Below are 144,179 nucleotides of genomic sequence, written 5' to 3'. Positions count from 1 at the left end.
AGATTTTATTTCAGGACTATTATTTTCTCTATGTCCATCTCCATGTTGTGAGTCCTAAGGACTAGTTAAGCCTCACCTTTGAGAAACACGTTACAGGTCCATGTGTTTTCAAGACAGGCAGGCACTATCTCTCATTTAAGTTGCAGTTAGTGGTATCTGGCAAGCGGAATGATTCTTTCCATCCACCAAAGAGGAAACAGACTCAGGGGTTTTATTCCAACAGACTGACGTCATGCCAGGAGTAAGAAGCCGAGGGCCAAGCCACGGGGTTCTTACATGTCATCATGAGTTCTGCTCCAGCCACAGGTCTTGTGTCATGTGTCACATGTCACATGAGTTCTAGCAGAAGTGATTATACTGGAGGTGACCTGTACTGCCAAGGGCATACTGGATTTCACACATCTATGTTATTTCACTTCTTCATGTGAGGATTCAAGTGCTGATGACAAAATGAGAGTAGAAAAATGAAGCAAAAGAAAAAAAAACAAACAAACAAGTTAAACTTGAGACTTTATTCTCAGACTTCACCATGACATCATCGAGTTCTTCCTGGTAAGGAAAAATCCTCTACCATCCCTCTGTGTTCCATGGAAATGTCTTTGTTGAGTTTTCCTTTCCCCATCCCTGCATATCCACAGCGGTATTGAGTCATGGCAGAAGGAAAGTAAAGACTGAACATGAACAAATTCATGTTTAATTACATATAAAATTCCTCCCCTTAACAATTTCTCTTTCTACTCAAATTTAAATATAATTTTCAAACATATTTTAGCAAAAACAATTCAGTGCAGATGAGTATATTAAATTCCTTAGAAGTCTCAAATTATAATAGTTTCCCAAACTATTATACCCAGCTATAGGGTAAACAAAGGAGTCCCAAACACAGGGAAAGTCTAGATGTCTTCCTTATCTTCCTTGTTCAGAATCGTGACATTTTCAGGTCTAAAAACCAGTCTTTTTTTTTTAATTCCTATGAGTATGGACAGGGACAGGTGACAATGGCCACTGATGTGTGTCCTCTGTGTGTGGGCACATCAGTGATGTGTGTTGGTGATCAGGAGCGTAGTTGGATTTCCTAGGATATCACCACAGCAGCACACACTAAGAACAAACAGACATACGGATCAGCATGGATGTGCTGACCCCAACCACATCTGAGCATTTAAAGAGCATACAGGAGCAGACCACAAGGTGTTAATAAAACAGGGACCCACAAATCTTAAAGGAAATAATTTAGAGAGTATCTAAATGCAGGATATTACATAGTTTCAAAGAACCTAGATATTTATGTAATACAAAGGGTGAACTTGGTCAAGTCAAAGAGAACTGTGTGTGGCGCCACACAAGGTCAGCACTCCATCAGTTGAAACAGGAGGTCCTGGGCACCTTGTCAGCCCTGACTGGTAGATTTCTTACTTTAACCAGTGTGCTTTTATAACCTTCGTGTGGCCTTCCACTGGCATATGGTGGACCTACCAGGGGCCACACACTTGTGTTCTGGCCTTCTCCCAGCAGCTATCAACTGCCTATAGTTCCTTAGCTAGAGGTGTAACAAGGGTGAGAGCTTTTAAGGTCACTGATTTTAAGTCTTTATCCAACAAGTCTGTGATTACAGAGACTTGAGAGCTGCCACATGAGTGTGGAGAATCAAACCTGAGTCTTCCAGAAAAGCAGCTAATGCCCTTAATTGTTGAGCCATCTCTCCAGCACCCCCCCCCCCCACACACACACACACAAACCGTTTAAAAGTTATACTTTGAAATTTGCTTGCTAACTAGTGGTTTTCTGTATTAGTCTCAGTTCTCAGAGGGACAGAACTGATAGAATTAATCTATGTATAAAAGAGGATTTATAAAGTGGTTTACAGGCTGTGGTCCAGCCAGTTCAGTAATGGCTGTCTCCCAGTGAAGTCTGAGAGTCTAGCAGTTGTTCAGCCCATGATGCTGGATGTCTCAGCTGGTCTTCGGAATATGCCGGAATCCCAGAAATGTAGTTTCTAACATTAGTAAGTTAAGTGTGAGGGCAAGCAGGCAAAGAGCGAAAGCTGTTTTCTTCCTTGTCCTTTCTATAGTCTGCGACAAGAGCGTGTGGACTAGATTTAGTGTGGGTCTTCTGACCAAAATTCCTCACAGGTGTGCCCAGCGACTGGGGTTTTTATTTAATTCCAGATGTAGTTAAGTTGACAACTTAGAATAGCCATCAGTTTCCATGAGGGTGTTTGTTTTTGTTTGTTTATAGGCCTTTCATTTTGTTTAACCCCTCACTACCTCCTCCTCTCTCTTATTCCCTCTCCCCAACTTAGTCCTTTACCCTCAGTATTCACACCTCATCTTTCAAGTCACCTGTGATCCACTACACATCCACTATTTTAAAGTCGGTCTGTGAGACAGTGGGCTCCATACAGTTCTCGTCATCTCTTCCACACTCCCACTCCCCTTGCTGGTCATGGTCTTCACCCTCAGAAATCCACCTGAGTACATTTGTCTCACCTATTGGGTATGGCTCCCCTTCATAACCACCAAGGCCTCTTCCTAGTCTACTGGCTTTCACCTGGGCTCCAACTGAAACAGACTAAACAAAGCAGAAAAGTGAAGGTAGGCTCCAGTCAGGAGAGAGAGCACACAAGCTCTGTCACTCTCAGTTTGAGTCGTTTAACTCAATATATTTCCCCCGGGTACTTTGTTCCCCTGCAGATTTGATGATTTCACTTCCCATCCTAGTGGAGTAACATTCTCTGTATATATGGATCGCATTATTGCAATCCAGTTATCTGTTGATAGGCATCCAGGTTGATCCCATTTCCTAACAGCAGTGAGTAGAGCAATAGTGAACGTGGATGTGTTTCTACAGGGAAACACTGTAAGTGTCTCTAGAGTAAAAGGTAAAGGTCAGTAGGTACATGCTTTATTAGAGTTCTCTAAAAGAACAGAACTGGTATATATGTTATAATTATATATGTAACATATGCAATTATATAAAGTATAAAAATATGATATGTAATATAAATATGTAAATAATATAGGAAATATAAATGTACATGATAAATATATAACATATAAATATAAAATAAATTATAGAAATATATTGTGTACTATATATTATATTGTTATATATTATATATCATATTATATTATATGCTATATGTTATACATTATATCATACATTATGTTATATACTATATACAATACTCTATTGCACATAATATATTGTATATGTTACATATTATAATTCTACATTATATAGTATATAGTATATATGTAAGCATTTATATATATGTGTGTGTGTGTATGTGTACATATGAAGAGAGTGAGAAAGAGTGTGTGTGCGTGTGTGTGTGTGTGTGTGTGTGTGTGTGATTTACTAGACTGGCTTACAGGAAGTAGTCAGGATAGTCCAACAATGGTTGTCTCACAATAGGCAGATTATACAGCGGTTGTTCAATCCATGAGGTTGGTATCTTTGCAGTTCCAGTCTGGTGTTGGACTCCAAGAAAATTCCTGGAGAGATGCTAATTTCAGTCTAAATTTTTCATTGTAAAATCATGAAGAAGCAGTGAAGACTATTGGTGAAGACATGCCACAGCACCAGGACAGATAGACTTACTAGCAAGAATGAGAGCAAGCAGGCAAAACACCAAAGTTTCGTTGTTTATGTTCTTGTACATGGGCTGCCGTGGAAAATGTAGCCTGTATTTAGGATGTGCATGCCTGTCTTATGCAATATGATGAAGACGTTCTCTCTTGGAGTGCCCAGGGGCCTGGGTTTCACTTGGTTCCAAGTATAGTCAATTTGAAAATCAAGATCAGCCATCATCCAGCCAGGCGTTACAGTACATAGCTGCGCCGTACGGCATTTCTAGCTCTAGGTTTCGAGAGACTGATTTCTCCAGTGCTGCCTTTGTTTACATTCCCACCACTGGCGTATAAGAGCTCTGTTTTGACACGCCCACACCAGCATAGGTTGTCATTTGTAGTCCTGATGCTGGTACATCTTACTCCAGTGTTAGCTGACCCAGGTTCACTCTGTCCCCGGCAACTTTCAGCCCATCTTTTAATCAGGCCTCTCATTGGATGGTGGATCGCAGAGGCTGCCGGTCCATTGCCACGCTTTTCCCAGACTCCTCTCTGTGCTCATCTCTCTATCGGCTGGATTGAGTGACAGTGTCCATGGCGCAATGATTGAATTGCTTGACCGTAATAAAGCAGACCATCTTAGACAGCAGACAGTTCTTCAAGCAGACTGGCCTCAGACTACCACCAAGTCAGGACAGAATCAGCTATTTATAATGCGTGTGTAAACCCTTCATTGTCACCTAAAGTGATTGGCAGTTGCTAACCAGTCACCATTGAGGCTTGGCTCTCAGATCCATGAGAGTCACAGCAGACTTAGGTCTTGCTGCTTCTGAACAATTATGTCCTTAAACTGACAGAATTGTACAACATTAATATTTTCAATTAAAATCAATGCTTGCTCTAGCACAGTGACAGAATGCTGCTGTTGGGTGTCATTGAATTGCTCGTTAATATTAATTTGCAGTTGTGGAGAAACGGCTTAACAACCGGACTACACATATATAATTTAAATATTGATTAACTAGGCCATAAACCTGTGCTTATGAAACAAATTGCTTTTAGCCATCTGTGTTTGTTTTTTGTGGCCCTACTTAGCATTTTTAAAATTCATAATAATTTAGTCACAACTTGTACATTTTTAGGAGCTTCATTGTTAGCAAATATTTGCCAATTTTCTCATCAACCTAAATTCTTTTAGATCGGTGTCATAAAATTCTCTTCTAAATTTTTTAACTAAAATATACCACATATTAATACACTTGGTATCAATAGCATCCTTGTCACCTGTAGTTTATTGAATGTGTTTTAGGAATCTGAGGTTATCTTACAAATTTGATTTTCCTTAGGACAGAATAATGAAGGTAACTGAGTCCAGATTAGTAGGATGCTAAATGTGAAAATATATTTTCCCCTTGATTACAGCCAACAACTTGCAGTATGTTTAAGATACTAATATGCACAGCATCTCATGTTTGTAACATGCCAGGAACATATAACACAGAGCAGTGACTATGCTGCAATCCTGAGACAGTGGGTTGTAAGAGCCCTGAAGCAAAGCTATAGCGACAGGATAAATGAACTTGCCAGGCGGAGTGAGGACAAGAAAGCAGAAAGCAAAGGCTTCCCTCTTCTGCCCCCTCTAATGTGGAGAGGCGGCCTTCGCCAGGTTTAGGGTGGGTCTTCCTGCTTGAGATAATCTGATAAGCAACTCTTCACTGGAGTCCCCAGATGCTTGGGTTTTAAATCACCCTAGGTGTGATCAAGTTGACAACCAAGATTAGCCACCCCATGTTTGTGTGTCCGTGAAAGAAGGAAATCTGTAAATGTATAGAAAAAATTGCATATGAAGTGTTTTGTATTATCCACAACTTCGGATATCTACTAGGGATTTTAGAAGTTATCTCTTGCAGTTAAAGTGGGGGCTACCATACTGTCAAAATGTGCCTATTAATTCTGTACCTTTAAAAATTAAAATTAAAACTTTAAGAGCTGAAATAGCCCCTCCCCCCACATATATAGCAGATGTGCAGCTCGGTCTTCATGTGGGTCCCCCAACTGAAGTGGGGCCTATCTCTAAAGCCATTGCCTGTCTGGAATATGCTCCTCTAACTGGGCTGCCTTGTCCGGCCTCCGTGAGAGAGGATGTGTCTAGCACTGTAGAGACTTGATGTACCAGGTGATATATTTTATAAAATGAAGTATGATGCATCGGGAGGGGGTGCCTTAGCAGGCCCATGCTTGAGGCATTCCCCCAAGGTATCAGCTGTACAACAGGTGACAGGCCTACTATAGGAAGAAGTTTATTTGGGACTTGGGAAGGGGGTCTGAAGAAGGAAGGAGAGGCAGAGAAAGAAAGGGGACAGGGGAGGACAGAAAGAGAGGAGAGAGAAAGAATGGAAGAGGCCAGCAGGGGAACATGTGGGGAGAGAAGACAAAGATGGAAAGGGAGGGAGAGGAGGGGGAGGGAGGGAGAGGGAAGAGAAGAAAGGGAAAGGAAGGGAGGGAGAGAAGGGAGGGGGAAGAAGAGAGAGGGGTAAAGAGAGGGAGGGATTGGGGAGAGAGAGGCCAGACTAGTCCTTATATACCTGGCCATTTCTAGGTAACTATTGGGTATGTATGGCCTTGAAGGCTAACACCAGGGTTGGGGGGATTCCTAGGTGGAGTCTCCACCCTCTCAGAGGACAATGGGCTGGGGGATGGGGAGAGGGACTGTGATGGGGGGGGGTACTGGAAGGGGGCAGTGAACGGAATTTAAAGTGAATAAATAATTGGTTTAAAAAGAAAAAGAAAACTAAAATAGCAAGTTCAGTGTGCCAAAATTAAGAACAAAATTGCTCATACTATTGAGATATACACTGTGAAGACCGCTTCTTTTCCTTTTCTCGTATTTTCTGTGTTGTGTGACCTAGTTTTGCCTTTTCCATTCTAAATTTGGCATAAGAAGATGTAGATTCCTGGATTTGATTCAAGCATTGTCTTCATCTGTGCATATCTTCACACCAGTCCAAAATTGCTAAGTTATTTATCTTCCATCTGTTCAAAAAGTTTGATGTAGTTCTTAGTGATTCTGGACAAAGACCCAGACGGAGCCTATTTCTCCAGAAAGTTTGACTTCATGTCATACACAGAACCCATTAATGTAGAAAAGAGTCCCTTTCTTGCAAATGGCTTCATCTGGCTATTTTATTTTTACTACAACTTCCTACACAAGTCTTGCTCTAACCCCTTTCATAAATCTAACTGCCTAATTTGGGTCCTTGACATCTTATTGCTAACTTGCCTCCCTCTGAGTTGCAATCAATCTCCACTGACTGCTGAAGTTAATTGGTTCTCACCCTTCTACTTCCCGGTGCTAGTGCTGTGACTAATATCTTTACTACCTAGTTGGATTTTGCACCTTTCTTATATGGATTACTTTCTTACCTGTGTCACAAACCACAAATTTATGGTTATTACATTGACTAGAAATAACTCTCCTGAGTTGTATGATGTCAGGTTGGGTCTGTAAATCATGGAGTCTTGATCAATAGATGGGCACGTGGCCAAAGTGAGCTTGTGTCCAGACTTTGAATGTTGTGCAAAAGCAGAAAAATGGCCAGTAGTCCTAAAATCTGTCCAGTGGTTCATCCCCAAGACCCCACACTGCTGGTTAATTTCCATCCAGGTCTTCATCATTCCTGCAGTTCTATGACCTGCCTTCTTATTTCCCCAATAAGTCATCCTGGGGATCAGCACACACACACACACACACACACACACACACACACACACACACACACACACACATTTTTGAGTCCTCTGAGAGGCCACACTACACCAACTCTGAGTATCCATTATCCTTTTTCCTAGTTACCCGTTGGGGCCCGTGCACAAAGTAAAATAGTGTTAAAAGTATGGATTCAGCAGCAGGTAGGTCCTTACACCTGTCATTCACTATTGAGCACCCAATTTACAAAGGGCAAACAAAGCAGAGTCTCTGAAGATTCACATACATGAGGAGGACTGGCTGCATAGTCTTCTTTAGGGAAGGAGACATATTTTGTTTTTTTAGTTATCCTTTAGGGTGCTAGTTTTCTGCTACTCACCAATTACTGAACACTTTCTACCTCACTATAGTTTCATATACAACTTTCTTCTTACATTAAAAAAAATTCTTGAGGATGGAGAAATGGCTCAGAGGTTAAGAGCATTGGCTTCTCTTCCAGAGGTCCTGAGGTCAATTCCCAGCCACCACATGGTGGCTCACAGCCATCTATAACAAAATCGGGTGCCTTCTTCTTGTGTGCAGGCATAGATGCATGTAGAATACTGTATACTAAATAAATAAATCTTAAAAAAATCTTTACCATGAAAGAAGTATTAGACCTATGGAATTCATTAGTCTTATTATGTATTTCAATTTGAAGAGGGAACTGCCCTATAATGTAGAAGCTACCAACAACCTGCTAGCAACAGCCAAGAAATGGCACCTCATTAGTCTAGGGCCCATGCTGTTCTTAGCTAGAGTTCATATTGATTCATTACCTCATATAGTCAGAATATATAAACTAGAAACAAAGCAAGCTTGTGTGTGTGTGTGTAGAATTGGACTTCCCATCATATTGTTCTTGGTCTGCAAAAATATATCATCCTCGTAACACCAATACTGGACCTTAAACCAGTGGTGACATCTTGGTGTTTGCAATTGACAGAAATGAGGTCTTGCATTGAAAGATATTAGGACATTAAGATAGAGCATCAGCAGGGACTCATTGAACTAGAGGCTGAGAACTCCTCATGATGCTGAGTGACCAAACCAAGAGAGACTCGGGTGGCTGTATGACAGATCCTAAGGAGGAACTGGAGTCACCTGTGGAGTATGGGAGCAAGGATGGGACCTAGAGAATCACCAGACCATTTCCTAGAACTGCCATGCTCTGGGGCAAAATGAAAACCACAGAAACCTCATACAGGCAGAACCACCCAAAGGCTCTGATTCTTTTTGTGTGACTGTGTAAGTCACCTCACCAGATATCAAACCTTGGTCAGCTAACAGTCTGGAAAAGACAGAAATCTTGCATTCCAGCAACAGCTTAGTGACAGTTGTGGGAATAAGACCTATAGTGTTTACCCATTTTATTCTGCTTTCTTTTTTAAAGAACAGCTTCTATAGGATTGGTTATTGATCGTTACTTTACTGCTATTGAGGCAAAAGTTGGTGCACAGCAAAATCTTGACTTGACTGGAGTACAAATACAGAGTGGAGTAAGGCCCCCGCCCATGCAAATACTGAACAAAAATGTCAGAATTTTATTTATTTATTTATTTATTTATTTATTTATTTATTTACATATCATGAGGAACTTAGGAGTTATACATTTTTATTGCTATAGACTTTGCATGGGGGAATTAATCAATTATTTTAAAGAAGTGGTAGCAAGAAAGTTGTTATTTGAAGAGAATATAAAAGGCATATAGAAGTTGATAAGGTTTACAAGGTCTGACATCCTTGGAAGAGTGGTGCTGTGGTCTGAATGCTTGTGTTTCCCTAAAATGCAAACACAGAATTCCTGGTCTCTGCTGTTTGGAGGCTGAACCTTGAGCTATGACTAGATGAAGAGGGCGAGTTAGTTATGATCTTATAAGACAGCTCTCAGAGAGCCAGCTCATCCCTCCAATCTATCAGATGAGGTTAGTAGCACAAACATGTCCATCCATGAACACAGAAAGGGACCCCAGCAGAACCCAGGGCCATTGGTGCCTTGACTCTGGACCTCTCATCCTCCAGAACAATCAGAAATAAATTTCTATTGTTTGTAAGCTACCAAGTATAGAGCATTTTGCTGTAGTAGCTGAAAAGGATTAAAGAAGATTGCAGGAATTAGTATATAGAGATTTGAAATTTTGGGTGCCTGTGCCCAGTAACATGTTATGGCGAGAGAGTTGCTACCACAGAGCAACTGCCAATAAATAAGACTAGCTCGATAATGTGAATCTGAACTTGCAGGTGTAATAAAAAAGATCAGTTAACACTATCACAGTATGGCCATTATTGATAATTGTCACCGTGTTTTGTAAATCAAAAAGTGATATCGCAGGCTGAAGAGATGGCTCTGTGGTTAAGAGCACAGCTGCTCTTGTGTAAGACCTAGGTTCAGTTCTTAGGACCCCGGATTGGAACCATCATAACCCCAGCTCTAGGGGGACATGACGCCCTTTCTGGCCTCCACTGGGACTGCATGTATACAGTGCACATCCATGCATGCATGCATACACACATACACACATGCATACAGGAGAAACACTTTCTTGCCCACTGCTTTCCAGCTACACTGCCTTTGGTCAGTTTGTGAGAATGCAAAGTTCCTTGTTTCTGGGCCTTTACATGTAGGCTTTCTCCTATTTGGAGATTTCTCACAGCTCTAGGTCTCTTTTAAATCTGAAATTAAAGGCCAGGTCCTTCCAAGCCTTCTTGAGTAACCACTTTGGCCTGCATTTCATTTCTTTCCTCTGTCTCTTCATTGCCTTCTGTTTACTGTCTTGTTTATTATTTATGTCAGTGCACACCAGCAGCCCTGGCAAATACTCTAGCTTCGATTGATGCTTTTCAGAATGATGAATTCAGATAAACGAAATTTAATTGCAATCAGTTCTGTTGATCATGCATGCATGCCAGCTACTGGTTTCGGCATATTTTACATATACTTTACATTATTACTTTACATATTTTACATTATTACTTTGGCTTTTTTTTTCAAGATTCAGATTCCTGAAGTCTCTTTTACAACCTCCAACCTCTTTTTTTTGTTGTTGTTGTTGTTGGGTTTTTTTTGTTTGTTTGTTTTTTTTTTTTTTTTTTTTTTAGTTTTTCGAGACAGGGGTTTCTCTGTATAGCCCTGGCTGTCCTGGAACTCACTTTGTAGACAACCTCCAATCTCTTCTGAGCGTGTCCTCGCCTCCCAGGATTTTAAAGTAAACCGGGCAGGTAGAGCGTCTCGGATCGCGGTGCGCATGCGCGGCCAGGTGTGCGCATGCGCGAGTGAGTGCACAAGCGCAGTGCTTCCGTTACGCCGGGTCTGTCAGCGATGGCTGACGCCAGCGGGGAGGTGGCTGCGGTCCCCGCCTCCGGGGCCGCCAATGGCTTCAGTAATGGGGCAGGTGCGACCCCCGCGCAGCCCAACAATCCGCTGTCGCGTAAGCTGCACAAGATCCTGGAGACACGGCTAGAAAATGACAAGGTAACCGGAGGGGGCGGGGCGGACCCCTGGTCTCGGGCAGAAGCTGCTGCTGTCCTAGGCGTAGGGAAGCGCTTTTTGGGGTAGCTGTGCCCTGCCCTTGCGCTCTTGCTGTGTCCTTTACTTGAACTCCTTCCCGCACGCCCTCCCCTTAACCGTCTAGAGCAGTACTTCGCGGCTCTTATCAGAGCTGGCTGTCTCCCCTGCAGCTTTGAGTAGCCAGGTATAGCCGTGCCTACGTGGCACAAAAGAATACAGTAAGGTGGGAGCCGTAAAGACGTGGGTAAAGATAGAAGTAAGTAAAAATAAGCTGTCAACAAGAATTTGACTCCTGTGTGTCAAAAACAGAACATTAACATGCTGAGTTATAAATAAAGCCCTGGGCTAGATAGGGTTGTGACATGCTACCAAAAGCCATACTGAGTAGGACAGCTTGGGATGACAAGCCCAGTGTTAGCATCAAGAAGAAACTACAAAGCGCTTCTCAAAGCGGACCTTAGGTCCACAAAACAGCGAGAAAAAACAAAACAAAACAAAAACGTCATGGTCGCTGATTTGAGAAATTTGCTGCGGGTCTGATGAATAAAACTTTCTGAATCCCTGTGAACCACAGTACTTCAAACCCTGCTGCAAGGACTGGTCAACATAGTAGACCCGTTTCTCCAGCACTCCCAACTGCCAGGCACACAAGCCACTCTTTGCAATTTGAGTGAATCGAGCTATAAAGTTTTGCCTGCATTTATCTGACTTTGGCTCTCACTTCTTCAAGCATCTTGACAACTTTGTGCAGGAAAAAACACGTTCACAAACAACTGGAAGCTCCCTAAGAGTTCACAGAATCCAGAACTCATTGGCAAAAATGTGTCCATTGTAAAGGTTTCTGTTTTAATTAATAAAGGTGTTTGAGCTATTGATTTATAATTGGCATACTAAAATCAGTTTCTTTTGCACCAAACCAGTATAAATGTACATATTTTTATCTCATGATACTTGGTGCTATAACTTTCTACACTTTGACAATTCACTTACAGTCTCTCAGAACATATACTACATAAAGAATTGCCTTCTCAGAAATGGAGGAGGAATGGAGGGAGGGGAGAGGGGCTGTGAGGAGAGTAGGGGAGGGGAAACTGGTCAGGATGTAAAATAAAGTTAAATGAAAAACGGGAATTACCTTCTTGTAAAAATTAACAAATATATTAAAGTTCAAAGCAATTCTGTTGTGTACTACCTTTACATATATAACTATATGTAAGTAGACTGTGAATTGTGTCCTGGAAGTAAGTTTACTGCTTATTAATTAAGTCAGATATTACTTTTTGAGTCATTTAGTGGAAATAAGTCAATTGAAAATAATTTTATTGAGTTTTGGCTGGATATCAGGAAACCACTGAAAAGTCAGCCCCAATGATGTCCCTCTGTTGTCACTTCGGCAGGAGATGTTGGAAGCTCTCAAGGCCCTTTCAGCCTTTTTTGTTGAAAATAGTTTGCGGACTCGAAGAAATTTACGTGGTGATATTGAACGCAGAAGCTTAGCCATCAATGAGGAGTTTGTAAACATCTTCAAAGACGTGAAGGAGGTATGTAACTTCTTTTAGTGTTTATGGAGAGCTATATGTTTGGTGTTTTGATACTTTTTTTAATTAAATTGCAATGTATCTGATAATGTACTGGTCAACTAGAAGCCAACTTAAAAGCTTTTATTTGAATTATTGTCATTTCTAAATTCTTTACCTCTATTAAAAACTTACAATATTTATTTTGAGAAATTATGTTAAGAATTGTAATTTCTTAATAAAAAAATCACATTTTTTCAATGGTTTTCCAGAGGAGATATTATCTCATTTAATGCACTACCTGAGGTGATCACTTCTTCATTGGAAATTAATTAGTACTGGGTTACTTTTGTTATCTCCTAAGGTATATAATTTTCAGGTCAAGGTGATTATTTCAACATGAATAACAATTCAACATGCTTGACTGTGGTTTATTCAACCATGGGATGAAGATCAATGTTATTTATTATGTTGTGCTTTCTTTATTGTGTAATATTTCATGACTAGTAATATTACATTGTTAATGTTGCTATATACTGACATATTAATGTAGAAATCAGATGGAAGTGATAAACATGGTTTTAGCGAGGACTTGATAAAAGAGTTCTAAACTTACTAGGTCTCGTTGAGTGAAGGCTAAGAATCTCAGAGGTGGAGAGGAACACTTGGTTTTCTGAGTGACATGAGGATAAGTAAGTACGTGGATAAAATTACATTTGGAATTGCCCGAGAATAACTCGGTTTATAAGGCGAGAGGAAACATGGATGGGGAAGCGGGCAGACAGGAGAAGCAGGAATGGTCCCGAGTTGATGCTGCTGGGGTCGGATGGAGTGCATGAGGATTCACAGTGTCGCAGTCTGTAGGAAATGGTTCCCTATGGTGGCCTGTGATGTTCTGTAGCCAGTAGGCTTGCTCAGGGAGCACAGGGAGGTGATTGAGTAAACGTTAAGATGGAGACTATAAATAGGGCTGTGCGTGTAGCTCAGGTGGTAGACTACCTGCCTAGCATCACTCAACAGTAACATCGTCCTGTTGCATGGAATTGCTCTCCTATATTTTGAAAATAAAAGTGATTTTTAAAAGAAATGATGGGGCACTGGGCATGTTAGTTTGTGACTTCTAACTTTATGTAGGTATCTTTGAAAAGCACTGGTTCATCTCAGCTACTAATCTAACCCCCTGTCCAGGGTTAGCTGAACTGTCTCCCTGTCACTTTGTTTGGAGGCCTCTTGACTGTCCTGCATATGTTGTTGCACATTTACTGTTTTGTTCTAAGATCTTTTCTTTCTTAGAAATTAACAGCTAGAACACACACACACATACATATAAACATAAATTTGAAGTACATATAAATGTGGAATAATTAGGTCTAGCTACTATTATATTTCTTAACTATATGGTTATTCTTAAGTTCTTAAGATATGTAAACAGATATTCATCTGTTTAAGTTTTTTATTTTGTTTTGTTTTGTTTTCATATACCTTCTAAAATAACTGGACCAGTATCTTTAATGCAACACACAACAAAAATTGTGGGATGTGGCGTAAAAATGACATTTTCCTTTATGCTCTGTACAGTAGTCAATGTTACTTTTTCCCCTTTCAGGAGCTTGAAAGCATCAATGAAGATGTACAGGCCATGAGCAGCTGTTGTCAGGATATGACAAGTCGCTTACAGGTACCTTACAGTGGCTGGATTCTAAGGTAGCCACTGGGAAAAGTGAGGTTTCAAAAGTGTATGAACACCTGACATGTAATGGTGTGTAAGGAGCTCATATTACAAACGTTACGGTTTTCAGAAGAGCGCAAACACGTGAGAGCCCTTGGTTTGGCCTTTCTCCACTGAGCCCATCCACCGGCTGCTGGCGCCTGGTTTGTCCTATTCTATAGTTTGGGGTTTTGAGATTGTTGTTGGGCCACTTGTGTTTTGTTGGGATCTGCTTCATAGATGGCTGGCTAATCTTCCGATAGCTTGTTGCTCTTCACCAAATTTCACTTGTGGTTTTTTTTTTGTTTTTGTTTTTGTTTTTTTTTTTTTTTGGTAATGGCTTAAAAGGGGGCAGGAGAGCATTTCTTGGTATGAAACTTGGGCAGGAGTAACCAGGTCTGTGTCTCCAGCACCTGTTCTTCGGGTCCTGTGTTATCTGGCTCTGAGACTTGATTCCGATCAGCTGCGCTGTTGAGATTCGTAGCCCTAGATACCAGTGACATAATTTACAGCCCCATTTAGAGGTTTTATAGTCTGCAACTCACCAAAGCACAGCAAGAGCCACGTTCTTGCCTCAGCATGCTCCCCCAGCGCTGCCGCTTGACTGCAGAGCATCCGGTCCTGCTGGCCTCGGAGTTTCAGCACTCAGAGGGGACACTTGTTAGAAAGGGAGCTCATGAGCCGGGAAACGTCTGTGCCAATTTCTTGGGCCTTTTTGAGCTCCTTGCCATTTGTCTGAACTTCAAGACGTGGGGATTTGAGCTTTATGAAATATAATGAAGTTGGAATATACTGATGTTGGGTGTTTTTACAATTTTAGGCAGCAAAAGAACAGACTCAAGATTTAATAGTAAAGACCACTAAGCTGCAAGCGGAAAAGTAAGTCATCTCTTCATTAATGCAGATTAAATGGAAAGCTGTAAATAATACCAAGTCAAAACGGAGGTAATGTAGAATGTGATTCAAGGCTCACGGAGCACACAGGCTCCCAAGCTATTAATGGGCAACTTCAGCATGGAAACAGTCATTAGGAACATTATGCCTGGCTCTTGGTGTAAGAGATTCCTTTGTTTTGGAATAGAGGGTATCTGGTATTTGGAATCAGTTGTAGTGATAGGATGTATGATCAGTGAAGACTGCAGGGGCACCACTTTAATTGATGAAACCAAGGAGAGCAGGTCTTTGTGCCTGGTAATTGGTGCTCAAGATGAATCTAAAGACAGCTCCGAAAAAGGTTGTTAATAAAATGGTTAATTTCTGTTCAAGGAATTTTATGAAGTTTTGTAATTACTTTTAAACCTGTATAATGATGGTTGGCCCTTTATCTGACAATTAAAGTCCATTAGATGACTTTTGGATAGTAGGGCATATACCTGTCAGCTCTATGCAGAATTCATTAGGGGTTACATGATCGGTTCAAGTAAATACCTGGATTTTGTTTCCCTTTTAGAATCTTGTGTTATTCATTACAGAGATATTTGCTTTGTGAATTTAAAGTCTTCAACCTAAAGATATAAGTAACACAAGGCAGACATACCTTGTCATGAGTATAATTTTAATACTTATCTTTGTTAATTCTCAACAGAATATTTTCAGTGTAGAATATTGCTACTCTTATGTGCTGGGTAAAGTCTCTGTCACAGATATATCCCAGCCTCAAATTTGCAGTCCTCCTGTTTCCCTGCCTCGCAAGTGGCAAGTGTTGTAATCACAGGCATGTGTCACCGTGCCCTGCTATATACCCATTATGTATACAGACCTAGGGGTCAGACACTGGAAGTGCTGAGTTGCTACTTAGGGAGCTCAGGCAGTGCTGGCATTTAGATGGAAACTCTTCCGGTCCCCTGGTCACTACAGACTGCCTTTTACTCTAGAGTGTTTCTTTTCCTAATTGCCAGATAGCCCATCTCTTACATCCAGATTGAATAGTTTATAATATTATTCTTAGTGTCAAGTAGAAAGAGTGGTATATTAGGGATCTCTAGAGTAACAGAACTTATAAAATGAATCTCTGTCTCTATGGAAAAGAGATTTATTAGAATGCCTTACTGAGGTCCAGCTAATCAACAATAGCTGTCTATGAATGGAAGGTCCAAGAATCCAGTAGTTCCATTCACAAGGCTGAATGTCTCAGCTGGTTGTCAGTATACCCTGGAATCATGGATAAGTAGTCTCTAATGGCAGTGAAGGAATGGACTTGGTAGTGAAGGCTGGAGCAATTAGACAAAGAGGGAGAAAGAGCTTCCTTCTAACATGTCCTGTATATAGGCTGTCAGCACAAGGTGTCCAGATTAAAGCTGCATCTTCCCGCCTTAAAGGATCTGGTTTAAGGGTCTATCTTCCCACCACAGAGATTTGAATTGGAAGTGAGTCTCCCCATTTCAAATGATTTAATTAAGAAAAAAATTCCCCCATAGGCATAGTCAGACATTTGGGGTTTAGTTAATTCCAGATGTGGACAAGTTGACAGCCAAGAATAGCCACCACAAATGGGGAAGACCAGAGGTGTTATTACAGGCTAAATCTTTGCCTTCCTTATCTGAAATATTCTCTGTAGATCAGACTGGCCTCCAACCCCAGAGATCTGACTGCCTTTGCCTACATTTGAAATGTAGGCACATATTTTAATTAGAGACATAGCTTTTTTTGACTTATATGCTCATTATCTCTTTGTAACATAAAGTAGAAATGAACAGAACTAATTTTTTGTTTGCTGTGTGTTTTGTGTGAAAACTTTGAGGTCAGGATATGTTAATAAGTAAGAGAAATTGCTTGAAATCAAGAGTGTATTTCTATCTTGGAAAATACCCTTTGTAAAAGACTGTCAATTGGTGCAGGTGCCATTTGTGAAGTTATTTCTTCCTTTACCTATGAACAATACCTTTTGCTGTGTGCAGATATGCAGGGCAGAGGAATAGCAGCTACTTAGGAGTCCTGCGTGCTGCTGCTGATCCTGCATCATCTGAAATGGAAACGAGGCTTTCTTGTAGAGAGAGCATCTTTCACAGTTTTGCTCTGTTCTCTAAGATACTAAGTCGGGTATTTACTTTGTCGTGGTGCAGAAGCATGATGTACTTCATATTTCTTCCTGTTACAGCCAAAGACTAGAGATTAGAGCACAGGTTGTGGATGCCTTTTTGGCCAAGTTCCAGCTGACTTCGGATGAAATGAGTCTCCTCCGCGGTACAAGAGGAGGCCCCGTTACTGAGGTACATTCTTGTCTGCCAGGATCACTTAGAGTGTAGCGATTACAGATGCTACAAGGAAGATGCGATTTTAAAAGCTGAATTTTCACATCTAAGAAATGATAATGTGAAAATATTTCTAAATTTGAAATTAAAGCACATATTTTAATTAATTTGGGGTTTTATTTCAAAGTTGTTCAGTCTGGCATGGTGGCACACACCTGCCATTAATTCCAGCATGTAGGAGGCAAAGTTAGGCAGATCTCTGGTGTTTGAGGCCAGCCTGATCTACATAGGATATTTCTGACATAGAATACAAAGATTTAGCCTGTTATATCATCTCTCAGTATAAACGATGCATATATGTGTTTTCCTTATTCCTGTTTTCATTAGGATAAATAATAATACATTGTTTATTTTTTCTTTTATAACTTTATCCTGCTTAAATTGGAATTTGCTTATTTCTTTCTCTCTCTCTCTTTTATGCTTTGCCACACTTTGCAGGCTGAGTGACAGACCTATAAAGCCTCTTAAATGCTATTTCTTAAATGCTATTATAAAGCCTGCTTAAATGCTATTTCTTCTCTTTTTCCTTAAAGTTATGCAATTTGTCCAGAGTCCCATCTGTTTGATAAGCATCTCCCAGTCTCTCCTACTGGTGAGGGAGCAGGAATGCACGTGGAGTGCAGATGTAGCAGAGACACAAGGCTTGCAGTCCAGGACTGCAGTCCTCTCACTCGGCCGTGTGCTTGCTGAGGACGGGGACTTAGTCTTTACACATTTCCTATTACAGGCAACTAGCATAGTGTTTGTTACGTCGTGGGCACTAGATTAATGGCAGGCTTAAAATGAGAAGAAATACCTATTATGCCTTCTATAAATGCAGATGAAATCTGTAAGACTTCATTGGAATAGAATAGAATAGAATAGAATAGAATACAATATTGTTTCACCTTTGTAGTGATCTTTTAATTCAGAATAGTGTACTTTTTCCTGAAAACACAGGTTTGTTTGGCTTTTTAAATGACATTTTTAATTTTAAAGGACTTTTTCAAGGCATTGGGAAGAGTGAAACAGATTCATAATGACGTCAAGGTTCTTTTGCGAACCAACCAGCAGACGGCAGGGTGAGTAGGCGCTTGGAGAGCTAGCTGCAGTGATGCTTGCATTGTAAACATTAGAGTCACTCTGGCTTCTGAAATGATGGTCTTTGCAATAGGAATGTAATCTTCATTAGCCTTTGGGAAAGTTGGAAGTGTATCGCCTCATGTGTTTGACTGAAAAAAAAAAAACTAGTGGGAATTAGCTGGTAGAATTAAGTTACAACTTAATTGTAAACAAATTACTAAAAAAATTCCATAAAATGATAAAAAGTTAGTAAGGGCTAAATTGTTATGTAATTAAACCTGAATAAATTCTTAGGTACAACTGTTGACTAAAGTTTGCATTCTAATAATTTTTTAATTTTCACTTAAGTTTGGAGATTATGGAACAGATGGCCTTGCTTCAAGAAACTGCTTATGAAAGACTTTACCGGTGGGCTCAAAGTGAGTAAATTTTTCCATGTGTATTAATATTGAATTCTTAAAATTTCACGTGGCCTTTATTTGATTTCTTACAAGGTGTTTGTATGTGTGCAGAGAGTATGCATGTGGGTGTGTGTGCCACAGAGGCCAGGTGGGGTGTGGGACCCCCAGGAGGTGGGCACAGGTGGCCGTGAGCCTCCTCCGGACACGGGTGCTGGAAGCTGAGCAGCATGCTCTCTTAGCTGCCGAGCCGCCTCTCCATTGTCTCTGATGCTTTTTACACAGCTGAGCAAACTTTGCATGTTCACATACAGTGTTTGTGTGTTTATCAGGAACATTGCTCGGGAGGGGGATAAATGAAGACGGTGTCTCTGCTCTAAAGGAAAACAGCAAAGATGACACTTCTGTCCTGAATAAATCAATGAGGGCAGCACTTGCTGTTTATGTGGCTGTAATGTTACGAATGGTGAACTGTGGTAAATTACCACGCACTGAGACGCAGTGATGAGGGTGTCATATTGGCAGTCTCGTCAGAAGTCAGGCGTGGTTCTCACCGTGCTAACATTACAGTGTGGAAAAGCCCTATTCAGGTAGTTTCTCTCCTTCCTCAGTCTGTGTGTTGAACTGGTTGGCTGCTTGCATTTGCAAGAATGAAGTCTTGAGTTTTCCTTGCTGGCTGTCATTAGTGTTCTCACTACTTGCTTAGTCATGTGATCCATCTTCATTGTTGTCTTCTTCCATCCTCACAGCCCACATGGCTGGTCAGTTCCCTCCCGTCTTCCATGTCCTGTTTCCTACTTCTGGCTTGTTAATGGCATCCTCTTCTGTGTTAGGGCCGATGCTTACCCTGAACTTACTTAGGCAGTTTGGGAACGTGCTCTAATAGCAAGGTCTTTTACTTTCAGGCCATCTGCCATGTTCCTTTTGCCACGTAAGGCAGTAATTCACAGGTTTCAGGAAGTTGAGTTGTGGCATCTTCAGAGCTTACTTTGCCTAGACCCAAAAGTCCCATAGATGTCTCCAGTGTTGATTCAGGTCCTGGTGGTCCTGTAAGATAGACTGGTGTTTGCAGTTACATTGAGTGGAGTGTGAGTGTTTAGTTGGTTGGTAGTAAGCACAGCTGACTGGTGCAAGGGCTGGAGTTAATCCAGTTAGCTGGCTGCTCCTGTGTACTGGATGCCTGGTCTTTTGTTGGTTTAAGGTCGAGTCTCCTTGTTTTTCTACCTCTCTTACTGTTTATACAGTCTGCTCTCATGTGGACTGTTCTTTCTCTGTCTGCATCCAAGTCTTAGTCTTCAAGACAGCACGAGGTTCCATGCGCCCCTGGAGCGGTCTACACCCACTGTGGCATAGTGACTATCACTGAAAGGCGGCCACTGGGATAGTTAGCATGCATTGACATGCTGCTCTTTTGTGATACAACTTTTCCCATGTTTGTCTTATCCTTGTGGCTGGACTGTACTTCCTCAGTGATGGGGCGTTGCCTCCTGTCTCTTTGTGTTCCCTTAACTTGTAAGCTATCTAGGCCAGCTGTGCAACCATGGCGCCCGGAGATGGCAGAGCCATGTTTAGGTGCCTCAGCATCTCAGTCAGTCCTCAGTTCTTTGAACATAGGGGATTTGCAGGCACTTGGTAGGAGAAACGGAGGCATAAGGTAAAATAGTGGTTGCTGTGGAGGGAAAGGGCGGGCATTGTGAGCAGACTGCCGGAGTTACAGTGCTGATTGTCTTGCAGGCGAGTGCAGAGCACTGACTCAAGAGTCCTGTGATGTGTCTGCGGTGTTATCCCAGGCCATGGAAGCCCTGCAGGACAGGCCTGTCTTATACAAGTAAGCCGTGCTGCTGCTATGCCTTCTGTTACTACCTTGACTCATGGCACTCGTGCCCAACTGCTGCTCAGTGAGATTCACGCAGTGTGTGTAGCACCAGGTTATTTGAACACTGTATGCAATAAAGGGAAGAACAGGGTGCCCCTGCAGTACAGTTGTCTCTTGGTTATGTGGCAGCTGAGTGGCTTAATCAGTTTGCCATCTCATCAACTCCTTTGGGATTGTACATCACTAAAAGCCCCACAGCAACGCAGCCCTGGGAGAAGATGACCATGTGAGATATTATAATATAGTTTCTCTGAGAAGACAAGAGGATATTTACAGCCAGGCATTTTTTTTAAGGTTCAGGTCTCTGATCTTGTAACTGCCAGCTAAGATCATCAGACTAATGGTTTGGGTGGGGACCATATGCATTTAACTTGTTGATTTTTAAACTCTGTATCTTACAAAAGTCAGTGCATTTATAAAGCTCTGGAGCAGAGTAAAAGCTGCTGTGAGGACAGCAGGTGTTGATGCTCTGGGGACCACCAGGGGTTCATTCAGAGCCACCCCTGAGGGTCCCCTTTCATCCAGGTTTCCATGACTCCATCACAGACCACGAATGCTGGGCCAGGCCAGCTGTGTGCAGTAAGAGCCTCTGCAGCTTGCACCTACATGTTACAGGGTAGGCCCTGCTCTGCGTGCTAGGGATGGAAGCAATCAGACGCTTCCCTCAGCTCCTTTAACCTCGGAACATCATAGAAACAAGCCTGGTTTTTGTTTTTGTTTTTTGGGTGGGGGGGTTGTTTGTTTGTTTTTTTCGAGTCAGGGTTTCTCCGTATAGTTCTGGCTATCCTGGAACTCACTTTGTAGACCAGGCTGGCCTCGAACTCAGAAATCTGCCTGTCTCTGCCTCCCAAGTGATTAAAGGCTGGGATTAAAGGCGTGCGCCACCACCGCCCTGCACAAGCCTGTTTTAATAGGATGGGTCCTTGATGGTCTGAATGCCATGTCCCAGGTGGCCCAAGTGTCCTGCGATAGGTGAGGAAGATGTCCATCAGGGTGCACTTCCTAAGGGAAACGTGTACAGTGAGCCCCACCCGGGTTGAAGAGGTGTTTTCTTGGGGGGAGCAGAATATTCTACTAGGGGGGGAGTCGTGGGTGTGAAGATGTGAATTGTTTGGGGAGGGGTGAACTGGCTGTGCACGTATGAGCCGGTGCTGACTGCTGAAGAGCAGCTTGCAGTCCCCTTGCAGTTGCTAGCACTGGCAGTGATTGCTACAGTCTGTGGTTCCTAGACATGTGGACTTGATTCTAAGTGAGTGCTGTGTGAGCTGCAGTCTGTCCTTGTTCAGAGACTAAAGTTTTCAGTGCTTCACTGCGGACTCCCAGACAGGCACTCCGTGTATACCGGGGACGTCCGTCTGTCCTACTTCCTTTGCCCCTTCAGTTCCTAGCAGACCTTGGTTCAGAGGAAGGGTTTTTAGAGGTAGGGGATTATTTTTACAGTTTGCTAAACTTGGCTATCTGTCTGGCTTATTTTGCTTAAAATGACATCTCTGGTTCCATCCATTTTTTTTGCAAAGGAAAAGGTTTCATACATCTTTGTGGTTATTAATGCTCTGTGCTACATATGTACCAAATTTTTAATGTATTCATCTGTTGATGGGCACCTAGATTGATTTATGTCTTAGGTCAATGTTGGGTGTCTTACCACTGAACTTTGTTTATCATTATTATTGTTGTTGTTGCTACTACTACTATAATTGTTGTTTTTGTGAGATGGGATCCCTCACTTACTCTAGAGCTCACACATTCAGCCTGAGCCTAGATCCCTGTGGTTGTGTGGCAGGTCCTCTTTCGATGAGCCATCTCCCCAGGCACCAGGTACTGAGCTTTCAGAGTAGATTCTTGAGTCAGATATCCTGAAGGAGCCCTTAACCCTCTGTGCACCTTTGTTTCTAGTTGCAGTGAGGATGGTAATGGTGCCTGTTTCCCAGGGCCGTGGAGGGCTCATTTCACAGGTGCCTAATTCATGCTGGGCATGTCACTGAATGTAAGACATTTCTAACCAGTGCAGAGACAGGCCGAGACTGCAGCCTAAGCAGGGGTCTATAAGCCAACAAGGACAGTAGAGGAAGAGAAAAGAAACATAGACTTGCTCTGCTGAGCACAGACCACCAAGAGTGATAGAACCTGGAAGGCTGTAAGCAATGTTTGGAGGTTGAGTAGGAAAGTAGGTTTCAGGACCACTCATTAGGCTATGGTGAATGCTGAGAAAGGGAAAATTGCCTTTTCTTAAGGAATCATCGCTCAGTGCCTGTGTCAGCTGTAGGATGTTTCCTGTTAACAGCAGGTGGCAGTGTAGGAACTTCATCTAAGCAGTGTGTAGCCCTTTCAAGTGAATAAATGCCATGCACAAGAAAATGTCAGTTGAAGTCCTTGAGAAAGTTGCCTGGTTTGTATTTCTTAGTAGTTTCAACTGTATGCTAATGTGCTCTGTTAATAAACCACTGTACCAATCACTACTTTTTCATTGTTAACACAACCTGGGGCCACCTGGAAAGAGAGCCCCAGAGTGGAATTATCCACACCATGCTGGCTGTGGCTGAGAGTCTACCAGGGTGAGGTGGCATTGTCCTGACTGTTAACTGCCATAGGAGGCCACCTGGATGTGGTGGCACCAAATGGACTGAGTGTGAGCGGAGTAAGAGGGAAGAATGCTTGCTGAGCTAAAGCAGCAAATGAGGCAGCAGTAGGTGCATCTTCCCACTCAACTGTGGTGTGGTGTGGTGTGGTGTGGTGTGGTGTGGTGTGGTGTGGTGTGGTGTGGTGTGAACTCCTTCAGGTTCCTGCCTTGACTTCCCAGAAGTGACAGACTGTGAGCTAAAATCAAGTCGTTTCTCTCCAGGTTTGCTATAGGTCAGAGTGTTTTTATCACAGCAGCTGTGCCGAGCAGCTGTGCACACATACTGCTTTTAAAGCTGAGTATAGACACTTTTTTTTTTTTTTCTGAGACAGGGTTTCTCTGTGTAGCCCTGGCTGTCCTCGAACTCAGAAATCCACCTGCCTCTGCCTCCCAAGAGCTGGGATTAAAGGCGTGTGCCACCATTAAAATATATTGCTAACCCTTTCTCCTGAAGAGTATACGTTACCTCCCTCAGGAGGTAGATCTTGTACAAAACTGATGCTTTATTTTGTTTTATGAATTTGTGTTGCATTCTAAAAAGGAGATTCTACAGTATTATTTTCTTTAGATTTGCTTTTGGAACAGAAGTTTAGAATATTTATGTATTTTGAACATTCAGTCTTATAAAAGCTACATTTTGAAATTTTGGCCTTTGTTGGGAAAGTCCTATTTAGTTTTTATTTGTCTCTAAGAAAGATGTTCCATGTCTAGAGATGGTTGAAGGTCCTTTCTGCCTCATGCTATTTTTTCCTAAATTACATTTATCCTGCAGGAGGATTGACCTTAATGTTAAGTGAGACTTCATGTTCGTTCTTGTACAGGTTAAATCCCAGTGTTCCCCAGGCCCGATACACATGTTCCTTCTGAACACTGAGTGGTTCCAGGGTGTGATGGAAGTGAAGTTTTGGCTCTAGTTTATCTTAAAATAGAGAAAGCAAATGGAAGACATTGTGCAGCAGAGCACAGCTTTGTCTGACCCCTGCACGTCCCCTCCCCCCGCCCCGATGTATCTGCAGAGATCTTAACACAGGAGAGGTCCGTGTTCCTAACTCCCACTGTCTGTCACTCCACTCTCTTCCCTCGCAGTTGGGAATAATATGACCAGGAAGAGCACCCAGAAATGCTCTGACATTGTTGGAGTTTTCCTTATAGCTATAAATAATTCAGAAAGCTGTGTAGCCTAAGAAAGTAATTCTTTTAGACATCTTGAGGAAACTTTGGTAAATTTTGTTCACTAGTTATTGAATTTATTTCTAATATTTAGGCTGGTAGAATACTGTTCAGGGATTTCAAAATTGGTGGTATGGAATCTGCTGACTTTATAACTTTTGCTGTGTATGGACTCTAAAAGGGCATAAAGGATGGCAGGTATATTAGGATACAAGAACAGATTCCATCCATCCACACACACTTAACCCAGATCCCCCTGCTGCTTCATAGCTTTCCTTCTCTGTCAGTCCCATTCCTCCACCATAGAAAATTTCCCCATTTTCATCAATGATGAATAACTTCTAATGTAAAAGATACTTGCTGTGCATACATAGCCAGTTAATAAATGTACCGAACAACTAATATGTCTCATTTGAGTCAAAATAAGCTTTCAACAATCAGCAATTTAGGATCTGTTTTGGATGCTAAGTGAGAGTAACAGAAGGAGAATTTTTAATATGAATCAAAGGCCTTGGTATTTGGGCTGCAGCATTCTAATGAGCTTCTGGGAATTAGGTGTGTGCTCGGAGCACCATGCTTAGCCACTGTGGGACCAGGCCAGCTGTCCCCACCGCTGTCCCCACCGCTGCCACCACCACTGCCGTTGCTCTTGGTCCAAAGCATTCCTTCTTTGAAGGAGCAAAATTGGTACCTTTTGACTGAATTTTCAACGTGTTAAAATGACTCATAACTTTTAGTTGCGAGATAGTACTTCTCGAGGAGGGTGTGCCTAATAAAGCTCTCCTGTCTTGCTCATCTTAGATACTAGTAGACTGAAGTGTCTGTTAGGGGAAATAGGTATTTCTCACATCATGTGTTTCTTCTAGGTATACCTTAGATGAATTTGGAACGGCCCGACGAAGCACTGTTGTTCGTGGGTTTATTGATGCTCTTACAAGAGGAGGGCCAGGAGGTACACCTAGGCCCATTGAAATGCACTCCCATGACCCGCTGAGGTATAGTGATTGACCCTAGGAGAGGATTAGACTCTTTCCCCTGGAGCGTCTTTACTAACAGGTGGTTTTCTTTAGGTATGTGGGAGACATGCTGGCATGGCTCCATCAAGCTACTGCCTCTGAGAAGGAACATCTGGAAGCTCTCTTAAAGCATGTAACTGCTCAGGGTGAGTGCGCTCCTAATAGAGAAAATGCACGTGGCTTCTGTGTTTCCCTTGCTGTCTTCACAGAGATAAACACTTCACACTTAGATGCCACATGAGCATCTTGTTATCCTTAGAGACCCCACCCCCGACCATTTTACTTAATAGATTTCTGTGCTTTCGTCTATTGCTTGGCCATTCAAGTTTAGGGTCTGCCTGTCTTCCAGTGCCCTGCTGCCTTCTGGTAAGATGTGGCTGGAGTGCCAGGCATACATTGGCTTAGACCCTCAGCATCAGACTCAGAGGCAAGGATGCAGTGAATGGCTGAGTGTTGCTCATGCAGAGAAGGCATAGGAGCAGGAGTGGGAGGTGGTTGGTCATAGTGGTCCACAGTCTGGAAGCAGAGAGATGATGATGCAGTTGCTCCATCATGGTTATCCACAGTCAGAAGCAGAGAGATGAGCTCGTGTGCACTGGACACACTGTTCCTTTTCCCACTGGAATCAGTTTGAGCTCTGTCCACACCTAGAGTCTTCTGCCTCAGCTAAACCACACTGGAAGTGCCCTCACAGATATAACAAAACATCTGTGTCTTGAGCAATTGTAAAATCTGGTCAAGTCTCTGAGAACAGCCATTACAAGAGACTTTTTAGAACCTGGGGTGTTAGTGTGTAGGCTGCAGGTGTTTTGATTTCGATAGAAAGTAGAAAGAAATACTATTGCTGGTATTGTCTGACTGGCTGGCGTAGTGTGGACATACATTACTGTGGTCAGACTCAGCTCTTCAGTTCTGAGATTTGATGCAGCATATGTCTTAGATTGGTACAAAGTTTGCAGTTTTTGTTTGTGTGAGACATGGTCTCACATGGACTAACTGTGTATCCCAGACTGCCCTCAAACTGTCACTCCTGTCTTATCCTTCTGAGTGCTGGGATTATGGGCCTGAGCCATCGTGCCAGCCAAAGTCGGCACTTTTTTTCTTGTTACTATCCTTATCACCCAGGTGTAAAAGAATGCATTTCCAGATGGAGCACAGTGGCACGTGCCTTTACTCCCAGCACTCAGGTAGAAGAGGCTGGTGGATTTCTGTGAGTTTGAGGCTAGCCTGATCTACATGTAGTGAGCTCAAGGCTAGCCAGAGCTACATAGTTGGCCATGTCCCCTCCCCAAAGGAAAAAGAAAGAAGAAATGTGCTTCCTCCAAGGTTTCTACAGAGAAGTCTATATGAGAGACAATGTTTAAAAGCTTGAAGATAAATTAGGTGACATTCTAAGCCTCACTCTGAAAATGAAAGTGGTCACCTGTCCGCCTCACCTTTTAAGTGGATCCTGCCTGGTAATAGTATGAGCAGTGTCAGCCTTTCCTTGGGTTGCAGTGTCAGTTCTCAGCCTTCTGCTCTCAGAGCGAGGTGCTCTCAGAGACACATGCTGCACTTAGGAGGCCTCCTCCAGCTCTCGGGTCATACTCGGGGGCCTCACAAAAATGTTAACATCATTCACATGAGTTGTCAACATTTGTAGACATGCCAGTCACCAACACCATCAGACATGGATCAAAAACTACAACTTGTAATGTCCTAAAGACACCTAGCCTAACAAAGGGTTGCTGTTTATTTTAAATGCCATTCATGAAATTACTCAATGGTGTTTCTGTTGAATGGTTCTTAAGGCTTATAGAGTCAGGTATAACTTGGGAAAGCATAATTATGTTGTACTTAATTTTAGGTGTTAAAGAAAATATCCAAGAAGTCGTTGGGCATATCACCGAGGGTGTGTGTCGGCCTCTAAAGGTAAAGGTTCTGGTTTCATTGTGTTCTCAGGGATCTGACCACAAAGTATTGGCTCACTCTTAGGAGCTCAGTGAAATCAATGAGTGATGTTGTTTTTCATACTAATATATAATGATTAATCCAAATATGAACATATTTACCTGTTGCTGTTGCTGCTAAACTACTTGCCATGCCAGGACAGGATTTGGATTCAGCAGGTCCAGACCTCATGTCAGCCTTGTCCCAGTGCTGAACTCTGCTGTGCTGCAGTATGCTCACGTGGGCCTGTCGCAAGGGTCAAGTGAGGCAGAGGTGGCACGTGGATCCCAGAGTTTGCATCTGCCACAGACTTCTTCCCTCTTACATCACAGTCTCTTGGGAAAGTCAGGAGAGGAACTCAAACTGGAAACTAGAGGCAGGAGTTGAGGCAGAGGCCATGGAGGGGCTGCTTACTGGCTTGCTCACTCTGGCTTGCTGAGTCTGCCTTGTTATAAATTCCAGGACTACCTGCTCATAGATGTCACAGCCCACAGAGAGCTGAGCCTTCCCACATTAGTCTTAACCAGAAACCCGTACCAGAGGTTTGTCCACAAGCCAATCTGGTGGGGAGATTTTCTCATTTGACGTTCCCTTTTCCAAAATTACCCTAGCTTCTGTAAAAACTAGCTAGCGCTGTTTATTTCCAGGGTTTTGTTTTGTTTTGTTTTGTTTTTGATTTTTTTTTTTTTTTTTAGAAATGTGTGGTCTAAGTTTATTCCATTGTATGTAGGATGCTGTCTTGTCAGCATCACTTACAAAGCAGAATAATAAACACAGGCACCAGAATTTGACCCGACTTCCTCAAGTCCAGGGGTTACAGCCCTTCCTTCTCATAAGTGTTCTGTTTCTTCTAATAAAATCTTTAATGTGCCCTGTGTCCCTGACCTCCATAAATTGTACACTCTGTGAAAACAGACGGGCACACAGAGAAAAGAAGTGTGGGAAATGGAGCCGCTTGGCACGTGGCTTGGACTGGGCCTTGTGTGTGCCTAGACAGATGCCAGCAGCACGGAGGGAGCTTGTCAGCATCCCCTTCCTCCCCGACTTTTCCACTATCTCTTCCCTCCTCCCTCTCCCTTCCTCCTTTCCTTCCTCCCTTCATCTCTCTCTCTCTCCCTCCCTCCCTTCCTCTCTCCCCTCTCCCTTCATCTCCCTCTCCCCCCACCCTTGCTCTGACACTAACAGGACACACTCCCCACCCTGTGTCCCGGCTTTGCTGCTGTTAGATTGCCTGCAGCTCATGTGCCCTTTGAGCATGGGCCTGTGCCTCCTTCGCCCCTTTGTAAGGACCATGATTCACTGAGGACTTGGACGTCAGAGCTGCACCACGAGCTTCCTGGCTGTTCTCTGCCGGCCGGCCGGGGTCTTGTCCTCCACCACCAGCTCCATTCTAACCGCAGCCATGGCAGTCTTAGTCGCCTAGTTTATATTTTTCTTGTAACAAGTGTCGTGCATTTTCTAAGACTTGCTTTGCTGAATGGCTGGTATCTTCTGTGGCCTCTGGGAGAAAGGATGTTTCCTTGTGTGCTATTTGTCACTCTCCACTGTTCAGCTGTCGCTGCTGTGACTCCGGGTTGCTTTCCCTTGAGCTCTGGGCTGTAAGCAGTGGGCTTTTGTCACCCTGTCTTCCCTCCTTCCCTCTGTCCCTTTCTGCCTGTCTCTACCCTTCCACTGTTCCCATGTTCTTTCTAAAGAGAGTAGGAATATGAGTGTCTTGTTGTCTCTAGATTCCGTAAGGCAGATGCAGGATTGCTGAGTTGGTGTTAAACATTCATCTGCCCAGGAAAACCTGTCTCCAGTTAGCGTGCTTATGGTTTAAAACGACCATGTCTGATGATGCATGGACAGTGGTGCTGAGCCTCAAAGGGGCCTGCTGTAGTTGTTATTACTTGTGTAAGCCGAGTGCTGCGCGTGTTGAGTCACTTTTAACAGTTTGTATTAGACTGGTTATCTTATGACTTAATATGCAGAATTTCTTTAGAAAGCATTTTGTGATTGCTACAGCAATGAAATTGTATCTTGAGCATTTTTATGATGTGTCGATATATCCCATCATTAATGAAGAAAAGGTATACTTTTAAGGAATGTTTAAGGTTTTCTTCATGTTTTCATAGGTTCGAATTGAACAAGTAATACTTGCTGAACCTGGGGCAGTGTTGTTATATAAAATTTCTAACCTCCTCAAGTTTTACCACCACACCATCAGGTAACAGTAACAAAGCAGTGAATGTGCTTGTGTCCCCTGAGCTGTCTGTCTGTCTGTAGTCAGGACACAGTCTTGTTCCTACTGTGCGTATCATTGAGTGAGACCACGCATAGTCAGTGTGCCGGCATACCTTAGGGCCATCATTTTTTCTCTCCTGCCTTCTCCATGAATGACCACTCATACACGCGGGCACACACACATGCACACACATGCACACACGCACATGCACACACACACAATGTACATAACAAAATAGACCTACAAAGTCAGCCTGTCTGCATCAGTAAGTGAGACCCATGACAGCTAGAGCCCCTGCATATCCACAGACCAGGACACTGTGAGCACTGTGAGTGAGCTGTGTCATTTGGGCACCAGTGTCCTTAGTTCGTCATTAGTGTTTAGTTTTGCAAGCATGATAGAATAGACATAGCTTGATCTTCTCTCCAGAAAAGTAACTTTATAGGATTTGAATGTAAATTAAAAGGATTAATATTGTTTATATTAACTAATGTTAGAAATTAATATAGTGGCAACTATTCTTTAACTTTTCCCAAAAAAACTATACAAAGACCTTTTAAGACTTCAAGGCCTTAGGCCTTAGCTGGGCAGATTTTTAACTAGCTCATCTAAGTTAACCCATGACCTAGCCCTGCCCACCCACATGGCTAGCTATACATTCCAGGCCTTTAATCATGTCTGTCTCCTCCCATGTCTCCTCTCCTCCTTCTCATTCCCAGAATTCCTTTCTCCCTCTCAGGAAGTCCCACCTTCCACTCCTGCCCAGGAGTGGCGATCAAATGTTAAAGCCAATCAGAGAATGCCTTAGGTAGGTGAGGATGGACAGAGACACAATTTCACACAGTGTACCTCAACATTTGAGACAATGGATCTTAGCAAAAAATATTAAAATTAAAATTCCTTTCAGAATATCAGTGAACAAAATATGTAAGCATACTTTTCTCCTTGCAAAAATGAGAAATCTCTTTGGATGGATCTAAGAATCATCTTTTTAATAGAAAATTGGAAATTACCAAATATGCTGATGTAATTAATTATTTCAAAATAGCAGATATTCACGGTTAGTCTAAATATACTGGTCTCTAAGCAGCTGTAAAGAATTGAGTAACTATAGTTTTTAGCTATGTTGTTAATAGGATAAGCTAGTTTTAATGAAAAGAACTAAGTATTACACAATCTAATTATCTAGTCACTAAGAGCTATTAATTGTCTTTCTTAAAATTAAAACCAGACTTTGCTATCTAATGAAAATGCATGTGTTGTGCTGGGGGAGACAGTGTTTGCATGTCAGAGATGTCAGTTCTGACTCACAGCCTTGCTGAAATCCGTTATGAAATACTGGGAGCATAGTACAGGTTGACTAAACCTTACCCAGAATGCCTGAAGCCAGAAATGTGGAATAGTTACAAAGCCTTTGCCAACCCAGCATCACTCATCTCATCTGCATATCCAGATCCTGACTCCTCTGAGCTCTGAAGCATCCCTAACGTGACGCACGCACATCCACATCCCAGACTCGTTCTGTGGATGCTCAAGCTTTAGCTTGCTTCTTTCCCTTTCTAACCCCCTTACTCAAGCCAAAAGAAAACTGACATTTTTATATAAACCTAGAGTGATTAGTTTTAATTTATAGAACACACACACATATGTATACCTATTTAAGTCTATTTTTGTTTTTGTTGTAAAGTCTTTATTGTAGCCCAGGTCATTCAATGCATATCTCCCCACCCCTCCTTCCATGTCTCTGTGGTGTACATGCATTCATGCCTGGGTGTGACATGTGCCTGTCCTGTCCTGTGTGTGGAGGCCAGGGGAGAATGTCAGATGACTTCCTCCATCACTGTCTGCCTCATTCCCTTGAGAGTCTGAAGCTTGCCTTTAGGCTGGTCAGAGGGCTCCTGCGGCCCCCAGTGCTGGGGTGGCAGGCACCTGCAGGCTAATATGGCTCTTATGTGGGCGCTAGGGGTTCAAACTCAGGCCTTCAAGCTTGAAAAGACACAGTCTTAGGTTCTGTGCATCTCCAGCCTCAGATTTAGGTCTCTTTGAAGACTGCTCCAGGAGATGAACTTCGTTGGCTTGTTTTCCCTCTGAAATGAATCTTGTTTGCTTTTAGTGGCATCGTTGGAAATAGTGCAGCTACTCTACTGACAACAATTGAGGAAATGCACCTGCTAAGCAAAAAAATCTTCTTCACTAGCTTGAGTCTCCATGCGAATAAACTGATGGACAAGGTGGGTCCTCCTGGCCTCCCTGGGCTGCGGCCATGCCAATGGGAACTACATGTTTGGACCTTAGTGATATTTTTTCCTTTTCAAGTTGATGTTGGGGAAGTTTAGTAGCTCCCAGGTCAGAGTTAATCTTCCAGGATTAGCATAACTTCACTCTAATGTGAGAAAAAAATCTCAAGGTGAGTTCATTACTTTGTTTTCTAAAAATTTTAAAATTAAAAAAAATTTTTTAAATACAGAATTTACCGAGGATGCCTGTGTTAGAGCTGATGTGACACAGTGAAGCCTGGAGCTCTTACAAAGTGTTTCCAAACAGTTTCATAGTCTCATGTTCTAATGGTGCAGCTTCGTCTTCTGTATCACATACATAAACATATACATAAACATATACATATGAAAGGGATAGGAAACTACCATGTAATATAAGCAGACAGCGAGCCCAAGGGATGCGTATGGTCTCGTGTTGTAAGTTGAGCAGAATTCTGTAGCAGGAATAATTACTCCTTGTCAGCTTCAAGTTTGAGTTCTGCTGCTAGATGCTTCCTTGGAGCTAACTATTGTAGCTCCTATCACACACTGCTCTTTTCACTCTCATAAAATGCCTTTATGTAGCGACCTGTCTGCCCTCCTGTGTCCTGTGTCCTGTGTCCTGCGCCCTGCGCCCTGCGCCCTGCGTCCTGTGTCCTGCCTGCTGTGGAGGTGACTGTGCTGCTTTCACTGGAGTGTTTGCAGAGCATCTCTCTCTCCTGCCCTTTGACTTTGCTTGTTAGAAGATCGCATACACTTTGACCATGGTTTGATAAACAATAAATTCGTACTTAGTCTTTGCCTTTTGATGAGTATGTTTAACCCGTTTACATTTGGATGGCTTCCTGACACTTGAATTTGTTAGATTGCTCTTTGTTTTCTCTATGTCTTAAGTTTTCATTCCCCTTTCTGTCTTTCTGACACAAGGGTATAGTTTCTTAACAAAGACTTCAGTTGCCAAATTTTGTTTCATTTACAATCTTATCTGTTAACTATTCTGACATCCTTTTAAAGTTTCATAGGCAGAATCTCATACTTGCATAAGACCTTTTAATATTAAAAAGAAACAAAATTAAGAAGTCGGTTCCCAGGAGCCCCCTGGTGGTGCTTGCGAGCAGCAGTGTTGTTAGGCCGGGCTTCCTTTTCCTGGGGTAACCCAGGGCTCTGTTCAGCAGCCCATGCAGGAGCTCCCCCGTCCTGGCTTTCCCAAGTGACGCCATAGACCATAAGTGGTAGATCCAGGATTTCAAACCAATCTTCCAAATTTTCAGTGGTTCTTATTTCCTGAGAATTCTTTTTCCAAGTGAGTAGCTCTTACACGCGTTCGCGACCGGCCAGGAAAGACGCAACAAACCGGAATCTTCTGCGGCAAAAGCTTTATTGCTTACATCTTCAGGAGCAAGAGCTTTATTGCTTACATCTTCAGGAGCAAGAGCTTTATTGCTTACATCTTCAGGAGCAAGAGAGAATGGCGAAACCCCGTCCCTTTTAAGGAGAATTATCCTCCGTCTAGGACGTGTCACTCCCTGATTGGCTGCAGCCCATCGGCCGAGTTGTCGTCACGGGGAAGGCAGAGCACATGGAGTGGAGAACTACCCTTGGCACATGCGCAGATTATTTGTTTACCACTTAGAACACAGGATGTCAGCACCATCTTGTAACGGCGAATGTGAGGGCGGCTCCCCACAAGTAGCTTGTGGAATCCTCCAGTGCCTCTCAACGAAGAGTGGAGCCAAGAGCCCCAGTCTGGACACTGAACCCTGAGAGTGGGCAATCATCTCAGTGATGCCGCTGTTGGGATCTGTGCTGCTGTGTGGATTCACTTATTCTCAGAACTTGGGCTAAAACCAAAATAAACTAGGTTATTTTTCAGTATGTCCCATGTATAATTCTACAAGTCAAGGGAATGCCAGCTTTTCTCATAAGATCTTGAGCTTTAACGTAGAAAGCGGTAATGGTAACCCTGGGTAAACCTTGTCACCCTGAGTGGCGTCCTTCAGAAGCGGCTGTTGCTAACTTGAGTCTGGAGTATATTAGACAGGGCGTCACGAGCCCTCCGTGTTGTACACAGCTGAAGAGTACACAGGCGTGGGTAACTGAAGAGTACACAGGCATGGGTAACTGAAGAGTACACAGGCGTGGGTAACTGAAGAGTACACAGGCGTGGGTAACTGAAGAGTACACAGGCATGGGTAACTGAAGAGTACACAGGCGTGGGTAACTGAAGAGTACACAGGCGTGGGTAACTGAAGAGTACACAGGCGTGGGTAACTGAAGAGTACACAGGCGTGGGTAACTGAAGAGTACACAGGCGTGGGTAACTGAAGAGTACACAGGCGTGGGTAACTGAAGAGTACACAGGCGTGGGTAACTGAAGAGTACACAGGCGTGGTAACTGCTCTCTTTGTCCAGGTTGAGCTCCCACCACCTGACCTCGGACCCAGCTCTGCCCTGAGTCAGACCCTCACTTTGCTGCGGGATATTCTGGCGTCGCATGATTCTTCAGTCATCCCCTTGGATGCTCGGCAGGCTGACTTTGTGCAGGTAGTTTTTAAGTCCCTGAGTGCCTGCTCCCCTCCATCACACACTCTGTCACACGTTGGTGTGAGTGGCAATGCACTTTGACAATCTCTTCAGTGTTGATTTTTCTTCAAGATTAAATCAGCTCTTGATTTTTAAAGGTAATTTGTCGATGCCTGTTTTTTTTTTTTTTTGTAAGATTTATTTATTATTATATCTAAGTACACTGTAGCTGTCTTCAGATGCACCAGAAGAGGGCATCAGATCTCATTACAGATGGTTGTGAGTCACCATGTGGTTTCTGGGATTTGAACTCTGGACCTTTGGAAAAGCAGTCGGTGCTCTTAACCACTGAGCCATCTCTCCAGCCCCGTCGATGCCTGTTGTTAAGCTATCTGGTCTTGTTATTAAATCTCTCCTTCATGCACTTGTTTATAAGTTAGCTGGCTATCCTCAGTTAGTTTTGCATTTAATTCTGAAAGGCTATACATCCTGGACCATCTCCTGATTAGGAAATAATCCATTTCCTTGTCATTTGCAGGTTTTGTCCTGTGCCCTGGATCCTCTCCTCCAGATGTGTACAGTGTCAGCCAGCAATTTAGGCACAGCTGACATGGCCACGTTCATGGTCAACTCACTGTACATGATGAAGACAACCCTGGCTCTGTTCGAATTCACAGACAGGCGCCTAGAAATGCTTCAGTTTCAGGTGAATTTTGCTAGAAAGAGGATTCTCTGATTTTGCATTTTCAGCATACCAGCTTTTGACAAATGTCAATGGCCTAACTCCATGAGTTCCTTAAGGTAGTCTATCCAGAGGATGTAAACACATGCATGCATGATTGTATGCGCTTGCAAGCACACACACACACAATTTTGGCTTTCAGTTTTAGAGATGCCAGAATGTGAGGAACGTGATGAGATTGTAGTGTGGATGGTGCCAGGAAGCTCTCTGATGGACTTGAATGTTCAGTGCTATGCAGATGCCGTGTTACATGGCAGGCTGTATTTCTCCAGCAGTGCACTGTGTACAGCAGGTGGTACAGAGGACAGAAGCAGTACCAGGCAAACACTTCTTTAACAGTCACTGTTCCCGTTAGCCCGCTGGTGTCTCTCAAAAACTGAATGATGGCTGAGTCAGAGCCATCTGTAAGTTACCTAACTAACACTTGGGTACTGATGCACTGACTGGTAGTGCAGCGTTCAAGGGAACAAGGCTGAAGCAAAGACCCCGAATGTTCTATTATAAAAAGCACGAACACTTTAGTAGTGAATATAGTAAGTTTGATTTGTTGCTTTGTGTTTTTCTGAGAAGTAGCTTTTATATATGTAAATTTTCTAATTTCTAACTCTTTTAAAAATACTTGAGGAGGATCAATAATAATAACATCTTAATAATGTTGGAGTTTGCTGTACAAAGGCACAGTTGTGAACTAGTGTCTCCCATTCACCTATTTGTACACTCATTTCCTTTGGAATGTACATTGGCAGCTCTAAATTCTGGTGTGTGACACTTAAGGTTTTGGAGAGGATCCAGTTTTTAATACCTTTTAGCTTAGCACACAAATAATGGGCTTCAGGATAGCATCTGCATGAGTGCATGTGTGCTTGTCCACTGCCCTCTCCTCTGTTCCTCCTGTCCCCAGCCCATGCCCTCTCCTGCTGCCTGCTGCTTCACTCTCAGCCCCTCATGCTTATCTGTGTCTTCTATTCCTCACGACCTCGTCCTCCTGTCCCCACCCCATGCCCTCTCCTGCTGCTTCACCCTCAGCCCCTCATGCTTATCTGTGTCTTCTATTCCTCACGACCTCGTCCTCCTGCCTCATGGTCACTTTGGCCTTCTTGACCTACACTATAGTCTGAGGCAGGAGATGGCCTTCTGAAGAGTCTCTCCTCTTTTCAGTGCTGATAACTGAGCCATGTAAGGGAGAATGATTAATTTCCATACTTCATAAGTATGTTTTGCATATTTGTTTCTAAGTCAACCCCAATTCTCTGCCACTTGTCTCAGATCTATTTCCTTAAAATGTTCATTATTTTGCATTACCAGCAGTTACATGCTTGTCTGCAGTTCTGTACATTTTCTGCATGGCACAAAGTTCCGTATCTGTTAGATGGAGTTTGTTAGTTTGTCCAGAGTCTCTATGCTCCCCACCACGTATGATGTGTGCGCTGGACTCTGCACACACACTTCTAGAGACATACAGGGGTAAAGCTAGACTGAGGTTCATGGGATCCTCCAGCTACAGTTTGTGTTGTTGGGTTGAGGCTCCAGATCCCACCATCACCTCACTCCTCTCCAGCTGTCATCTAGCTTTCCCCAGCACTGCTGCTAAGATCAGGCAAGTCTGAGCCTCCTGGAATAACAGGCTCTGTCCACCTAGAAGCCTGTAAGGATTTTTCTTTGGGTTCAGTTACTTCTCCACAACATATTAGGTATTTCTTTTTTCCGATTATTCCCATCATAAACATTTGAGAGCCATTTCCGTTCAAAGATTCAAACTTTTCACTCTGTCTGACTGTCTGTCTGTCTATCTGTCATCTCTCTGTGTGTTACTCTCTTACACTCTGCAGATCCTATCTTTGTTTCATTTTATATCATGGGTCTCTTCTCCAGTTTACTGTGCGACTCTTTGTCTCATTTCTTTGATATTTTCTGTCTCTTTCTTTTTCAGTTCACTGACTTGGCTGTCAGCACTGTCTTCTTTTTCACTTTCATTAAACGCTTACATTTGAACGAACTATTTTTTTTAGGTTTCAGTAAATCCAGGAAGTAAGGACCCTTAGTTATGCTTCCTTGGGTATTTACATGAAAAAGAAGAACGTGGGAGGCTTCTTGGTGGGAGGAAGGCTGGTGCTGGAGTGGCTTGAACTAGGCAGGCTTTGACATAGCGCAGAGACGGGAGTTGGTGGTGCTCTGTGTAGTTGACAGATTGTAAAATTGGGGACGCTTCGTGGTGTGTAAGGGAAGGGGGAGGCTGGCAAGTGGGAAGAGCAGCTTCCTTTTATTGGGGCGCTTTCCTGCAGGTGCCTCATTTCTCAGCTGCAGCGCCGATTCTCACCAAGGTTCTTCGGAGATTGGGCTGTCCAGGGAAGGGAGGGAGGCAGGCTCAGGATGTAGCCTTCAAGGCCTCGTTCTCCCTGAGTAATTTATTTCACATGGTTGTGACGACTTCCGAGTTCTGCTTTTGAAACAGCTGAGAGAACAGGCACCCATATTTCCTAGCTAGTGGCCAGCCCTGGAACTGTTGGTTAGTTGTAACTAAGGGAAGCAGCAGCTGTCTCGGACAGACGGAGGCTGCCTGTCAGGTCCATGATGGCCGCCCGCCGGCCCAGTGTGCTCTGCTCTTACTGATAGTTCTCTTCTAAGTGCTTCTTCTGCTGTGCTTTATTGTAGATTGAAGCCCATCTGGACACTCTTATCAATGAGCAAGCCTCTTATGTTTTAACTAGAGTTGGCTTGAGCTACATCTACAACACTATACAGCAACATAGACCTGATCAGGTGCGTACCACTTGGCCTGGCAAAGGGGCAGCTGGGGTGGCTTCTAGAGATGACTCTAGAGTTTAATCGTGGCCCTGCTACGGATTAGCTGTCTTCTGTGTTCATGTCCTGCGCTGAGACAGGCTAAGTACAGTGACTGTCAGGGCTAGGAGAACGCCTGAGAATGAGAATAATTATTGGTGAAAAGTAATGAGAATATTTAGGAATTAGTGTCACAAGATGCGAAGACAGAGAAACTGGTGTTACAAAGTGTATGCAATGTTCATACTGATGGATTTTTAAAGTCCCATTTTATTTTCAACCAAATGAATGTATGGATTGCTAGACAAGTAATATAATCCTCCATCTAACTTAGCAGATCAGTAAAGAAAAATGTTCTGAACTGAAATAATCTTACAGAACAGAACCCCAGTACTAATAGGTCCTGGGGTGATGGGAAACCCTAATACAAAGTACCATCCTGCCTTAAAAATTAAGCAAAGAATTAGCAGCTTTTGTTCTCTAATTTTTCTGAAATGGATTGACAGTGCAACTTCGCTGTTCTCTGCTCGCTTGGAGGGCAGCAGCCTCCACACCTGGCCGCAGCCTCCAAGTGCTTGTCACTTTCCTTTCCTTGCTCCGAGTACATCTCAAGGGTGGTGGTGTTTCCGTTGTTGATAACTTGCGCCTTTGCTCCTCAGTCACCGCCCTACTCTTACTGTAGTTACGAGAAGCCGCTTTTCTTTGGAAACAACTATGTGATTTTTCTGAACTTGGGCAATCTTCTAATGAACCATTTTTATAACTTTCTTCTAGGGTTCTTTAGCCAATATGCCCAACCTGGATGCTGTGGCGCTGAAGGCTGCAATGGTAAGTGCGTAACAAGACATTTCAAGTGGGATTTCCTTAGGCAGGGCTGCCCATGGCTTACTGTGTGGTGAGAATGTCCTAGGTAACAGCTTTGCTCTCTTGACGTTCAGTTGGAGCCCAGTCACAGCTCCTGAGTGTGTGCTCCTTTTATGAGTTCTCCCAGGATTTATCGTGTACTGGAATCTTCTATCAGGCCTCAGTCACGTCACCAGCACAGTTTAGAATTTCTTTATTTTCCGAGTTTGGTTCCTATTGTGGCAGAGAAGCAGGCGTGGCGACAGATGTGAAGCACAGACTTTGTACTGCCGGCTCCTGCTCTAAACCTGTGCTTTTCCCTGAGGTGATAAGTAGGATTTCAGTGTGTGTGTTATTCCTCTGCAAGAGACTCATGGAACCTTCAGGTTATGGTTTTCAAGTGAACAGCTCCAGTTGGAGCAGCAGTAGGATGCTTGCCTGGCATGCATGCAGTTCTGTGTTCCATCCCTAGCACTACCCAGCATGCACACACACACATTCACATGCACACTCAGACACAGTTACACACGTGAATACACACATACACAAACTCACAAATGCATACACTCATGTACATTCACACAGGTATACACATACTCAGGCGCGTTCACACTGATAAACATATCCACACTCATGCATACACTCCGGCACTTACTAAACATATCCACACTCATGCATACACTCCGGCACTTACTAAACATATCCACACTCATGCATACACTCCTGCACTTACTAAACATATCCACACTCATGCATACACTCCTACACTTACTAAACATATCCACACTCATGCATACACTCCTGCACTTACTAAACATATCCACACTCATGCATACACTCCTGCACTTACACATACACTGATAGTCTCAGGTAAGTACAAATAAACAATCATACACATCAATATACACTAATGCACACTCAAATTCATACATTCAGTCAGTGACACACCTATACATTCATGCACGCTTCCAAACACACGCACCCATCCGTATACTAACACACACATGCACAGTCTCTAGCACACACACAGGAGTTTATTTCTTCCTTTTAGGATGAGCACCACTTTGGGCAGCATGCTTTTCTGACGTAAGCTTGCTCTAGGCATATGCCATAGATGTGCGTGTATGTTCTGGGCATGACTTGTAAGTCATGTAGCCCTTCACTCATTAGTGAAATTCTGCATTTCACAGCGCACAGTTGCTATAACTCCTTAGTTCCATTCACCCAGAAAGTCAGCTTCCAGAGTCTGGAGGCTCGCCTGCTGCAGTTGCCATCTGTCCTGAGAACAGTTCTGATACCAGAGACCCTCTATGTTTCTCTCTCAGCTTCTTTTCCTGATAGAATACTCAGACAGAATCAAGTTAATGAAGAAAGGGTTTGTTTTAGCTCACAGTTAAAAGTTTCTGCCTACTTTGAAACAGCTGGCCAGATGCAGTCTATAGTCAGAAGAGAGCAGTGAGTATACATATTCGTCCCCACCCTATGAAATGGCATTGCCCTGATTCAGTGTGGGTCTTCTCACAGTTAACCCAGGTAAGATTCCTAGCAGGCATGCCCACAGCCCAGCCTAACTTACATAGTCCTCACTGAGACTCCTGCCCAGGGAACTCAAGGCCCTGCCAAGCAGGCAATTGACATTAACCATCACAGCCATATTCCAGGACTGAACGTAACTAAAAGGCTTATGCTAACGACTCTGCAGAAGAGACAGGAGGACTGGCAGTGCTGCTGTTGGAGAGCCTGTAGTTGAGAGCCCTAAGTGAAATGCATAGGGTACATTATATCATGGTAAAAACAAAACAAAAACAAAAAACAAACAAACAAAAAAAACTCCACAAAGAAAAAACAATCATCGTATATATTAAAGTAAAAACTGTACTAGAAACTGGAATTTCAGAGAAAAAAAATCATGTTTAAAAATTCTGATGACAACGAGTAGATTTAGGATTCACTTAAAAAGACCTAACTAACTTTCTTGGAAAGATATTTATAAGGTTCAGGGATGGTGCAGTCAGTAACGTGCTTGCCACCCAAGTCTGAGAGCCTGAACTCAGTCCCTAGCACCCACTTAAAACGCCAGATGTGGTGGCGCACACCTGTAATCCCAAGTGCTGGCAAGAGGAGGGAAACCTCAGGGAGCCGTGGGGTTCACTGGCCAGCCTCGTCCACTTGCCAAGGTCTAGGCTACTAGAGACTCTGTCTTGGCGCGTGGGGGGGGGGGGGGAGGTGAATGGTACCTGGAGAATAGCACCCAAAGTTGTCCTCTGTCCTCTGTACACACACACGCACACATATACACACACATACACACACACATACACACACATATACACAGGCCTCCACAAACGTGTTCACACAGAAACATGCACACATAAAATGAAAGTTGTATGTTACACTCTCTCTTCACTCTATTCTGCCAACCTTTTCAAACCCTGGTGCATGCGTGTTTAATATAGGCGTTTTAGGGTGTTAACTAACATGTTTTAAGAACTGCTCTTTTGAACACATCCTTAGACAGCTTTGCTGGGGACCTTCTGAGGTTTTAACGCTCCCCAGGAGCAGGTGTTTGTAGCTCCGTAGCCTTCCTTACATCTCTTGTCCGCTCTCCTCTCAGGCTCAGTTTGACCGCTACCTCTCAGCCCCAGACCACCTCCTGATGCCACAGCTGAATTCCCTTCTCAGTGCCACAGTGAAGTAAGTGTCTGCTCCCAGGATAGGGGAAATGCATACACCTTTAAATATCAAATAATCTTCTTAAAAATACAATATTTTTAAGACTGAGATACTTGCCTTTGAAGAACTATAGTCTTCAATACTTTACCTGCCTTAGTACCCCAAAGAATTAACCTTAGCCATACTTACTCCTTGCCTATATTTCCCTTCAATCTCTCTCATTAATATATAATCTTACTTTGCTAATGATTTTAAATTGCTCTGACTATAATTGAAGTCAAATAGACATGACACCAAATCCCTATATATTGTAAGCAAGTCAAGGCAGTGTTGATAATTTTGACCATGTCCTACATATTTTGCAGTGTAGATGACTGTCTTATGGTCTACTTTGCATCTGTTTTTCTGTAGATTTAAAGCTATTAAATATTGTACATGTCTCCTTAATTTAGAGTGGGGATACAGTGTGGTAAACTCATCTGAAGTTAAAATTCAGTTAATGGATAGTTTGGAACATAGCACACATGGATCCATACTAGCATGGTGACAGGGCACAGCTTGCAGCTGCCTGGTGTAAGAGAGTACAGCAGTAAGAAGACAAGGAGGTTGGAGCTTCAGCAGTGAGGTGGCAGGGAGGCGGGGCTCCAGCAGGGAGGAGACAGGGAGGCGGGGCTCCAGCAGGGAGGAGACAGGGAGGCGGGGCTCCAGCAGGGAGGAGACAGGGAGGCGGGGCTCCAGCAGGGAGGAGACAGGGAGGCGGGGCTTCAGCAGTGAGGAGGCAGGGAGGCGGGGCTCCAGCAGGGAGGAGACAGGGAGGCGGGGCTCCAGCAGGGAGTCCCTCTGTGTGCACAGTGCTCTACTGGAACTTGTTTGTCCCAAGTTTTATCTTTCAACAGAGAGTTTGATTGGACATTTGGTCTTGAAGGAAACTACTAAGCAGATATACTTATACGGGACCAAGAAGTCTAGAACATAGGGAGAGAAATAGAAAAATGAATGGTTTTAAAGATGTTTTCTTTTCCCTTTGGATAAATTAGAACGATGTTACTCTCTTTGCTGCCAGACGCAGTGATCACCTTGAGCATCATGGTAACCTGACTTAGGACTCTGCCAGTAGCAGAATAGATTCTGTAAGAAACTTAAGAAACAGGGAAGCGTGTGTTTCCAAATGAACATGCAGAGGTGTATATATGATTTAAGAGCTATTTTAGTTTTAGATTCAAATTTTTTTATATTTATTAAAAGTAAAAGCATGGGCTTAGTGAAATAATTGGTTTTTGTTTTGTGGGGGTTATTTTCTTTATTTTGGTTTGAAGGAAGTGGGGTGTGTTTTTCTTGGAGCTAGCAACTATATTCATTATCTGTATAAACAAATAACCTGTATAAACAAAACTAAACAAGTTCTTAATTAAGTAAAGGAAAGCAAACATGATAGAATAACTTCTGGAAACTTATCTGCAGAAAAGCAACTATAGCCTGGACAGTGCTCAGGAGACCCCAGGAAGTAGGATAAAGATGGGTTGTTGGAGTCCTGAGCTCACACTAAATACCATGCTAATCTTGAACTCAGCTCACTGACTTCCTAGCAGAACTCACTGCTTTGAAGGATGACTGGGAGCGTCGTACATGAAGACATGAGTCCATCCAGAACTGTAGGAACACCCAGGACTGCTTAGGAACAGGAAACGTGAACCCAAAAGAGAAAAATGATCAGTTAATAGAAACAGAGCCACAGCTGATGTGTGTGCCATGAGCAGATATTTACAGCGAGCCTTGGAAACGTGTCTGTGCACTAAAGGAAAGCATCAGTACACCGAGAGAATAAGGAAGGAAGGAAGTTACAGCCTGCTGCACTTAGACCTGGAAAGTACACTATCTAAAATACAACATCCATCCCTCCTGAGGGACCAGGCAGGGCTTATTAATGCGAGAAGTTTCTCCAGATGCCATGCGAGATGTGGATCAGCATGCTTAACAGTAAGAAAGCCTGGACAGAGAAGTTGCACAGGGCACTCCAGTGTCCTCAGATCACCAAAAGCTTGATCACTGTCATATGATACCTTATTACCATAAGAGAAGCATCTTAGGGCAGCCAGAGGGAAGAGCAGTACTTACTTACAGGAGATGACTTTGGGTTGGAGACACTGCAGGTAGAAGACAGTGTTGTCTTTAGCAAGCTGAATGAGTGTGTTCATGAACTGTGTGGACCTCGGGGCTCAATGGTAGAGAATTTTCTGAGGGTCTGGGCAAACCCTGGCTTCAACTCCTAGCCCCAGTAAAAGCAAACTGTATTGTCTGCATAGCCCTTAATTGTTGAAGTTTTTCTCCTGGTGTGCATTGGATTGCACCCTAGGAAAGCTCACTCTCAGTGATCTCAGAACCTGAATGTGGAGAGAAGCTATTTTTAGGACCAGTAGGTTTGTGGCAATGCTGCGGGTTGTTAGGCAACGAGAATCCTAAGTACTGAGTAACAAGCTCCCTGATTCTAGAAGCAAGCAATTCATTTGTTAGCTCAGTGCTTTAAATAACTGTTTCAAATACAACCAGTTTACAGAGCATGGTTAATAAGAATGGTTTCTCTGTGTACTTCCTTACTGATCTGTACTAAGAGTTTTGAAATTTTGACACTTGTAACTGGGTAAACGATTTCTTAATGTTCAGCATTTTGAAGGACATAAGAAGTTGGTAGGAACGTGAAGATGATCGACCCTTAGTTCACTCACTTTTCTCATGGCAAATTAGCTCCGGGGTTATTCTATTACTCTGTGACTTACAGTGTGGCTCATTTATAAAGTCCTCTCTAACGTTTTGCTGTGTTGGGGAGCTTGTAAGTCTTGGAGAACAGCCTGGTCTTTTGGGTTTCACTTACAAGGCCCCACAAGAGAAACTGCTTCAAGAGATGAACCTTTACGTGACTCTACTCTTTGGAGATTAAATGTATTTTTCTTCGCTCATTTTTTTTTTAGCTTGTTTCAGCAGATGTAAGCCCATTCTAAGTGCAGGCACATCTATATGTGGGGCACTGTTCTGTTCCTCATGGCCAAGCACTGGGTAAAATGCAGCCCCTGGCTCAGGAGGGTGCATGTGACGACGGAGACTTTAATAAACAGTAAACACTGCCCACTAGTAGGAACTGGGCAGCGTGGGGCTGAAGCATGACATCATCCAGATGTGTGTGCTTGCGGTTGCTGGGCTTCTGTTATCTTCTGGTTGTGTTTGCTCATCCATAGGGAGCAGATTATAAAGCAGTCTACAGAGCTCGTCTGCAGAGCCTACGCGGAAGTGCATGCAGCCGTGATGAATCCAGACAACGCATACAAAGATCCAGAGAGCATCCTTCATAGGTCACCTGAGCAGGTGAAGACACTGCTCTCTTGATGATGTCGATGGCATTTGCAGATAATTGCTGCCTGGCAATGACACCAAGGGTGGTTAGGGTTTTTAATCTATGAGTCTTTACTTTGAAGATTGAGAATTAATAGTTTTCCTAGTATGCGGTTGTAGGTCAATTTCTTTCATTCTCAGCTAACATGGAGGTAAATCAATATTGACTTGAATCTGTAGGGAGCAATGTTCTCTTGCCCATTAGCTGCCTCTGCATAGCAGTGTAAAGGTCCCCGTGATTTGGGATTATAAATAGAGGCATAAAGTCAGCTGGGAGTTTCGGGATTAAGTACGATGACTTGTAAGTTCTGTGTAACATCTAAACCACAGCTTTATTGGCAATGAGCGTCCGCTTATGGAAGGTCCCGCTGCTTTCCTCTAATTGAATAGCTTCTTGAACCTAGCCCATGTTTCTGATCCCAAAATAGGTGTTGATGGGTTTGATGGGGAGAGAAACATTCAGGCTGTTGTCCCTTCCTGCTTACTTTCATGCCTGGTGCAGGTTTGTATGTATTTAAATAGACACTTAGCTGATAGGTCGGAAGAGAGGGAAAGACCCTTCAGCAGGCTTCCTGTGCAGACAGCTTCAGCCTGTTCCAGGACGGGCAATCGCCATACATTGTGCACTCAGTCTGTTTCCTCCAACCCCATCCTAGAAACTCTGTCTTGCACTCAGAGCAGAAGCAACTATGCTATCCATTGTGGTATCAACCTGCCGGGTTGGTCAGTTCAATGAATTTATATGGTGTATTTATCAAAACAGCATAATACAAGGCAGGAACTTACATTGTACATAATTTATTTCTACTGTGAAAAAGAGATTGATGTACTTAGCACTTTGTTTGCTAAGAGAAATAAATATTTTTTCTTGTTATCTGGTTTTCTTAATATATATTAAACTATTTCTGGAGCAGCAGTCTTTGTAGTATTTTTATACTTCTCTCAAATGCGTTTTGGAAAGAATACTGATAGAAAGGAAGTACAACAGAGGAGACAGATCCCGCTGGGATGTGGTGCGGTAGTAGGCTGAGAAGCTGTAACCACGGGTTATAAAAGCTAACATCAGAACAGCACTTAGGCCTACTGAGGGCCAAGCTTTATATTTTTGGACTGTATTGATTTGCATAAATATAACCTAATTAAAGATGCCTGATTCATGAGAATGAATACATGTCATGTGTGCAGAACTAGAGATTCAAGGTGGCAGTACTCCCCAGTAGCCACATCATGGAATCCCTGTGAAAACCCATCTGCCTCTTTTTTTTTTCTTTCAGAAATTGACTGTCAATAGCCAAAACACCTCAATTTTCAAACCAAACACAGTGCAACAGTACTCAGTGTAATATATTGCCACCTAAATGGGCCTACATAGGCTCTGTTCATCTCACTATAGGGTTATATTCTAATAAGCCCAGACTAAGGGACAGTGCCCAGTGGAAATGCGTTCCATCGACTTAACCATGAACTGCAGAGGTTGCCACACTGCATGAGTGTTAGAGCATCAGTGGGATGTGCTGGCTATTCTGGGCTGGCTTGGCTTTCTGCTGCTGTCAACGCTGACAGGTGCATTATGTCAGAAGCCCAGGAGGAACATCAAATTCCAAATGGGAGGTATGAGCTTTACTGAGTGGGTATCAGTATCATAAGGCAGAGAATTATAAGTGTTGCCTACTACACACCAGGACTGTGGTTGAAATGGAATTTAGAGTTCAGATGTAAACCTGTATATCTAGACACAGTTAATGTTTAAAAAGCAAATAAGGTTGCCAGAACTCTTCAGTAGATCATTTCACAAGTGGCTAGAGCAACTATAAATCTACCACATCTCAAACTATATTGAAAAATGAACCAGAGTGGATGGAAAACTGAAATATAAGAGCCAAAACTATAAAGAAAGAACCTAGTATAAATCTTTATGGTCTCACATTTAACAAGAGCCCACTCCCTCCCTCCCCCTACACATACACTTTTTATTAAGAATTTCTTTTCAATGACCCCCAATTGAAAGGAGATGGATTTCATCAAACATTTTTAAAAGTGTGTTTTAAGGGCAAGGCTTGTGAAAGTTAAGCCAGAGAAAACACAGTGTAGAAGAGGAGGTTAGCACTCAGCCTTAAGCTGATGAACTATTTGTCTTTGAGGGGAAGACAGAGGCAGTTTTCTTTTAGCAGTGTGATCTCTAGTATTTTTGCCACACTCAAGGGCAGATCCCATACCCAAGATTAGCTAGCCAGCACAGCACAACGCAAGGGATTTGAGACAGAAAACATGAAGTTGGGTCGGTGAGGAGGTAGATCTACAAGGAATTGGGAGAGGGTAATAAATGGTCAACTTCATTCTATGAAGTTGTCAATGAATAAACAAAATGTAAATAAGAAAATGAAAAGCAAGCCAGGCATGGTGGTGCACACCTTTAGTGCCTGCACTCAGGAGGCAGAAGGGTTCTCTGAGTTGGAGGCTAGCCTTTTCTACATAGCAAGGTCCAGGACAGCCAAGGCTGCACAGAGAAGCCCTGTGTTGGGAGGGGAGGGAGGAAGAAAGAAAGGAAGACAGAGGAGAAAACCCTTTGCAGACCATGAATTTGATGAAGGCCTGTGGTGCTGACTGTGAGTCTTCAGTGTATAATACACAACTCCAGTAGAGTTGAGTTGTTACATGTGCAGTCAGCCTAAGCATTTCCCAAAAGAGAGAAGATACAGGGGGAGGAGAAGAAGGAGGGAGAAGAAAGAAGAGGAGGAGGAGGAGAGGGGAGGGGGAGGAAGAGGAAGGAGGAGGAGGACGAGGAGGAAGAGGAAGAAGAAGAAGAGGAGGAGGAGGAGAAGAAGGAGAAGAAGAGGAGAAGGAGGAGGAGGAGAAAGAATCACTACTAACAGGATTATGAAAAGAAGGCCAGGAACTGGCTAACACGCTGTTAATTAGTCTTTAGGAAAATGCAAGTTGAAGCCTCAGTGAGACGCCACTTCTCACACACCAGGCTAATGATAACATTTACAGTGTCTAGAGGGAAGTAAGTTAGTGTGGAAGTTAGTGAAAGTAAGTTAGTGAAGAAGCTGAAATGTCATTCATGGTCATGAGAGTGGAAAACAGCTTGATTGCTTTAAAAAAAAATTAAGTGGAATCGCCATATGACTTAGCCACTCAATATGCCAAGAAAACTAGAACACCACATGTGCACACAACTTTTATAGGAAGATATGGCAGCCTTTATAATCGCCCTAAGTAGATCGAACCCAAAAGCTCATCGAACACTACCATTCATCCATTTACAAATGGAGTGAGCTTCTCATATGTGCTATGGTGGGTGAGTATTGATTGAAAGGAGCCAACACAGAACGCTACAGCTAGCTTGACTTGTGAGTATGAAGTGTGCAGGAGGGGCCCGTGTGGAGATGCTCATACACTGGCAGCTTGCAGGGGCTGAGGGACAAGGCAGTGGGAGCTGACCGCTGATGGATACCTCTTGGGGAAGATAAAAATATTCTGGGATTAGTGGTGATGGCACCACAGTATTGAATATATCATCAAACCACTGCACTTTACTCTTAAAAGTTACCATTTGGTAAACAAATTTTTGATACATTTTATTTAAAAAAAAAAAAAAGTTGCAGAAAGTGAACCCGTAACATGCCAGTTTGCACATCTCAAATTCAAATATTGATGCCGTACGTGATTTTGAAAGGTAGAAACACCACCACCTGGTGACCTATTTTGAAAGCAGAAGGTAAGACATTTCTTTTTTTCCCTGAAAACTGTCAGTAGGCGTGGTATTGCCTAGGTTGGGAATATTTATCTGTCTAGAGTTTTATCTTCTCTATGATGTAGGTTGAACTCTTGAGTAGAGTGTGCAGTCAGTGCTACTGAGTCCTGGCAGTAGGCTATTTTTCTCGTGTGTGGGAGCGGTGCCTGTGTGTAGAAGCCTTCCAAAGCCAGAGGTGCATGCCGGGTGTCTTCCTCTCTTGCCCTCCATTTTATATTTTCATGGAGTCTCTCACGGCTTGGAGCACACTAGTACAGCTTAGCCGACTGGCCAGCAAGGCCGGGACCCTCCTGACTCCTCCAGCACTAAGACTGCAGACACAAGCCACTCAACCTGGCTTTTACAGGGATGATGGGAGACCCAAATTCAATTCCCCATGCTTGCTTCACAAACTCTTTTAGCAACTAAGCCATCCCCTTAAGCCATTTTTTAAGTTAGATATGTTGTTTAGATTTTATAGCCAGACACATATATATGGTCATTTTGGGGTCATAATTATATTTAAGGATGATTATCAGTTATGATTATGTAAAGACTGTTTTGCTCAAATTACTTTAGAAAATAGTGCTATAATATAGGTCCAAATATAAAATTGACATGTTAGCTAAGAATGTAACAGTTGCATTAATAATAAATAACATGCCAATCCATCCAATCCAGCTAACATTAATTCTAATAAATATTGAAAATGAAACATTTTGCACTAAAAATACATAAAAACACATCATAATACTAAGCTTATATACATAAGCTGAACTGGAAGAAATTCCAGATAGGGGCAAAAGTATTCCTATGAAACATTTGCTTGCTTCAAGGGATATATAATTTTCTGGCAAAGAGTTTGGGATTTTTACATCTAAAAACAGTAAAGTCTGAGCCAGTCTAAACTTTTCAAAAAATGTTATATTTATGCAAAGGTTATAGCTTTGCCACCAGGAAAGTAATTTAATTATATACTAGTATGAATCATGTATTTATGTATTATGATTTTTTTCTGATAATCAAAATCATAGCATATTAATATTTTCTAATTAAGGTAGTTTTACTGTATTCCAAACAATTTTCGATAATCTTTCCTTACAGGTTATACAAAACATTGTGGTTTTTCTCTCTGTGCTATGTATGGATCTCATGGGTTTATAGTACACTGGCAGAGTTTGTGCTGCTCTGCAATGAGAAGGAGTGAGTTCATGCATGTTGAGTATAGCCATGCAGACGCCTTTCTGACTCACCGTGCTTCCTCTGGTTTGAGTTTCCTGCATATACATTTATATTGTTTGCCCTCTACTACTTATTTAGACTATAAATCTTTCTTTCTTTTTAAAAGAAATGTGTGTGTGTGTGTGTGTGAGAGAGAGAGAGAGAGAGAGAGAGAGAGAGAGAGAGAGAGAGAGAGAGAGAGTATGAATACACTGTAGCTCTCTTCAGACACACCAGAAGAGGGCATCAGATCCCATTACAGATGGCAGTGAGCCATATGGTTGCTAGGGATTGAACTCAGGACCTCTGGAAGAGCAGCCAGTACTTTTAACAGCTGAGCCATCTCACTAGCTATTTCTTTTTGTGTCCTGTTTGGTAAATTCAAGGTGTTTCAAGATGTGGCTCTGCTCATCCAAACTTAGGGCTGTGATGCTCTGCCCAGCATCCCTCCAGCATCCCTTTACCTTGTGATGACAGTCTGCAGCCTCTGTTTTAGTTTGCCACTTCAAAGAAGAAACTTACTAAATGTTTATTTTCTCTGTTGCCTTTTATTGTTTTATTCACTTTTGCTCTGTCTTCATTTTTTCCTTCTTTCTACTTTGTATTTTACTTGGTCTTTTTTTTTTTCCACCTTGTCCAATGGTCCTAAAGGGATATTTTCATTTATATACATAACCATTTAACATGTTAATCTTTACTTCCATCTATGTTTTTCTTGTATGCATAGATCTTTATATGTTATGTCTTCCTTATCCTTTTTACTTTTAAATTTTTAAAAACTATTTTTGAATTAAAATAGAATTATTTTACTTGCCCCCCTCCACTTTTCCCCTACCTCTCCTTCACAGCTGCCCTCCTCCAAGCCCCTCCCATGTCCTCCACACTCTCAAGCTGGTAGCCTCTTTTTGCTTCCTATTGTTGTGTGTTTGTGTGCACAAACCTATAAAAACATAGCCCACTGAGTTGGATTTTGTTGTTTGTGTGTATCTGGGCTCAAGAATGGCCACTGCATTGAATGATCACTAAGGGGCTCTTCCTGGGGAGGGAGGGGTTAACTCTAGGTCTCCCTGAACTGAGTCTCCTGTAGCTCTTTGTCTAGGGTAGGGAGCTCCTCCTGCCTTCACACTAGCATGTCCACTAAGATTGCCATTGTTCTGGTCTTGCTCATCCCGCCAGTTATAGCAGAGGCTTCCTGGTATTCTGGCTCTTACAATTTTTCCACCCCATCCTCTGAGATGTTCCCTGAGCCACAGATGTGCGAGCTGTGATGTGGGAACTGTGGTGCAGATGTATCCCTGATTCTGGAGCTGTGGTGCAGATGTATCTGGGATGCAGGAGCTGTGGCACAGATGTATACCTTTGGGGCTGGGCTCACTATCATTGGTCGATCTCACTTCAAACATTTTCTAATTTCCATAGTGATCTCTTATGTTTCCTGGATTAATTGCATGTATTTTACAAACATAAATATTTCTGTCATTTTATATTTCTTTGCATCAAAAATACATCCTGTATTTCAATCCTTTGCATTTTTTTATGCGTACTTGTTCTGGCATACAATAATTATAGTAAATTGTCCTCTTTAGAATGAAGAAATGAAGTCTCTTGTGTAGTTACTGTGTAAAGCATTCTACATGTTAAGATGAGAACTTCATTCATGCCGTTGGCAATCATCTGTATCCTTTGTGATGTTTGATCTGTGAGCTAATAAGCCTTTGCAGCAATCATGAATTTTTGTTTTCAGTCGGTTTGTTGTTTGCTTTATGTATTTTCATCTACTTCTCCATGTTTGAGTTAGACTTATTTCTCCGAGGTGTGATCCACTTGGAAATATGCTGTTTGCATTTTTGCCGTTAGTGTTTTTTAACAAGGAAGCATGGCAAAGACATGTCCTCCTTACAAAGGATGGATAATAAAGATAATTTCCTTGTCTTGCCCCCGCTGTGTCTCCTCTCTCATTGCCTCAGCCCTCAGCTATTAGATGGGTGCCAATGAAGGCAGTCTCTCTGTGAACTACTGGCTGCGGTGCCAGCTGCTAGGATCCACTGGTGCATCAGGCCACACCCTCACAGCACGCTGAGGTTCCTGCCATATTGGGTCTCTCTTCTTTCTGTCTGTAATCAGATGACTTGGAACCTGCTGGCTCTGACTGGATTTTAGCACATGACTTTCATCTGTAAAAGATCCTGGAATCTTACACACTGGAGATGAGCTAGTCTTCCATTTTACAGCTGGAGTACTGCCTCATGTAAGAGGAAGGTGCTATACGCCACATTGCTTTCCAGCCCCCAGGTTTTTTGAGATAAAATGAGAATCCAGGTTATAACTAGATGCACCAGTTTCCCTCTAGGAGGTTTGTCTTTGTTTCTATCGCCTTAACAAGTAGGGAAGCACTTTTCTCGTGTGGTGGATATCTTGCTTATTTTAAAACTCTTTAATCCCGAGCCTAAGCTTAGTGTAAAACAAAGTTTGATTCATACCCAGTAGTAGCCTGAGAAACTTTCATAGAACTTGGGTGGTTAGCAGAGGAATGAGCAGAACCTCAACTCCACAGCTCGCTGCTGTGTGCAGATAGTTACCAAGTATGCCGAAGGAGTCACGTTCTGCTGAGCTATCAGTCAGGTACCAACGGCACCGAGGCTCAAATACCAAGTTACTGCTACCAGGATTTAGCAGCCAACCCTTGCCTCACTGACCAGAGGGGGGCGCCTAGGATCCCTGATAGCTGATGGCAGCCGGGCTGAGACTCAGCAGCTGCTGCCAGGCTAGACTCTGGCTGGGCTACACACCTCTGCCCTCCTTGCCTATCTCCTTGTCCCAGGCCTGGTGCTTGATCTGTGGGGCCACTTTTCCAGCTGAGTCACAACGACACAGCTGACATCACACTCACCTTCCTATGCCTCCAGCAACAACACCCCCACCCCTTCTCTAGCCTGGCAGCCTGGAAGGAAAGGAGTGCCAACGTATTTTCTAACATTTCGAGACCTCCATTCAGAGGCTTCTGGGGTGTTCTGGCACTCAAGAAAAGCCAAAGCAGGAACCCAGTTAGACCCTTCCAAAGGACTGCAGCAGCATCCAGCCCACCCTGGCCTGCACCAGAAAATCTGAGGGAACAAGAGGACTCTTTGTAATTCACACATTCCATCAAGATGGGCCCAAATCAGGTTCTGTCAACTCCCACACCACCCCGCTTTCCCCTGCTCCAAAACCAGAACCATTACATAGCTCAACAGACTTTTATTCAGATCGGAGGCTTTGTTAGCACCAAGGATTTGATCCAAGATTCTCTCTCTCTGTGGGAACTTGCATGGGCACCTCTTCCCCAAGCACCACAGCAAAAGCAGATGGCCGTCTTGGAGCGGGTCAGAAGTCCGGGACTCTGACAGGTTCAGAGTTCTATTTGCCAGGTTGAATTGCTTGTAATTAAAATGCTCCTCCTCCTTCTCCTCCTCCTCCTCCTCCTCCTCCTCCTCCTCTTCCTCCTCCTCTTCCTCCTCATCCTCCTTCTCCTCCTCTTCTTCCTCCTCCTCCTCCTCCTCTTCCTCCTCCTGCTCTGCTCTCCTGAACTTATCCTAGGAATGAGCAGCATTGATTCATGCATAGAAACAGATCTGGCCCAGAAGCGAACGCTACCACTAAACATCAGGGACATCCAGTAGAGATGTCAAGAAAGCTAGTGGGCCTGTGGTGAGCAATTAACCTTCCCCTTGGGCTCGATGTTTCCTACTTTTCAAGGCCATGGACCACAGTCAGGGTTCTGTGTGGTGAGTTGAAGCTGGCGTATGCATCCTCTTGTTTCTCGCCTTTTTGACTGTTCTCTCTCCATCCCCTTGCCTAAGCCATGCCTACAATCAACATTCTTCGTGTTTTGAGTCTTGTTAGTAACACTTCATGACATCAGTTAACATTTATCTGCTTTCTAGTGGGGGGTGGGAAATGCCTCATTAGTCTCGACACTTTAGTGGGTGAGGGCTCAGAGACACAAGCTGGCTTTGCTCCTTCCCGACTGCCTTGTGCTAATTGTCAGACTGCTCTCCAGTTGGAGAACTCACAAGGTGAGGCCTGGCCACGTGCATGCGCATCTTGAGGCAGTATGAATGGCTGGAGTCCCATCAGGAATCTTGTATTTCAAAGCCTTCCAAAAGAAGCAAGCAACAGAGCTTTTCCTATTTGGGGAGCTCCTCGTAAGAGCGATGGCATTCTCTCTGGTTGAGTATGAAATGATCTGCGAAGGGGGTCATGCTGGGACCATGGGCTGCACCCAAGCAAAGCCTGAGTCCTGTGCAGGGAGGGAGGCAGTCGCTTCCATGAGTCACTTTACAGAGTGCAAGCATAGTTCTGCTGGAAGAGCCACGCTCTGATCCTTAGATTTCCCTAGTTCCAGTTCCAGTTCTGAGTTCTGTCACCATCAGTGCCACAGCCAGTTCGTCACAGCAGGATGGAGTGACCATGTCTGGGCAAATCGTGGAAATAAGAGACAGAACACAGGTCCCCCGAACAACAGCTAAGGTTCCCCCGAACAACAGCTAAGGTTCCCCAAATGAAGATGAGATCCGGATTTCACACACCGCCCGACTGAGAGGAGCCAGGGTCTCTTGCCACCTCGGTGCCACCTGGGTGACACTGGCAGGCACTCTCAGACCCCTCCTGCTCACAGCCATTCGGTGTACGTCTTCCTGCACTTTCACACGTGTGCCTGCCTTCTTCGCACTCGGGGACAATGAGATTTAGTAACCCATTTTAATGAGGTAATTATATTTTAGCTCTATTATGTACAATTATGCCCGCCCTGAGTTGTTTCAGCCAGAACATGTGGGTGTTGACCTGTCAGTCGGTTTTGCTGCCCCACTGGGCCCAGTGTCTGGTCACACGCTCATGCTGATGCCACCCCTACTATGGCTCTGCAGGGGGTTGGTGCCAATACAAGGCAGGGGCACATGTAATTTCCTGTCCCGCCCAGAGGAACTCCTGATTGCTATGTGGTGGCCCACATCTTCCTCATCTGTTTTCTGAGCTAGCAAGATTACTTATCCAGAGCCCCAGCTAGTCCTCACGTTTGCAGGGGCTGGAAAAACAGGCCTGGCTAACCACCCGGGAGCATATAGTCTTTATTTCTTAGCTCTACGTGGTTTGCTAGCAGGGACTGGGGCTTACTGGGTGGGGATGCAAGCCCTAAACTGCCATAGAGTTGCCACCATCATGAAAACTCAACACAGTCACTCAATAAACACCTGAAGTATACTTTCTCAAGGGTAGCCCCTGGAACCACAGTGTCACGTCCTGGCTCAGAGTTCCGCTCAAATGTCCCGGCCTGGTCTGAAAGCTGCAGTCTTTGCTCTTAAACATCGTTCAAGTACTTGGTTCATCATATCTCTTCAGAAAACACGCATCCCTCTCCCACCTTCAGCCCTTTGGCCCCCAACTGAGGGGGCAAAGAATTTATGAACCATTCGATCTAGCACCTAGTCAAAGAACCACCCAGCCGATGAGGTCCTGTCTCCTGCCTGCTTCCAAGGCCTGCCTTTACTCTACACACTTTCCATTTTGGATTGCCAGTTGGGCCCTTGGTATCTTTGATGGCTTGTTCTCATACCAACTCCGCAAGGCAGACACAGGTCTTGGCAGGAACCAGGAGGGTTGGAAGGCTGGAAGGACAGCCCAGCAGCAGCAGCAGCAGCAGCGCAGAGATCAAAGCCACGTCTATGCATCTCATACTCTTTCTTTCCTCTCTATCCTCCATCCACCTCAATGCCAGGAGAGAGAAAAAGGGAACAAGCCTGATTCTAAAGCCATCAGAGAGGTGTCGTTAAGGGGGCAAGTCACTTGCTGCTTCCGGGGACTCTTGGACTAAGATAGAAACAGTATGTGCTTTCCAAATTAACTTCCTGGCAGTTTGGGGAGAGGACCTCAAATGATTTAAGTTTCCCTCACAGTGGGCTCATCAAACACAGGAAATTCAGGAAATTGTCTGTTCCTGAAGCTTCTGATACACAAAGGGAAATAAAATTTATTTTTTCATTTCCCCATTGAAGTTTGGTTCTGAAAACGTACCATCCTTACTGGCTTATATTTTGTTCCCTTGACTGTGGTGAATTCAATATTAATATGCGTGATAAAATCACTTATTTTTGAGGCAATGCTAGTCTCTGCACATCATTATGAAATTAATGTTATTGTATTGAGATAATTTCTAGGGAGGGGGTTGAAAACTCATTATTAGTGAGATATTCTGATGATGTAGCGCGAGGCAGTGACATCGAAACATTAGCCCTCAGACATGGGGGTAAACATGGTGTTCTCAGGACCCGAGAGATATGGATATTATAAATTTCTTGATATTACTGTTTGCCTTCTTACTTTATACCTCGTAGTGTCTCGATATCAATGGCACAGACTTAAACATTTCTCACACAAGGAAACATGAAAGCTGTCAGAAGTGTGTGCAGTCACATAAGTAGGTATCTGGTGTGGCCAGTGTGCAGGCTCAGAGCTACTCCCCAGTGTACAAGTCGGGGGTGTTGAATTGTAGAAGCAGCTCTGGGACACTGTTTCTTTTATTATTTTCAAGGTTAAGCGAGGGCATGCCAGTGATAGAATTCTCATCAACCAGCTTTAGGTTCCTGTCCTCAAAAAGACATCTTAGTCATGGCTTTCAAAGTTTTCCACATTCTCTATTGTTTCCAAAACTGCATGTAATTTTAAGGCTTTATGAAGCCTTCCCTTTGCTGGTGGAAAGATGTTTCTAAAAACTGCCAGGCCATTTGTTTCTGTTGTTCAAAACAGAATATCAGATACTCATTAAACTGTGGGGGATGGGGGAAGAGAGTTATATTTAGATTTGATATAATTTATATAATGCCCCAAAGATATGATCAGTGAGGCGATAATATGAAATTTCTTTTCACTTCTGTGTATTTTTATACAATGTGGCAGGTGTTCTTGTTTATAATTATCTAGTTTGGAGGAAGATTTTTAATATTTTTTTTAATATTGAGATAGTTTGTAAAAAGTTAAAATAGTGGCAATGCTCATATCCATACACCATTATGAAACTCATGTTTTTAATCTTGAGATAATTCCAAAGGAGGGAGGTTGGAAATTCATTATTAATGAGATATTCTGATGATACAAAGCTGTGGTTAGAGACATCGGAACATTGGCTCTCAAACATGGGGTGTAGGCATTTCTATGCTCTTGTGACCCAAGAGAGAAGTCTGACTTACCGAGAGACCATCTGTTGTGAGGGGTGTCCCATGCCTGACACCTGCCACTCCACATAGACTATCCTGTCAAAGGACGTCTGATCCAAATGGATTAAGACATAAACATTATTGAACAACCCAGTTCACAAAGTGAGGGTTTGTTGGATGTTACTTGTTGGCATTTTCATTTCTGTTATGTTGCTTGAGCTGGATTAGAGAAAACAAAACACAGCAACTTATTGTCCCTACTAGGGTCTAAGCAACAACAGGAAAGGCCAGGTGAAGAATGACACCACACCCGGGACTTGGTTTCTTCTTCAATAAACTGGATCTTCTCTCGGGATGCCCTTTTCTCCCTCTTCTCACATCCTGAGCTCTTGTTCGTGCAGTGTGCAAAGCCCTAAGCACAGACTCCTTCCTTAGGCATCACAGCATTAGGATCAAGACAATATAAAGCGCCCAGCAGACAGCTAAAGTAAGAAACACCAATATCCTCAAATAATCTTATGAGAGATGTTTCTGGAAGATGTTTTCTAGGCAAAAATCTGGATCAACAAAGAACTGGGGGAAATGGCTGTATTTTTAAAAAGCCTTTTAAAAAATCAGCTGCAGGAGACCAGTAATATCAGCTGTTTTAGTGTTCAGCTTCAATTCTAGGAACTCTTAGTTGAACACGGGCAGAGGAGGGAGGAGGGAGAGAGGTCAGCAAGGGGCAAGAGGAACAACATGCAGCTTGTGTGTTGTGTGTGGTCGTTATTTCAAGAGGATTTATTCTGACCAATTTTATTCGAAGAATAAATCAGCAAATACCCAGAAGCCTTCTGCCCTGTTCTCTTATTTCTAGTATAGACCCAATAAAAACAGTGAAGACATGTTGTTTGCAGGCTGCCTCTGTCTTCCCAGAGTTGTTGTTGAGTATAAGCCACTCTGGTTTTGCAAAGTCCCTTGGCTCAGTCATTTTAGATACATAAAATTGATGCCATACACTTTGTCCTGGGTCGGGAGGGGGTGAACAGAGTAGATGGGGAAAGAGGTGAGGGGTATTTTATGGATCTGCTATAATTACTTTATGAAGGAATCTGAGAAACTGAAGACGCAAACCCCAACCCAGGCAGTAGTCTGAGGGCTGGCCTTGCATCTGTCTGGTTTTGTCTTTAGTGACAGATTTGAGGGAACTTGCCACTTTCTTAGCAAGGCCTCCCTGGCTACTGGGAAGTTTTGCCAGATTTCCCTTGCCTTGTCTAATGAATGTTCTTGTTAGTCTCATTTGATTTGGGTCACTTGATTTCCTACCACTGTTTTAGTCTACATTGATTTCTATACATCTCTTTTTCTCTTTCTTATCCTTCAACTTTTCCTCTCTTTAATTGTTGCCCTGAATGGGTGGCGTTAACCATCGATTCGGCTTCAGACTAACAACAACAGCCAAAAGTGAGTACTTTGCGAAGGGGTAAGTGGAGAACTTTGAACACATGATCTTTTAATTTTTTTTTTCTTTTTTTAAAAAATATATTTATTATTTTTTTGAGTTTCATTATGCACATGTATTCATATTCACTGTTACTCCTCCCCTAGCTCCTCCCAGATCCGTTCTCATGCCCACACTACTTCCCAGTGTCCTACCCCTCCATTCTGTACTGCTCGGATAGAGTGTGGGCACGTGACCATCCGCTGAAACAACCTACCAGGCTCCACACCTTTAAAGAAAATGTCGCCTTCTTCCCCCCAAAGCCACCAGCTAGCCACAGCTCCTCGTCTAAACATCGATGTCCATCCGTGCTGGAATGCTGACAGGGTTATGCAAGTATTGTGCAGCCAGTGCCAGTTGCTGCAAGTTCACTAATGCAGCAGTGTAGCCGGACTTCTGCCTGATTTATGCATTCACTTTCCTACCACCCTTCCAACCCCTCAACACTAGGCCAGAGAGAAAGAAGGTTGGAGGGGAAAGTGGGTATTGATATCATTAGACTACTTCCTGTTGATTAGGGGTGCTGAGTTCCTTGGGGCAAGTTTGATCTTCATTGTCAGGATATTGCCAACCAGCAACCAGTAACCAGCAATCAACACCACCACCACCACCACCACCACCATCACCATCATCATCATCATAGCAGCAGCAGGAGGAGGGGCAGTGGCCTCTCTCCTCGGGGCTCTAGCATTTTTATACCCTCTCAAGACTCCTCCGAATTCCAGACGTCATACACTTGCAGAAACTATCTGCAGCTGGCAAAATCATAGCCCTGCCAGAGCACGAGGTAAATCAGAGTCTACTGCTGTGGACAATCCAAAACAGCCCCATGTCCCACACAAACATATTAAAGCAGGAACACATTCCCGTAGCACTTCTGTGTTTTTAAAGAAACAACAAAAAAATTCACGACACAGCAATCCTGTCATGTCTAGAAGACACCATTTCATTCCAGTTCTCCTCGGCCTCTGGCTCTTATAAGGGTTCCATCCGTCTTCCATAGTGGTCCTGAGCCTTGAAGGGAGGAGATGTCTACAGCTGTCCCATTTGAGGCTGAGCACCTTTCCTCTCTATACTCTGACCAGTTATAAGTTTTTGTACTAACTGCCATCTATGGCATAAAGAACTTTCTCTGATGAGAACTGAGTTTATTGCCTGCAGGGTAATGAAGCGTCCAATCAAGACTGCCAGGACATGGACAGAGCATGTGCTGTCTGCAGAATAATACTAGGAGGTGGAGTGGGGACATCTACTCCAGCAGTGATGAGGGCCAAGAGCAGAGTCAGGTTGGGTACAGTGAGTGATACACCAGGTTAGATGACCGCTTAGCTGAATCCTTAAAGAGTATGATTGACTAAGTTAGAAGGGGTTGTAAAGCTGGAACGAACTGTGGAAACAGGACTAAGGATGGGGTGGGGTGGGGTTGAGAGGCAATGGAGTCACATGATGAATTCTGGGAAGGACCAGCATCGGGGTATAGGTCTGAGTTTATTGCCCAGCGCATACACTTATATACAGTGTTTGAGCCAATCCCAAGTCCCTAAATCCTTAGCCAATCATATCTCACTACACCATCATCACCACATTCCAATGAAAACCCTGCCTGATGAGGCAACTCAGAAGGAGTGGGAGTATGGTCATCTATGAGGACTTCCGTGTGAAGACTCGGTTCCTTTTTTGCTGTCTCACTGGTGTGTGGCGTGCTGGGAGCCATCTTAGATCTAATGCTGTGTGCAGCAGGCAGATCAGGACTCAGGAGTCACAGGAGCCCGTGGTGCCTTGCTCTCCACCCCACTTTCTGACTTCCCATCCCCCACAATGAATGTTTGTCAGGCGTTATTAGAGTAGAAACCATGGAAATTACTGGAAGATAAGTGAGGTCAGGGTCAGGGATGAAAAACATATTACTTAGGGGACAATGACTCTGCCTAAGACATAGGCAGGGGAGCCACATGGCTACGATGGAGGGGTGGCAAGAAAAGAATTGATGTCTATCCAGAAGATAATGCATGTTGATATGCCAGCACCAGGTCAACATGTCGTCACTCTCCTTTACACACCATGAAGGCCATTTGTCCCTGTTTAAATATGGAATTTCCCACAGGCTTAATTAGGTGTTAAAGCCTTGGTCTCCAGTTGGTGGCACTGTTCCGGGAGGTGCCAGTCCTAGCTTAGAATGTGTCTTTGGGGCTTTTCTAGCCCGGGACTGAGCCTGGCTCTCTGTTTCCTGGCTACTGCGGAGTAGGCAGCTTCCCGTCTTGACACATTTCAGCCATGATGTTCTACTTGACCACCCAGAAACAACACAACCACCCAACTATGGCCCACAGCCCCTGATCCATGAACTACATAAATCCCTCCCTTTGCTCAGGTATTTGTCCCTGTGATGAAAATATCAACACACTACCATTTTCCCTTGGATCTAAGTAGTTAGGAAGTGTTTCACTATGGACTTTATGGACCCCTGAATAGAATATGTATTAGGTATTTTGGCACTAAAAAGTAGGTAATGGGGACTCTGTCACCCACCCATGGTGGCTTTGGGTAGCCTAGCCAGAGCAATACTGGAGACCTTGCCCTGTTGGGCAGATAGAGAGCCAGCAGGATGAACAGCTCAGCTACCACGCAGGCCCAGAGTCAGGACTCTGAATTGGCTGGCCCACCCAGCCCAAAAATCTATTCGTGAATGGTTGGGACTCATGAAAGGGTCAATCCTGCTGTTCCAAAACTGCAAGATCTCCATGACGCAGGGTGACAACAGGGAGGATCCAATATTGACGGTGCACAGAAGTCAAAGATCTCAAACCAGACCCATTGCAACAAACATTTGCATGTGAAGATGTGTGGACAGAGGAGTCTACTGTGGGACACACTGTGACACATTACAGCTTCCATGATGAGGTGTTTTCTATGCTTTGTTTTGTGTGTGTGTGTGTGTGTGTGTGTGTTATTTGGGGGGGTGAGGTTGAAAGGGTGAAGGACAGATATGAGAGGATAGGGAGATGAGTGGGACTGGGTGCATAATGTACAACTCACAAAGAATCAAGAAAAAATAAAACAAACAAACAAACAAGACCTGGAAAAAAACAACCAAACCAAAAAAAACCCACCAACCTGTGCACTGATGACTTGGCTGTAGCAATTCAAAGCTGCTTGCATTCCTGAGAGGGAGAAATCTGAGAGTGAACCAATTAAAAGGGGAAATAAATGTTTTGAACTCCAGCCTAGGAAGTGTTCAACATCATGCAGACATCATTGTATTCTTTAGAATTTGGTCTCTACAACTTGCTCAAACCAAGACAGTAGGATAATTATACTTCAAGTTCAGAAAGAGTTCCAAAGCACTTGCACACATATGAACCATCACGTCATTTGACCGTTGCAATTCATTTCAAATCCCTGTGCTATAGCTTCTCCACTGGTAAGATAGAAGCAGCATTAACATCTGCCTTATAAAGTAAGAATAAAAAGAATTACTGAAAGGAACTAAACAAAATACACGACCTATAGCTAAGCGATTAATAAATATCAGTTTTGCTGGTTATTAGTTCTTCTCTAGACCCTTTGACCTTCGACAGAGGTACAGGAAGCATCCTGACTCTGCAGAACAATATTCATTGTCATCTTTGACAGGAGGCATAGACTGATCGTTCCCATTATATAAGCAAGCTAACCTCCATGTGGTCCTTCTGGACTTCCATGAACCAGAGCACTGTTCCTGCCTGGCCTGGGAATTCAGGGCAGAGAATGCACATTCTTCTTTGTAAATCTTGTTATTTTTGCCCTCTGGAGGAAGCAGACTGGCGAAGTGCCTCCAGCCTGTGACTTCTCAGATTCAAACGACATGGAGGTGAGAAGATACATAGAGCCCAGGGGTCCTGAGGAATCAGAGGGATAAATCTCAGCTGATGCCTCTGAGAGACCGAGAGACAGCCAGGGGCCGTTGAATAGACTCTTTCAGACTCCTCCTGTGGCTCCATCAAAGCAGAGCCTCACTGGGAGTCTGACCTGAGCTCACCTCATAAATGGGTCTCTGATGTCATAAAAAGGAACCCCCATCTTGATTTCACCCCTAATAACTGACCTATCATGAATGAATACTCTAAGAATGTTCTAGAATCTAGTAAATAAATAGTCTATACAGATCTCATCCTACATTAAGTCAAATTAACAACCATTTACGCAGCAGGGCCCATGAAAAGTCTCAATATTTCCTGATTTGGATAAATTTTCAGGCAGCTGATGAACAAGTTTATAACTGTGTCGGGTCTCTGAGATACCGATTAATCTCTTGTAGTATAAATGCACATGATATACTAAGAATATCTCAGAAAGTTGAACGACTTTGGACTTAGGGGTGCATCAAGTTCAAACCAGAAATTCAAACTAGAACTTGTTTCTCCCAGATAGAAACCTAGCATCAGGAAGTGTTCCTCCAAACGCAAGATATTCGAGGGCTTCAGACACCCCACTCCAGGTATCTAACCAAAATAAATGTAGAAGAGCTTTGCTTTGGGATAGATAGCGTAAGGAAATCCAAGACCACAAGGGAGTGTAAATGTCACCTGCTTGCACGTGTGTCCTGGAACGGACTCTTCCTGAAGGAAATATGCCTTTCGTCTGAAATGAACTCATCTGGAGACAGTAACATAGCACATGAAAATTACTATGACTGGTCAGGCATCTGATTAACACAGAAGACAAGAGGAGATGATGTAGTTTCCTATGGCATCATCCTTTCTCCCTACTTTGGGATAAACATTTGGGTGTTTCATGTGCACAGTGTTGTTTAGGGAAATCTGAGGACTTATGGTGCACATTTTTTTTTCAGTCAAAATTTACCTTCTCTTAATGGCAATGCATCCAACTTCCCTTTGTTTGCTGGTCCAAAAGAAATGCCACCCAAGGTAGCAGGCGGGGAGACAGAGAGATGAGCTTGTCCATTTGCAGCACAAAAGTCTGGCAGGAAAAGCAGGCTAGGCGACTGTCCGCACTGCGCAGAGATGATGCTGAACCACATTGCTTTCTTTTCTTCTTGGAAAATGGTCTCAAAGGAGTCGAGCACACGAGGTGAACTGCTGCTAGCTAAGTACAAAGTCCACACTCAGGGCAGCTGCGAGTGTCATTGAGTTATATCAGTACTGGAATTCCTGTTCCTCCAAGGACCCTATGTGGCCTCCAATTCTCTTCCTCAGTGCCCCCACCCCAGGGCCCACTTAAAAATGCTGCCTATTCATTGTGAGGCTCTCACCCAAAGAAAATAGGCAGAAGTGAAGGGGTGGAGTGGGGGATACAGGGGCCCAGAGGGGAGCAAGAGGGGGGCCCTCCCACAGAATCCATGGGTACTTAAGAGCGGGCTCTCTGGAGGACTTTTTTATTTTTTAAAATCACATTAGGGCTGAGACTTCATCTCTATTCACTGGACTGTGCAAAATTAGTTGACAAGTTAGAGACTTTTTTTTTTTAAAACTGTTTCTCTGAAAATATAAAGTGACTGTGGGCTGTAGGACTATAAACCAGGGTAGTTAACGAAGTGGGCTTTTTTTTTTTTTTTTTGGTAGTATGAGAACCTGGCTGGCTAGGGAGGATGGTTTGGTACCTCTGATGCAGTCTGCGAAGCTGAATAACCGTATTTTGATTGCCGCTTCACACAATGTGAGCTTTCAACCCACAACAAGCCATAGCGAAGAGTTGGGGGCCATTTCATCTTGTATTCATTCTCTAAGCCCCTCCTCTCCCCCTCCCCGACTCCTCGGTTTCCTCCATCTGGTTTTGAATAGCTAGCGTGTGCCCACAATATGTATGCACTAGAGTTATTATGTCCCTGTTACCAAAAGCGCCTGGCAGTCTCCCTAGTGTCCCCTGGAGATGGGCTTAACTCTGACTGAAAAGCATCCACTTGTATCTTTTTTTTCTTTTTTTCTTTCCTGATAACTTTAACAAGAACAGTCTGGTATTAGAGATGTCTAACAAGTGTTTTTAATAAGACGTTTTTCAAGTGGAAGAAAACAGAGCCTCTAGCGATTTGCTGGTTTTCACGTTGGCTTCCTCCTCCTCCCTGTTTGTCCTTTCCCTGGGTTTATAGCATCAGCAGGTGAAGTTGTCCTGCTCTATGGACCAGTACAGGTGGGATCTTTAATTGATTCTAAAGTGAGGCCTGGAAATAGACTTTATGGTCTAGTAACCATCTATGTCAGCTAAAGGGGATGGGGGGGAATCAGCTGCTCGATACAGAAAAGTGTAACAACAGGCAGGTGCTCTCTCTGTGTGACTTAAAGCCATCCTTCTCAAGACGCAGTTAGAGAACTATGTCAATTTCTCCTTCTCGATAGAAAAGGGCCTAACTGTAGTATTTTGTCTGAAGGAAAACAAAACCTAATAAAGTCACTGAAGCAACAGTCATGAGCTCCTGAGGGACAGAAGCTCCAGGTAACCTAAAATGGATGCAGAACTGTATTGGTTAGGAGAGACCATCTGGGCTACATGCAAAGAACTCCATCTGCTGACATGATGCAGGTGTGGAATGTTGGTTCCCACCTGGAGGATGCTGGGAACCTGTGGATGCCTCATTCTCATGGTCAGACCAGACTCCTCCCTAAATACCATGAGCCATGACTCGATAAGAAATCCTTCCGATATATCTAGGGAAGAAAGCATCAGTAATGTCTAGTTTCCACATGGATGAGTCTTACAGAACAATCTCGGGTAAACGAAGACAAAGCTAGACCCAGACTGGAATAAGAGTCCAAGCAGAGAGTGTCGGAAGCCATACAAACAAACCACAGAGTGAGGAGTCATAGATGGTCAAGGGCTGACACTTTACCCCCATGGAAGCTGAAGCGGGTGACATCCTTCAGGGCAGCTCCTGGATCACGTGCTACGGGGACCAAAACATGCGTTTCTGATCTACCTCTCACCGTCCTTTCTCCTGAGATATGACTGAACTAAGAGTTTGCGTCCTCGTTAAGAGGAGGCGCGGATCTTGAGAGAGCTTCCCAGGTGACGTCTTAGTCTGTGAGTGACAGTTACACAGCTGTGGCCATCGTGGTCATTCGTCAGGCTGTGCATTGACGGCTGGACATTTCTATACGTACAATATAACTCAATCATAAAGTTAAAAATAAGGAGTTGGTGAAAAGGCTCAGCAGCTAAGAGTATGAACTACTTTTGTGGAGGGCTGGGGTTCAGTTCCCAGCTCCCATAAAGATGTTAACAGCCATCTACAACTCAGTTCCAGCGCCCTCTTCTGGGCTCCTCAGGCACTACACACATTTGGGCACAGATATACCTGTAGGAAAACACCCATACACATAAAATATTTTTTAAAAAATAAATCTATTTTTAAATTATAAAAAAGCACAATGATTGACACCACGTATATATTTCTTTTAACTGACCCTCTTTTGATCAATAATTTATTATAGGAAACTGAATAAGTAAATCATAAGAATTACTGATTATACCTTGTTTTTAATGACAGTCTTTGGAGCGTTATGTATTTTCAAACCAAGAAATAATTCTTTTCATTCCTGCAGGTGGAGACAAAGCTGTATCATTCAATCTTAGGCCCTTTGTTAAGAAATGCCTACTTCTCGAATGGAAGTAAATATTGTCTTTGACAAAATCCTGGTTACCCCAAGGTCAGTTTAATGGCATTACTTGGAAATGTAATAAGTGAAAAGACAGTATATTAAAATTCTTTCACTTTCTTCTTTGCTCTCTGTTAAACTCTTAGGGTGACAACCTGTGTCACACTGCTGTTTTTAAAAGATGCTAAAGTTGGCAGTTTTCATGTGTGTGACTCTGAAGAGGACAAAACTTAGATTGTGTGCCAGGTCAGGCTAAGCGAACACAGCCAGACATTCCTTCTTGTAAAACACAGTCTCCAACCAAGACAGGGGATGCTGTACCAGCCAAGAGCCTAGAATCTGTTTCATTTTAATCTCCTGACATCTGAGTATCACTTGTCTTTTGTAAGTGGTAGTGGCCATATATAGCTGCAAAACGAGTTTGACAGAGGAGCCTGACTCCTGGACTTACTGAGAGGGCTTTCCATTACTCTGGGTGAAGCCATTTTGAAAGAAACCTATACTTACAAACTTTGGGCTCAATAAAGTGTGGGCAGGGAAGCAAGCATGGGGTAGCGAGGCTGGACCTAGGGTCAGCTCAATCTAGACACACTGCGTGCGGCTCATTCCAGGTAGGGGAGCTGACATCAAGAAAGTGGAAGAGAGTTCAGTGCTGGTGGAGCTGCCACAGCCATCGAGGTCAGCTGAGTCCATCTGCTCACGTGACTCGGGAGAGTCCTATAAGCAGGTCCCCGGCCGAAACCGCCCACGCTGAGCCTCAGGTGCAGACATAGCTTGTGGGTAACTGCAGAGCGTAAGCAGTTACACTCAGCTGACCGCGGTGGTGGTAACAGCTCCATCAACACTGAAGTCTCTTCCACTTTCTTACTACCTCTTGACTGCTGAATTCGGCTCCCCACTCTTCTTTCCCGTCCCCTTCTTCCCACATGGTTCAGAGTCATGACCACTCTGGACTCTCCCAGTTTTGTCTGCCGCTGGGTAAGCTCTCCCACATATCTATAATAAACCTCCTCCACTATATACCCAGGAGCAGTCGTGTTCTTCTCGTGTCCTTTCCTTTTCTTTTTATTTCTTGTTTTCCATCATCCACCATAGTCTGTCACTTTCTCACAGGACTGAAAGCAATAGATGATCAACCCTTGATTAGAACCTCTGAAACCATGAGCCAAATTAGAATTAGACATCTTTAAAGTTGACCCGTTCCGTTATTGCCCAGTGGTGGCATTGTGGCAAACAGAGCTCATACCGTGTTATTGCTGTGACTACAGCTGACAGTATGAGCTGGGAGCCTGTGGGGACTTCTGAACACCCAGGCAAGAGCAAGCCTAAGATACTTTTAAGCCACTAAGTCACGAACATTCCCGTGGGAGCCCAGAAAACTGCGATACTGAACTGCTCTGAGCTCCCTCTGCTCCAGGTCCGTGTCGCTCACTTGGAGTCCTCCCCTACCATGGCCATGGGTGTGTAGATGGGCGCCATCTGCCCCAGCAATGAGCTCACCTGTGTAAAGCTCACAGTCCTGCCTGGTGCACAGCACCGGGAAACATGAAGATGGAAAGAGATATGATTCCTTCTGCAATAGAAACAGGCCATTTTGCTTTATGTTACGCAAGTAGGAAGCCATTTGAGGACGGAGGGGTATCTCCAGATGAATATGGGTCAGAGATCTAAGCTGGCGATCTCTCTAGACTATATCAATGGAGCCACTGGGCACCCATGCATGGATGAAACCCTCTGTCTTCTTAAACAGGTTCCTTCAGTGCTTTGTCATATAATATAGGCAGCTGTTGCCTGACCAGCAGAGTCTTCTGAAACCTTCTTTGTGATCTGTGTTCTCCCACCCTGCCCCCCATCCTATGTTTTTTTTGGACTTTGTAATCTTATAACTATTTAAACTCTGTCTCCTGAACTTTACACATGTTAGGTTTAAGTTTGAAGACAATGTTTGTGATGATCCAGAAAAAAAAAAAAAATGACTGCTCCTGATTTCAATACAGAACTTCTAACCCTAGAATGACCAACGTGATGTCCGTCAACTCTGCCGTGGGAAGATCTGGCGCCTCTGTGCTCATACGCAGGAATCACTTTGGAGCTTTTCCTGATGTCCCACTGTGTTCCTTGTAGAGTTATCGACCCTACTAAATACATCCTTCAGTTGTGCCTCGCTTGGCACACCTTGGTGTCCTCTTTCATGGTCATGTGATCTAAACCACGTGACAGAAACCTCAAGGTACTCATTTTGTCTTGGAGTGAAAATCCAGTTGCAGTCATTCGGATCTGGGTTTCCGAGTGAGTATTCTATGAGTACACATGAAGGGGACTTTAGAGTGTTGGAGTCAGTGTTAGTTGTAAGAGTTTTTACTTTTAGGTGACGTTTTTATTTATTCTGCAGTAAGCTATCCTTGCAGAGGTGCTGCCGAGCTGTAGCAGGATCTGCAGTGTTGCTGGCTGTGTTTATTGTTCTTCAGTAGAAGCTATGTGTTTCTGCTTAATTGAAAGCCCTACAAAAACTGAACTGGGGAAAGGCAGATCAGGCAACCCTTCCCCCATCTGAACCCCCCCCCCAAACCCTGTCTTCTAAAACAGGCCCTTCGCTGCTGTGTCAGACAGTAGGGCATCCTGTCCCTAGGCCAGCAGGGTCCTTTGAAACTTTCTTTGTGACCTGGCTTAGTTTTTCCCCATACTGTGGTGGGTTTTTTGTTTGTTTGTTTGTTTTGTTTTGTTTCTGGTGGATTTTCAGGACTTTGTAATCTTGTACCTACCCAAGCTGTTTCCTGAGTTTAAGGCACATTGGGTTTAAGTTTGGAAGCACAATTTGTAATGAGCGGGTAAAAGCCTAGCCATCAAGACAAACCCTAGAGTGTTCTCTGAGAAGTGATGTTGACAGCCACTGCGTCATCATCTCCAGGGTTTCGATCCTTGACGGCTGCTGACCTTGGCTTTCCCTCCTTTGCTGACCTTGGCTTTCCCTCCTTTAGCTCCTTCTCGCCCTTTGCTGCTTTTGTTTCCCGATCCCTGTACCACATATAAGTTTCGAGTTTTATCATTGCAATAAGAGTGTTTTAGGCTGGCTTTTCTAAAATAAATGGAAAATGCTGAGAGAAGTGTGAACATAGAGGCTATGCTCATTCCGAACAGTCGGAGGAGGGCCTCTTGGAGACTGCACTAGAGTCCCTCCTTCCTACACACTGGCAAAGAACTTGACTGCATTCTGTCTGTGCTGCGTAAGGCTGAATGTCATGGTAGAAAGAAAAAAATCAAGACAGTAGGAAATTCAGGCTACACATGCACATTGCTTTTAGTCAAATAGGTAGGAAAAGTGAAGAGGAAACAGCCAAAGGGAAGATCTGAAAATGGTGCAGTTTACCCCCCAAAAGAAAGTCATGTGACATTCCAGGCTAGTGTCACAATAAAAATTAATAGCAGTAAGTTTAGAACAATACAAAAGAGGACTTGTGGGCAACTCAAAATTCCTCAAGAACATACCCATGACCGGCTCTCAGAGGTCTAAAAAAATTAAACTCATTTAAAATATTTTAGTTTGACGGTCTCAGGGCGCCTTGTCCTTACGACTCACTTCCCTCTGGTTAGCAGTTGAAGAATGTAGAACTTCATCTAGACATGGTCCAGGGGCTCTGGTGCAACTCTAACCACTGGCAGGCCTTCATTAAAGTCCATGTGATGCTAACTTTAGAAGCACAGGTATGGGGCTCACAGAGGCTTGCCCTGCCAGTGTGCCACGGGGCAACGTCTGCACGCAGCTCTCACAGGGAGATGCATAGCTAGCCTGTGAGAGTGAAGCCAAGGCTTCACGGCAGACCTCAGGCACTTGGAGACACCAGGATCATGGAAGGATGCCAACCCAAGGGGTATGCGCATGCAGAGCAAGCCCACAAAGGCTGTGCTTCCAAAGCCCTTTGGAGCTCACAACTTGCCTTCCTGTAGCCCGTGTGACAGACTTGAAACAATATTCTTCAGTATTTCTTCTGTGGTGGTGTTTATACCTCTATTGGGGACCTCTGGAATGGAGACATTTGATCTGCCTTGTAGGGAAAGTTTATAACCTGCTCTACTGATTTTTTTTTTTCAGGGGCTAAGAGCTAAGGATTTTCTTTGTCCCCCTGAGGAGACTTTGCACTCGGACTTTTCAGTGTTGGAGCCGTCAGGACTCTGGGTACGTTTAGAGATGGACTGGCTTGGAGAGGAACTTTCAAGGGAGGCAGATGCTAAGGAGGTGCCATTGAGTATCTCCCTGTTTACCATGTGCTGTTAATTACCACAGGTGGTGCTTGGAGACCATAGGCCTTTAAATCATACCTAGTAGAAGGAGCCAAGTGCCTCTGAAGAGAGTCTAGGGACCCTGGCTGCTTCTTCTGTTGTATGCTTCCACCATGGTGTGTTATGGGATGTGACCAAATGCCCAGAGCAAGAACACTACAGAACCATTCATGGAAGCCTCTGGAAACACCACCCGGAATAAGCCCCTCCTCCTTCCTGCAAGTTGGTTTATCTCGGGTATTTGTAACAGAGACCACAGATAAAGAGAAGAGCTATGAGCGACAGCTGGCAATTTTATCAATAAAGGATGGAATCGTTGGGGAAAATCCAACTGTGAGTTAGAGTAGCCTCATGCTACCTGGAAAGGCAAGATGACCAAGGAGCAGCAGATCCATCCTATTGGCTTATACAGAAATTCATTCTGCACCGGATGCCGTGAGCATCGGATTCAGCAGGGTGCGCACAGGGAATTCCTCATCTAGAACAAGGAGGCCATTTAGTGAGTTGGAATTAGTGGAAGGTGTTAGTCTCTTGGAAGCCAATGCCTGGATACCCTCGGGGAGATTTCCAAACCCTTATTCCCTTAGGATCAAAGTTAAGAAAACCTGTTTGGATGAAGATAAGGTTCTTAGTGAAGACCAAGAGATACAAGGGACGATTGGAGGGCTACCCAAATAAGTTCTTTAAGAGGACAGAACTGGGGTCTCAAAATTGGCCCCACCACCACGGGCATCTGCTGAGGCAGGTGGCTCGGGAGCCCCCAGTGTTTAGGTTCCCCTTGAGGGCGCTCTGGTGTCTATAGATGTGCTTAAGAACAAGAGTTGTCTTCAACACGTAGAACTCTGGCCCATTCACTTGCAGGAACTCCGGAGTGAGCGTTGCCCGGTGGAGGAGTGAACTTGGTGCACTGCTCCGACCCAGCTGAGCTTGGAGGGAAGCCCAGCCTCAAGCTAGCGGCATTGCTCTTGACCAAGTGCAACCGCTTCAGCCTGTGACTCTGGTATGGGCATCTCTGAGCCGTGCTCCTTGATGAGAGCGTGGGTGCCACGCTGCAGCAATGAAGGTAACTGACTGACGGGCCCTTCTGAGGCTCGGCCCCAACAGCAAGGCTGGAAAGACTGTGTCTAGGAAACATCTGGGCGTTGTCAGGATATGCAGCGGCACTTACAAAAGAGAACAGAACAAAAGAGCGCATACACTTTTAGGTATTTCTACCAATCTTTTTATTTTTTTAGTTATTTGCTGTTTTTTAATAGAAGAGGAAATTTTAGCAGGACTAAGCTTCATGCAATATTTTCTTCCTTAGTTATTTAAACTTTTTTTTTTTTTAACTTACAGAAATCCTTCCAATTACAGATCAAAGCACACGAAAAGAAACACTTCTAGAATCAAAACCAGGGTTAAGGGTAGGTAGAGGACGAAGGACTCTGTGGTTTGTTCAGCCTAGAGGAATGAAGGAAATGATATTTCAAAGTGAAGACTGAAGGGCAGAGCTCATCACCGTGGGACATAAATATGATATATTGTACAGTGAGGAGGAGGAGGATGCTGAGGTCAGGATAGAGCCACGTTGTGCCTCAACCATATACATCTCCAGTCAGGAAATCCTGCTTCGTGACAGCAGGAAATTCAAGAGCACTGGGAGGTTCCAACCTCAGTCCCAACTTCTCTGTGGTGCGAAGGGGGGTTGGGGGGTGGTGGCTATCACGCTGGGCAAAGGAAGCTCTGTGTATTCCAGGGAGAAGAAGGGAGGAAATTAGTTACCCAAAACAACTAGGTTCAGAGGCTCTGCTGCAGGGAGAAAAGCCCCCACATCCCACGAGATTTCAGGAAGCCGGTCCAGCCCTACTTAGCAGCATGAATAGGCAGAGGAAAGAATGTGAAGGCAGATAAAGAGGGCTGCCACAGCCCCAGCTGGGCCTGTTTAAATAAGTCTGGCATCGAATGGAAGATGAACAGGGAGGACTGGGGAAAGGCATGTGGCTCTTCACAATAGTGCCCCCCCCTCCGAACCTCCCCGCCCCGCAGCATTTTTTCTGAGTGGGCAGGGAGTAAGGAGTTGGTCCAGGGGTTAGATGACCCCACCCCACTAGGATGGTGGATCGGATGACCCGTTCACGATGAACCTGTAGCCTTCAACTTTGTGATAGTGACATTTCAAACAGTGAAAGTGAGAGTGGTTTCTGAAAGTGCTCTCAGGAAGATCCACTCTCTGCCCTCTCTGCCCGCTGACTTAAGGACTCCACATTCTGGAGGTGACACTGAACTTGACACTCATGACTATGCTGTCCACTTGTTGTTGGAATCAAGCAGACGCTTTTACGAGTTGATACATTTCTATAATGCCTCTGTGGCAAACAGAAGACTGGTGGAAACCATCTCCCATTCATAATTTACCAACTGCATGTTCTGAAGAAACCATTGTATTTAGAAGGCACACAATGACTGCGACATTTAACGTTATTCATCATGATGCGCGAACCCCAACAGATCGTTTACTGGAAAGTATTTTGAGAAATTTACAGATGGGAAATGGCAGGCACCACAAGTCTGCTGGGTCTCTGCCCATTCTTTTCAAAGGTAGGAAATGTCCCTTTTCTTTGTGATATTGGCTCACCACTCTGTGAACCGGAGTGAGTAGACTGGGTCAAAGGTGAAGGGAGCGGAGCGAGCAAAAGTGTGTGGGTGATTACTGCACACGGGCCTCCTTCCAGGCAAGGTGGTCAGGTTGATCTCAGCACAGTACTCTCCCTCTCTCTGCCAAGAGGATGCGGTTAATTGGATTGGCAGATGTGGGAGGAACTGACGCTAGCAGATCATTTAACCAAATGCTTTAGTGTTTAACTGGATTCTCTATCAAGTGGTGTGCATCTACGCGTGCAGTCATTCTCACAACAAGCTTATAAGGGTTAGCCCATTTTACAGAAGAGAAACCTCCCAGCAATTTTGCTTTAGGACACAGAGGTATTAAGACACATAGTAAGATTTATAGCAAATGCCTGACTTAGTTCCCCCCTTTAGATTTTAAAATATATTTACTTAAGGTTATTCATCCATGGGCATATATTCATTTAAAGATGGGATTGGCAGTCCGTAGGTAAGCTTCCCGTGGAATTCCTTGTGTTGGGGAGGGAACTGGAGAGAAGGTGCATTTATGTGGACTCTTCTCAAAGTGCCACGCCCAGCGTTTTCTCCCACCGCAGTGGCTCTTCTAAAGACCATACAGATTGAAAATCCTACTGCTCCTTCTATCTTTACCTGGTCCCTTCAGATGGTCCTGGGTAAAACTTTATTTCAGCTCTCACTGTGAATACTCAGGATTGTGAACCCTTCAAAGCAGAAAATCCCACCATCAGGAAAATTATATTTGATGTTTGCTCCTGTTTGGACCACCCTGTGGCTGCCACTGCCTCTGCTGATGTCATCATCATCATCATCATCATCATCCTCTTGTGACCTGTGTAGGACCTGTGCTTCTGGAGCCATTCCAGAGATGGGAGGTGGTGATGACGATGTCTTGGAAACCTCTGGTCAGAAGCTTGGCTTTATATAGAGTGTGGCCAGATGGCTTTGTCATCTGCCTTATCCACAAGTCTCCATTTGATAGGAATTCTGTGAAGTATAAGCCAAAAGGAAATTCAGATTAACTCTGCAGATAGTCAACAGAGAGAGAGACAGACAGACAGGCAGACAGACAGAGACAGAGAGACAGAGAGAGAGACAGAGACAGACAGACACACACATAGAGGGAGAGACAGAGATAGACACACAGACTGAGAGACAGAGAGAAACAGACAGACAGACAGACAGACACAGGGGTAGGGAATGCAAGGATGCTGTGAAGGTTAAGAGAATGGACGTACACCTGGCACTGAACGGTGTCTGGCAGCATTACATGTCGGCTGTTATTGTCACTGATGTTTTAATGTGTTGCTTTCTGAAGATTTGGCTGTAAATAATTAAAGGACATGTGATCTAAAAAGATGTCTTAAAGTCCCATTTACTGAGCCATTTTTCTTTGTCATTCTTTTCTCTTACGTCCTTATTCTCTCCGTCCTTACAAAGGTAGTTTCTTCAGTCAGCAAAGATACTCTCATGCAGAGGACAAATAACGTGTCCACGCTTGGGGCCACTGATTTTAAAATGTGACATTATAAACCGGTAATGTTCACTATCAAATACTCAGGGATACCAGAGAATGAGTAGCAAAAGCCAGCCATTTGTAGTGATGCAGTTTTGAGGGGCAAAAATCAGAATGCCTTGAAGAAGTGAAGGTAGTCAGCGGGGCCTGTGAAATATCACCACGCAGATGCATTGTACGAACAGAACTGATAGAACACTGAGGTATTTCTGAGAACCACACAGTCTTTCTTGGCTCTAGGTGAGGTTAACTTGGGTGTGGGAGAAGTAAGCTCCCAGCAATATGACCGAGCCAACGCCAACACCACCCTGAGTGAGTGGCTTCTGGGCACTTGTCTCCTGGATTTGAAGAATGAAATTCTCAGAGCACAGTGGGCGAGTTTTAGAAAGATGCACCTTATTGTAAGGATCTTCAAAGCAAAAAGTCAGAGCTCTGGTGCATAAGAGGGGTCTCCGGGAGTGGGTGCCACTCAAGTGCCACTGTCCTGGACTTAACAAGGCTTTACCTGATGAAGAAATGGAGCCATCATGAACTGTCCAGTTTCCACACTAGGTGGCCAGGTCTTCAGTATGGTTTCCAGGAGCGAGGTACCCATCTAAGGAAGAAAGACAAAGAAAAGCCAGACCTTCCTCCTGGCATCTCTGGCCTCCAGTAAGCATAAAGCTACCAACATGGGCCCAAGAGCTTTTCTGGATTTCAGTTAACAGAAAAACAAAAAACAAAAACAAAACAAAACTAAAACTATTTCCTTTGGGCTCTTTTACCCTAAAGCTGCCTAGCCAATTTTTATCTCCCCTTCTTATCAATAAGCAGAAGGGGCAGAAAGACCATTTACAAAGAAGTAATGGCAATGTCCTCTCAAATTAAAACTGACATTTGTTTTGTCCCCTCCTGTCCTACTGTAACGTCTCTTAATCCTTATGTTTCTACTTCTTGCTATTGATTTTAAGAAATGTTTGACTTGAAGATGTAAAAGTCACAGTGGCAAGGTTGGGTCAAAATGTTCATTTGTTAGAGATGTAAGTACTTTGCATATAACTTTAAATTCACACTGCGACCATTCTCTACCTCTTTGGTGGCATCTTTAAGGGGATTGATTTTGTGTGTGAGAGTGAAGGAAACAGAAATTTGCATGAGAGTTGTGTGGGAATGGACCAATGCCCTGTTTCACAATAGTGGTTTTTTTTAATTATTCAGGGTTGTTTGTACATGTGATGAGTTGTTGAATCTTTATAATTCTTCATCACCAAACTCATTGTTCAGCTGCCTAATCTCATTAATAGATTATTTCTACAGAGTGGCTTATTTGTATATGTGTGTGTGTCTCTGTGTGTGTGTGTGTCTGTGTGTATGTGTGTGTGTGCGTATGTACACCAAGCAAATGCTCTATCACTGAGTCACATCCCCAGCTATTCTCATTTGGTCTTAAGTGTGCATTACCTGACGCTACCAAGAGTATTTGTTCTTGCAAGTTTGGACAAGAGAATTTAGAGTCTTATCCCTCCAAGGCACAGACACTGGAAAATACTGTTTTGTTAATTCTTTTAGGTCCATATCCAGTCTCTCCTGGAAACTTGATTTTCACTTCCTTTTTTAATCAGCTGCTCTGTAAAAATATTCATGTTTCCCTTGCTTTTGCCACAGAGAGGGCCTGCACAGCTGTTCCTTCCCTGTTATCTTGCTCTGACGTGTTTTCCACAATGCAATGCTAGAAAAATTCTACACAATCTCTGTGAAAGGATTAGAGAATAAGCATGTGAAAAGTTGTAATTTTAAAAATCTTTTCTTCTCTTAAAATCTTTGTAACTAAAAATGGAGATGTTGGTTGGTTGGTTGATGTAGTTTTCAATCATAGAGAAAGGTTGAAGTTATAAACAAAAGATATGGAAGAGTCTATTTTGAGGAGAATGGTTTAAAAAAGAGAAAGTGAGGAGGGGAGGAAAGGCAAAGGAAGAGAAGGGAAGGGAAGAGAGAAGAAAGGAGGGGAGAGGAGGGGAGGGGAAGAGAGAGGAGGGGAGGGGAAAAGAGGGGAGGGGAGGGGAGGGGAGGAGGGGAGGGGAGAAAGAGCCCAGCGGCTTGTTCATCAGTGAGTCTATCTGAGAACAGTTGAAGCACACATGACAGCTGACATTGGATCGGACTAGCTGTAGTTTCTGTATTGTACTAGACTTGCAAGATTCTACCATTTTCCTACATATTTTGAGCATCACTACTCATCTACCCATCACTTAAATAACTTGGTCATTATGGCTAACCAACTTGAAAGAAGTCTTGAATTTTTCCCCATAGCCAATTAGCCAAGTTATTTTCATATATCCAAAGTATTTCTTGGGTATATGGATATAAAGTATTTCATGCCTCTTTTTTTAAAAAAAATTTACTTTGTTGACTAATTGACTTTGTACTGGCATTTCTTCTTACCCAAATAGTTAACTTACGAATGGGACTCTCTGGCTCATATAGTTTATATTATTGCTAAGTCAATGCTTATATGCTAAGAGTAAATGGAGCTGTTATGTAATATAGCCAGGCTGGTTTGTCATGGTTTCAAGAGAACTGAGATCTTTTCTTAAGACATGAAAACTCGAGTGTGTGGGATCAATAAACCATTCCAGAACTCATCAACAGCATACAAGAATCTCACTTCAATACAGTGCCTTTTATCAAGATGGCTATGTGCCTCTTCATCTGAAAAGCACTGGGCTAGAGTTAGACTTACTTATATTAGCTTGTGATTTCCGTACATACTTTTTAATCATATGAATAGAACACAGCCACTTCTAGTTGTTTTTGTTTTGTTTTTCTCTTTTGCTTCAAGCACCAGGCCCTTGTTAAATCTACCTTTATACTGACATACATAACCAATTTTTACATGATAAACTTTAACATGATAACAAAACCAACAGATGATAAACTTAGAAGTAAAAGGCTGGCAAGGGTTGATTGTACCAGGAGTAAGTGCAATGACTGTGCTAAATGATAGGAAAATACCCAAGCTCACAAGGAAAGCCACTGTTTCCTAGGAGCTCCAAATTCTGAAATCACAAGTGATTTAACAGTCATTTGGTGATAACAGATTGGAAGATCTCTTGCTTTGGACATATGGTGCTTCTTGTTTTGGTCTATTGAAGCATTGGTCAATTTGTATTGAAATGTTTGGCTATGTATCAGTTGCCCAAGCTAGAATATGACTCTCATAAGCAAAACTTCTACTTTTTTTTTCTTGTACCCTTAGCACTTACACCAATGTGGGCATAGAGAAACTGCTCAGTAAATTCTGCCCCAGCCAGCTCTGGCTGTGGTGACCACATACTATGCACTGGGTGACTTCAACAGCAGAACTGTATTTTCCCACATAGCTGGAGGCTTGATGGCTCAGTTTAAGAAACATGTCAGCCAGTCTAGTGTCTACTAGGGCTTGCTCCCTAGATGTGGGTAGATTCTTCTTGCTAATCCTGCAAAACAGATAAGAGTTAGTCGGAGGAGATAGATAGAAAACAAGAGTTCTGTTGTGTTTCTTATAAGGACACTAGTTCAGTCTTTGGTACCATACCATCATGATACCATCTAAACCTGAAGATATTATGTAAATTGGTAATAGATAGATGATTATTGATTGATAGTTAGATGATGGATGGATAGATAGATAGATAGATAGATAGATAGATAGATAGATAGATAAAACATTAGATTTATTTATTGTATTGTAAGAATGGGTGCTCACCTCGGAAAGCAGAGGCAGGCGGATTTCTGAGTTTGAGGCCAGCATGGTCTACAAAGTGAGTTCCAGGACAGCCAGGGCTATACAGAGAAACCCTGTCTCGAAAAACAAACAAACAAAAAAACCCAAAACACAAAACAAAACAAAAAAAAACCAAACAAACAAACAAAAAAAGAATGGGTGCTCACAGCCATCTATAACTCTGGTTCCAGGGGATCCTATGCCTTCATTTGACCTCAATAGGTATAAGGCATGCATGTGGGCAAAGGCTTACACACATAAAAAAATCTAACACACACACACACACACACACACACACACACACACACACACACACACACTATCTCTATCTATCTATCTATCTATCTATCTATCTATCTATCTATCTATCTCTCATCTATCTATCTATCTATCTATCTATCTATCTATCTATCTATCTATCTTGGGTAGAAGAGTGAAAGAAAAGGACAATAGTTCTCCCTTAAATTTTTTTCCATCTAGAAAGTGTTTGTGTTTGGCTGGATAGCCCACTGATTCTCTTTTTCCTAGAGACTTTCCACCCATGGCCCCCTTTCCATAATCTGAATTGGTCGGTCTCCAGGGATTTCCCTTCCCAGATCTATTGTTGGAGCCCCTGTTTCCTTAATTTAGCTCTTGATTTATTCCCTTGTTTTTATGGATAACATTCTCTAAAAAAAGGATGCCTGGGCATTAAATCTTGAGAGGCTTGCATGTTCAGAATGTCTATCTGGCCTTTACTGTTATGGAGTAGTTCTCCTGTGACCGCCCAAAGCTCTCCCTTTCCTTCTGGTTTCAAAGTTAGCATTCCAGCTGTCTCATCGTGCTTAAGTTCGTACGTACGTACTGGCATTCAAGGTGACCTTATCTTTTAGTTGTTATTGACTACGATTTCTAACTTGAAGACTCTTTTTCTCCAGGTGCTTCCACCACAGTAGCTGGGCAGCCGACCAATACCGTGTACTAATATTCTGTCTACCTCCTGTCCTTCCTCATCGTATGCAGGGAATATTGTTAGAGTTCCAGAGCTATCAGCCAACAGCCCAAAAGAGGCACTCCATAAGTTGTCTGTGGTCTAAAGCCTTCCCCGGAAGTTAGATTTGCTCTTTACTTTCTCTAGAAACAGAAATAGATGGTATCCCACATCGGCAGTCCAGTTACTTCAGAAGGATGGCAGGTACAGAGCCAGCCTGAGTCATGTGCTGCAGTCCTAGCTTGAAACAAAACCAACCAACCAACTGAATAACCAACACACAAAAGTCAGTATATCCACAGAAAACCAAAACAACTAAACCAGTCGTTCTCAACCTGTGGGTCACGACCCCTTTGGCAAACCTCTATCTCCAAAAATATTTACATTATGATTCATAACAGTGGTGAAATTACAGTTACGGGATAGCAATGAAATAATTTTAGGGTTTCAGGGTCATCACAGCATGAGGAAGTATATTAAAAGGTCATGGTATCAGGAAGGGTGGGAACCAATGAACAAAACCTTGAAACTGAAAACTTAATTTGCTAGCTACTATATACCACCTGTCTGTTTTCATTCTAGACTCTTCTAATTAACCCAGAATAACCACAGCAGAGTTCAGGTTGTGCTGTCACAGAAGGGACACCAGGAATGAAGAACAATCAGTTCATATTCCATTTCACTTTTCTTTCATTTTCTCTTGTTTACTTCGCACCGCTTCGTGTTCCCACCCCAGCGTTTTCAGTTTTAAAATACGTATCTAAGACTCAGATCTATATTTGGCTGCCTGCACAATCAACATCACCTACAGTTAAACCTTCTGCGTTTTGAAACTAATGGCAGAAATTGACCTTGATGTTTCCCAGGGGGACAAATTCATAAATATAAAAACAGGAAAAAAAATATCCCTCACCAAGGTAGCAAATGACTCAGTGCGGCTTCTGCAGCAAATGGGAGACAATTCACAAGGCTGGCGTGTCACAAATAGCACAATAAATTATACAAGAGCAGGAAGGAGCACCATGCTCATAGAGGAACAGGAAGGAGCACGGTGCTCATAGATGAGCAAGAAGGAGAACAGTGCTCATAGAGGAGCAGGAAGGAGCACGGTGCTCATGGAGATGCAGGAAGGAGCACGGTGCTCATAGAGGAACAGGTAGGAGCATGGTGCTCACTGAGTTGCTGCTGAGGCTGTTTGTAGCACCCTTCTGGAGAAACTCAAGACAAGTATATCATTTAATATCATGCTTTGTGATCAAAACAATACAGATATATTGTTTTCATGTGAAGATGGTGCTTAGAACATTGATGAAGCACATCTGTATAGATAACTTCTCAAAAATGGGCGATATTCAGCCTTCCTGACTCAGTACACCTCCTCAGTGGTGAGCTGTTAGGCCAACAGGTAAGTTTGAGATTCAAAGTGCCTTAGTTATCCTTTGACAAGCACAGAAAGGCCCCATGGTAAGGCAGAAGGAGGGGTAGGACAACAGCCTGCTCTTTACAGCATGTAAGCAGAGACAGGTGTGGTAGGTACAGTGTTTCCCTTGGGAGCTTGTACTGTGCCCTGGATCTTTCTTAGCATGATGGCTCCTCGGCCTCAGCCCTTTCTGCCTTCTGTCCTTGCAGATACCTCATCATACTGGGCTCATAGTCACCTCTTTGTTGCTGCTTCCATCTTTATCCCAGGATAATTATTATATGGTATATTACATTATATATTATACATTATATTATATGCTATATTATATATTATATATCATATAGGAATATATATAATAAAACTTTCTTTTGCCAGAGATTTTAGGTAAAAGTCTGGGCTCCAGCAGCCCCCAACAGGCAATGAAGGCTTAAACACTCATCTACAGTGTGCCCATTGAAGAGATAAATAACTGTGAAAACCAAAGAACGAGGATCTACTCCGTGTGGCCATGATAGGAAGTGAAACAAGGGAACAGTGGTCCTCAAACCTGCCTTTGAGTTACTGACTTGAAGCTTAGCGTCAAAGAGGCCTGGATAACAGAACTAAGTAGTCCGGATCCAGGTGTAATCTCTCCCCCCCATCATCTCTTAGATCCAGTCGGTCCTGCAAGGTGGTCTTTCAAGGCATTGGGAGTTGGTGACATGTGTCCACTGTTCCAATTGTCTGTAACACAAAGGGAGGTGTGTACTTCTCTTTCAGATGAGCAGATTTTCTGTCAGGGCAGGTGCACTGCCTCCTCCAAGCCCCTCAAGTCTCAACCTGCCCCATGTACCAGCTGTGCTCTTATTATTTGGAGTATAGATACTTTTAAAACAGGATCAGGGCAGACAGGGAGGAGGTTATGTAGGGCAGTGGTGTGCCTGTATGCCAGAGGCCTGGGCCCTATGACCACTCTCCCTCTTAAGCACCTGCATTCACAGTGCTGGACAAGCCTGGTCACCTTGCTGCAGCGAGGTCGTTCACTGCAGCCTCTTGTTTCCCATGCTCCTGACATTACATCATGTCCCTGACTGGCATGACTGACACCTTGAATGGAGTGGCTTCTACCAACTTCTCCTTTCTTGTTCTCTCCTTCAGTGTCTCTTCTCAGACCCCAATGTGTAAACCAGTCTTTCAGATTCAAAGCTTAGTCTCCTTATTATCTGACCTACTTAGATTACCGCATTTGCTGTGCCCCAGTTTCTCCATGTGAAGTAGGAGTCACAATACTCTTAAAAAACCCCAACTTTCTGTGAGCCTTAAATAAGATCAATATAAAGAACTCAGGCTTGTGGTTAACATTAGAGAAACATTCAATGAAAGGCAGCTACTGTTTTGCATTGAAATGATAATTAATTGCAAGTCCCACCATTTTATTTTACACCAACATGATAATGATAGATGGGCTCTTTCCCCCAGTTCATGGCAGTGGGGACCACCGTCCTGTAACAATCCTGAGATCATCAGCTTTCTAGCTGTCTTCATCTCCAGATAATGACTGGTTGGTTTGGGATCATGAAGGAAAAGGAGAGAAGAGTAGAGATTCTTGGGAACTGACCACAGGGTTAGTTAGTGTGGGACGGGGCAGCCTTGTTTCTCCCTCCTGGAGATGTAATGTTGTCCTTACAGTGTGTCCATGCTGTGCCTAGAAGACTTCCTTTGAGCAGCTGCGATGTCTGGTGCTTATCCTGTTTGACCTCTGAGGGTAGTGAGGTTCAGGAAGTAACTTATCCTATTTCCTCGCTAAGTCAAAAAGGAGGCTGAAGCAGAAAACAAGCAACTCAAATTCTATAGTAGAAAATATTGTCATTTTATGTTGTGTGTTTTCCTTTAAGACCCCATTCTAATGGTCAACCTTCTCTTTTCACAGTGTTTTCTTTACATCTTGTAGATTTTCTTTTTCTTATGAACAAAACTCCCTCATTTATTATTAATACCAATTATGGATGATTTTTCTGTAATTTCAGAAGTGGTTGCTTGTATTACCCTACATTTGTTTTTCCGTGACAGAAAAATATATTCTTTAAAGAGTAATATTTCAGTATGGAAATAGATTGCTGGGGATTGGTTCTAATGCTTTCTCTTAATTCAGCTCCCAAAATCTCTTGGGAATCTACATGTCCAGGTGCTGAGGGTCCCTGTCCCCAATTGGATTGATCAATAAAGAGCCAATGGCCAATGTCTGGGCAGGGTGAAAGAGGCAGGATTTCTAGGATTCCCAGGCAAGAAACAGAGAGGAGAGAAAGAAGGGGATTCTGACATGAGAGGGGCATAGGATGGGCCATGGCACCATGAAGGGGAAGCAGAGAGATAAGAATTAAGAGCTCGCTTTAGTCTGGGGGAGCAAAGATTAAAATATAGATTTAGAAGGTATTAACTAAGGAATACAGGAAGTTTGGAAATGCACAACCATTGAACTAGTCAATACATATCAAAATTCAGCTAAAGTGTCTCTCACTCTCCCCCTCCCTCCCTCCCTCCCTCTCTCTCTCTCTCTCTCTCTCTCTCTCTCTCTCTCTCTCTGTGTGTGTGTGTGTGTGTGTGTGTGTGTGTGTGTCTTTCATTCAGAATCCAAAGAACTCTGGCATGACCACCTGCCGGGAGGCAGAGTGTGCAGCTATGCATGGCTACAATACATACCATGCACTGGAGAGGAAGCAATCCTGCCTGGGTACAAGGTGAGCACAAGCCTGGAGTGTGCTGTCAGCTTCCGAAATCCCTCACCTTACTCACACGATAACATTTTTTATCAACTAGTGCACATTTGAAACTGGTGGTAACAAGTGTATAAACATTTACCAATAACTAGAAGATTGCATGAGGAACATAATATGTGTGTGTTTGCGTGGAACACCTCTATATAAACGCATTTATGAACAAGCACATATTCACAAACTGTAATAACACAAACAGTCCCAATCCTAAACTACTCTTTTTTGTTTAAGGCGAGTGTTCATGCTTCTTATACTTTTATAGCTGATTTCCTTCCTGTATTAGAGTGCACTGCTGTGGTTTCATGCATAGCATGGTAATCTTTAACTGTGCAAAGTCATTTTGATTGCTACCTGCAAGACTCATCATTTTACACCATTTGAACTCATGCACCATTCAGATATCATTCAAAAATGCAAATATCCACCGTAAGAATGTCCACCAAAAATCATTTCCTTATAAGAATCGAACAAAAATAGAAGCAGAAGTATGATAAAAAATAAATGGGCCTAAGAACCGAAACACCTTGAGGTAGTGGGTAAAGGCTAAACGGGGCAGGGAAGATCGTGTTTTTATTGAAGGACCCTACAAATTAATAGTCTAACCTTGACTGCTTCAAGCTGATTATCATGTAAGTGCAAACTGGGAGAAGTTGTTCAGTTAGATCTTCAGGTTCTGCTCGAACATTTTTAGAACATCCCCTGATGCTTATGATTAGGGACTCTTCCTCTTGACATACTTTGAGGTGGGCTATTTTTAAGCATCTGCACAGAATTTTTCTTCCTAGGATTTCCAGATTCCTGATTTCAGCTCATCAAAGTCAAGCCCCCAGCTGATTAAATCAGAGGCAGGGGGCAGAGACGGTCCAATTACTGGAGGCAATGGAGCTGGCAGGAGTTAGAGGAGTAAAAATGCAGAAAGAGTGAAGAGAACAAGAAGACATGTTTGAGTAGACATGTCTGTCTGTGGGAGACAAGGCATTGAGGAGGTGACTTACGCAAAGCTGAAATGACCCATTTTAGAGACTGTGAGAGTGGTTCCTAAAAGGATTCATTGGTCCCTTCCGTCCTTCCTCCCTCCCTCCCTCCTCCTCCTCCTTCTCTCTTTCTCTCAAGAAAAGAGAGCAGGGTTCCTCAACTTCAGGGCACTTGGGGACAAATACTCTTCTTTCTCTTGAGTGTTTAGGATGTTTGACATCCCTGGCCTCTCTGGAACTGATGTTAGTAGTTTCCCCCTCACTGTGGAAAGCAAACACAGTGTAGTCAATGTCTGTTGTCTACTAGGGTAGAGGTGGGTAGAAGAAAGGCTGCTGCGAGAGGGTCATTGAAATAAGATCTTGCTTGATGCACACAATCAATTGGGCACATTTTTTTCTATTACCTGCTTAGTTATATCCTCTGCTTTATTGTTTGCTTGTTTGCTTGGTTTTGTTTGTTTGTTTGTTTGTTTCTGGAGACAAGGTTTCTCTGTGTAGCCCTGGATGTCCTGGAACTCACTATGTAGACCAGGCTAGTCTGGAACTCAGATATTCATCTGCCCCTGTCTCCTGAGTGCTGGGATTAAAGTCCTTCACCACCAGGCCCAGTTTGTCCCCTGCTTAAAAGTTAAAGCGAGAGCACAGATTAGAGGTTAGCCTCCCGCACATCTCCAAGTGAAGAAGTCAGGCTAACAAGAACAGACTGTCCCAAAGGGACAGTGATGACCAGCAGTTCACTTACACGGAACACTAGGAAACTCAGCAACACACTCAGCTTCTCTCTTTCATTTGTTTCATGTTCGTGGGTGGAAGTTTGAGAACACATGCACAGTGGTGTGTGTGTGTGTGTGTGTGTGTGTGTGTGTGTGTGTGTGTGCAGGTCAGAGACGGACTGTACATTAATCCTTGCCTTCTACCTTATTTTGACAGAGTCTCCCAAAGGAAGTCTGGGGCTGTTGGATTAGCTGCTGAAGTCCAGCAGATCTTTAAGGAAAAGCTATCTATTATCTGTGCTCCACAAACTGTTCTATGCCATAGAAAGGGAAAGAATTCTACCAAACTCACTCCATGAAGCTGATATTAGTTACCGTGATACCCAAATCAGAAGAGGACACAGCCAGAAAAGAAAGCTACAGGCCAGTTTCCCTGATGAATATCGGCATTAAACATTGACAGGACTGACAAGTCGGTCAAATGCAGAGCAGGTCACTAGGAGGGGTCTTTTAAACGGGAATAGCATTCTCCCCTCCTTCTCTAGTCCCTCCTTCAAGGTGTCTGGGACTTGGATCTCTTTACTTGTTCCAAGCAAGTCATTCCGTGGTCCATCCTGTACTGACAGAACAACAAAAACAAAAACAAACACCAGGAAAAACAAACACCTCTTGAATGGCATCACATACAAGACAGACATTTTCAAACCCAACTCTATTTTATTACGTCTAACTACCAACTGTAAGACGTACCCGTGTTTAATATACTATTAAGGAAACCCTGGTGCCGCCAATGCAACACAAGGAATTAACCATCACAGGACAACGCAGATTCAGAGACATTGAAATGCGGGGCATTTTAGGACTGACAGGGTTATGAACCTCAATAGGTCTAATGATACACAAAGCCTGTTCCTATTATCTTTTTAGTGCAATTTCCAACAGGCTCCTTTCTTCGTAGGAACAAGGCACACAAAGGTAAAGAAGTGAGTTAGGAGCACTAACGCACTGGGAGAGCACAGGAGAACGTGAACTCAGGCGCTCTGGGCATTTCTTCCACAGGCTCTCTCCTGTTTTTAGCTGTCTTTCATTGGGAAAGGGACAATCAAATTATAAAGAAAGGATAAAGTGGCAGAAAACTATGACATAAAGGGAAATGTACCCACAAAAGGAATGTTTTCTTCTTGTGTGTGTGTGTGTGTGTGTGTGTATGCATACACTAATATATAATGACATTTAGGAAGTAATATTTTTCATGTAAACTATAATCAATTTATGCCTCATTTTTGATTACTTTCAAGCTGCTTATTATATATATGTATATATTTCAAACTGTTGATTTATGCATGCATTCGCACAGGCGTTTTAAGTTTTCTGAGTGGCATTGTAATCTCTATGCAATAAAAATGGCCATTGAAAGCAGACCCACGTATGACCTTGCTCGTTATGATGAAAGGCGACTCAGTAAACCAGCCACAGGGTCCACAGAGATTAGATGAGTGTTGTCATGCCTGCCTTAAAGTGTTCCAAGTGTCAGCCATCTGGATTTACAAGTGTATTGTTTGTGACACATTCCAGAAATGGTTTCTTCTGAATCCACGCTCATGTCACCGACACAGGCAATCACAAACACATGTACACGCCCAATGTGTTCACATTCCATAGTTTTCATTTTAATAATAAGCCTCGTTTTAATCTTATAAAAAGCTCTCAACTGAAGCTCACTGGGCAACTGAAAGGCAAAACCCATTAACAGTTGCACTGGCGATGCCTTCAGGAGAGAAGAGTTGTGGCCTCAAAGAATGAAGTGTCTGGGTGGCCTCTCTCTCGGCTCAGCTTTGCCCTGCTTTGAGAACAGCGGGGCTGGAGCTGTGCCAGGCTGCTGCACTGTGGAGAATGAGTTAGCCAAGTCCAGTAGGGTTCTTCCACTTCCCTCTCTGTCTCTTAATGGAGAGACAAGAAAGGAGAAAAAAAAAGATAGCTCTTCCATTATTTCTTAATTTTCATATTGCAGCTCATTATCTCAATCAGCACAGCGCAGTTGAATGCACTAATTTCTGGGGAAAATTCCAGCAGGTTTCTGAAGCTGCTGATGAGCTGTGGCTAATCGCCACAGTTAGAATGTTCTATCATTACCTGAAATGGATGATAGGAATTTGATTGGCAGGAGGGATAAAGAAAGAGGCAGCATACATCACTGAGGGAGGAGGGAGGCAGGTATCAGTGCACAGACACCACCCAGAAACAATTAAAGAATGATTTTATTTTAAACTGGGAGGAATCCTAAAACATTAGTATGTATGGAGGAGAGTGGGTGTGTGGGGCTTCGGAAGGCTGTGTCTTCTTGTCCTCTGGGAGATCTTACCAGCAACTGCATGGACCACAGCATTACAAAGGTAGAAAATAAAAAGGAATATTCCCTTTAGGAACACAGAGTTAAGTGTTGTTAGCAATGTGCTGTGTGGCTGATCACAGATGTCCAACAGAGATCTTAGAAAGGTTGAAAATGGAGAGAAACAGCCACAAGTGAGGACAGGGCTTTGAATCCCTGCTCCTCTCTGGATTAGTGCTCTACAGAAGAGCGCTATTGCTGTGTGCTCTACCTTCAGTCTCACATCGGCGAAATGAAAGAAGTAGAAATTAGTTTGCCTCCTGGGATGTTTCCAACACACAAGAGATGAAAAAGTGTTTTTTAGAAGTGTAAAAACAAAATTGTTATGGTCCATTTCAGTATGAGGGGCAGTTCGAGTCTTCTTAGAGTCATGGCTAACTATGCAGGAGGTGCTATCCTCACCTAGCAGCCAGTACCTCCTCCCATCTCTAAACTCTGAGTCAAAAAGAAGGGGAGGTGGGGATGAGGGTGGGGGTCGTGGAGGGCTGGGAGGTCAAGACGGAGGGGGACTGCGATGAGGATGTAAAGTGAATGAATAAACAAATTAAGGGGAAAAAAAGAGTTACAGGCAGTCTGCTATAGAACTGGGTCTGCATCAGAAGAGGGCACAGTCTCCAGCCCTGAGACATCCATTAGATGAGGCTTTGCTTCCTAAACCCATAGGGTAGGGAACTGGGGAAAGGTGCTATGCTAGGTGGTGAATCCCTAAAGTACTGATCTATGGGAGAAAGAGTGCAGGCAATTCTCACGGTCAGGGATTTGAGAGCCATGGTCATGTGGCCAATGAGCATGGCAGCCATTTTTATCTTTCTCTATGCTAGCAGCCCTTCCTTTCTGCACAACTGTGCTCACTAGTTTTATGCCAACTTAAGAAAAGCTAGAGTTACCACAAGCTAGAGTTACTGGAAGGGAGGGAACCTCACTTGAGAAAATGCCTCCATAAAATCTGGAGGTAGGACATTTTCCTAATTAGTGATTGATGGGGGAGGGCCCAGCCCATTGTCATTTCTGCCCTGTGTGAGTTCCTGCCCTGACTTCTTTCGTCGGACAGTCATACAGATGTAAGCCAAATAAACTCTTTTCTCCCAGCTTGCCTTTTGATCTCATCACAGCAATGGGAACCCAAACTAAGACAGCAGCTATATGTGACTTCAGTTTCACTAGTCTCTTTTATTTATTTTTACAAAGTGAGCCTCATATTTGCCATGGGAGGAGACATGAATCAGTTTGAGGACACTCTGGGAGAGGGTGAAGATCCAGGGGAGAATTAAAGTCCTTGAGGCTTTGAAATAAGAAAATGCAAACTCCTAAACCTATAGTGATTCATACCAAAAGAAGGAGAGAGAAGGAGAAAGGCATGGGGGGGGGGGAGAGAAAGGAGTGAGAGAAGAAATGAGCACTCAAACTGAAAGGGAATCTGAAAACATCTCTAGTCCCATGCCGGGAAGATCTAAGCCAATAAGCTGAAAGAGAAATGTGTGTTGTTTGCCTATGAACAGAAGCTGGATAAAAAAGTACAGATCAGGGTAGTGCGTGGGGTATATGGGATAGAAGTAGGTTTGTTTTGTTTAAAGAACAAAACAACCTAGAGTAAAAATGATAAAATAAGCTAAACCCCAACATACAACGAGCTCTTTATGTTAAAATGGCAATGAGGTGGCTTTCTGCAGATATCACCTCAAGCAGCTTTCTAAAAGGGTGGCTTCGGAGTGCATAGGATGAGATTCTCGGGAAGACCTGGTACAACTCAGTGAGTCATGGCTGAAAAGCATCCAAGTTGGCTCTAGTGGGTTCCGGAGCCACTGGGGGATGGTACTGGATTCTGGGAAAGTAACCAGAGGGCAGGTATAAACGCCAGCTCTGACCTTCCTTTTCCTGGCTTATTGGCTCTGTGTGTGTGTGTGTGTGTGTGTGTGTGTGTGTGTGTGTGTGTGTGTGTGTGAGACTTTCTATTCTAAACAAAGCAATTGCCTCCCTCCACCTATGACAACATTTTACACACACACACACACACACACACCGTGCTGAGAGATGGTTGTTGGAAACTGACCAACATCCATCCTTCTTCTCTAGGTAATATGAATGAAAAATAAATATTCAGGACAGAGCCTGACTTTGGTGATTAATTAATTGCTTGTTGTCAGATTTCCTTGGGGTTGACATCTATCCTGGCTTTCAGGCACATGGAGTGGGGTGGGGGAGGGAGAGGGGGAGGGGGAGGGAGAGAGAGAGAGAGAGATCACAGAAAGCAAAACAACCCCTACCCTTGCTTCCTGCCATCTAGAGTATTCTGTCTGGATAAACTGGCACATCCTGTACAGATGGACAGATACACCCAGTTCACCACTGCAGCAACTTGGTCCTCCCAGGCCCTTTGTGTCAGAAAGAAGAAAACTTGGTTAGCAATCAGCCTTGGATTAGGAGATTCAGAAACGGAAAACTGTCCTGGCTTCCGGTCCTAACTCAACTGAAAGTGAGAAGAAGTGGGAGGCAGAGGCACAGCCCGCCTGAGCTGGCAGTGTTCACAGCTCCGGCTCCCCAGGATGCACCACCCTTCCATCAGCAAGACAAGTCTTGAGTTCTGGAAAGTGGTTCTAGGACACGTCGTGTTACCTGTCACTAAATGCTCACATCTTCCAAAACATATGGACATTGAGTTCTGCCAATAAATCTGCTAGGCAATGAAAGGGCTGTCAGCAAACTCATTGACGAGCGGAAAGTTATGGAGACTTTCACAGTCTTCACTCTGAGAGAGAGGACTTACATTCTCTCTGGTGTAAGACCTATTACAACAGCATCTCCTAGGAAAATAGCACTGAGTGCCCACTGGGCTACACCCATGCCCCAGATGTCTACACCCACCTTCCCTCTTTATCTTGCACACAACCTCTAAGACATTGGTGCCACCTGAGATCCCTTAAGACAAAAAAATAATTATTGTGAACTTTGAACCCTTGAATTGCTAAAAATGTGCTTATAAACAGACACACGGATAGTGGTAAATCTGACTCAAGAAAACAAGCCTTGCTTCAACATAGTCCCTGAAACAGTATTTGTAGATGATGAATTCCTGTATAAAGGAACAATTTCCTGTAAATCAATGTACCTTACTTTAGGTTTCAACTTAATGCCAATGGCCCCATCCCCGTCCCTGAAAAACAAATGGCAGACAAATTGCTCATGATCTTCACTGGCAAGGGCCATGTGCTGTTTGGGGTGAGTTATTTAGACTCTCATTCATTTTTTTATTGGAAACCAGTATTTCTCAATAATGTTCCAACTATACTAATAGAGCAGAATACATCTGGCTACCTGTGTGATAGTGGGTGAAGATCAGCTGATTCTTCAGGCATTTTCTTTGCACGATGTCTCCAGGTCAACAGACAACAGCAGATGGTTTTAACGGAGTCATTGCTGTATCGTAGCATGGCTTCATTCCCTAGCTTCAGACATCATCAGAGCTGCTAGGGAGGAGAAGAAGCAACAGGGCATGGGGGATCCAGCTGCCATGAAGCCCCTTTCCAACTTCAGCCACAATACCAGATGCATCGAACTGAAGTTACCAGTCTTTTCAGATGTATTAAAACACCACACTGTAAGAGTCCTTTCTGTGAAAATTTATAAAATGTCTGTATGAATACGATCATCTTTTCAAACAGATATGGGCAACTCCCCTTTCTCTTTTGCTTCTCTCTCTCTCTCTCTCTCTCTCTCTCTCTCTCTCTCTGTGTGTGTGTGTGTGTGGTATGCATGTATGTGGGTGAACTTGTATCATGTGCATGCTGAGGCCAGAGGCTGATGCTAGTTGTCTCCTGTTGCTTTGTCTGGTGTATGCTGAGGCATGGTCTCTCACTTGAGCCCAGGATTTGCCCATTCACCTAGCCTAGCTAGCCAGCTTGCTTGGTGGATTCATTGTCTCCTCTTGTTAACAACCTGCACACGGTGCAATATGTCTTTAATTCCAACAATCAGGAGTCAGAGGCAGACATCTCTGTGAGTTAGAGGACAGCCAGGTTGTATGTAATAAATTCCACCATAGCCAGGGCTACATAGTGAGACTCTGTCTTAACAGACAAACAAACAACAAAAACTAAATAAATGGAGGTACATACTGTGTTCATAGATTGGGAATTTTGGCATAGTTAAGACCTAAATTGATCAATAGGTCAGTGCAATTTCTTCTAAAATACCAGCAGAGCATTTTAGACGAACTTATTATAAAGTTTGTATATGAAAATGCAAATGTTAGGGTTAAGTTAAAACAATACCAACAGAGAGTGGTATACAATGCTACAGTTCTCCGGTTAGCAAGACTGGCATCAATTGGGAAACAGAATATAACCAGTGTGATGGGGCAGAGAGTGGCAAGTCCACATATATAAGCTCTTGAGATGTGTGAGGAAGGTAGAGTAATGGGGGAAAGGTGTCCCTTTCAACAGGTGACACCACAGTGACTTGACATCTACAGATTAAATAAAAAACGGATCTTAAAGTGCAGATCTACAATAAACATAAGCGGGTGGTTGACTTAAGGACTCAGTGAGTAGAACAAAGACAACTGAAATGGAATGGAGTGTTGCCACACTCCACCAGGAATCTAAATATAAAGCAGGGATGGTACCTGAGCACAGAGGGGATGGGAACAGCTCAGAGATTCCTGGTGGGAATGTACAGTCACTCTGGAAAGTATCCATGTTTCCTATAAAATGAGACACTCAGTTGTCATAGGACCCGGGAAATGCAGCCCCTCTCATCCACCCGAGAGGAAAGAAAACACGTGTTCACATCCAAACCTATAAAATTAGTGCTCATAGCATCTTCATACAGAAGAGCATAGAGGAGGGAGCAGGCCAAACATCCCTCAATAGTGAAAGGTTAGACATATCTTATAGTCGCACTATGGATTACTGTTTAGCCAATGAGAGAACGTACATTGATTAACAGATGACAGTGCGATTATCTTCAGATTGCCTGTTTTCTGCGTTTGTGGCCTCATCCTGTTGTCCCTCCTACTTACCACTGGACTGTAGCTCTCACCTTCTTGCCTTCTCCTCCTTAGAACGTTTGTGATTATATTGGACCTGACTAGATAATCTTGGATATTCTCTTCTCCTTCACATCCTTAATTATACCCTCAGAGTATCTTTTGCCATATAGTACAATTTATCTGGGGGTATGGCAATAGTATTATTGCATGGATATTCTATGTAGCATCTTTATTCTGCTTATCACAACGCTGCTTTTTACATTAACAAACATCTTATAGATACAAATTATGGAAATGGAGAACAGATCAGTGGTGATAAGGGACAAGGTAGGGGTACACTGTACATGGAATTCTGAACAAGAGTGGGAGAAACCTGAGGCACTGCAAACACAGACAGAGAAATGAAGGTTTCCATCAGCAGTACTTCTCAGACAATTAACACCAGGTTTTATTTGTTGCAAGGAAGTAATAGATTAAAGAAACTTAATTGACTTTAATGTCTCATTAATAGCTAATATTTAACATGTTGATATCTAGTACGATTGTGCTAAAAGCAGTCACTTTTGACACATTGCGACTGGACTTCTTTGTATGGGAGCTGGGTGGGAGTCAACAGAAGCACACGACTTTTACAAGGTCTTTTTTTCAAGTCTCTAATGAAGAACAGTTTGATGGATGAAAGTGAGAAAAAGCATCAGATCCTATGCCAGTGAACTGTCATATACGGTCCAGAAGTGGTCTTCTGTTTCTTGGCCCTCTGAGGGTGAAACGTATTAGCTTTCTACCACAACGGAAAAGCATCCAAGACTATTGACTCTAAAAGGGGAAAGGGAGATTTTGGCTGGCAGTTGTGCTTGGTGATCACTTGATATCATTGCCTTTAATAGGTTGTCTGTGGCAAGGCAGTGCTTCATGATGAAAGTGCGCTGAGGAGCCAACTCTTCACCTGACTGTGACGAGAAAGAGGAAGGGAGCAGGCTATCAAAATCTTCTTCAAGGACCTCTCAGGAGGCCCCACTTCCTAAAGACCCCAAAGCCCCAAACCCATTCTGGAGACCACATATGAGCTTTTGTGAGACTTGAGACCCAAACCATTGCCGGGAGGAATGGTGTCTCCTCCTAGTGTGAAATGGACTTCCCAGTGGCTATCCAGTGTGGACACTTGTGATTTTAGAGAGTGGCTGTCTCTAGGAGATAGTAAGACAGCTCTCAGTTCTTGCCTATTCAGATATGTGGGCGATTTGATCCCAGAGCATCTAACTCTCTGCCCTTATGACAATCTACTCCACTCCCTTTGCTTTCTCAAACCTTTGCTGAAGCTGCATTGCTTGTCTGGTCGGCAAAGACTAAAGGTCACGGCCTCTCAAACCTTTGTGACTGGCATCATTTGAATCTCTACCTACTCTCTTGGATCTGAAGGCTTCTACGTCTTCAGACATAGACCACCCTGAACAGTGTACACGTCACACCCCATTACAATACCAGACTGAACAGTGAACCACTGATCAGGTAGTTAATAAGGGCAAAGAATTTGCTGTTTAGTGTGCTTACATTTTCCTACAGGTGAGCAACCTGCACAATACAGTACTTAAGATTCTAACACTATTCTCCCCAGGATTAAGATGCATTGGGGGAACTATGCCAGCTTTATTCTCCCATAGCTGGACTCTCATACCAAAGGATAAAAGCCACGGTTGTTCCTCTCCTGCTTATTATTCACTTTTCTCTGACTAGTTCACAGACTTTCTCCTTTGGCCCAAGAGACTTGATGCAATCTCATCACTTCCTGACCACCTGGCTATACCTGGGTATCTCACCTTCCTGAGATACCGTTGATTCAAACCAGTGGAAAAAAATGGCTATGGTCTGAACTGCTGGTGAATACAAGGATTGCACCCCACCCATCTGACCTTTTACTGTAGGATTAGCATTTTGAACTGAGGAGGGAGATCCTATGACAATGGCCGACTTCATCAGAAACACCATAATTCATTTCTCCCTGGAGACCTTTGGCTGGTAGGCACTCTGTTGTTCTGGTGACTAATACCTCAGTTATAGAGGTGGAGAATTAATGGGTTTTAAGTGACATCTCAAAGCTTCAGCTACTCCTTGCCCAAGCTTCTTATGGTTTGGTGTCACAGTGCCAGGAACCTCCCTCCACTGAGAGTTCCATGCCTTTATACTCTGAAGTTCTTTCTCAATGTCTCTGCCAGATTTCCTTCACACACGTCTTGTTCACTTTGGAATCGCCATGTGAGAGGTATTCTTGGTGGCACATGCTTTGAAAACCATTGACGACACTTCTCTGGGGCTCTAGTTGACACGAGGCACAGGTTGATGTCTGTCCTGCAAGACCTGCAGCATCAGCAGAGAGCATTGGCTTGTAGGCAGCAACACACTGTATCATCTAAGTCTACTTTCTAGGGACTTCCTCACACTCTTCCTTGCCCAGATATTCTGTGTGCCCACCCACCCATGCTTGCTTCCAGTGCCCATCCACACATGCTTGCTTCCAGTGTCCACGTGTACCCAGCCACTTTCAGTTTTCTCTTATATTATTTCATCTCCACCTTCACCCGTTCACCAACTTGAATTATAAACCTCTGATATCAACTGCTTTCTTCTGTAAACATCCAACTGAAGTTGCCACTTCCCCGAGCGCCCCCCCCCCCCCCCCGTCCATTCATTACCTGCTGGGTTTTTAGCACTCGTTGGCGAATAAACCAGTGTGCTTTGCCTGGAGTTCACAGACGATAAGTGCAGGCAAAAAAGTAGGTGAGAGAGAATGAGCGAAGTGGGAGAGTAACAATCAGAACCGATGGAAAGAAAGAGGGGACACTGAAGCTAAAATATGATAAATGAAGGTGGGGTGGGTATCCTTTGGAAATGAGATAGGGCACCTGGCAGAAGGAAAGCCTGGGATGGGCTTGGGAGCATCACTGAAAAAGTTTACTGTGGCAATGTATGGAGAAGTCACTGGAGAGAGATGGAGGATTAAGTGGGGCAGATCAGCAGATAGCCGTGGGAGTAGCCTAGGGGGAAAATACGAATAAGGCTGGCAGTAGGGAAAATGGAGAGAAGCGATGACAATGAGATGGGGTATACAGTAGGAGGGACAGAAGCTGACCACCAAGGAGAGGTCGTTCCCAGGAGTCTACCTTGGAAGTTGGGAAGAAAGGATTTCCAATGAGTTTAGGGCCCTGCTTGCCTCCTCCCAACTGCTATAGTTCATGTCTCAACTATGCCCTCCAGATGGATGTTTTGAGAATGTGGGTCGTCACTGGTTGTGCTATTTTACAGGTGCAGGAGGCCTAAGGAGATAGGATCTGTGTTGGCAGAAGTAGGTTAGAAGGGGCAGGCTTTGAAGATGACATCCACCCTGGTTCCAGACTGCCTTACCCTGCTTTCTGCCTGCAACCAGGCACAAGCCACTGCCTTGCAGGCCAGGCATGAGGATGCTCCATTGGGATTTTTCCACCAACACAGCCTGGAACTCCTTGGTACCAGGAGCCAAACAAGTCTTTTGTCCCTTAAGGTATTTCGTCGGGTATTTTGGTCACAGTCATGTGGAAAGTAAGTCACACATTAACCTAGGGCCAATCATCCGGTGAGAACTCATGAAGTATTTTTTTAATGACACGGTTCACTTTATTTACTTTTTTGTTTATTTGTCTGCTTGTTTTTTAGACAGGGTCTCACTACATAGCCCTAGCTGGTCTGGAACTCATTATGTACATTCAAGACCAGGCTGATCTTGAATCCAGAAATTTGACTGCCATTGCCTCCCGAGTGTAGAGATTAAAGCCATGGGGTCAGCAGGCCCAGATTCAGTTTACTTTATATCCGCTTACTTGTCAGTAAGTTATATACAGTCCTGAGACATTTTTTAAGTCAAAGACAACGATAAACAGTACATAAATATTTCATTCATGTAGTATTCTACTCCTGATTAAATATTCACATATTACCTATGGTAATATCATTTCTAAAGAATCAGTACTGTTGTAGCAACGTTCCTTACATACGATGTAGACCAGAGAGAAAGTGAAGTACCATCCTATACCCAAACGCCAAGGCTACATTGGAGCCATGTGTCTGGAATGTTGGCGCAAACTGACAATGGGAATTCTGGGTGGACAGACCACATGTTGCACCGCTAATTAAAGGCAAGAATCTAAACCTGCTTATCAAAAGTTGAGATGAGAGTACGTAAGTTGTAAGGAAGAAACATAGTGACATCATTTCCTGTTCTTGGTGGTCTAGATCGCATGGATGTAGCTCTCAGGTCAGAATGCACAACTGTGTGTAATTCTGATCCATGGGTTCTGAGAGTTTCTGGATGACACGAGAACTTGAATGGTACTCAGTTGGAGAGGACTGCCCTGCAGAGATCAGTCCCGGGCCTGCAGATGCTGAAGCAGAAATGTTCAGAAGGGACCTACCTAATTATGTTAGAGTATGTCAAAGTAACCTCGCGTGGAGAGAGGTGAGAAACCCCAGCTGCACATCTTCATTGTTCAGCAGGGAAATCCTTTATTAAAGAAAAGAGTCTGGGCTGGAAGAACCATCGTCTTGCATGAAAGAGGCTCGAGGTTCAATCCCCAATGATGATGATGATGATGATGATGATGATGATGATGATGATGATGATGAAATAAATTAGTCTTTGTATAAATGCTTCTATTGTATAAACATGTCCAAAAAGTTATGAAATTAACTTAGTGTTTTAACCTTCTGCTATGACTAACACAGCAAAGCAACAAACTCAGGTTATTCAGTTTTTCCACTTTGGAAAAAGGAAAACACAATCTACCCAAATCACAATTTAACCCATGATCCCCAGCTTGTTTCTATATGAGAAGAGTGGTCCAGGTTGAGGGACTATTGGCCCTCTGAGAGTCCTGCAGTCTGGTTCCTGCTGCGGGATGGACTGTCTTAATTACTGTAGCTGAATCGAGTTACAAGGGAAAAAACCCCCAGTGACTAATTAGCTGCAGCATGGCTCTTTGAGGAAGTCACAAAATTGGGACACAAACATTGGTTGGCCCTGCCACTTGTACAGCACTGGCAGATGCTTCGGTGACTCCAGCCACTGTGCCCTGTGCTGCAGTGGAGCAGAAGACACTCTTTCTGACCTTTCTAGGGAAACCATACGGAACAAAGGGTACGCACTGGGAGTGGGAATCCAGGAAGAATCGAGGCACCATGGCCTTGTCTGGGTCGAAAAGCAAGCTTCTGGGAGGATGTAGTTTGCCTTTTCTGTAGCACTTGACAGAATTTGAGCACACACACACACACACACACACAGAGAGAGAGAGAGAGAGAGAGAGAGAGAGAGAGAGAAGAGAGAGAAGAGAGAAGAGATAGGGAGAGAGAGAGAAAGAGAGAGAGAGACCTCTCCCCCCTCCCCCGCAGTGACACGCGACACTCGGTGACACTCAGACTAACCACCATTTCCTGGGTTAGCAGTTTCCTAACAGAGGCTCTCAGTTCTAAGAGTAAATCCTGTTGCTGATTTATCTGTACAGTTCCAAGTAGGCAAACATCTAAAGCGGTGACTGCCAAAAAACTTTGTCAGTGGCGTTCAGCTTCATATTCTATTTGAAGGGATTCTTGAATTTATGCTTTTTCCTTGCAAAATAACCAAATGTTGATCATCCAGATATTTTGTTTCCAAAGGAGATGCTCTTTGCCTTCTCCATGGGTTAGACGGGCCTTCCCAGGTCATCTGCTGATTCTATGCAGATGAGTCTCCGATTGATCGTCTCCATTTCTCCCAGGAGCCATGCGATCGCCTACTTCAGAGGTTTCTTTACCCATCCAGATCACGGCAAGGTTCTGGCAATAACTTCACAAAAGCAAGTTGGAGTCAGCAGTTCCTGTCATGGCAGAGCTTTCGTCTACACACGTGCATTCTTCTCAGTCCTGGGGTAGATATCAAAGCTCCAGCTGCAGTGTTCACAAAGGCACGTTTTCATCCCAAATAATCTATGGCAACTAAATTGTGGTACCACACTCGACAACAGCAATGGAAAAATCTATAGAGCTTGCTGTTGAAAAGTCCACTAACCTATGATTTTCCCCGTAGAACCAAGGGACTTGGTTTAACTCCTTGTAACAAGACTTTTTAGTAGGCATGGACTATACCAGTTATTCTGGGATGCATTTCTCTTAGACATTTATTAAATCAATTGCCAACTGAAGGCTGGGAACATTATTCATTTGATAGAGTGTTTGCCTAGCGTGCATGAAACCCTGGGTTTGACCCAAATGGTCAAGGTGGCAGACAACTGCCAGTAACCTTGGCCCTCACAGGTGCAGAGGGTCCTGACTGCATTCTCCCTTTATAGAGAGAGTTCGAGGTCAGCCTGGGACTCATACATTTCCATCTCAACACCACCCCACAAACATGTTTACCGAAGGTTAAAGAGGTAAAGGAAACAGCATATCTCTGAATCTTCTGCTGGGGTCACACGTCAGAAATCACAAGAAGCCTCGAGAAGGCCCCTGGACAGGGACCACTCTCTCCACGTGTCTACAGCTTCACCTCCAGACCCTCAGGTGGGACTGTTCTTTGGAAAGGAAACCCATACATCTGGTTCCCTCCCTTAATGGTGAGGGTTGAGAGACAAAGTAGGACCTGGCTGACTTGAGCTCCATCAAGGCCATAGTTTATTTTGGAGACAGCTTAAGCAGTATAACTTTTTTCCTGTCTGTGTCCAATTACTTGGTTAAAAATACAGAATGATGTGACCTCCATCCAAGTGTTGAATGGAGAATGACTATGTATCTGATATCGTAAATTATCAGTTGGAATGTCTACATCTAATTTTTAGAGTGGCATTTGGTTTTTAGATATGCACCATCGTCCCCTACATCTGCTCTTAGAAGATGCACATTAAGTAAATATGCATCAGAGGAGAAAAGATAAAGAGTTTTAAAGAATGACATTCTTCTCTCCTTCTCCCGGGGACTGGAGTCCCTAACTCATAGACATTTCCAGGATTTAACATTATTAGCGTGGTGGCAGGTGGGATGGAGGGAAGGTCATAGCTCTTGGGCAGTCGCTGCCTCCTTTTGTATTTGAATCATGAATCAGTTGAGTTAGTTAGGGAACGTGGTTTCTAAACAAGGCCTAGGTCCCCTGAAATAGGAAAAATATGCATTGCTCATAATGCTTGCAGAAAGCTCTGACGAAAAGTGTACAATGTTTTAGAACTTGTCCCCTCCCTGGGGACAAGCTGTAGAAAGCACAGAGAGAGCTGGGTAAAGCTGGACTCCACACCCCTATACCACCTGTATCACTACAGAATTCTGTGAGCACTGTTAAGAAAAATGTAGACATAAGTATCTATTGTGCTTATCCGATTAGTTTTCCCCCTTCAAAGTGATCTATTTCTTTCTGGGTGTCTTCTCTACCTGTTGCTCTGAGAGTTCAAGGTGGTGAAAGAGAAGCTCCTCCCAGAAGATTTAAAACATTGTCTTTTATGAAATTTAATTTTTTGTGATTAAATACAATTCAGAATAAAGGTAGCGCCATGAGTTGTTTTTCTGATGTTTGCCAAGGCCGGAGCTGAAGAAAGCTGAGAGGGGCTCGCGCACCATGAGCGCTGAAAGGATGTGGGCTAAGGGATTCCGTGTTTAGACAGATGGCTCCGTGCAGTATGTTCAGCCAGAGAAAGCAAGCATCCGCCTGGAGCCCTAGGTCACGGGGGATCAAGAGGAGACTTGTGTGCCAACCGTGTGAGGTCACGAGGAGAGCCGTCAGAAGACAGAATCTCAGTCATCTTGGACCAGAGTGTCAGCAGGGAAGGAGAGTGGTTTCCGCCGTAAGTTGGATAAATGGCTTCTTTTTCTGAATGACAAGTATTTATGAGAATGAAGTCATGTTTCGAAGGTGTCAGAATGTGAAGCAGTTGTGACAGATGAGTGGGAGGAAGCTGTGAGGGGTGTTTATCCACGCACTTCCTCTCTATCTCCTGACCAGTATGTGTTTCTTAGTCTAGACCTGGTTGACTGACTAGGCTGTGTTCAAGTGTGTCAAAGAATGTCACAATTGCTCAGTGCTGCCTGGCACAGGATCGGAAAGAGAAATGCCAGTGTTGGTGCTCCCTAGTGTAGAATTAATTCCCCCTGAGCCCACTTTCTTCATCTTGAAAACAATGCCGGCCAGAGTTATGTGAGTTATTCTAAGCGTCAGGTGTATGCGGTGAGAGTATTGTTTCGGGGTTAGCGCTGGGAACATTACATTCACTTGCTCAGACCATTCTTGGAATTCGAGTCAATGAAAGCATTCAGCTTTCTCCATTATCCATCCCAACATTCACTGTGCATTGGTATCTGGGATTATATTATTATGTTTCATTTACATAATGCCTGCTATCTGAGACAGTCTTACGGATTAGGGGCTTTTGTTACGTGACGTTTTATAGTTGAGCCTCAAACACAGACACTGCTCACGGAAAAGGAAAAAGTACACTTGAAAACGTCTCGCAGGCGTGTGATTCTGTGGACAGATCTAGTTTTTAATATGGAAGACAAGATGTAGAATCAAGTAGCCAATACCCATATTTTAAGCAGCTGCCCCCAGAGCAGAAAGAAAAGAAAAGAAAACCTGAAAAATGCCCCACAGTCAGGGGTTGGAAGACTCTGTAAGACATCCTCTAGCTTCTCAGCCACGCCTGCCATCCTCCGGGCCCCCAGGGACCACTGCCAGTCTTGTTTTGTTGCTTTGTTCTTCGCTGCTCACATGAAGCTGGCTCTCAGCCTCCACAGATGATCCTTTGAGGGTGGGTCCAAGTTCTGTGGGGACTGACACTTAGAAATTAGGGACTTCCTTTTAAAGAAAATAGATTTTTCAAGGCCTCTCAATTTTTTTCACATTTTCCATAAGCCTAGATATAGATCACAATACGAAAACCTTCACTGGAGTTCTGGAAGGAATTTGCAAAACACCAGTAATGTCAATTACACCATTTTCTTGTTTTTAGCAGTCAGCGTTTTGTTTGTTTGTTTGTTTGGTTTTAGATTTATTTATTTATTTCATGTATGTGGGTACACTGTTGCTGTCTTCAGACACACCAGAAGAGGGTATCGGATCCCATTACAGATGGTTGTGAGCCACCATGTGGTTGCTAGTAATTGAACTCAGGACCTCTGGTAGAGCAGTCAGTGCTCTTAACTGCTGAGCCAGCTCTCTAGCACTAGTGGTCAGTGGTTACAACTCACTTTTAATCATGTTGGAGGTATGAAGGCAGCTCCAGTCTGTGTGTGACCTCAGGGCAGATAGAGAGGCAGTAAAGCCTTGGCTTCATCTATCCCATGCTATGGGGATAAGAATCCAAATCCCAAAAACATATGAGTGGGTAAATGTTTAAAGTTTGCTTACAAAACAATATGCACTCAGCTGTGGAACAGACCCCTGTAGATGAGTGCGATTACAATCGTAATAGAAAGTAGTTTCTCTCTCTCTCTCTCTCTCTCTCTCTCTCTCTCTCTCTCTCTCTCCCTCCCTCCCTCCCCCCACCCTCCCCCTCTCTCCCTTCCTTCCTTCCTTCCTTCCTTCCTTCCTTGCTTTCTTTCAGATTTATTTATCTATTATACACTGTAGCTGTCTTCAGATGATCAAAGTCTCCGTCTCTGGAAAGGGTAAAAGGTTCCACTTCGGTCCCTCCGGTCCACTCTTCCTTCCCCTTCTCCTCCCTCCTGCTTCTTCACTCCCCTAGTCACTCTTTTTTACTTTTCTTTTTTCAGACTTCCTTCCCCCAAGTCCCCCAATTCAGCTTTCTTCCCATTTTTCCTGCTTTCTACCACTTTCTTTTCATTTTCCTTCTGACATATATTAAAATTTCCAAAATATCCCAGTGATAGTGTTGACCACAGAAGACAGATCCATTATATCTGTAAATCCCATTCTTACAATAGTTACAACTTTTATTATTTATTTTTATTTTATATGTATGTTTGTCTATATGTCTGTGTGCAGTACCCAGAAAGACCAGAAGAGGGAGCCGGTGCCCTGGGACTAGACAGCTCAGATGCTTCGGAGCTGCTATGTGGATGCTGGAAACCTATCCCGGATCAGCAAATGGCTGAGCATCTGTCCAAGTCCTGTTGTTTTAACAATTTGTAAAGACTACTAGGCAAATTTGTATTTATTGTGACTTCATAAAAGGACTCCATGGCCAAGGAATGACTCAAGAAGAAACAGTATAACTGAAAATCAGGTAGTAGCTAAAGTCCCAAGGCACAGACACTAAGTGTGGACATGCTGAATAATACCCAGACTCCCACACCAGGCCGCGGTTACTAAAGCACACAGAGGAGGTACAAACTCTGTTTTCAATTTTCTTCTGGAAAGTTACCGTGTTTTGGTTTTTCTCAAACTGGGTATACAAATAGGCTCTCCAGCTTTGAGACTTTTTTTTCCCTCCCATTAAAAGTCATCTTCCCATCATGGAAACTTAGAAACGTTGTTTTGCTACAAAATTTTAAACCTGAAATACTTCAAGTCTCAGGAAACTGCCTAATAGGCACCCAGAGAGTCCTGTCAATCAAACCCAGCAGATTTGTTGTATTGTCTCTGGTCTCTAATCCTGTTAAAAGAGTTGAATGGTTTATATAAATAGTTAGGGCCCTGCTGTAGACTCCCTTGCTGTTTTTCCTCCTTACTGCAGAATTCAAGGCCTTGTTGAATTCATTTTGTGGCTTCATGGTTGTTTTCTGTGGTTGCAATTATTGTACCCTTCTTTCACTAGAAACAAATGGATAAGATGTCCGACTACTGGCCTGTTTCAGATGCAAATGTGAAGAGTATCCCAGGTTACAGAGCGAATGCTCAGAAAAGAGATTCACGACAAAGGTAATTAATCAACCACGGTTACACTCCAAAAAGATTTCCTACATACAAAGTTTCTAGTTCTTTAATATGTGGTGGAAGATGGGGGGATGGGTTTCACCGGTCTGATTCTTCTAATTCTGACACAATTTCTCTCTCTCTCTCTCTCTCTCTCTCTCTCTCTCTCTCTCTCTCTCTCTCTCTCTGCAATATTATTCATGGGCAGCAGTGGTGTGTGTGTGTGTGTAGGGGGTGGTGCTGTATGCACCAGGGTGCTTTTGGAGACTACAACTTTCAGGAACCTGTAGGTCCTGAGGGTTGATCCTGAATTGTCAGGCTTGGATGCAGGTGGCTTTACCAGCTGAGTCATCTTGCTGGCCCCATGATGTTTTTGTTAAATCACAGAATCAATGGGAACTGGGAATGAGAGCTCTGGCTCCCCAGATGTGGCTACTTGTAGAACCCAGCAGCCCCAGGTCTCTTGTAAGCATTGGAAGCTGTGAAAGAAAGACTTTCTTTATTCTGAGAGGGAACAGAAACTAATGCTAAAGAACAGAAGACAAAATGGGGAACTTCGCTGTTGAAGACGGAAATAATATCTACTTATTACTTCAATAAGATTATATACTGCATATATCACCCAAACAGAAAGAGAAACTAAAAGCTATAAATACATATTGATGCAGTTTTAGACTCTTGAGTATTAGTGGTCTTTCAGTTTTTAACAAATGTCCTAGTGGCCATGGGCTTTAGAACGGTGAATTAAAATAAGATAAAAGTGTGATCTCAAAATTGAGATGACATCACCCATGAATAAATTTCCTAGTTATTTCACCTTTGCTGCCTTGTTTCCTAGCGTGGGTAGCCTTTAAGATGCTACTCTAGGATGCGTCAGCATGCATCTGGCAGGTGGTTGCAAGCATGACCCACCTGGGAAGAGGGAACCTCAACACGGAATTGCCCCCATCAGATTGGCCTATGGACTGTCTGAGCGGGTGTGGTTTGTGATTTCTCATTAATGTAGGAGGGTCTAGACCACTGTGGGTTGTCCCGTGCAGTATAAAACACACGGGACGCAAGCCACCATGCAGAGCTCCTCCATGCTGCCTCGCTTCCTCTCCCGGGTTCCTTTCTTGAGTTCCCTCCCTGGTTTCCCTTGACGATGGGATAACTATGGGCCAAATAAACCCCTTGATCCCCCAAGTTGTTTTTGGTGAGTTTCATCCCAGCAATGGTAAAACTAACTAGGACAACACGTACACTGTGAGTGCATAGTTACTTTTTTTTTTTAAGATTTTTTAAATTTTTATTTATTTTATGTATATGAGTACACCATTGCTCTCTTCAAACACACAAGAAGAGGACATCAGACCCCATTGCAGATGTTTGTGAGCCACCATGTGGTTGCTGGGAATTGAACTCAGGACCTCTAGAAGAGCAGTCAGTGCTCTCAAGTGCTGAGCCATCTCTCCAGCCCCAGAGTTACTTTCTTTCTTTATTATTTATTGATTTTGCTAGGACTCTGCCAGGAAGAGTTTGTTTGAAACATAGTAACTCAAGATCTGATTGAAGAATTTTATTCTCCCTAATAGGATACCAAGTTATACTGGTAACGATTTGCCTCTTAAGAATTATAGTCTGTGACTCATTTTTTTAAATCTAGAACGGGGCCGAAAGTCAGATTATGTGCATCTAGCATAGATCTGCTTCTGAGCTTCATAGCTGAAATAAGGTAGACCAGGTTAAAGTTGAGAATTGTTTTAAAGACACACGCACAGGCAATGTTCTCAGAAACTCCCACTCAGACTTGCCCTTTAACAGGTTGTTATACATGACAACAAGGAGCACTACCGGGCTTTGTATGTATTGGTTGCCCAAAGGACAGAGGTATAAAGTGAGCTGTTACCGTAACAACAGTTAATAGGTCAGAGTCTCACGCGTACACTTGGCTTTGCCTCTGTTGATTTATTACACCAATCCCATTTCTTGGATATTGCCATTCACATTCTACTGACGAGAAAGTTGAGGATTGGAGAGATTAAGCAATTTTCCCAGGAGCAACCAGCTAGTGAAAAGTCTGAACTCGAATCGACTCCCGTTTCCTGAGTTCAGAGCTTGTACATCAAACCATCACATGTTTTGGGGCTATTGGCTATGGAAGCACTCTCTTGAGTGCTTCATTTCTGTGAGACAAAATATGCTGACAAAGTAATTTAGTGTGTGGGGGGGGAGCGTTTGTTTTAGCTAACAATTCCAGGAATACTTAATGTTCAGAAATGCAAATACCTTTTATTGAGGTTGTTACAATGAGAGGCATTTTTATTTGAACACTTACTCAAGTTGAAACATCACAAACGCAGCGTTAGATCATTGAGGGAAAGGGACCCCCAAGTCAGTTACAAGATGGGACTGTAATACAAGCGTTTTAAAATTAAAACATTAGTATTTGAGGATTTGTGATTAAGAGTCTGTTTAGAGCATCCCCCCAAACAATGGACAGGTAGGCATTAAAAGCTTCACTTTAGGCAATGGGTTTTTATCTTCTCTTCTTCATTGCTCCACTGTTAGACCAATGTTTACATTGTAGATAGATTTGCTTAGGAATTTAATCAGTTGATACACCTAAAACACTTGATCAGGACTCTCCATAGACTTAGCGTCCAGTGCTATCTCTTAATATTACTACTGTAAGCAACGATGACAGAAAGACCTCTCATATTCTTCTTTCCAGTTTTAAGCCCCCAAGCCTTAACTTAGAATATATCTTTACTTCCAGTTAGGATATTAGGTCTAAAACACTTAATCTCATGTTTCTATTAGGAGGGTGTGATTGTGTCAGCGAGGAGACTCATAATTTAAGAACAGTTTCAGTGAGAAAGTTAATTGACTGCCTTCTGGCTAGTGGAACTTGTCTCGAATTCTTACACTTTGGAATGAGTTAACTCCACTCTTAGAGCCCCAGACCCCAGCTGCATTACTTAGGAAAGGATCTGATGGAGATCAAGGCTAAGAGATAGTGAGGGACATCTGGGTTCTTTCCAGCTTCTGGCTATTATAAATAAGGCTGCTATGAACATACTGGAGCATGTGTCCTTCTTACCGGTTGGGACATCTTCTGGATATATGCCCAGGAGAGGTATTGCTGGATCCTCCGGTAGTACTATGTCCAATTTTCTGAGAAACCGCCAGACTGATTTCCAGAGTGGTTGTACAAGCTTGCAGTCCCACCAACAATGGAGGAGTGTTCCTCTTTCTCCACATCCTCGCCAGCATCTGCTGTCACCTGAATTTTTGATCTTAGCCATTCTGACTGGTGTGAGGTGGAATCTCAGGGTTGTTTTGATTTGCATTTCCCTGATGATTAAGGATGTTGAACATTTTTTCAGGTGCTTCTCAGCCATTCGGTATTCCTCAGGTGAGAATTCTTTGTTTAGCTCTGTGCCCCATTTTTAATGGGGTTATTTGATTTTCTGGAGTCCACCTTTTTGAGTTCTTTATATATATTGGATATTAGTCAATGGAGTACTACACAGCTATTAAAAACAATGAATGTATGAAATTCCTAGGCAAATGGATGGATCTGGAGGATATCATCCTGAGTGAGGTAACCCAATCACAAAAGGACTCATATGATATCTACTCACTGATAAGTGGATATTAGCCCAGAAACTTCGAATACCAAAGATACAATTTGCAAAACACATGAAACTCAAGAAGAACGAAGACCAAAGTGTGGACACTTCGCCCCTTCTTAGAACTGGGAACAAAACACCCATGGAAGGAGTTACAGAGACAAAGTTTGGAGCTGAGACAAAAGGATGGACCATCCAGAGACTGCCATACCCGGGGATCCATCCCATAATCAGCCACCAAACCCAGATACTATTGCACAAACCAGCAAGATTTTGCTGAAAGGATCCTGATATAGCTGTTTCTTGTGAGGCTATGCCAGTGCCTGGCAAACACAGAAGTGGATGCTCACAGTCAGCTATTGGATGGAACACAGGGCCCCCAATGGAGGAGCTAGAGAAAGTACCCAAGGAATTGAAGGGGTCTGCAACCCTATAGGTGGAACAACATTATGAACTAACCAGTACCCCGGAGCTCGTGACTCTAGCTGCATATGTATCAGAAGATGGCCTAGTCGGCCATCATTGGGAAGAGAGGCCCCTTGGTATTGCAAACATTATATGCCCCGGTACAGGGGAACACCAGGGCCAAGAAGTGTGAGTGGGTGGGTAGGGGAGCAGGGAAGGGGGGAGGGTATAGGGAACTTTCGGTATAGCATTTGAAATGTAAATGAAGAAAATATCTAATAAAAATTGGGGAAAAAAGAGAAACAATGAGGATAATGCTTAGAAGAGAATCCCAGGAAGAAAGGGAGGCAGTGCAAGCTCACTGGGGAGGAGATGAGATGAGATGAGATGAGATGAGATGAGATGAGATGAGATGAGATGAGATGAGGCAGTGCAGAGGTGGTGCAGATGGTCCTAACCTCAGATCGTCCAACCCCCAACCTGTAATATTTTCACTTTATTGTGTTGTAGAAGCAAAACAAATGAGATAGAAGTCATACTTTGGATTTTCATCCTTTCCCAGGTCAGGGATATGCTGTCCCATGTGTCTTGAGAACCTGGGCTTCCAGGGAATGTAGTTTGAAGTAAGCCTGATGGTGTGGAAGGGAAACAATGACCATTGTCTGACTGTCTTAGCTGCTAAGACTTGATGTTCAGACACCTATGAATTTTCTATTGGTAGCATTTTCAGACTACAATAGTTGTGTACAGACACAGCTTCAGGGTTAGCACAGATGTGATCCAGAAATAGTGGTTCTTCAGTATTCTGGAACTAGTAGTATGCCAGTTTTAACCACCCCAGACCTATGGTGAAGAAGCACAGAACATTATAGACACATAGCTGTATGAATCAAGGGGGTCTTCTGGAACTAGAGAAGGCAGGATGCCTGCCCTGACCCTGACCCTGACACTGCAGGAGGGAGCTGAAAGAATAACAACTCAAAGTTCTAACTCTCAACTACAGCTTTCTCATTTGCCAAACTCAGAGTATGGGGCCTATGAGCCTTCATCCTCAGTCTAATCCTTGAGGCTAATTGACCATACAAAAGGGTAGACTAGATCTACAGGGCAAATGGAAAAGAGTCATACTGGCATATTGGCAACAGCACAGGGTGACCAATAATAAATCTGTTGCCTTTTCCTTTCCTCTTCGTACTCCCTAAAGCTGAACATGGAGGAATAAGATTGCTCTTCAGAGGTTGAAATCATGTAAAAGACAATCCTACTTCTCAGAGCCAGATACACCTTTTGGGTTAACTCCATTTAAGCTATTTTCATATCTAAAGAATGAAGGTGGAGGTTGAAGAGATAACTCATCTGGTAAAGCTCATGGCCAACTCTAAGGACCTGACTGATGCCCAGGACCCAGGTAGAGAACCCATAGATTCTGGTGTGATATTATTGGATATTATTGCCCCAGTGCTGGACTGGAAGAGATGGGCAGATCCCTAGGACTTCCTCCTAGCCTAGCTTGGTTGCCAAGTTTCAGGCCAGTGATCAACTGTATCAATAAGCAAAATGGGAGGGCTCAGCAGGTAAGAACTCCTACTGCACTTGCAGAGGGCTGAAGTTCAGTTCACACCACCTATTTGGTGAGTCTATAGCTCCAGTTCCAGGCTATCCAATGTCCTCTGTTGGTCTCCACAGGCTCTTGCATATTCATAGTGAACACAAATGCATGCACACACACATATGTGCCTATATACATTAATAAGTGAATTCTAAAGATGAAACAAAGCAGACAGTTCTGGTGGGGTGGCACCTATGTTGTCTTGTGCCTTACACACTTACACAAACATACACATGCATATTTACAACACACACACACACACACACATATACGCATATGCACGTGGACATGCATATTCACTTACACAAGCATAGAGAAAAGAAAGCTGGCTACAGCTCTTGCATTTTACTTATATTAGTGATTTTAGATTCAAGCCTCTCCTGTATCTTTTACTTAGCTTTGGATCATAAAACAATAACAGGCAAATGACTCACTCCACATACCAACTTTAGCAAACTAGAGCATGTGTGTTTTCTCTCAAGAATGTCAGGATTTGACTCGAGCCCCGGGCTACCTTGCCAGCAGAGTCTTGCCCAACACCCGCAAGGGTCCACACAGGACTCCCCACGGGACCCTAAGACCTCTGGTGAGTGGATCACAGTGCCTGCCCCAATCCAATCACGCGGAACTTGAGACTGCGGTACATAGGGAAGCAGGCTACCCGGGCCTGATCTGGGGCACAAGTCCCTTCCGCTCGACTCGAGACTCGAGCCCCGGGCTACCTTGCCAGCAGAGTCTTGCCCAACACCCGCAAGGGCCCACACGGGACTCCCCACGGGACCCTAAGACCTCTGGTGAGTGGACCACAGTGCCTGCCCCAATCCAATCACGCGGAACTTGAGACTGCGGTACATAGGGAAGCAGGCTACCCGGGCCTGATCTGGGGCACAAGTCCCTTCCGCTCGACTCGAGACTCGAGCCCCGGGCTACCTTGCCAGCAGAGTCTTACCCAACACCCGCAAGGGTCCACACGGGACTCCCCACGGGACCCTAAGACCTCTGGTGAGTGGACCACAGTGCCTGCCCCAATCCAATCACGCGGAACTTGAGACTGCGGTACATAGGGAAGCAGGCTACCCGGGCCTGATCTGGGGCACAAGTCCCTTCCGCTCGACTCGAGACTCGAGCCCCGGGCTACCTTGCCAGCAGAGTCTTGCCCAACACCCGCAAGGGCCCACACGGGACTCCCCACGGGACCCTAAGACCTCTGGTGAGTGGATCACAGTGCCTGCCCCAATCCAATCACGCGGAACTTGAGACTGCGGTACATAGGGAAGCAGGCTACCCGGGCCTGATCTGGGGCACAAGTCCCTTCCGCTCGACTCGAGACTCGAGCCCCGGGCTACCTTGCCAGCAGAGTCTTGCCCAACACCCGCAAGGGTCCACACGGGACTCCCCACGGGACCCTAAGACCTCTGGTGAGTGGACCACAGTGCCTGCCCCAATCCAATCGCGCGGAACTTGAGACTGCGGTACATAGGGAAGCAGGCTACCCGGGCCTGATCTGGGGCACAAGTCCCTTCCGCTCGACTCGAGACTCGAGCCCCGGGCTACCTTGCCAGCAGAGTCTTGCCCAACACCCGCAAGGGTCCACACGGGACTCCCCACGGGACCCTAAGACCTCTGGTGAGTGGACCACAGTGCCTGCCCCAATCCAATCGCGCGGAACTTGAGACTGCGGTACATAGGGAAGCAGGCTACCCGGGCCTGATCTGGGGCACAAGTCCCTTCCGCTCGACTCGAGACTCGAGCCCCGGGCTACCTTGCCAGCAGAGTCTTGCCCAACACCCGCAAGGGTCCACACGGGACTCCCCACGGGACCCTAAGACCTCTGGTGAGTGGACCACAGTGCCTGCCCCAATCCAATCGCGCGGAACTTGAGACTGCGGTACATAGGGAAGCAGGCTACCCGGGCCTGATCTGGGGCACAAGTCCCTTCCGCTCGACTCGAGACTCGAGCCCCGGGCTACCTTGACAGCAGAGTCTTGCCCAACACCCGCAAGGGCCCACACGGGACTCCCCACGGGACCCTAAGACCTCTGGTGAGTGGAACACAGCGCCTACCCCAATCCAATCGCGTGGAACTTGAGACTGCGGTACATAGGGAAGCAGGCTACCCGGGCTTGATCTGGGGCACAAACCCCTTCCACTCCACTCGAGCCCCGGCTACCTTGCCAGCTGAGTCGCCTGACACCCGCAAGGGCCCACACAGGATTCCACAGGTGATCCTAAGACCTCTAGTGAGTGGAACACAACTTCTGCCAGGAGTCTGGTTCGAACACCAGATATCTGGGTACCTGCCTTGCAAGAAGAGAGCTTGCCTGCAGAGAATACTCTGCCCACTGAAACTAAGGAGAGTGCTACCCTCCAGGTCTGCTCATAGAGGCTAACAGAGTCACCTGAAGAACAAGCTCTTAACAGTGACAACTAAAACAGCTAGCTTCAGAGATTACCAGATGGCGAAAGGCAAACGTAAGAATCCTACTACCAGAAATCAAGACCACTCACCATCATCAGAACGCCGCACTCCCACCCCACCTAGTCCTGGGCACCCCAACACAACCGAAAATCTAGACCCAGATTTAAAAACATTTCTCATGATGATGATAGAGGACATCAAGAAGGACTTTCATAAGTCACTTAAAGATTTACAGGAGAGCACTACTAAAGAGTTACAGGCTCTTAATGAAAAGCAGGAAAACACATCCAAACAGGTGATGGAAATGAACAAAACCATACTAGAACTAAAAGGGGAAGTAGACACAATAAAGAAAACCCAAAGCGAGGCAACGCTGGAGATAGAAACCCTAGGAAAGAGATCTGGAACCATAGATGCGAGCATCAGCAACAGAATACAAGAAATGGAAGAGAGAATCTCAGGTGCAGAAGATTCCATAGAGAACATCGACACAACAGTCAAAGAAAATACAAAATGCAAAAGGATCCTAACTCAAAACATCCAGGTAATCCAGGACACAATGAGAAGACCAAACCTATGGATAATAGGAATTGATGAGAATGAAGATTTTCAACTTAAAGGGCCAGCTAATATCTTCAACAAAATAATAGAAGAAAACTTCCCAAACATAAAAAAAGAGATGCCCATGATCATACAAGAAGCATACAGAACTCCAAATAGACTGGACCAGAAAAGAAATTCCTCCCGACACATAATAATCAGAACAACAAATGCACTAAATAAAGATAGAATATTAAAAGCAGTAAGGGAGAAAGGTCAAGTAACATATAAAGGAAGGCCTATCAGAATTACACCAGACTTTTCACCAGAGACTATGAAAGCCAGAAGAGCCTGGACAGATGTTATACAGACACTAAGAGAACACAAATGCCAGCCCAGGCTACTATACCCGGCCAAACTCTCAATTACCATAGATGGAGAAACCAAAGTATTCCACGACAAAACCAAGTTCACACAATATCTTTCCACGAATCCAGCCCTTCAAAGGATAATAACAGAAAAGAAGCAATACAAGGACGGAAATCACGCCCTAGAACAACCAAGAAAGTAATCATTCAACAAACCAAAAAGAAGACAGCCACAAGAACAGAATGCCAACTCTAACAACAAAAATAAAAGGGAGCAACAATTACTTTTCCTTAATATCTCTTAATATCAATGGACTCAATTCCCCAATAAAAAGACATAGACTAACAGACTGGCTACACAAACAGGACCCAACATTCTGCTGCTTACAGGAAACCCATCTCAGGGAAAAAGACAGACACTACCTCAGAGTGAAAGGCTGGAAAACAATTTTCCAAGCAAATGGACTGAAGAAACAAGCCGGAGTAGCCATTTTAATATCGGATAAAATCGACTTCCAACCCAAAGTTATCAAAAAAGACAAGGAGGGACACTTCATACTCATCAAAGGTAAAATCCTCCAAGAGGAACTCTCAATTCTGAATATCTATGCACCAAATGCAAGGGCAGCCACATTCATTAGAGACACTTTAGTAAAGCTCAAAGCATACATTGCACCTCACACAATAATAGTGGGAGACTTCAACACACCACTTTCTTCAAAGGACAGATCGTGGAAACAGAAACTAAACAGGGACACAGTGAAACTAACAGAAGTTATGAAACAAATGGACCTGACAGATATCTACAGAACATTTTATCCTAAAACAAAAGGATATACCTTCTTCTCAGCACCTCACGGGACCTTCTCCAAAATTGACCATATAATTGGTCACAAAACAGGCCTAAATAGATACAAAAATATTGAAATTGTCCCATGTATCCTATCAGACCACCATGGCCTAAGACTGATCTTCAATAACAACATAAATAATGGAAAGCCAACATTCACGTGGAAACTGAATAACACTCTTCTCAATGATAGCTTGGTCAAGGAAGGAATAAAGAAAGAAATTAAAGACTTTTTAGAGTTTAATGAAAATGAAGCCACAACGTACCCAAACCTATGGGACACAATGAAAGCATTTCTAAGAGGGAAACTCATAGCGCTGAGTGCCTCCAAGAAGAAACGGGAGACAGCACATACTAGCAGCTTGACAACACATCTAAAAGCCCTAGAAAAAAAGGAAGCAAATTCACCCAAGAGGAGTAGACGGCAGGAAATAATCAAACTCAGGGGTGAAATCAACCAAGTGGAAACAAGAAGAACTATTCAAAGAATTAACCAAACGAGGAGTTGGTTCTTTGAGAAAATCAACAAGATAGATAAACCCTTAGCTAGACTCACTAAAGGGCACAGGGACAAAATCCTAATTAACAAAATCAGAAATGAAAAGGGAGACATAACAACAGATCCTGAAGAAATCCAAAACACCATCAGATCCTTCTACAAAAGGCTATACTCAACAAAACTGGAAAACCTGGACGAAATGGACAAATTTCTGGACAGATACCAGGTACCAAAGTTGAATCAGGATCAAGTTGACCATCTAAACAGTCCCATATCACCTAAAGAAATAGAAGCAGTTATTAATAGTCTCCCAACCAAAAAAAGCCCAGGACCAGATGGGTTTAGTGCAGAGTTTTATCAGACCTTCAAAGAAGATCTAATTCCAATTCTGCACAAACTATTTCACAAAATAGAAGTAGAAGGTACTCTACCCAACTCATTTTATGAAGCCACTATTACTCTGATACCTAAACCACAGAAAGATCCAACAAAGATAGAGAACTTCAGACCAATTTCTCTTATGAATATCGATGCAAAAATCCTCAATAAAATTCTCGCTAACCGAATCCAAGAACACATTAAAGCAATCATCCATCCTGACCAAGTAGGTTTTATTCCAGGGATGCAGGGATGGTTTAATATACGAAAATCCATCAATGTAATCCATTATATAAACAAACTCAAAGACAAAAACCACATGATCATCTCGTTAGATGCAGAAAAAGCATTTGACAAGATCCAACACCCATTCATGATAAAAGTTTTGGAAAGATCAGGAATTCAAGGCCCATACCTAAACATGATAAAAGCAATCTACAGCAAACCAGTAGCCAACATCAAAGTAAATGGAGAGAAGCTGGAAGCAATCCCACTAAAATCAGGGACTAGACAAGGCTGCCCACTTTCTCCCTACCTTTTCAACATAGTACTTGAAGTATTAGCCAGAGCAATTCGACAACAAAAGGAGATCAAGGGGATACAAATTGGAAAAGAGGAAGTCAAAATATCACTTTTTGCAGATGATATGATAGTATATATAAGTGACCCTAAAAATTCCACTAGAGAACTCCTAAACCTGATAAACAGCTTCGGTGAAGTAGCTGGATATAAAATAAACTCAAACAAGTCAATGGCCTTTCTCTACACAAAGAATAAACAGGCTGAGAAAGAAATTAGGGAAACAACACCCTTCTCAATAGTCACAAATAATATAAAATATCTTGGCGTGACTCTAACTAAGGAGGTGAAAGATCTGTATGATAAAAACTTCAAATCTCTGAAGAAAGAAATTAAAGAAGATCTCAGAAGATGGAAAGATCTCCCATGCTCATGGATTGGCAGGATCAACATTGTAAAAATGGCTATCTTGCCAAAAGCAATCTACAGATTCAATGCAATCCCCATCAAAATTCCAACTCAATTCTTCAACGAATTGGAAGGAGCAATTTGCAAATTTGTCTGGAATAACAAAAAACCTAGGATAGCAAAAAGTCTTCTCAAGGATAAAAGAACTTCTGGCGGAATCACCATGCCAGACCTAAAGCTTTACTACAGAGCAATTGTAATAAAAACTGCATGGTACTGGTATAGAGACAGACAAGTAGACCAATGGAATAGAATTGAAGATCCAGAAATGAACCCACACACCTATGGTCACTTGATCTTCGACAAGGGAGCTAAAACCATCCAGTGGAAGAAAGACAGCATTTTCAACAATTGGTGCTGGCACAACTGGTTGTTATCGTGTAGAAGAATGCGAATCGATCCATACTTATCTCCTTGTACTAAGGTCAAATCTAAGTGGATCAAGGAACTTCACATAAAACCAGAGACACTGAAACTTATAGAGGAGAAAGTGGGGAAAAGCCTTGAAGATATGGGCACAGGGGAAAAATTCCTGAACAGAACAGCAATGGCTTGTGCTGTAAGATCGAGAATCGACAAATGGGACCTAATGAAACTCCAAAGTTTCTGCAAGGCAAAAGACACCGTCAATAAGACAAAAAGACCACCAACAGATTGGGAAAGGATCTTTACCTATCCTAAATCAGATAGGGGACTAATATCCAACATATATAAAGAACTCAAGAAGGTGGACTTCAGAAAATCAAATAACCCCATTAAAAAATGGGGCTCAGAACTGAACAAAGAATTCTCACCTGAGGAATACCGAATGGCAGAGAAGCACTTGAAAAAATGTTCAACATCCTTAATCATCAGGGAAATGCAAATCAAAACAACCCTGAGATTCCACCTCACACCAGTCAGAATGGCTAAGATCAAAAATTCAGGTGACAGCAGATGCTGGCGAGGATGTGGAGAAAGAGGAACACTCCTCCATTGTTGGTGGGAGTGCAGGCTTGTACAACCACTCTGGAAATCAGTCTGGCGGTTCCTCAGAAAACTGGACATAGTACTACCGGAGGATCCAGCAATACCTCTCCTGGGCATATATCCAGAAGATGCCCCAACAGGTAAGAAGGACACATGCTCCACTATGTTCATAGCAGCCTTATTTATAATAGCCAGAAGCTGGAAAGAACCTAGATGCCCCTCAACAGAGGAATGGATACAGAAAATGTGGTACATCTACACAATGGAGTACTACTCAGCTATTAAAAAGAATGAATTTATGAAATTCCTAGCCAAATTGATGGACCTGGAGGGCATCATCCTGAGTGAGGTAACACATTCACAAAGAAACTCACACAATATGTATTCACTGATAAGTGGATATTAGCCCCAAACCTAGGATACCCAAGATATAAGATATAATTTGCTAAACACATGAAACTCAAGGAGAATGAAGACTGAAGTGTGGACACTATCCCCCTCCTTAGATTTGGGAACAAAACACCCATGGAAGGAGTTACAGAGACGGAGTTTGGAGCTGAGATGAAAGGATGGACCATGTAGAGACTGCCATAGCCAGGGATCCACCCCATAATCAGCATCCAAACGCTGACACCATTGCATACACTAGCAAGATTTTATTGAAAGGACGCAGATGTAGCTGTCTCTTGTGAGACTATGCCGGGGCCCAGCAAACACAGAAGTGGATGCTCACAGTCAGCTAATGGATGGATCATAGGGCTCCCAATGGAGGAGCTAGAGAAAGTAGCCAAGGAGCTAAAGGGATCTGCAACCCTATAGGTGGAACAACATTATGAGCTAACCAGTACCCCGGAGCTCTTGACTCTAGCTGCATATATATCAAAAGATGGCCTAGTCGGCCATCACTGGAAAGAGAGGCCCATTGGACTTGCAAACTTTATATGCCCCAGTACAGGGGAATACCAGGGCCAAAAAGGGGGAGTGGGTGGGCAGGGGAGTGGGGGTGGGTGGATATGGGGGACTTTTGATATAGCATTGGAAATGTAAATGAGTTAAATACCTAATAAAAAATGGAAAAAAAAAAAAAGAATGTCAGGATTTTGAGTCACTTTATCATAAAATTATTATAGTTTCACATATTTCTGAAAAAATTGTTCAGTAATATAAACAATGTGGTGGAAATGTTTAGTTACTTACTAACCAATACTTATCATTTCAGGACAAGGACCTAGTCTTAATGTTCTGGATCTCTTTTCTAAGCTGGATGGGCTCAAGACCGAGGCCCTTGTAGTGACGAGGTGAGTGAATGCCCAGGGCTGTGGTGACCTTGAGGTCTACCATGGGTTGTCTTTTCTACCTTTACTGTTCTGTTCAAACTGAGCAGAGTCTGACAAGACTGTCACAAACCATAGGACACATCACTGTTCTATTTGGTACCAAATGTGTCATCTGCATCTCATTTATTCTTCCTAAATCTTAGGGATCATTGAGGAAGACGGACCAGAAAGATCCTATGAGCCAGAGGTAGTGAATAACTACAGTGAAACAGTGTTTTCTGGACAATGCAGGGCAGCTGCAGATGTGAACCAAGAATGTGAACTCACAGTGGATGCGCCTGCATTCAGAAGACAGCACAAGATCAAGCCAGGTGAAAACCTAGCAATGTGAGCAGGGGTTCAGGAAGCCCCACCCAGAGTTGAGAATACTGGCAGCTGCTAACTGCTGGGGGAAGGAGAGACAGTTTTCTTCAATGATATGGCCCCTGAGAGGCTGCCCATGCTCCACTGGAGGATCTTACACCCACATACGTACTGGTAACATTAGATTGAAGTCAAAACTTCTGGTGTCTTTGGAGACTCAGTTGTGTCATGTGATGTTCTTCTGGAAGCTGTCTTAGGAGAGGATGTTTTGCTGAGGCAGACACATGAGAGGATGTTTTGCTGAGGCAGACACTTGAGAGGGCATGTGAGATTTGGAAAGCGTGGAAGTAGAACCTAACAGACAGTGAATGATGCTCTTGCATTGGTTTGCCTTGCAACATTTTGCTGGTCCTTGCTGATCTTTGCTCGTCGTGTCTTTGTAGAGAAAAATGCATCAGAGAATTTCTCATGGTATTCTGGCTGCTTCTTACCACTGCCATGGACTTGGGTGGATTTGGTGGAGCCTTGTGGTTTCTTCTGGATTGAGCCACTGCTGCTGATTCCTGCTTGGTGTTTTGGATTGGACTGCTGATATCCTAACAACAAAGATCAGAATTACCCTAAAGAACTACTTCTAAACAGGTCCACATCCCCAGTTTCCTATTAACTTTTCTTTCCCCCTACCTCTGGTAGGTGGGTTAAAAGGAAAGTTGATGTATTTAAGAACCCTTATTAAAGCAGGTTTTGAAAAATCTAAGCCTACACTAGATAGACCCAGAAAAAGCGACTTAGGGAGAAATGGAGTTATTTGGCTCACAGTTCCAGGTCATGGTTCATCATTGCAGAGAAGTCAAGAAGAAAGGACTTGAAACAGCTGCTAACATCACATTTACATCTAAGAGCAGAAATCAATATATATTATACACTAGTGATAAGATCTCTCTCTCTCTCTCTCTCTCTCTCTCTCTCTCTCTCTCTCTCTCTCTCTCTCTCTCTCTCTCTCTCTCTCTCCTATATAATCCAGGATTCACTGCCTAGAGAATGGTGACACAAGGGAGCCGGCCTTCCCTCTCATCAAACAATCCATAGGCATGCCCACAGGCCAGCCTATTCTAGATAATTCCTTATTGAGGCTTCTGCCCAGGTAATTCTAGAATCTTTCAAGTTGTCAGTTAAAAATGAAGACTCAAACCAGCTGAGCATGGGTAGCCTCACCTTCCTGCCTCCACACCTTTCCTCCCTTGAGAGATTAGCCTGTCAAGCTGCAGTCAGGTGTTTGGCCACAGCAATAAGAGGAGTAGCTAATGTGTTTATAATTTGTATAGTTCCTAAAAGGAGTGCATGAGAATTTATGAGAAAATGTATAGATATAATAGAAGATCGATCTAGTATTGTAAGTGTTAATTGTAAAGTTAAAGAAATCACATATACTACACTTTAAATATCAGCAAAATCTTATTGTTGAGAAAGCTTTTGTAAGATATACAAAATTAGATAGTACTTCATAGTTTCCCATGTTCACTAGACTATAGCATAATTTTGCTTCCGCAATATAGGAGGAGTCTAGTGGATAGTGCTTGTGTTGCATGCTGCTTTTTATCTGGACATGGTATAATTATATCTTGGGTTATCCCTAGTAGCAATGGCAACCAGAGCAGTACCATGGAAGCTGGGTCTATGGTAATGGTGACAGAACTATTGTCTCCTTAGAGAGGGGAGAAAGAAAGAGTTAGAAGACCCTCGCTTGAGAGCCCTCCCCCAGATGCAAGTGATCTTGAGAGATGCTGGAGTATATGGGAATTAAAAGGTTAACTGAAGTCTGGACTCTATGAGATCACCATCCATGGTGGAGAGGGGGTTGGTGAGGCTGCAGCTTGTTGGGGGTCACTCATACTCTTCTAAGTAACCCCTCCCCCGTGCTCTGTAACAACCCCAAGAAGCACATCAGTCTCACCTTTGACCTGTCATGGTTGTGGATGTCCATCTAGAGTGATTACACATTTGGTTTCCCCAGGAGAAGTTACCATAACCCTGCTCTTTTAGGAGTAACATGGAAGTCACTGAACCTGCCCAGTGGTCTTCCAGTCTTTGAAGTTTAAGGAAGGTTGCAGGTACAACCCCCATAGTGACTTGTTCTTTCATTCTAGACACCACCATGGAGACATCCATTGCTGTTGTTAAAGTCAGAGCTCCTGATACGCACACAGCCCTGCCTTAGCTGAGACCCTAGGGGTTTACACTTCTAACCAGCACTTGCTGCTCAATGCCATCTTGTCTCTCAGCCCCAGAGTCTTGAAACTGCACTAGCACTTGGTCAAACCATTCTTTCTTTGCACTCAATGTCAGAGCATAGATGCCCAGCCACTCTCTGTTCCATGTGCATTGCTGTCTTCTCCCAAAGCTTGGTGCCATTCACTCAGAGGCTTAAAGTACACAGTAACTGCCAACTCTCCCAAAGGCAGCAACTTCAAAACTCAGACTTTAAAAGACCTTTTGTGCTTTCTATAAGGAAATAAAGAGAGAGAGGTATGCCATTTCCAAGGGTACCTCCAACAACCATACCTGCAGTCACAACACAGAATAGCAGTTTTTATGTAAGTATCCAAGCAGTGAAGGAAGAGGGCTATTAAGCACCAGCTCCAAGTGGCCCCAAGCTCCACCACTGCTCTTGGAATAGTTCTAACCCGTCTAACCATGGCCTAAATCAGCTCTTATAAAATGGCCTTTGTGCTTTGCAGGCTGTGTGTGGGGTTAGGTTGTTTTTGTTTTGATTTGTTTGTTTATTTGATGTTTTTAATTATTTGCTTTCTAAATGAAATTTTAGAATTCTTCTTTTTGGGGGGTTGGGTGGGGCTTTACTTGTTGTTCTAGACTTTTCCTTTTCTCTTCTATTAGTGTCAAACCCAAGGGTGTATGCTCAGTTGGCAAAGTTGGCCAGGAGATATTACTGACCCCTAGTGGCTACAGCCCAAAGGGTTCATGGGGAAAGCTCTGAAAGAGTTCTTGAAGGGGTGAGTGTTTGTATACTTGGAGGAGGAGGGAGTCCAGAATGGCTAGAATAATAAATAGCCCATATATAGAAAGCGACTAAGAACTGAAGGAAGATTGAAACCCAAAAAACCCAGAGATAAAAGCCAATGATAAGTCTCAGTGGGTGAGACCCAAATTAAATTTAGAGAACTCACGTAGTGGAAGAAGAGAACCAAGGACTTAGAGACTAGCCCAGCCTGGAAGTGGAATTTTAAATATAACAGCTAAGTGGTGACAACTGGGATTCAAATGTGCCAAGATCCTCAGGCAGAGCTGGCTCAGAGCACTGGGGCTGAGAAGACTTCAATCCAGGCAGTGTGCATCATTGACAAACATCAACTACGCTGGCCTGTTTCTGCCAGTCTTCACATGGGGTGGTGTTCTCACATTAAAATAGAATATAGTGTGGATGTTGGCTATTCCATCACAGTAACTATAGCATAAGACAGCATGTAGACCTCTCTTAACAGATAATGTGAAGAAATCCAATATTATGAAGTCTATCTATGAATAAGACTATTCATATACAGATGAAAAATATGTTTTCGGTTATTTTTTCTTTACTATAATGATACATCTTTCATGTATATAATGATCTATACTGACACCTACAATCTACAGAAAGGAGGCATGAGGAAATGTAGAAGATGAAGAATTTTCATCGTAAAACATGAAATTGTATACTTTAAAAATTAAAGGATGTAGCCAAAACTTATTTATGACAATTAAAAGTCAAAGAGAGAGAGAGTGAGAGGGGGGAGGGAGGGAGGGAGGGAGGGAGGGAGGGAGGAAGGAAGGAAGGAAGGAAGGAAGGAAGGAAGGAAGGAAGGAAGGAAGGAAATCCACAGAAAATGTTAGGGTAACGTGGTTCTGTGCTTTTCCAGTCTTTATAGTCTGGAACATGAAGCACTACAAAAAGCATATGATAGTAGAGGCATCGGGTCACAAACTCAAGAGCCGGTGGCCAGGCTCAGTGCTCCATGTGAACTGATAGGAACAGCCAGTTCACTCATGAAGGCACATTTTGACTAAGCTATTATTCCTAAGTTAAAGCGCAGTGTCAGGTTAGGAAGAGCGAGAATGCATGGAAGGTCCCTGCCCTGTGGAGTTCCAGACACTAAAGGAGACAGTTGTTAGGCATGTTGCTTCCACAAGGGTTGGCAAGGGCCATGATGGATAATTCACAAGAGCCCTACACAGGCCCTGGAAAGGCTATAGGGATGGCAATCTCTGTCACACTAGGAAGAAAGGCTTTGTTAGTCTATAGGTCTGTCTCATTCAAAAGTATAAAACAAGCCAAACAAACACAAACATCCTTGATATCTGTACCCAAGGTAGGTACTGTAAACCTCGGATTTTATTCACCTGACTGGGCTTCAAGTAATTTTTGGATCTTTTAAAAGGACAAAGGTTTGCCATCACTGAGAATATGTGAAGTATTTTTAAAACCCGAAAGTGCTCTTGGAGCAAAGCGGCACCATTACGATAAATGTCAAACACCCCGAAGGGACCAAGATGAAGGGGGTGATACTCCCAGAGAGGAATCTGAGAGATGGAAATGCGTTCTCCTCTGAAGCAGCATCCCTTTTATGGAAGAGCCAGTGTGCAGAGCTGGTTAGCCAGGATTTAGGGCTTTCTGGTACTAGCGCCTTTGTTTAAACACGGAACAATAATGATTCTTCTTAAATGGCCCGCTTAGGCATGGGAACTTGGATCAGATTTGGACTTGGATTTGGGTCTCAGCCCAGCTTCAGAGCGTAATATCAGGATGGTCATTTAATCACTCTCAGCCACCCTTCTATTCCTAATCACTTTATTGTGAAGGTTCCCAAACCAAAGGAAAAGCTTTCACAATAAACATCCACAACTCTGTCACAGAGAGTTGATGGACGCTTTTTAGTTTCCCTATCCCATATTGTGGACCTGTGCATGTCTCCACAGTAACATCCATTCTGAGTCCATCTTAGTTTCTAAAAGATATCAATGTAAACTCCCCCCTCCAAGTATCAGCATACAAATAAGTAACTAGAGTTGAATAATTGCGTGTAGTTTTCTTCTTTTGATGAAAAAAAGAAGAAGAAGAAGAAGAAGAAGAAGAAGGAGGAGGAGGAGGAGGAGGAGGAGGAGGAGGAGGAGGAGGAGGAGGAGGAGGAGGAGGAGGAGAAGAAGAAGAAGAAGAAGAAGAAGAAGAAGAAGAAGAAGAAGAAGAAGAAGAAGAAGAAGAAGAAGAAGAAGAAGAAGAAGAAAAAGAAGCCATATCTGAAAACTCTGGTGGCTATGTAATTGAAAGGACCCTTGGAGGTAGCATAGATAATGTGGGCTCATTCGTAGTTGGTTATTTCATTTTATGTATTGGCCATTGCACAAGAGTTTTAGGATATTATAGTGAGCAAGAAATAATGAACAATGTGCGAAAGAGATGATTATAAATGAAAGCCAATAAAGTACTGAAGGGGGCTTGACAGAGAGGGCAGGCTGCTCGGAGACCATGTACACAAGGGAATTCAGTTGAAGACATGGAAAGTGAGTGAGTGCTGAGATTATGACAGGACCCTGATCCAAAGGAAAGGACGTTTATATGGCGCCATCCTTGAAGAAACTCGGCGAGACTGGAGAGCAGCCTGTGGAAAGGGAGATTTGTGAGTATCAAGGCGTGATGGTGTCATCCTCCTGAGGCAGAAGAGAAGATTCAGGAGGCCCTGTGGCTTCCAGAGACAGTGCGAGGAGGAAGGGAAGTCAGCCCAGCCAAAGACCTGGACATGTGAAGCTGAACCAAGATGAGGCTCAGTCTCTAGCACCGAGGAACTAAATTATGTTAATTTCCATGTGATGGACCACCCTCAGATAGAAGTTAATATCAACATTTGCAGATAAAGCTACATAAAGATAGTGTGTGCCTTCGTAGACAATTCATTGTTCTTATTTTCATTTAACAGAGTTTTGTTGAAAGCCTGGTGCAAAATAATTTTCCTCAGACTAAAGGAGGAATGACACACCCTGGGGACTGCCATCCTAGTCTACAGCTGGGCGGGGCCAGCCCTTGATTTACTCTTCTTAGCAACCAGTTCCAGGAACCTCTTAGTTTTGAACAATGACTAATGATCATAAAAAGCAGTTAATATTTATGAGTGTTTACTGTGCGCCAGCAAAGTCTTGAAGTCTTTACTTGATTGCTTCATTCAGTAGGACACATAACAACTTTACTTTTGTCCTGATTTACAGATGAGAGGACAGACACAATGAGTTTGTGGCTGATTCAAGCCATACCACAAGAGGAGGAGTCAGAGCTCCAGAGTAGCTGGTACTTACAACCATTGTCCCAACCACTATGCTATGTATTAAGTGACCAATTCATACACAGCTGTGGCCCGTGGAGAGGTGACATGCACCTGACAGTGTTAAAGTCCGTATCACCCTAGAATAGATAATGCCAACATGACCTAGTTTGTTACCATCAATATATCCAGCTGCCTGAGTATCTTAGATGAAGACACTCAATGGCCAATAATGTCAGAGCTGGGACTGTAGTTTAGATGAACTCGCAGAAGTCACCCTCTGTTTTGTAGTGGGTTTCCAGGTTTTGACGGGGTACAGTGACTTGTTTATCTGGTACCTCATAAACTCAGATTAGTTATCATTGCATATTATAAGCCATTTAAGTTCATTCTAGGTTTTAACCTAGAATTTTATGTACAGCAACAGGCAAATAAAGAAACTATCCAGTATTTTTTTTTAGCCCATTCTAGTTTTCACATTCATTCTTTATTACTTGCCTCAAACTTTTTTTCTCTCTGTGGATATTTTCTCCCCTATTTCACTCTCAACTAATGTCTTCCTTACCATTTAGTTGAGACGATTAGAAGCGGTCAACACCAAACACTCATAAGTACCTTTATGACATCTGACTGGCTTTGCGCATGAGACAGGTAGTATATGATTCCTTCTTTTAAATGGAGTGTGGGGTCTTGGCTCCTTGTCAAGATGAACCTCCGAACTCGCAGGTAGAACTTAAATTCCATTCCTGAGTTCTGTTCAAGGGCTCTGCCCTGCAGTTCTCTCTCCCCTTTCTTGAGTAGTGTATGTTTTTCCCGACCTTGGAGAGGGTTTCCTTTAGGTGCCTGTTCTGTGGCACTTCCTTGCTACCCTTCATGTCACAACTCTTAGTAGAGTTGGCTGGGTGTCTCCATTTTGCCTCCTGTTCTGTTCTTTCTCAAGCTTACTCCAATAATGTGTGTGTTTTCATCTCCTAACCTAAGGACCTCAGGGTTGCAGCAGTTCAAACATCATATCCTTTGAACTATACAGGATATAGCATACCACCTACTCCAAGCTGCCACACTCCCCATTCATCCTCCTGTCTTCTCTGAGGTTCCAACTGATGCCTCTGATCTCTATGCACTGGAATGCCCCAGGCATGCTCTCTGGCTCTTCCTTTCTTCCTCACTCAATGTCAGTGTCGTCGATATGGAGTTGTCTTCAGATTAATAACTCCAACCCCTACTGCTATCCTGAACTAAGCCCAAACAAGGGAAAGTAAGAACAGGCAAAGAATATAGGAAGGATGTGTGTGGCAGTTCCTGTTAGTTGACAGCTCAAAACCCGTTCATCTCCTGGCTCCTTGGTAGCAGGCATCCGTTTTCCAGGGAAATAAGCCTAAGCCTACTTGAAGGGTAAATTGCATACAGTATTATACAATGGAATAGTATCTAATCATTTGCTTGGATGTTATTTCTAGCTGATTAAACAGTAAGGAAAACTGGATAAAGGATTCCAACAAAGGCTTCTTTATTTATTAAAAACAAAACCACAGAGAACAGTGGCTGCTTCTTTCAGTGGTCTTTGAGGGGTCTGAGTGAGATGCCTAGAGCTGTGGCAGCCAGTCACTGCTGCGAAGTTAACTTAAAGACAAACCCGTGCTGAGCCAGGCCAAACGGAAGGAGAGAATGAGTCCCTGATACAATCAGGAGCCTTTGCACTAGCTAACTCTAAAGCTACTATACAAGTAAACTGTTATGAGCCTGCAGGTTCTCCTCATTGTTTAAGGCCGTGGAGTCCGGATGTTTTTGTTACCAGAGGTTTATACATTAAGATTAACATAGTGTGGACAATTTTAGGGGAGGACATTTCAGTGACCATATCTACATTTAACTGGAGTGATCAAGACACGATGTCCTCTGCTCTTTTATGTTCTTTGATTTCTGTTCCAGCTGCCAGTGGACACCTGACCACTGGGTGACCACTAGAATGTCTGTAGTGTGGTCCACATTTCCCTTCTGCTCATTCAGCTGAGTGGCTTGACGGAAATTTGAAGAGAAAGTTTGTGGAACAAGAGTATGGATTCCCCTCTTTATTTTCTTCCTTCTCTTTGTCCCTGTAGACCTCCTTCTCATCCTGCTCTTGTTAGTTTAAGAGCACAGAGCCTGGCCAGTCCACTGTATCTACTGTACCCAGAGTGATAATGAGTAGGCTAGCCACATCGCAGTTTTCTAAGAGCATCCTGGAGCTCAAGTATAAAGATAGAGATACTTCTATCTTCTAAGTAGTCAGTTATAGAGGGCTGACCCCAGCAGCACAAACAGGGCCTCTGAAGTTAGAGCGAGCTGGGCTTGTTGGAAGAGTCCAGAGGAAGACAGCAAGACCAGAACACCATGCAGGGTATGTGTTGAGAGAGAAAAAAAAGAAACAACAACAACAACAACAAAAACCCAAACACCAAAACAAAGCAACAAAAAACCAAAAATCAAAAAAACAAAAGCCAAACTAAACAAACAAACAACAAAAAACGTTCTAGAAGATCCTGTGAGAGCTTCATGACCATGGGAAAGTGTGATTTCACAGAAGGGCTGGGAGAAGCCAGAACAAGGTTCAAGCAGAGAGGGTTAATCTGATTTACCTTAAAACATTTTTCTTTGACTAGCTGTGGAAAACACATTGCAAAAAGTAAGCTAGAAAAGGGGGTGGGGTCAAGCTTGGAAACTGTACACTCGGCTTAGCCCAAAATGCCTGTAGTAGCAGTAGGGCAGAGGGCGCATTCAGGAACTATGTTCAGGTCAAAGCTAAAATATACTGATGATGAGTTGGAGTTGGGAGGTGAGTAGGAATGGGTGGGGAAGAAGGTAATGAAGAGAACTCAGAGTTCCTGGGGTTTTGGGAGTTTTTTGTTTTTGTTTTTGTTTGATGGTTTGTTTTTAACCTGAAGAAGCAGAAAAGAGTTGGCCCACTTACACAATCTCTTCCAACAGAACACACACAGAATATGCCCACCATCTTTCCTTTAGTGAACATTAGATAGGCAGGCAGACAGACAGACAGACAGACAGACACACATACACACACACACACAGAGAGAGAGAGAGAGAGAGAGAGAGAGAGTAACAACTAGCTTGGAGAATTTTCTCTACGAGTGGCCTATGACGAATGTAGACTTCTATCTAACATGGTATTCTCCCTGAATCTCAAAATTCTTGTCCCTGGTCTTTTATTCCATCCTGCTTAGTTTTCATGAAGTAAATATTTTGTTCAATAAGTTGACTCTTTAATCAATTAAATAACTTCATATTTCATCGAGTACTATTGCAATAGTCTGTTGCCAGCCTCAATGATTAATCTGTGCCACTTGAATCTTTGCTTCCTAGGGGCTTTGCTCTCTTGCTCAATGCAAAATGTCTAGAACAATACTTTGTGTTACTAAGCATGTAATGTTTGTTGGTTGATTGACTGAACTAATAAGATTACAGTATAAATGAGCATAAACTTGATTCTTGAGTTCGTCACAAAATAGGGTTAATGAAGAGATTTTTATCTGAAAGCCCTAGTTACCCCGACCTGCACGCCCATCCTGTTTTTCCTTAGGCTCTTTGGAAACCTGGTACATATAGGTCTCTTTACTCTGGAATAGAGTAGAGCTGTTTCACAGTGCTCGTGGGGGTTTCCCCCTTCGAATCGTACTACTACAAGCATAAGAATTAAAAGGCCTTCATCTAAGAGAAACACTACTTAATCACACTTTCCTCATTTGGGGGCCACTCTTAGAAACAATTATACTGTAACTAATTCCGAAAACTCTGAGACTGGGCAAGAGGGGACACAAAGCCAAGATATATTCCTTTCCAGTGTACCCGAAAAACAAAATAAGAGAGAATGGACATTTTGGCAAAATTGAACTTAACATACATCTCAGTATTCTCAAATTTTGCCTTGGAGCAATCAATTTAGGCTACCCAAACATCCTGATTGTTTTTGAATTGATTTTAAACATTGAAGCATTATGGCAGACATGTAAATGAGTCTCTCTGTATCAAAGGTGTATGAATTATTTATTTTTCAGATAAAATAATCAGGCTGAGTTAAGAAAAGAGAATCACCTAGGAAGATATTATGCCATTATAGAAATGAGACACACAGCATCGGTGCCAGAATCTTTTAAAAGCATAATATCTAAAAATAGAAGAGCAGAGAAAGAAAGAGGCCGGGCAGGGCCAATTGAATGCCTGGGTGTGAATAGAATAGGAAATTAATAAGAAAGCAGAAAAGGCATATGAATAAGCAGTAAAATCTTGCTATCAGAATAGAAATGCAAGAGACGCCATCATCAAAAATCATTAGGAACTTTTTATGTTAATACATTAATGTTTGCATAATCTTGGGGATAGAAAATGACTCCATAAACATGATACCTGTATTGTACACAGGTCAGAAAAAAAGAAGAATTTGTCTAAACATATTAAATAAATAAAAAATAAACATATAAATAAATTGTCTAAACATATTAAAGTCAGAGCACTAGAAAAGTATTTGTTACATATATAACAGAAGGAATATTGCAATTACATATAATAAATCTTTAAAAACCAAAGATAGATTAACACATCAGAATGAAAATAAAAATATCATGAATAGGCACTTCTCAACACAGACATGGTCATGACCAATAATATTTACTTCTACCATCATGCAAACAATTTTGAATTAAAAGCAAAAATAAGATACTGCTTCCCCTTTGTCAATTAGTAAAGATTAAAAATTGATAAAACCGGTGTCTATTGGGAACAAGCAAAAATGGTGTCAGAACTATAAATTCATCTTGCCAAGGTAAAATTTGGCAATATTGACTTTAAACACTTAATATTTATTTAAAATATATTTTTGGAAGCTAGGTGGATTACTCAGCCATAAAGAGCAAGTACTTCTCTTGCAGAGGATGCATGAGCGCCAGCATCAGGTGAGTCACAGCTGCTTGTAAAAGATCCACCTCCCAGCAGCCCTTGGGCCTGAGTGGGTTCGATGCCCCAGTGTAGGGGAATGCCAGGGTGGGAAGGCAAGAGTGGGTGAGTGGGTGGGGGAAGCAGGGGAAAGGGGGTGGCATAGGGATTTTTCAGAGGGGAAACCTGGAAAGTGGATAACATTTGAAATGTAAATAAAGAAAATATTCAATAAAAGAAAAAAAATGGGCTAGAGATCTGTGCAGAGAGTTCTCAAGAGAAGGAATAAAAATGGCTAAGAAATACCAAAAAAAAAAAAAATTCACTTCCCTCTTCTGACCTCTGAACACAGCACACTCACACTTGAGCATGTGTGCATGCGTGTGTGTGTTCACGCACACACAGTCAGTCACACACTTACACACAAAATCACTCACTCACACAATATCACTTACATACACCATTAAAAATAAAATAAAATCTTTTCTAAAATAATTCCCTTAGACACTAGAATCCTAACAATAAAAGTTAGGATGAAGTCATAAAAAAAAAATGGATGAAGTATATGGCTCTTAAAAGTCAAAATTTTATAGTAAAACGTATCGTTGAGTTAACCTTTGTTCACCATAAGTTATGTTGTGGAAGAGAATTAGTTAAGAAGAGAAAATGTTCACGTGCTATTATGTAAAATCAAGTCAGTAGATTATAATCAGTAGGTTATAGTGCCTTGTGTACCTAATTGTTGTAAAACAAAGTTGCCTGTATGTGGAGAAGTTATGGAAGAACACACAAGATGTTAATGGGACCATCTTTTGATGTGGTTGTAGATATTATTTAATAGCTGAATGTTAAAGTTCTTCATGTTTTTCCCAGTTTAGTTGTTGTACTTTAAATTAGTAATAGGACTTTGAGTCAAAAATATCTATCACAGTGACATGGAATTGAGTCAACTTAGGCAAAAACCAAATGGAAAAATGATTGGACAACGGCCTAAAACGCTCCCTGTCGTCCATGCTAAACTCCCTGAAATTGCCTCTACCTCTTGACTGCTCAGACTGCAGGACTGCTCTCCCAAGATTGTCGTCACTCTGTGAGCTTTAGCACAAAAGTTCTGGAAAAAAACCAAGAATGCATGATAAATGTGACTCAGCTGGTGACATCCATTCCTGGGACTGGGGTGATCGCCTTTGCTGGCTGTTTCTGGAGACTGTTTGCAGAATGTCCCAAGCAGCCATCTGGGAAACATCACCTCGGGGCAAGCTTGGCCCAAGAGCAAATCAGCTACAGTGAGAGACTAGGTGGCTCCAAGTTATCGTGCTGACTGTCACTCAGATGTATCTCAATACAATGCTCTCCAATTTCCTGAGTCCTGGGAAGGGAAATGGTCATGTCAAAATTCAAAGGCTAGACAGAAAAAAAAAAATCCAACTACAAGAACAACCCCCACCACCACCACCATCACTATTTTGGCAGACAGTAGAGACACCAGTAGACGTCTTTGCTTCTATTCTTGCAGAAAATAACTCCAAGGAGACAAAGGCATTCCTTCCCAAGCATTACACTATGTATTTTGCAAAAGCGAGGTAGTGTTCTTGAATCATACCATGAAGATTCTTCTCTTACGTAGGCTGACACGGAGCCGTGTGTTCCAACGGTTGTGTAGTAGGTACAGGGATTTGTGGTGCCATTTCTGAATCTCTCTCAGTAGGGAATGGCAAGAATGAAGAAATTGGGGCCTGGGGTAGTATTGAGTCCCAAATTATGTCTATATTGAACGAGTATCTCCTCTTGGTTCAACTTTTTTAAGCCTCCTTACATTATGAGTAAGACCGATTTTGTAAATCACATACATGGTAGAATCCAAAGCCCCAAACTGGTAAAGGTGGAGTTGATTGACCCGGGGAATGAAGGAGATGGTGCATAAAAAAAGTACTCTGTGTGAGTTCTTCTCTAATGGAGATCTACTGGGCTAAAAGCAAGCACCTGTGCAGCTTGCAGAGCTTCTCAGGGCAATTTGCTCCTGGTACTGTCCAAGAACTCTTCCAGGATGCTTTTCCCACCGCCTGACTTCCGGTGTCATTTCTAGCCCTTCTAAGAACTCTTCCGTGGCACTCCCATCAGAGAAAGAGGGTGCATGGCCAGAAAGAAGAGCAGAGTAGCAGTCTTAGAGTAAGATGGACCTTGGGGGCGGGGATGGGGGGGTGAGGATACAACAAGCAATATAAACTCCAGAATCAAGCTTTGTACGCCTAGACAGCCTGGCCCCTACAACCTCCACGGTGAAGCCACATTCCTCGCTAGGGTTGTAGCTCTTTAAAATACAAAGTTACCCTGACTGGACCATGGCTTTACAGTCCTCTCCCCCTGCTGTTGCTTAGCAGGGGTGATCCTGCTGGTCTTCCAAGGTCACTGTAGACCCTCTGAGAGAGCCTTTGATTTAGCACGTAAGGGAATTCCCACTGGCTGATGAAATGTTTTCATATTTTATCATCTTCCTGCAGAGAACAGTTTTTGGCACGCAGGGTATTTTTATGAATGTCATGAGTAAATATTGTGGGTCGGTCACAGAGATGAGCATGAACTTGCTAGCCTAGGAAACCTGAGAATCGCTAAGCCTCCCCCAGCAAAAAAGTGGGTATGGAAAGGGAGTTATTATTTATAATGGGAGTTTGAAAACGATCATCAGAACGTCGCAGCTGTGCATTCATAACCCAGTGTTAACAGACTCGGGTGGATACACTTGATGTCAGCTGCATATCTGGATATACATAAAAGTGTGACTGCTTTCATTTTTGAATTGGGAACATTCACTAAAAGACAGAGGCTAAGGCTAGACTTCTGCAGCAAAAGACAGAGATAGACCTTTCCACAAAACCAACAGATGTTCAATATTCCAAACTCTACTCAGAACTTCCAGAGGCCACTCTAGCTAACAAACAACAACAACAACAACAACAACAACAACAACAAAATCTTTGGAGAATGCAAAACGTAAATTCAGTGCAACCACCACCATGACTTCACAACCACTGCCCTCAAGGGGGGTGGAGGGGGGGAGTCTGGTGGAAACCGATTCCAGAGAAGCCTTCTTGACATGGTGATTCACCGCCATGATGTTGTCGTTCCTGGGAACCCAGCCCATGACCATGTGGCTGCTCCTGTCTCTGCCACAGGCTTAAACATCCCTGGGGAAATCCATGGATGATGTTACTGGTCAGCAATTCAAAAGCCCACCATCCCAAATCTGCCACAGAAGACCTGTCTCACTTGCCCCCCACCCTTCATTGTTCCTGGCCTCGGTCAGGTCAAGAAACACAGGGCAGGGATTCCTCTTATCTATTTTGCCTTGTGTGTCTTATGTCATCTCTTCCCAGAGGTGTTCTCCTTGCCCAGAGGCCACTTTAACTTTAAATTACAGGAGTCCAAATAACCTCTCAACTTTTTAATCTTTTCAAAACCACTTACTCAACACTTATTCCAAAATTTTCCTCTCCCTAAGTGTAAACAACTCAACACTATCTGCCATTGTCTCAAATTTAAGTGCTTAGCCTAAACCCAGATAATAGATAGAATATTACTGTCTGGTACACATCCAAGGTAGTCACTAAATACATCAGACAGGAAGAAAAAATCAAAAAGGAAAGAGAAGAAAGAGCTGGGGAGGAAAAGGGAGAAAGAGGGGAGGGAGGAGTTGACCTGGAGCTGATTTGGAAAATACAACAAGAAAATACAGTGCAAGCGCCACCATGACATTACAACCGACTAGCTCAATGTCTTCCAGGGGAATTCATTCATTCATTCATTCATTCATTCATTCATTCATTCATTCATCATTCTGCTATCTGAGCTCTATAGAGGTCACTATGCCAAGGTCCACAGCTCTGCCTCCATAGTCTGAAGTCTGTAGAAGAAAGTCTAGGTACCCCAGGCCCATCTACTTCCTCTTTACCTAGTGGGTGTTTCTGCAGCTTCAGGAGTAGAAGACTGTTGTTCTGGAGCCAGCTTTGTCTGTGCTGAGAGGGTTCCCACTGTCCACCCTTCCTGTGAGTAAGGCCTTTGCTATGACCTGTGAAAGTAGATCGGAGATTGTGTAATGTCACTGTAACTCTACAAACCATCTCACGTTTTTGTTTTTGTTTTTTCCACATTATTCTTTTGTGGGAGGAACCACCAAACATCAACATACCAGCAAAGCAGTCATTCCTGGAGAGGATCTAGTGGGACTTAAGGGGGACCTACAAAGAAACATGCTACATTCACTTCCAGGACATGAGGACTCCCAAGAGATCTGTCTAATGTTAAAAAAAGAACCAGGGAAGCAATCAAGAGAAGGGCACCCATTTTTAAAAGACTTGGCACATTGTGTTTAACTAAGGGTGAGGGTTATTGTGTGACTACACAACGCAGATCTGTAATGTCAACACTAGCATCTAAAGAGGAGAGAGAGGACATCCGAACTGAGGGATGCTCCCACTGTCTTCCCCGAGCAGGGGAGCTCAGCTGCCTTGCATCTGCAGGACCTATGTGCTGGGAGCCTTCAAAGGGAGCACAGGTCTTGTTTTATCCTTTCTGCGGATTGTATCATACAGTTTCCGGCCTCTGTAGAAAGAGGGTTGAACATAAAAACCCAGTCCTGGATTACAGTGTCTCCTTGGGTTCCTCCATCTGGTAGAAGCTGCTTTCAAAGTCCCTTGTCATGGAATCCGAGGAAGCTTTGCTAAGTGACAGGCAAGGCTGGCTCCAGCATAGTGTCATCTACTCCTGGTGAGGGGGTCTTACCTAGACTGCCTCAGGCCTCCCCTTCATTCAGGTGGTTTATCAAGAGTCTCATAATCCAAACTGCTCATGGTGGTGCATGCCTGCAATCCTAGCAACCAGGGGGTAGAGAAGAGAGTTGATCAGGAGTTCAATGGCAGCCTCACCTTCAATGTGAGTTGGAGACTAGCCTAAGATGTATGAGACTTTGCCTCAAAAAAAAAAAAAAAAGTGAATGAATGAATGAATGAATGAATCCCCCCATCCCCCGAGACAGGTATATTTCTTTGATTTTTAACAATTAGCATTTCTTAACTGGAATAATTGGATTTCATAGTTTGTTCCCTCTACTGGTAATTACACAGAATTCAAAGTCCCCCCTGCAAAGGGAGCCCTGGAGGTTACCCACTGTTTCCACAGTCAACGCACGCTAAAGCAATAACAAAAATGAAGCCGTTTAAATATGCCAAATCTAAAAGAAATCATTTTCACACCCAGACTCCACTATTGTGACTGTCTTTCTAGTTGATATTTTTAAATCTTATCACTTTTGGCCACACATCCACATACCACCCTGGGTTATTTATAAAGATAAATCCTGTGCTGAGATCAAAATCTACAATCATTAAAAAAAAAAAAAAGGTTTAAATTTGGTTTTGCTGCTTTAAAAAAAGATATTGAAAATATTTTCCAGTGGGTTTTATTTTATTTTATTTTATTTTTTTTAAGATCTTGGTTAAAAAAGAAACTGCTCAGACTATAAACTGTCTCTGGGTCTGTCAACTACCACATATTTGAGATAGCTTGAATTATCCAGGAACTAACAGCTCACTGTTTGGATGTCTTTGTACCTTAGGTTTGTTATAATATTTTAACACTTTCAGTGTGTCTGCCTAAAAATACATCTGCCATCGTTAGCGCCCGGCTTCTTGTAAACAAGGGCTTAGCAGTAAATTGACCTTGCATTATCCATACTTTCTGGGCCTCAGTTTCCTCATATTTGAAGTGGAATAAATAATATCAACTCTACAGAGTGAAAAATTAAAATGGATTCCCCACCATAGCCACATGAGTACATAATAATTGGGAGCTTAAAAATGTTATGCACAGAATACAGTTGAAAAGTAGTGATTGGATGGTAACAATTGCAACTCTGTGTGTGTGTGTCCTTGTGTGTACTTGTGTGTCTGTGTGTTTCTGTGTGTGTCTGTGTGTTTGTGTGTGTCTGTGTGTGTGTATGTGTGTGTCTTTGTGTCTGTGTGTGTTTATGTGTCCTTGTGTGTGCCTGTATGTGTCTGTGTCTGTCTGTGTCTGTATGTGACTGTGTCTGTATGTGTATGTATGTGTGTTTCTGTGTGTGTGTATGTGTGTGTCTGTGTGTGTTTATATGTCCTTGTGTGTGCCTGTATGTGTCTGTGTGTGTCTGTGTCTGTGTGTGTCTGTATGTGTTTCTGTGTGTGTGTGTGTGTGTGCTGTGCGCGTGCGCGCGCCCACATGTGGTTGCACGTCTTCTATCCTCCAGAGCCTGCACACTTTGGGAGAGTAGACAATGACCTCTCTTGACCTTGAGCCTGACCCTAAACAATGTAGAGAGGAAGTTCATGTATGCAGTAATTTGCCAAATCCTCGATCGCACTGAGAAGTCAAAGCTGTCTGTGTGTGGAATCTGTTCACAGTTTATAATTTGGCTCTATTTTAAAAGATTCTGGGATTTTGTTGTTATACTATTCTGGTTAGTAAAAAGCATTTGCAATTCTAATGCAAGCTTAGTAAATGACTATTAATAAGTTTATACCTACACCGAGCTAGCCTGAGAATGGTGCAGTTGGTTTTCCTGGGGAGGGGAGACACTGAGACTTCAGAAGGCCAATAGGGCCCTGGCCTATGATTTGCTTTGGAATAATGAGCTACAGTCTGGAGAGCTAGGCTACAGTTAGAAAGGATTTGATCTCATGTGTGAAGGTGCTGCCTCCGCCACAGTTAGAAAGGATTTGATCTCATGTGTGAAGGTGCTGCCTCCGCCACTGTAAGAAGGCCAGTGCCATCAGGGCCATGAACTTGAAGGGTCTGGTTGAAGTTGAGTGAGCTGCATGTAGCTTTTTGCTCTATACGGACTCTATTTCTCACTTTTATCTGGTAGACATAGTCTATTCTTTAAGTTGTATAAATAAATATAAAAATGTATCATACTAATTTACAAATTTTATCTAGTGCAGCTGCCAACTCCAAACAGATTTGGCTCAAACTGTATTCAGTTCTAAGTTTAAATGCTGCATATGCCCATGTGTAAAGAAAACTTTAAATCATAGAATTAAAAATATTCGTCTAACAGATATTCAGATTACCCAATATGTGCCAAGAAAGGTGCAAAGGGGTAAAGCCAAGCGAATGGGAGATTTAGGGTCACACTTGAGAATGTTAGGCCTTTAGCTTTGGAATTACGGTATCTTAAAGGGCAAGATTGGAAAATATGTCTACTGCCTCATTACAGTAGAGAGCGTTATACCTGCTGGGCACTTGGGAGTTGTGGTTAAAAAGGATCCAGGACCGAGGTAGCTCTGGATAAGGAGTATGCAACTGCCTATAGGCTAGATATTTTTCATCTGTGCTCTGTGGCTGAAGGTGACCTTCATCAAATCAGGCACAGAAGAGGGTGAAGTTCAGAGGGATCGGCTAGCATGCTTAAATGTCACCTCATAGATGGCTTTTTTGTAAATATAAGACCCTTTAGCTTCTCCCTTTTGATTTCTCCTGAGCACTGGAGCTTGAGGAGGACATGCTAGTTTGCTGCTGTGACAGGCCACTGTGATAAAAGATGGCTGCCCTCCACTGTCCATGGGTGAGGGGAGGAATAGTATGCATTCTTTACATTCTCTTTGCTTGTAGAAATTGAGCGGTAAATTTGTTTGTGTTTCTGATGACAAGATAATGTTTCATTAGTGTCATGTTCTGACCCTTGGGGTGATTGGTGATGACAATGAAGATATGGGTGTTTATCTCTGATGAATGCTGTAGGTTCATTCTGGAGAGTGAATTCTTGCCCCTTGAATCTGAGCAAATTACCATAGAACCAGAGGCATTTGTCTGAAGGATAAACAAAAAACAGAAAACTAAAAACTGGCTAACAACCCATTATGTCCGTTAGCAGGAAATAGAGCAAGAGTGGTCTATAGTAGTGTGTTAAGATGTTCGAGGGGTGCTGAAGGGCAATGGGCTGAAATGGGAGAAGCTGGTGATCAGGGATGGACGCTTTACTACCCCTGAATCAGAAGGGAAATGTGCCACTTCTGGGTGTCAAAGATGTTAGCTGGAGGAAGAAGTCGCCGGGAGGAAGCTGTAGCTTTTGCTGGAAAACAGCGTCAACTTGTGCACACTTTTTAGGAAGGGAATACATGGTGTTTCCTTTCCTCCTGCCGGGCTAGGCTGCTAACTGAAGCCCGAAGCCTATCAGATCACTTTGAAGAGCAGAACCTAGGACAAAGAAAGGTGACAATAGGTCCATAGGGCAGGACAAAGGGTGAAATCCCAGATCATGGGCATTAGGGAAATGACAGACCCATAAGTCCCAAACTCATTCTTTCATGATAATATAAAAAAAGAGTCTTATGATCACAGCCTCTGTTACTTGGAAGCTGAACAAGGACTAAAAATTTAAGGATAGCCCAAGTCATATAGTGAGATCCTATCTCAAAAATTAATAACTAGAAAAAAACACACACACATATAACAGCAAGGGAAATACCCAGTCAACAACAAAAATATCTTCAAAGCAGAAGGAATGTTCTGTAGACTTCTATCTACTTTGTCTTCCTTTCCAGTCTTGGTTTTGAGCGGCAGCAACCTGGTTCCTTATTCTCATCTTTGAACCAGAAAACAAATCAGACTTTACCTGAAAATTATTGTATATATCTATTCTATTGTACCTTGGAGTACTTACGGGGAGAGGCACGGATAAAAGATTTGCTGTTTTCTATCTTGTGTGACTCAGAGAGGTGGAGAACATCACCATGGGTACTTACCCTCAAACCTATCAGCGAACAATAAATCCACAGATGCTAGGGGTAAGATTCTCCCTAGAGACATTAAATAAACCACCAGAAGCCAGTAGAGAGAGCTGCTATGAAACATCTTGAGAAATCAGAGCAGCTACTAGCAACTGTTTTTAGGGTGATCTGGAAGCTACGTGCCTGTCCTAATAAAAACATCAAGTTAGCAATTTTAGGCAAATCTTAGATTTCCACCCACGTCTGTGGATCAGACTTAGTGCAAACCAAAACAGGGGAACCTTCAGTATAGACTCAAAGAGGTGCCCCCACATACTCTGTGTGTGTGTACTTGTGTGTGTGCATGTATGTAGGTGTACTCTCTTGTTTGTATGCATGAAATTGATAGAGGGAATCTGATCCCGGGTTCTCATGTTTGCCCAGCAAGAACCTTACCCGCTGAGCTGTCTCCCTGCTCCTGTATTCAAGGAATTTTGATCAAAATATTACCTGTACAAAACTTAAAAACAACAACAACAACAACAAAAACTAGACTTCAGTGAGCATACATGATAAGGAACACTTTGTAAAGATAGTATGAAAACAAATTCTCTAAACAAAAGAACTACTGTAATGTTCAACAATCAAACCAAGCACAATACACAGCAAATACTGAGGGAAGTGGAAAATATGACTTCTAGAATCATAACATTTTAATAATCAAATGATCAACGTTCAACAAGAAAAAAAATCACAAGATACAATGAGAATAAAATGTGCCCATACAGGAAACTATGACTCATTAAAGTGGACAAAAGAATCAACAGTAACTGTCCCTAAGAGATCCCAGACATCAGACTCTAAAGTAAATCTTTTAAATGTGCTCAAAGTGCTAAGATAAATATGGACAAAGAACTAGAGGAAATCAAGACTAAAAAAAATGCCATCAACAGCAGTAGCACCCTGAATGAAGGCCCAACAGTAACTCCAGGGCTAAGAGCTACAGTGACTAAGATCAGCAATGGCTGCGGTCCAGAAGCACACTAGAACTGGCCAAAGAACGAATCAGGGACATGGAAAACAAGATATTTAAATTAGAGTCTGAACAGTAAAAAGTGAAAAGAAAGCATAACACAAGTGGACTGAGTTTGAAGGACTTTCAAGACCTCATTGAGAAGAGCGACAGAAACATTATTGAAATGCCAAAAGGAAGGGGAGAGGGAAGATACCAAGGAGATTTAAAAAAACATACTATCCAAAATGTCTTCCCGTTAGTTTCATGAAAGACATGAATCAAGCAATCTTGGGAGAGTCTAAACACGGTAGAGTTGAAGAGGCTGACGTGAAGACATATTTCAATCTGCTAAAGGCCACACACACACACACACACACACACACACACACACACCAGCCAGATGACCTGTCAGTTTCTCAGCAGGAACTAGAAGGCAGGAGGCTGTGGGATGATCTGCCCAAAATTCTAAGCAGCAATGTCACCTGATAATTCTGTGCTTGGCGAAGCTATCTAAGTCAGGGTGTGTGGGAAAACTGCTAATTCAGGTTGAAGTCCACTGTGACTGGATAGCTTCTGGCCTCAGAGGTATATCGTAGACTCCATTAGTGGGGCTTCTCCTTCTCTGACCTTGTCTGAGAAATTCAAAATCCTCACACATATGACTCTACCTGAGGAATGTCCCGCAGTTTCAGTTAGACAACAGGACCAATTTCCTTTCTCCTGATAAAACCTGTTCAGCGAACACCTGAGCTTTCTGAAATGCTTGCCCATGCTAAGGAGACATTTTGGTGCCCTAAGTCATCATCCAATAACCTTAACCCATCCTGGATGTTCCTACCCTCAGTCCCCCAAAACTTTATAAGCCTCTAATCACCCTAAGTAAAGTTGATCTGCCTCCCGATAGCTGGTCCTGGTGTGGTCATTCGCTATACATACATAGTCACAGGACTTCCGAACTCCCAGGCCCTGGCCCTTGTGGACAGTACGTGCTGATGATCACAAGAACGGGGAAAGCCACAAGAGTGAAGTTGGGAAGTGCTGATCATACAAAAGCTGTAGGGTTTTTTTTACTTATTCCCAGTCTTGACTGACAGGCAATTGTAAAGGAAACCACTCCCCTACGGCACAGTAGCATATGCCTGTATTGTCAACACCCTGGAGGCTAAGGTGTGAGGTGTGCCATCTCATCTAACCCATCCTAGGACACACAGAGAGTTCAGGGTCAGCCCAAGCTACATTATGAGACTCTAATAAACAATAGAATTTAAAGGAAGTCTTTTAACCGGCGAGGGGACTGGGGGGAGAAACAGAAACCTGAAAGGGGACATGAAAATCTTTGTTAGTGGTAGATTCATGAACAAGCATGAAAGCCAATAGTTTGAAAAGCTGGTTTTAACTTTATTCTTCAGAGTTTTTTTAAAATATAAATTTTAGATGAAAGTATATAAAAAAAATTAGAAATATATTACTAAGTATATAATATATAAATATTAATATAAAATTAATAGCAAGGCAAGAGGGTAGAATTTTATGGAAATAGCTTTTGTATACTGAAGGTTAATTTGATATCAGTTAAAATTAAATTGTTATAGCCTTGGAAGAGTGTATGAAATTGACAATTGACATGGTCTCAATAAAGAAAATATCTCTAGAATAAACATAAAATTGTATAAGAACAATGTCACTATAAAAGCTCAACTAAATACAGAAGAAGGAAGTAGTGGAGGAAGTTAGAGAGCCAAAAATGTATATATGTGTATTTAAAAAATATATAGAAAGAAACAACAAAATAAAAATAATATAAGTAATTGCACTAATGTGGATGTCTTAAAGGTATACACCAGCAAAGTGGGTTTTCTTTTAAAGTTAGAACTATGAGCTGTTGACAGGACACTCACTTTAGACCTAAATATAAAACTGAGTTGAGGTTTGCGAAAATATTATATCTTTATGTTAATCAAGAGAATGACAATTGAGTAGTTACACAGAAGTATTAGACAAAATCAGTTTGAAAGGAAAAGCTGATACAAGAAACAAGACTATTATATACTGTAAAAGGGGTTGACTCATGAAGGATATATAGCAGGCATGCCTGAAGCAAATATTAACATCTTTGAGGAAAAACAATCAGGGATTCCAATAGGAAGAGATTTCAGCACCACTTAGTCAACGACTCAAACATCAAGACAAATGAGGGATTAGCATAGACTTGATGTAGATCATAGAAAATAATCTGGCAGAAATAAAGAATATTCCATCAAACCATAGCATAATACATATTTTTCTCCTTTATATATAGAACATTAAACAGAATAGTCACAAACAAATCTTAATAAGATTGAAATTATTAGAATTATATAGCTATAATTCTATATTGACCAAAGTGGAATAATCAACTAATAAATGGCAGAAGGACTCACAAGAAAAAAAATGTAAACATATAGAAACTAAACAAGAAAAATTTTACCAGTTGATCAAAAAAGACAATTTAAAGTTACTTTGAGATGAATGAAAACAAACATACAATACAATACACCAAAAATTATAGAATGCAAAAAAAAATCAGTTTTGAAAGCAAATTCTAAGCTATAAAATCACTCAAACAATAATGTAACTTTATTCTTTAAATGTGTAGAAAAAGAATAGCATCGAAACCTGTAGTTTTTGAGGGATGAATAAATTAATCAGAACAGAGATAAACAGGATACAGTATGGTATGGTGGTGCGTGCATGCCTTTAATCTCACCACCCAGGAGAGCTGAAGCAGGAGGATGACTATGAATTCAAGGCCAGCCTGGGCTACATAGTGAGCTCCAGAGTAGCTTGGGGTAAGGTGTAAGACTCTGCCTTAAACAAACCAAGAGGTTGTAGAAAAAGAAAGATGAATTAAAATAGGTAGTTCTTTGAACAGACAAGCAATGGCGATGAGTTTGTTAGCCAGGCTGACTTAAACAAAAGATAGAGGGGACTCAAAAAATAAAATTAAAACCAGTAGTTAAATTGTGGCACCACTACTGGTTTTATAAGGAGAACACATGTCAGGAGGCAGTGCTGTCAACATTTGTGAGCCAATGGAAATTCCTAGAAATACCAAGCACAGCTGCATCGTATGGAATCAGGGTCCAGGTATTCTTGTAACGAGTGAGGGTGCTGGGTTAATGGTCAAAACCCTCCCAATACAGAGAGGGCTTGGGAGAAGTGAATTAATGGGTGAACTTCGGGGCTTCCAAGATTTTCTGTCAATCTCCAGATCTTCCCCAAAAATCCTCCACAAAAGGGAAGCTGCTCCAACCCGTCCTCCAAGCCAGCATTGTCTGAGAGTGGAGCTGGCAAAGAACTCTCTCTCAAAGGCAGACCAACACTTCAATCAGATGCTACTGAGGAAGGCCTGGAGGAAGTGCTGCCAAAAGAAGTTCAGCCCCATCTTAGACATTTGGTTCTGAATGCAGAAGCAGGTGGGCTGTATTCCCAGAAGCCAGGGGTAGTTTAATACTTGAAAACCAGTCCAGGTAATATACCACATTAATTAATACAACGAATTGAAAAATTCCACATAGGTTCATTTGACAAGGTGTGCCTGTGTCAAGCACTGCACTAGGCACTTAGTAGAGAATGTTTTGAATGTATTTCCCTTTCTTTAAGATTTTTTTAAACCTGTACTGTGTGTTTTGCCAGCATATATAAATGTGCATCACATACATGCCCCTGGAGATCAGAAGAAGGCATCGGAGCCCCTGGAACAGGAGTTACAGATGGTTGTGAGCCACCATATGAGTACTAGGAATAGAACCAGGGTCCTCTGCAAGAGCAATGAGTGCTCTAAACAGCTGAGCCATCCCACTGGTCCCCTAGAGAATGTTTTGAATCTTCAAGATAACACTCAAGAATAAGTAATATTAGAAAATTGGTTCCGTATTACATATAAACTCCAGGGCACTGAAGTAATGTTTCAAGATTATACACAGTAAAGACTAACTTTAGAATATATGTTCAGAGTTTGAGATTGCAAAGTCTAGTCCATTTCTACTGTATGTGTGCCTTTTGCTTGAAGGATAATCTCAGCACCCAGGAGAAGAAGGATAACAATAAAGGTTCCAAGATGTCATTTAAAAGAAGCCACAAGACTGATGTAATAAATGAATGATCTTTGGTGTCTTTGTCGCTGTCCCCATTCCTCACTGATGAAGATGTACTACAATTTTGATTGAAAGTTTGTTTCCACTGGTGCAATGCGGGCCTGGACTGACTCACTCCAGAGCAAATTTGGACTGTCAGGGATGGACCTGCCCTTCTTCATATTATCTCCAGGAAAACAATGGTGCCTATGGAACCAGCAGCCCGATCATGTGGCATCGATGACAGTGAGAGGTACAGGGGAAAAAGTTAGTAAATGGAGAAAGCTGGAATCAATTTGTCTTTGACTCAGACTCAGGCTCTGTTTTAAAAACAAAAAACAAAAAAGACTCACTCGCATGTTCCAATGTGTGTGTGTGTGCGCGCACACACACACACTCTAAAGGTTGGTGCCAGCTTACTGAGTTCAGCTATAAATAAAAACAAGAATTATGGTTTCCAATTTGTATGAGTTTTTAATGGGTACATTGTTCAGCTTCCTGACAAACTGATGCAATGCAGGCATGCTGCGTCCCCAGAATGCCTGCTACATTTGTTTACTTGACCTGTTACAAGGAAAGAACTTTTGAGATTATGGTTTTTTCGGTAGACAGATATGAAAATGTGCTTCTGTGTACTTCTGGACTTTCGTGTTTTATACTTTTTTTTTTTTTCTTTCCATTTTTTATTAGGTATTTAGCTCATTTACATTTCCAATGCTATACCAAAAGTCCCCCTTACCCACCCACCCCCACTCCCCTACCCACCCACTCCCCCCCTTTGGCCCTGGCGTTCCCCTGTACCGGGGCACACAAAGTCTGCGTGTCCAATGGGCCTCTCTTTCCAGTGATGGCCGACTAGGCCATCTTTTGATACATATGCAGCTAGAGTCAAGAGCTCAGGGGTACTGGTTAGTTCATAATGTTGTTCCACCTATAGGGTTGCAGATCCCTTTAGCTCCTTGGGTACTTTCTCTAGCTCCTCCATTGGGAGCCCTGTGATCCATCCATTAGCTGACTGTGAGCATCCACTTCTGTGTTTGCTAGGCCCCGGCATAGTCTCACAAGAGACAGCTACATCTGGGTCCTTTCGATAAAATCTTGCTAGTATATGCAATGGTGTCAGCGTTTGGATGCTGATTATGGGGTGGATCCCTGGATATGGCAGTCTCTACATGGTCCATCCTTTCATCTCAGCTCCAAACTTTGTTTCTGTAACTCCTTCCATGGGTGTTTTGTTCCCACTTCTAAGGAGGGGCATAGTGTCCACACTTCAGTCTTCATTTTTCTTGAGTTTCATGTGTTTAGGAAATTGTATCTTATATCGTGGGTATCCTAGGTTTTGGGCTAGTATCCACTTATCAGTGAGTACATATTGTGTGAGTTCCTTTGTGATTGTGTTACCTCACTCAGGATGATGCTCTCCAGGTCCATCCATTTGGCTAGGAATTTCATAAATTCATTCTTTTTAATAGCTGAGTATGAAACTCCAAAGTTTCTGCAAGGCAAAAGACACTGTCTATAAGACAAAAAGACCACCAACAGACTGGGAAAGGATCTTTACCTA

At 43.2% G+C, this 144,179-nt stretch overlaps 1 protein-coding gene and 3 long non-coding RNA genes across 6 annotated transcripts; 3 read left to right on the top strand and 1 right to left on the bottom strand.

The window, feature by feature from the left end:
- The first annotated feature begins 10,611 nt into the window (after nucleotides 1–10,611).
- On the top strand, nucleotides 10,612–45,712 carry Cog6 (component of oligomeric golgi complex 6). The gene is made up of 19 exons (NM_026225.3): nucleotides 10,612–10,789; nucleotides 12,223–12,366; nucleotides 13,949–14,020; nucleotides 14,871–14,929; nucleotides 17,148–17,259; nucleotides 18,280–18,362; nucleotides 18,712–18,782; nucleotides 20,496–20,589; nucleotides 25,294–25,422; nucleotides 25,498–25,589; nucleotides 27,290–27,354; nucleotides 29,487–29,578; nucleotides 31,710–31,827; nucleotides 34,264–34,395; nucleotides 34,913–35,080; nucleotides 37,769–37,876; nucleotides 38,672–38,725; nucleotides 41,355–41,434; nucleotides 44,644–45,712. The coding sequence occupies exons 1-19, from the start codon at nucleotides 10,637–10,639 to the stop codon at nucleotides 44,789–44,791; spliced, it is 1,974 nt and encodes a 657-aa protein (NP_080501.2). The 5' UTR covers nucleotides 10,612–10,636; the 3' UTR covers nucleotides 44,792–45,712.
- Nucleotides 45,713–69,942: 24,230 nt separating this feature from the next.
- Nucleotides 69,943–71,659, top strand: Gm30402. Of its 2 annotated transcripts, XR_375653.2 has the most exons (4): nucleotides 69,943–70,187; nucleotides 70,296–70,747; nucleotides 71,153–71,496; nucleotides 71,630–71,659. It is a non-coding gene; the product is annotated as a predicted gene, 30402 (long non-coding RNA). The 2 variants fall into 2 exon arrangements; XR_867282.1 differs by having other exon boundaries at nucleotides 70,296–71,496.
- A 1,676-nt stretch (nucleotides 71,660–73,335) lies between these two features.
- On the bottom strand, nucleotides 73,336–94,586 carry Gm30351. 2 transcript variants are annotated; one of them, XR_375652.4, is made up of 5 exons: nucleotides 94,294–94,586; nucleotides 90,709–90,857; nucleotides 77,675–77,887; nucleotides 74,938–75,027; nucleotides 73,336–73,903 (listed from the first exon to the last, which is right to left on the bottom strand). It is a non-coding gene; the product is annotated as a predicted gene, 30351 (long non-coding RNA). The 2 variants fall into 2 exon arrangements; XR_003954474.1 differs by lacking the exons at nucleotides 73,336–73,903; nucleotides 74,938–75,027; nucleotides 77,675–77,887; nucleotides 90,709–90,857 and adding an exon at nucleotides 92,808–93,333.
- A 5,582-nt stretch (nucleotides 94,587–100,168) lies between these two features.
- Nucleotides 100,169–121,079, top strand: Gm20750 (predicted gene, 20750). The gene is made up of 5 exons (NR_040555.1): nucleotides 100,169–100,212; nucleotides 103,141–103,244; nucleotides 117,096–117,174; nucleotides 117,357–117,524; nucleotides 117,960–121,079. It is a non-coding gene; the product is annotated as a predicted gene, 20750 (long non-coding RNA).
- The last annotated feature ends 23,100 nt before the right edge of the window (nucleotides 121,080–144,179 follow it).

Source organism: Mus musculus, chromosome 3 (genome assembly GCF_000001635.26).
Source record: "Mus musculus strain C57BL/6J chromosome 3, GRCm38.p6 C57BL/6J".
In the NCBI taxonomy this organism is placed as follows: domain Eukaryota; kingdom Metazoa; phylum Chordata; class Mammalia; order Rodentia; family Muridae; genus Mus; species Mus musculus.
This window is presented reverse-complemented; position numbering and strand designations above follow the sequence as displayed.

Bases quoted from the DNA above. Each gene is read 5' to 3' on its own strand.
- Cog6 (NM_026225.3), top strand. From the start codon at position 10,637: ATGGCTGACGCCAGCGGGGAGGTGGCTGCGGTCCCCGCCTCCGGGGCC. The intron at 18,363-18,711 runs GTGAGTAGGCGC...TTTTCACTTAAG, and splicing joins ACCAACCAGCAGACGGCAGG to TTTGGAGATTATGGAACAGA. The intron at 20,590-25,293 runs GTAAGCCGTGCT...TGTTTCTTCTAG, and splicing joins GACAGGCCTGTCTTATACAA to GTATACCTTAGATGAATTTG.